This window comes from Xiphophorus couchianus, chromosome 4, assembly GCF_001444195.1.
Source record: "Xiphophorus couchianus chromosome 4, X_couchianus-1.0, whole genome shotgun sequence".
Taxonomy (NCBI): Eukaryota; Metazoa; Chordata; class Actinopteri; order Cyprinodontiformes; family Poeciliidae; genus Xiphophorus; species Xiphophorus couchianus.
The window spans coordinates 5,297,027-5,431,906 of record NC_040231.1 but is presented as its reverse complement, the minus strand read 5'-3'; the positions used below and the strand labels follow the sequence as shown (position 1 = coordinate 5,431,906).

The 134,880-nt window shown below is 36.1% G+C and overlaps 1 protein-coding gene and 1 long non-coding RNA gene across 2 annotated transcripts; one reads left to right on the top strand and one right to left on the bottom strand.

The window, feature by feature from the left end:
- Positions 1 to 48,728: 48,728 nt before the first annotated feature.
- LOC114143633 (leucine-rich repeat-containing protein 4C-like) lies at positions 48,729 to 97,980 on the bottom strand. The gene is made up of 2 exons (XM_028015862.1): positions 96,961 to 97,980; positions 48,729 to 53,894 (listed from the first exon to the last, which is right to left on the bottom strand). The coding sequence occupies exon 2, from the start codon at positions 53,865 to 53,867 to the stop codon at positions 51,972 to 51,974; it is 1,896 nt and encodes a 631-aa protein (XP_027871663.1). The 5' UTR covers positions 53,868 to 53,894; positions 96,961 to 97,980; the 3' UTR covers positions 48,729 to 51,971.
- Positions 53,816 to 78,789, top strand: LOC114143634 (uncharacterized). The gene is made up of 3 exons (XR_003595285.1): positions 53,816 to 53,896; positions 76,981 to 76,988; positions 78,778 to 78,789. It is a non-coding gene; the product is annotated as an uncharacterized LOC114143634 (long non-coding RNA).
- Positions 97,981 to 134,880: the final 36,900 nt, after the last annotated feature.

The window sequence follows — 134,880 nt, the reverse complement described above, 5'->3', positions numbered from 1 at the left end:
TTGCAGCTACAGAATTTGGGTGCTTTGTAGTATCTGATACATGAAAGTCTCTGAATCAGAGTTCAAGACCAAATTCTGTGACAGTCAATGTTCCAGAAATCAGATCATCATCAGGTAAGGTTTCAGCATTGACTAAAAGGAAGTCAGTGTTCCAGCTGTTTTGCAGTTTTCTGGAAGCTTGTTCCAGATTTGTGCTACAAGCCGAATGCTGCTTTTAGACATGAACACAATTTCAGTGTGTAGTTTAGTGTCAACAAAATTTAAAAAACAAAACCTAAATGAACAGAAGCAAAATGGTAAAACAAAAAAAAAAAAAAGAAACAGTGCTAGACTTGCTCCACCAGACGAAAGAGAATTATTTTATTTTAAAAATAGCAATACAAGTGTACCAGCAACAAAGGGAAGTGCAGATGGAAACTTACATGTTCACAGGAAGGTAAAAATATAAAACAAATGTAAAACTGCGCAGCAAGGTTGTAATGTACTGCATAGGAAATGGGATTTTTTTGTGCTATTTTATTGAACCTTTATTTTACCAGGATAAAAACCCACTGAGATTAAATACCTCTTTTTCAAAAAAAGTTCTGGCCAAGAGGCAGCAACAAATACAATAAAAAAAATACACAGTTAAAAAACCGTCAAGCTATAAAGAAAGAAAAGTAAACGTCATTGAATCGGCCTCAAGAACTTTTAGTTTGAATGCAAAAGCACTAAGCGAGATGAATTCAGCCAATTTCAAAGTTTCTTGTTAGAAGTTCCAATAAGAAGGAGCAGAATGAAAGAAAGCCTTCTTACTCAATTCAGTCCAAGCAAAAGGGACAAAAAGATTCAGCAATCCTGTGAGCAAAAAGCATAAGAGTCAACATTTCTCAGTGAAATTGCAGTACAAATATAGGCAGACAGGAGTCCAAGTTGTGCCTTGTAAATAAAGATTAACAACTGGGAGTTCCTTTGGGCAGCCAGACCAGTCCATCCCACCTGTGAGTATAAATCACAGTGGTGTGTTGCAGTTTGTAATGAACCTCAGAGAAGAGAGGTAGACAGAGTCAAGTATCCTACATTGTGTGAAAGCAATCATATACAAAAGAGCTCACAGTCCAACACAGGCATAAAACGCTACTGAGAGGGTGTGAAAAACACAACAAACTGTTTAAACTAACATACTCAGATTGGGGGCGTGCTGTGGTGGCGTAGGGGATAGCGCGACCCACGTTTGGAGGCCTTGAGTCCTCGATGCGGCCGTCACGGGTTCGATTCCCGGATCTGGCGATATTTGCCGCATGTCTTCCCCCCTTTCCTGTCAGCCTACTTTCATATAAGGCCCACAAAAGACCCCCTGGAGGGGAGCAAAAGAAACTAACATACTCAGATTAAAAGAAATGTACAACTGAGTAGAATCATTTGAAACAAAGTATGCATTTCAACCTTACATTTAAATTCACATAATGCTTTGCCAGTTATTGCAGTTGCTCACAATTAACAGTTTTCTAGTTTAACTCAGTTGTGAAACTTTTGAAGCAACTTTTTAAAAACACAATCCAAGCAGCATTTCCTGTTGTTATCAGATTCATTCTCTAAATGTTATTTCTGTGTGTTGAGCATCGTTTACACATTTTGCTGTCACCATGCTGAGTGCTTTATGCATCATGTGCCAGTCAGATTTATCTTGCTTTTATATAAAACCCACATTTCCTCTTCGGAGTCTAAAAGCTTTTCCTGTCTGCATGACAGCAGTCTATTCATCTGAGGTGGTGTGTTTCTGTAAAGCTTTGCTTCAAAGAGATTAGAATAATACCTGCAAAGAATATTCATTGATAGTGCAATTCCGTAAGCACAATAAACTAACTCTAATGCTATTACAATTTACACACTCTCTCGTGAGGTAGATTTGTCTATGAAGAGGGATCAGTGTTATACAGTATTTAGCTTTATTCTTTCCTTTTGCAGCTTTATTGCCTTGCCTCGTAGCTTTGGTGACAAATGACCTCCGTCTTCCTCCCACAGTTCAACTTATGTATGACTCCCCAAACCCCATTTTAATCAGGACAACATAGTACCATTATAAGTCTCAATGTCCTTAAGCTAATATATATAGTTTTAGTATTAAAATGTAAGTTCAACTTGTCAGGATGCAAAAGGTTTAACTTATAAAGATGTGAGAATATTTTGTTCTCATTATTTTTATTATATGCTAAAATGATGTACAGTAGATGTACAGCCACATATAAACAATGTGTGACCTTTTATTTTACCTAAATATACAATGCTGTGAAAGGTTATTTTTAAATCATCAAACAAATTGCAATATAAGACGCAGATTAACCTGGATAAATATATAATAAAGCTTTACAATGATCCTTTCATCTAGATATAAAAGAAAACTATTCGAACAAACTGACTTGGATTTATTTGAAGAAATAAGAAAACCTCTGCTAAACTGAACATTTTATCAACCACTTTTGCGGAAACCTGAGTTTATGTTCACTACACACACACAGGCTTTACTTCTACAAGACATAAGAATCGACAAATAACAAAAGGCATTGAAAGGACTGACGAGGAAACAGTGGATATTTTATTAAAGCTTTTCATTATGTTCAGTGCAAAACTAACAGGACTATGTTTGATTAGTCAGTCAAACATAGTGGTGGTACTGTAATGGTCTGAGACAGATTTTCTGTTACCTGTATCAGACTCGCTGTAATTGATGGAGCCATGCATTCTTTTCTCTTGCAGAAATTGTGACCTTCAGCACAACTGCATTTAGGTTTTACTGCAGGACAAAGTTTAGAAGCACTGCAGGAGGTCCGTGTCTCCAAGGCCATGAAAACAAAAGCTACAAAATGGAACTTTGTTACCCATAAAACTAATCATTGCTTTAAAAAATTACATTTTGCATTCATTCAGGTTGTCTTTATTTGATTTTAAAATTAGTTTGATGATCTGAAACATTTAAAGGTAACAAAAAGCTAAACCACAACAATTCTGTTAGGGGAGGACATACCTTTTTGCAGCACTGTATAATCAAAATATCAAAATCAGTACACCCTTTGTTTTTTTATTTTATTTAACACGCAAGGAACCACCAAGCACATGATGAGTTGATCATCAAAAAGTAAGTATACCTTCATAAATGCAGATATTTTATACTGACAATGGGGGAAAATACCAAATAAGAAAATGTTAACCTTCTATAACCTGATTAATAGGCAGATTCTAAGCGCCTCAATAAGTTAAATGTTAAAGTTCATGACATGCAACAAGTAAAACAAATAAATAGCAAAGATATGGTATTTTGGAAATGCCTGGAAAAAAAGTATATCCATCCAATAAAAAGGCAGTAAAGTTTAGATTTGAAAAAAATGCAATAACTGACTTGAGTAAATATCTCCTTTGGACAGATGAGACCCAAGTGGCAATGTTTGACCATAATTCAAAGTGTCACGTTTGACAAAAACCAAACACAGCATGTCAGCACCAACACCTCGTTCTATCTGTCAAGCGCATTGTTAGAGCACCAAATAGGCGGGCTTGTTTTGGAGCCATATGACCAGGACATCTTGCAGCTATTGAATCTTGTATGAGCGCCTTTGTCTAAAGGCATCTAGACTAAACTATAATGCTGTTTGATTGCTGAAGTTTAGCCTCTGTCAGGTCAAGGATCAAGCAAATGATGCTAAGTAGACCGTGCAGATTTTCAAATCCCATGGAGTTATCTGGAAATATCTTGTTACGGCCCCTGGCCTCTTAAGGATGTGCAGGCTCTTTTCCTTGTTATGCAGGTTCAGCTGTGAGAGCACATCTTCTGATTGGCTGCCTGGAAACTGCGGGAGCTACACCTGATTGGACCAGCAGAGGATTACAAGCCAATCAGATGTTGATGAGCCTCACCTGTTCACTATAAAAGGCCTGGAAATCATTCCTCCTGTGGGGCAGCTACTAGAAAGAGGTTTTGTTCAGCTGTTTCCCACCTTTTGTATTTTGCTACTGCTTTGGGAAATTTTGGAACCTTTTGTTGTTTGGTCTGCTAAAGCAGTTTGACTTTGTTTGCTTTTTCAAGCTAGAAGCTTGTGCTAGGGAGGTTTGGTGCTCCTTTTGTGTCTTTTCTTTCGGGTTATTTGAGTTTACTTTGGCTTGACTTGTTTGGACACTTTGTAATTTCCTTTACACTTAAAATTCTTTAGTTTGTTAGTTCTCCTTGTTTTTATTTTTCTTCTCGCCTGTATTGTTTGGGTTGAATTTTATTGTGTCTTGGTTCTGCAAAACCTCTTTTTTTTAAATAAATCACTTTTATATATAATCTCTTTTTCTCTGGACATTTTTATGTTACCGCCCCTGAGCCCCTAGACCTTGGGGGCGTAACATATATCCTCAGAAATAAATGGCGCATATGTTTATAAATATACCCATAAATGATAAAAAAAAATAGGTTAAAATGACCCACAATGACGTGACAAATCAAAGGTACATTGAATTATTACTATCTACTGTACAATGGCTTTACTTTGTATGGAAATCATTTATTGAAAAATGGTGCAATATGAATTATCATTCTTACCTGAGATTACATTTTTAGGAGTAAATTATTATTATTTTTTAATATGTAAAACAAGACAACTTAAATCAGTGGACTTTTAACATGCTTATCCCCATGGGCCTCATTTGACAAGACTGACTGGACAGAGTTTTCAAAAAAAAACAGTAGATATGATTTAGTGTCTTGTCATATGAAGGAAGAACGGAAATTTTTCATAATATTAATAAATAAAATAGAAATACACACTAAAAATTAGAGACTCTGGAAATGTAAGAGGCCATTTTTGTCATGTAAACAGTGACCTCAACCAAAAGACTTTTCCAACTTAGGTTCTGACTTTCCCTTTAAAGAATTTCTCCTATTCAGATATTGCCTGAGAAATGGTTTATTTAATAAAGTGTACTTTTGTATTAGATTAGACCACCGATCTGAATGATGCTACACTGGCAGAGTCATAGCTCTGTCGTTTTAGCATGAATTACAATGCGGAGATGATGACAAAAGCTATTTTGCAAGGTCACTTGTCTCAAAGAATTTAAAAGAATCCCAAAGTGATTGAATGACCTCAATGAGGGGAAAAAGAGAGGGACGTGCTGCACCATGTTTGGGCTGTTAAACAACATTAAGAATAAGGGGATTAAAGGATGAATGACCGATTATTGGTAGGAAAGTAGTCAATGGTTGCTGTAACAAATGCAGAATGAAGAAATGGAAACATGGATTTATTTCAGCTTCAAAAATGTTTTATTTTGTTTTTAAGGCTGTTAGCAAGAAAGACAATCTTTAAGCAAATGAATTTCTACAACAACAATTAAGTTATAGATACAGTGATTTTGTTTGGTGTTCTATGTCTAGGGACTAAGACACAACAAAGTAAATTGGTCTTTTATTCGACTTAGTCTTGGCTCTCCCCACACTTGGATACTTACTTTAACATGAACAAAGTGTAGTTTGTTCTTGTCCCTCTTTTCCCTCATCGCCCATCCATTTTAGGAAAGTGCAAGGGCTGTTCATCAAGGAAACTGAGCATTCATCAGACAACCGATTATTCCCCTAGTCCTGCTTTTCTGTCCATCTCATTTCATTTCCATCAGTGAGGACTTGTTCTCTCGCTCTGTCTGCCCTACCCTTAATTAGCAAGCACAAAAAGAAAGTTACCATAATGAAGCAAGGAGAAGGGAAACTCCAATTTGGAGGACAAGTAGGCTAATTCTTTGGAGAAGCACTATTTCATTCTTCATTTATCCCCCAAGCCAGCCTTACCTGCATTATGTATAGATCTGAAACATAAATTTGGCTTTAGCTAGTCCATAGATATTTTTTAGCTTTTTTTTTTCTACCAGTTCGTGTGAATTTTATGTACACAATAATAGTAATGTTCAATATAAAACATGCTTTGCAAAACAGAAAGCAAAGACTAACTATGTGAATTCCATATCTGAATGAAAAGAAGAAAAATAGTGTTGAACACACATAAAAATGTATTTTCCTGACTTCCCATGACACTTGAACTTCTGATGGTTACTCTGGCAACACTGAACACCACAAATCCATCAAAATCTTCAATGTAAATAATCATAGCCTAATATGTAGAGCCTTAACCTTAACTATAAATGCAAATAGCAATGTGATGTATGGTATAGTTCAGTAATTTCCAGCACAACTGTTAAATTATATCTCTAATTTGGAATATTCCTTCTCCAATTATGCCAAAAAGGGTCAATGTCTGCCCTTACATTCATTTAAATCATGCAGTGAATAACTGATGGCTATCTCTTTAGGAGACAAACTGATAAGCGGATTGATTGACAGATCAGTGGGTGTTGCTGTGGGATGATTTATCTCCAAATGGTTGCCGTGAGGTTCACATTAAAGTCATTTTGCTCCTAATAAGCTAATGGATCCTAAATCCATTTTTTATCTTGCATTTGAGCTGAGCACCATTACTGTAATGGTGATGCACAGACTAGGGTTGAATAGAATGGCAGGGAATGTTATTTGAGTTTAAATCCACTCTAACCTCAAACATGTGGGGGGTGGATTATGAGAGAGGATATGATGGATGCAGTGTTTTCTCTCCAGTTCAGCCTGCCTTGGTGTTCAAGCTATTTCCTCGGAGGGATTAGATTGGATTATCTGGAATTATGGCAATTTATGTTTGATTGGGCATAAATCCCTTTTTGAATTACTATTATTAACTATTTAAGAACATCTACTTAGAACTAGTTATAAAATATAACTGAAGTTTGACTATAACGCTTTTTACATCTATGTTTAAGTTTATAATGTCAAAAGAGATCAAAACTATATAGTTTAAAATATCATAAGAAGTCTGCAATCAAAAAACATTTTTGGGTATTTCAATTGTACCCTAAATTGGTTTAAGTAGGAAAATAAATGTTAGACTTGAGGTTATAAAAAGAACAGTATTATTCCTAAAACAGCATTAATTGCAAAGGTGTTCAAATCTATTTCAACTACAAAACCAAACTGTCATTGTAGAATTAAACGTAGATTTTTGGATGAAAATTGAATTTTTAAGCTTTCCTTTTTCTACTGTAACCAACTGTGTGGTTTTATCTGAGTAATGGTAAGGAAAAACATGAAACTCAACTCTCATAAAAAATATTAGCATGCAGGTAATATCAAACCGGAAACATGCACATTGTGTTAATATTTGGCAGTTGCCAGTTTGGTCTCAATCAAATTTTAGTAACTCACACTACTATTCATTCAAGATTTAAAATTACTTTTCAACATAAAAAACACTCTTTGTCAATTTTGAATTTAAGTAACATGTTAACCCCTGATTAAAACTGTTTTGTACTGTAATAAAGTACCAAAGGGAAAGAAATGCCTTAACATGCTGCCTAGATGTTAATCAGGGAAAAAGTCTGTTTTTGTACCGTTATAACTTTTTTAGCACATTCATTTGCTGCAGCATGAGATTTTATATGCATATGTAGTGTTATGTGATCTGATTCACAACTCTGAGACACCACATATACTTCATAAAGGTGACAAAGAAATGTACATAAATTATGTGTAAATATAGCAGCAATGACCCAATACTGATGGTACCTGAACTTATGATGAGCCATGCTGATGTTCTGTCTGCATGAATGAAGATTTCCTTACCTTTGTCTGGTAAAGGCTTTAAGCTGCTGCCACAGCAGAAGATACGCTAATTAATTCAGCTAATATTTTTATTTAACTATCAGGGCACACCTAGTCTGTGAATTGAGCAGTGAACTTTCCATACAAGATTCTCAGGTAATCGTTAAGATGTTTATAGAAATGTACAAAAAGAGACGGAGACTTGACAGCAAAAGATAACACATGATCTATTATAGATCAATATGGTCCAGAAAATGAACTTCCTTTCCTCATGTCTGACACATGAAACAAATTAAATACACCAACATGCCTAATTAACTTTACAAACTACCGTTACATTTATATTTTAATGAAATCTTCTTCCAAATGTTGGAGTTCTGGACCAGTATTTGTTTAAGGTCTTGCCAAAAAGTCAAGCAGCTGCACATAAACCTGACCAGCTGAAGAACACAGAACCCCACCATGCACTCACAGAGGGTGCCAATAATAAATTCATCACTTTATCACGTCCACTCTTCTGATTCTGATCTGCTCATCAGTATCCAACCGGGTAAATTTAGGATTACCTGACTACATGGCCATATTTCTTTAACCTCAGGTGAGACTTTTCTAAAAAATATTCAAGCATTCGCCCCATAAACAATTACAGATACTTCCAGTGTGTATGAACTGCATTTTATGTTAGTATTTTGACTTCACAAATGTATAAATATGTTTTCTTATCATTATCAATCTAAGACTACATTTTTTTCTTAACATTATAATTTTGCTACTGACATTCAAGAGGTTAAGATCAGACAATTCACACCAAAAATGCTGCATTTTGTCCAAGCTTCTCATTTGTTTTGCTTGTTTACATGAATTCAAAGCTGCTCCATAAGCTGAGCATGTCCAATCACAATTGCCTGTCAGTCTAACCCACTGCTGTGTGCCCCACTTCTTGCCCCGTGGCAGCTGAAATGGACTCCCGCTCCTCCACAACACTGGACAGGATAAAATGGATGTGGAAAATCGACGACTGAAAAAATGCCTTAATTCGGTATTCCCCAGTCTTCATCCTTGGGGCACATGGCTCTGCATGTTTCATATGTGTCAGAGCTAGAAACACCAGATTCAGACCAATTTATAGCCTGTTCTCTAAGTCATTAAGCTCCACTGGAGCTTTTTAAAGGTCTATAAATATAAACCATCTGGTCAGAGATTTTTGGAAAATTAAACTCAGTTTAGAATAAAGTTTTTTATCTGTGGGACAATCATCCTGGTCAGTTTTTCTATACTTTTTTCCTCATGTTTGGTATGTCATTTAATTATTACAACCCTAGGGCCAGAAAAACAAGCTTTAACATGTACACTCTGATGACTGATTAGTTATTTTGAGAATATCTATTTGTCACATAAGCTTGTAAAACAACAACAACAACAAAAAAAACCCCAAAATGAAAACATGAACATTTTTGCACCAATTAAAACTCTGAAGCTGGTCATTGTCATCATTACTGTTTCTCTCAGAGTCAATGGCAGAAGCCGTCATGGCTTAGAGCTTAACATTGTCAATCTTTGACTCAAAAAAAAAGCAAAATACACAATCCAAAATTAGAAACTTTGTTTCTTCAGTTCTCTTAAACTTTGCACTTAAGAAGAACTGTGGGATTAAGCTTCAGAAACATTTATCATTATACATGCACCTTGCTAAATATACTTACCCATCTAAATTAATTCTTTGGGGACCAATTTTATTCTTTTTCAGCGCTGATGCCTCTAAGCATCTGTGGTACTGATGCTTAAAAACATCAGTCCTGAATGAGACAAGGATGTTGTCTTTTGGATCTGTGTTTCAAAATGTCAAGAAAATACAGGCTGATGAGGGAATGTTAGGTGTTCTCTTTGATTTTTGAAATCAAGAGCACCACTGAAACCCCTGTTTCTAATCTTGATTAGTTTTGTCCTTTATCTGATATCTCTTGTATTTGTATGCCAAGGTCTTCTCATGAATCAAATACTTTGATAAAATCTCTTTTTGTCATTTGTTCCTGTGATTGAACACCTTTGAGGCAGGTGTTTTCCTAAATCACACAACAGGACCTTTGATCCTGATAATAAACCAAATCTCGTTTGCTGCTTTTGCGTGAACCTGTGCTCTAGTTCTTTAATAATTTTCCACTGACTGAAGTCCTAAAGAGTTTACAAAAGCATAGCAAAGAAAAACACATGGAATGCTAATAGGTTATACAGAGAAACACATCGTGACAGATATATACACACACCACTGTCAGATAGCAAAGGATTTTATTTTTTACATCAGGGATTTTATCATCTTTTAGTTTGGATTTTATCTAATTATTTATGTGAGCTTGGCAATTATTGACAATTGTTCATGACCATCAGCATTGGCAGGTAAAATTAACCAAATACACAGTCTAGAATGGAAATGTTTTATTGCTAAACATAAGAAAAGTGTTTTTGTTCTAAAATGTCCATTTAGTTAATTAAACAACTTAAAGTCATTATATTGTGAGAATCCAAATTACTGCACACTGTATTATTTTTAGGCATCTGCAGGCATTTTTGGGGGGGCAAGATTAATTTTCTTTTTACTCAACGGTAAGCAGTGCAGAAGGACATGATGGGTTTTAGGCATGGCTGGTATAGCAGCTGAGTCATTGTCTCATACAGAAAATAACGCATGAATCCTGAAAGTCAGTACAGTCTTTCACTTTAAGCACATTTTGTCATTTTTACTTCCTTCTCATCAAGTATAATTGCGTGAGGAAGGCATTTAGAGCAACACTGGGTTTTGCCACAGAATAAATTTTGAAAGAATGCATTTAGTCTTTTGTGTTTCTCACCAGCTATTAAGTGTGCCATAATAGTTTTTATATGAGCAGTCATTTGACTTGGTCCATCATTATGTATAATATTTTTTTTTCTATATGAGTGTACAATGCCAGAGAATGTGAGGTTATTCCACAAGCACGTAATAACAAAGCAAAAAAAAACAACACTTTTATACAATGGGCCCCTAGATGGATTCAAACCTTGTCCATTATGTAAATCATGGATTTTTTTCATGCCTTTTGAAGTGCATTTAAGGGGTCTTTTATTTTAAGCCATTATCTCAAAGTGCATTACAGCTGATGGCTGCGCTAAAACATATCTTGATCTAATGAGGTGCCATAGAAAAAAATCCAAAATTTTCTGATGAAATAATGCATAGGTCAACTTTGCTTTTTTAAAAACCAATGTGGTATCAAACGGCCAAGTTCTGTCTATTAATATTAAGTATTGGATACATATTATTTTATTTGTGAGTTTCCTGATATCCCCTTGTAGATCCATAGCTTTTTCTAAATAGGGAAAACACTAACATCGTATACTCCAATACCAAACTGCATCGTCAAAACTGTTTTTTCTCAAACCAATGGGTTCACATTTATCTAAGCAAAAGTTTTGAATAATGATGGAAAATATTGCATCTTTAAAGTATACCTGAGAAACAGTATCTTGAGAAGAATTTGTATAACTGTGTTGTAAACTCAAAAACTACCTGATTTGACCTTTCACCCAATCTAACTACTTTAAATTCTTGTATGTAAGATATTTTGTATACAGAACGATTCAGATTTAGTTACAACAAACATAATTTAGTGTTGATCCTAAATAAATTGCAATCATATTTACAGATATATGCAGAAATTTACATAAAGAATTAATTAACATTTTGGTATAAAAAAAAAAAGATGTTCAATGGGAAAATGAATAATTGAAGAGAAAAATAATTCTGATATATAAAGAGACTGCTTTATTTAATAAGTACAAAATAGCTCAACATAGCTTAACATAACTACACATAAAGCTTATAAATCCCCAAAGCACTTAGTGTGATGGGGCTTATTTTTATGTGATCAAACTATGTTTCTATGTTTGGTTGTTTGAGAGCATCATTTAACACAAGGTTTGTTTCACAATCAATATGTCTAACACTGCTTGGTATTGCTCACTAGTATAGTTATACCAGCATAGTATACCAGTTGTGTAACTGGTATACTAAAGTGGCCAAAACTCCCTGTGTGAATCAAATAAGAAAGTTATCTGTCAAGGCTCTATATATTTATAGATCCATAAAAAATACACTGTCATAAAATGTTATACTTGTTATTGTCACTTTTATTATCACTGCAATAAATATGTGTTAAGAGCTCACAGGAGTTTCTAAAAAAAAGTGAAAGTGCGTTGTGTGTGAATTGTGAGACAGTTATTTTTTGTTTTTGGGCATGTGCACCGACTGATGGCACCCTTTGAATTTCGTTGTCCTTGTGACAATGACAATAAAGATTTATCTTATCTTATCTTATCTTATCTTATCTTATCTTATCTTATCTTATCTAAATACACTTGCAAAAAAAAAGAAAATCTTTTTGCCTGATCTTCAATTCATGAAGGTCTCTTGTCAAACGAAAATGTATTGGATATTTTATTAAGATAGTTGAACATGTATGTACAGTGCAGATGTTGTAAAAAATATTTTGAAATCATTGCGGCTGTCATTTCATCCAAATGTTTGTACTTAACCTTACTTGTTTGGAAAGCAAATTTGCTCATATTACTAAACCTTTTACTTTCTAGGTCACATGTTGTTGTGGCTGTTGAGTCACTTTACCGATGCCACAGGAGATTTATGCATAGTTAATGATGCCATTCTCAGCATAGTGAATGTTGTCAAGTGTTATCACAGTACCCACTACATGGGGCACTTTTGTGTTGCTTTGGCAGCTGTTGTGCATGCAGACTTTTTGTAATCTGTTATGTGCTGTGCTCTTGTAAAACAAGCGGAGCATCGGGAAGCTGGTTTCTTCAATCATGCCTGCCTGAGAACCCCAGGAAGGAATAACTATTTTGATGTTATAGAAACATTTTAAAAAGGTTTAAAAAATAATAAATATACATAAAATGTGTATGTGTGATTGTGTATGAATAGTAATACAAACTGTATCTTGAGTATGTTGATGACCTATTTCCTGGTAGAATCTGTGCTTTTGAGCTTCAAAATAACTAAACTAACATGAGTCAATAACACAAGCTACATTTACTATCACAACATTCTGAAAAAATGATAGCATCAAACCCAGAAACTTGTGTTGCAATATTGCTGTTCTCAAAATACAGTAATTGTGTGGGCTTCTTCAAGTAATAACACTGGACTTGTTTCAACTGATATTATGTGTTATCTTCAGGTGAATCAAATGGCCCAAATTATCTGCTGTCGCAGTCTCAGGTTTCAATGAGCTGCAAGAAAACAACAACCTTTAGGCCTAAGACTGAGGATTCACATCACAGCATTGTTTAGGTTTGGTCTGCACTGTAAAAAAAACGGCTCTGATTTATGGTAAAACACTGGCAGCTGTGGTTGCAAGGAACTTTACCGTCTTTATACGGTAAAGTTCTGGCAACCAAAACTGCCAGTATTTTACCGTATTCCAAAAATACGGTAAAATACTGCCTACCAAAACTGTTAGTATTGTACCATATTTTAAAAATACAGTAAAATTCTGGCAACCAAAACTGCCAGTATTTTACCGTATTCTAAAAATACGGTAAAAGTCTGGCAACCAAAACTGTCAGCATTTTACCGTATTCTAAAAATACGGTAAATATCTGGCAACCAAAACTGCCGGTATTTTAGTGTATTTCCCAATATTACACCAGCATTCTATTCTTTGTAAAAATTACTTTTACAGTCTGGTTTACAGTTTTACATTGTAGATATAAATAGCAGTAAAATTTGTTTAAACTTACTTAGTAATTCCATGTATTTTCAACGATAATAAAATGTTTTGGATATTACAGTCAGTAACTGTAGGTATTTCACAATTTTTTACCGTAAATTTGCAGATTTTTTTGCAGTTTCAACTTACGGTAATTCCATGTATTTTCTACGGTAATAAAATGTTTTGGATATTACGATCAGAAACTTAGTATTTTGCCATTTTTTACTGTGGAATTTACTTACTTTTTTTTTACAGTGTTGACTTATGGTATTTCCATGTATTTACTATGGTAATAAAATGTTTTGGATACTACAGTCAGTAACTGTTGGTATTTCACCATTTTTTCCGTAAATTTGCTGATTTCTTTTTATAGTATGGCATCAAGTTACTCATAGCATTATTGTTAATTAGCCAAAGATGCAATGCCAGCAGTAATGTTTGTCACATTAATTAGCATAAGTGATGTTCACCTCAAGCCAAAACATAAGGAGCTGCTTTTCAAATGCTTGGATTCATTTTACCCCTACCTTGATTGTCCTAAAACAAATTTAAACTGCTAGCTTGATAAATCACTAATTCATTTATTTATTTGCTTGTTTGCCCAAGCCCTGACTTTCCATATAGATTTGTAGCCTGAAACGGTAACATAGACGAGATGATTTACATTTCGGTAATTAAAGAACAGATACCAAAGTCCTTAGAGGGGTATTTAACAGATGATATATAAACTTGTTAGTTCTCTTTAGGGCAACAATTACACCCTTCTATCCCAGATTTATGTTTATGCAGAAATAAGCAAATACACAAATTGTTATCATTTTAAATCAGCTCAGGATTGGATTGAAAATCTGCATGGGAAGATGGAAAAATCGTCCCATGCAGATTTTCCCATACATGAAGGAAAACTTTTCCCATGCTGAGAAAATCAGGAGGCTATCAGAGAGATGTAAAAAGAATCAGTGAACAGATTTGTATTTTTAGTAAATACATAAAAACAGAACATTTTCAAGCTTTAATTGCTAATATCTGTCAGTTGTTTGTGAAAAGCCACATGAAGCAGAGTAGCCTTTAAATATAACATTACAGCTGTAAATGTCTGACAGAACATGATGCATTTCTGGTAAGTTATCTTTCATTGTGCAATCAGTGGTCTGGGCTTTGGAAAAGTGGATGAGCAGTTGCATTGTTGTTCCCTTATAACAATGGGAGACTTGTAGGGAAGAATACATTCGCTTTCTTTATCCCTGAACAGCAGTAGATATGAACATGCAAATTACTCAGATTGCAGAAATTAATGTGGCTGGACCTCTAAAAGAAGTGACAGTCAAATACACCTCACTAACGACCTTGCTTAATCAAATATGACTTTGCTGGTTTGTTTAGCGAATAGTTGGGAAAATAAAGTATATTGTCCAATTTACAATCAAAATTTACAGTTTCAGAGTTTGCAATTAGCCTAAGAAGAAGCTATTTTCAGGAACTTGAATGATTTTGTTAGTTTGGTTACAATCCATGTCTCCTGACCATTGGTAAGGGTTGAAATGAAGATGGACCAATAAATGGAGAGTTTCACTTCTTGCCTCAGAAATTATTGGATAAGGAATTCATAAATAATGAAGAGCAGAGCTAACATAAATGGTGGTTAGTAGTAAAATCTACCATTACCCTCAGCACTTGAGCGCCTCAAGGCTGTGTGCTGAGCCCTGCCCTTTACTCTCTCTTCACCTGCTGCTGCAAGGCTAACAACAATGCCCCGCTTTAATTTGCAGACAGCATGGCTATCTTAGGCCTCATGAACAACAACAATGAGAGGACCACACAATGGCAGCCTGGCAAAGGGAGAGTGACCTAAGAAGACAAAGACGATCCTTGACGTTAGCAAAAAAGAGGAACATTCAGCCAGAGCTTGGAATAAACAGAAAGCAAGTGGGGAGGACTAGCAGCTTTAAGCTTCTGCTTGAATCAGATAAAACAGGTTCACTGTCATGAGGACTGATGACAAATATATTCCAACAACAAATATGAAGAATGAATTTCTGATCATTTACTCGTGTGCATGTCTGTTTGTTATATAGTTCACACTCTGCTGAGTGGGAGTAAAATTTAATATCTATGTGCAAAACTTGTGAAGTTATCCCCCAAAAGACTTGCAGCTGTTTCTGCACTGAAAGGTAGTTTTCTAAAGTATTAACTTAGGAGATATAGCTATATACACTGACTTCACAATGCACATGGTTATCATTTTTAATAACAAAAGAGAAGGCAATGGAACAGTCAATCACAAGTCTTTACATTATTCTACAAGCCCCTTGATTGACACTTTGCTTTATGTTCTCAAAATTCCTCAGCTAAAACTTATTCACGTCAAAAGCATATGTCATTGTAAGAAAAGAAAAAAAAGATTACTTTTTACAAGATATGGTCTGCTTCTCCAAGTGACCGGTAAATTAATTTTTGCAGAGAAAACAGTTGATAATAGAAAAAAGAGGAGGGAAGGATAGGGGAGAGGTCATATATACAGGATTTAGGTTGATTTGGAATATGCCCACAAAAAATAGGTTCTCCCATAATAATTCTATACATAGAAAAAACAAAGTTTGTAACCTTGACTGGTGATTGATTTATTTAACACAACTGAAGCACCTTTGAACACAGCAGGAAATAGCCAGTGCTTTAGATTATTTACGTACTATGGAATCAGAATCTATTTTCTTAATTAGCTTGCTATCTTTTAATGTTTACTTTACTGTATAGGTGCTAGTTGAACTAATCAGTACAATGAGGCTTGTGGCTACAATGACTATTTTGAGCTATTTGCTTCTCAACTATAGTTGATGCATGAGGGAAATTGAACTATGACTGAAACTTCACACATCAACACTTTTAACTACTTTCTTATTGGCCATTAAAACTGTAACTGTTTTCTTTTGAAAGCAGAAACTTAATAATTACCTGTTGTCTTCATATTTAATCCCAAAACACTTGAGCCAATTTTGATACAATGATAATTAAGCCAAAAATGCGAGAGTAAATGTCAGACACACTTCTAAACATCATCATTATGCCGCTCCTCATTACGCAGTTATAGATTTGACTCATGAATAATAAAAAGTAACAAATATAAAGCCATCTAGTCTAACAAATCAGCCAAATTGATTCATAATAATGTTCAGTGGCAATGAAGCCTAAATCGCCAAATTTTCTATGCCTATAGGTCATAACAAATTAGAGATGCTGTCACTCACCCGGCTAACTTATTTTCAGCTTCTCCCTCTAGAAAAATAACATGGTGTAATTAATTGTTCTCCCAAGTCAGTGCTCCTTTTCTAATTCCACCAGTTGTAGTGGGATTAGATAAAAGCGCAGGATGGCAGAGTTTCTATGTTTGAGATGATTTTTATCTAAGATTGTACTTTAATTTCTTCTTGTAAGCATTATCATGGGTTTTCTGGCCATACCAGGAGAACTGCATTATGGAAACTAGTGTGTAGTAATTCTATTGCAAATGATAAATAAAGGTGCAGCAAAAATATATTTTTTTAAGATTTTGAATGAAAAGAAATGGTAAGGGTGAAAGATTAAAGTCTAGAAATTGTAGAAACTCTGAAAGTGTACTTGTATTTATTTGAAAATGAAATACATTGTATAAATACATTAATTAACAAGGGAGAAATGTTTTCCTATTTTTTTACTCTTGCTAATAACAATATCTTTTTGCACAAAAATATCTCACACTAAGGTAGCCTGTGTCACATTTCTGACATTTCTATTGATGTTCAAAAGTTATTTTATAGGAAGAAGGTGTTCTAAGTATGACAATTGTTATGCACACTCTTGCCCTTGACTTAGCTGGCACATTTCTTGTTCATTTCGTGATCTCCTGTGTCACCAAAATTAACTAAACAACCCAAAGAGAAAAGGGCATGAACTTATTACCTACAATAAAAAGTGGATGTACAGATATAATTGTCTCCCCAACAACATTCTTGACCACTGGGGCAAGTCTATGATTGAGGCCGAGCCCCTTACTGAAGTGTCGAGTGGCCAAGTTGCATTAATGCAATTTACTACAAGGGTGTTGTTAAATCTAGAGTCTGTACTAAAACAGGTCACAATTTCTCCTCTGCACAGAATTATTTCCCCATGTTTTGATTAGGTCTTGGTGCAAAATGATGGTTTCTGACCCCAAAAGGCCCAAACATGGCAATAGCAATTTCACTATGCGTCACATTCCAGAATCAATAACCTTCAGGTTAGACAGTTGAAATTACCCAATTTAAAGATGCATTGGGAGGATATGTAGGTGACTCTACAACAATGTAGAAATAGAACACTATTGAGAGCCTGGGTAATACTCATGTTTCTAATGCATTATGATTGGTAATGTGATTGTTCTGTTTCAGCTGAGTAAACAAATTACAAATTTATGTTAGTTTTTCAAAACAGAACAAGAGTTCCAACCAAAACTAACCGTGCAAACTCAAAAAATATAATCAATGTCATGGAGAGCACTGAACACTTCAGCCTTCAGAGAGCTTTTATATTAAGTTTTTATATTACATTTATTTTCCTGGTTCATTTTATTTGTTTTAAAAATACTCAACAAAAGTAGGAGATCAAGTTAATAAGAGTGCTACTATTTATTATTCAAAAGCTAAACCACTAAGATAGATAAACATGCACTTTTTGGCACATTGTATTGTAAAGAGGAATATTGTAGCATTTATCCTTAGATCAACAAACACTCAAACTATTATTGTTGACAAAATCATTTCTCAGTCCATTCATTTAAAGTAGAAGTGGCTTCACAGAAGACTGGACCTGATGCTATTACGTTATTTTCCTCCAGCATCATTGTTATACTCGGTTTACTGTGTATATTGGGTGTAGCCTTTTTTCTTCTCTTTTGACAGAAAATGAGCAAACTCCTGCATCAGTACCATTTCATAAAAGCAGCATTTCACATTTATATTTGGTCTCATCTTCACACACAGCTCAGTGAAAAGCAAAGTGATACCCGTGGGGTTGCTTATGGCTCATTTCTTCTTGTCTTACGTTTGTTGCACACAAACCCATTAAACTGCGAGGTCTTTTGTGGAGAGCCTGCTCCGTCATGTGCAACACAAACAAATGCGCTGTCAATGCACATACGCACACATGTACACATAAGCCTTCAGGCTTCTTTTTATTTTGCAAAGTGGGAGAGTGCAAAGACTGGAAACCCAGTAAGTGGTAGGAAACTCTTGGATGTTTGACGTTGACAGAAGAGTCTGTATACTTTGTTGGTAACGTTGACTGCCACTAGAAAGATTGTATCAAATTAGATTCTATTTTAAGGAGTGGAATTGTGATGTAGTGTTCAACCTGAATGGATTTTTTTTTTTTGTACTTTTGGATCTGGTAATTATGATTACCTGAAAGGTCAAAGAAATATCAAGGTGTTCGGTATGCAACTCAAAAAATGGTCAGAGGATATAACTTTCAGTATTCACTCTCATACAGATTAGGTACTTAACAAATCAACCCTGACATAGAGCCTTTGCAAACATGTTTGGTTAAACTTTTATGCTGTCATGTTGGTTGTTTGGCAGCTGCCCCAGCCACAAGTAGCATTAGAGCACATAGATTTTTTTAGAGAGGCAAAAACCTGATGGTAGCTAAATTATACTGCTGGAACTAGTGGTCTAGCTATATTCAGCATCTATTCATCTATTCCGTCTGAATGTGATATTTGGTACATGAAAAATACATTTTAATTTACATTCCCAGTGAAATTCTTCATACAGATTCAAGCAGCCAGCCATGGGGAGGATTTGCCCAATTTCACCTTTACGCAACATATGCACTTTTTCATATTTTATACTTTTCAGGGTACATACTCAAAAGTCATGAACCTTGAAGTATACAAGGAGCTGACAGAAGGTTAATTGTTGCCATAGTCGAATGTCCCAACCTAGATTTTCTCATATGAAGCTTAGGCAGGGATCAGCAATAAGTTTTATGCTGGATCAGTTTTGGTTGCCAGAATTTTACCGTATTTTTCTAATACGGTAAAATACTGGCAGTTTTGGTTGCCAGAATTTTACCTTATAAAGACGGTAAAGTTCTGGCAACCACAGCTGCCAGTATTTTACCGTAAATTAGAGCAGGTTTTTTTTACTACGTATTCTTAGAGTGGTACCTCCATATGTTGCGTATTTTATGTCACACAGAGTGACTAGTAACAGGCTGTGCTCTGAGGCTTTTATCACCTACAATGTCCCTTCAGCACACACAGAGCTTTCCAAAAAGACATTCTCATTTGCAGGTCCATCGACCTGGAACATTATATAGCCGGATTTGAAGTTGTCCAGACTAATTTCATTGAGCTACTTTAACATTATTTAAAGGTTCTCGAAAAGTATCTTAAAATATCTAGCTGTTTCTAGTGCAGAATTACAAAATGCACCACTAGGAAGATTGTTTTGGAATTGACAATACTTACAGCACCTGATAACATTTTATCCTATTTCTATTACCTCCCTGCTTTGATTTAAAAAGTTATATTTCTTACCTATTGGATGATGACTGTATATAACAAATTGCTCTCATATTATACGATAACTTAAATGAGTCTCTCTTGAAAATCTGACCTTGTATTTCAATGGGACTCACCAGTGTAAATAAGGTAATGAATTAGTAAATGAAGTTCTGAATCAAAACGTTTACAGAAAATGTGCCTGTAAAGCATCAGCCCCAAATTCTTTAGACCAGCAAAGTGTCTACTATTTGTTCCCTTAGGATTTAATTTCAATTTCAGTTAATCGTAAGCAAGTGGTTGAAAGGCTGATTTAGAATATTCAATAATTTTATAATTGATGAGCACAAAACCATTTTGAAGATTTTAGTTGGATTATTTATACTTTTTCAATTGGAACCACACATAAAAATAAAGCAATACTGAACACAATTTTCCTGTGAGTCATATGAAAATAAAACAAATAAAATGAACCATTCAATGTCAAAGCTACTCTGGAAACTTACAGAAAATCATAGAATTTGAAAGGCTTTAGGAGTCTATGGAAATATCAAACTGATTTCTACAATTGTACTCCTGCAAAAATTATTTTCCAAAATTATATACATTTCTTCTGTACATTTGTGCTTGAGCTTTTCGAGGTAAGTGGTCAGTAGTCTAGAGCAAGTGGTCTTCAAATCCAGGTCTTGAGCGCTGATGTCCTGTAGATTAGATGTGTCTCTCCTTCAGCAAAAGTGAGTCAAATAATCAGGTCATTAGCAGGATCTGGAAAATCTGACCGCATACTGAGGTCAATAATTCAGCCATTTGATTCAGATGTGTTGGATCAGGGACACATATGAAAGCTGCAGGACACCGGCCCTTGAGACCTGGATTTTAAAATTCAGAAAGGAAAAGACAGCACTGGACATAACAATGACAACAACTAAAATAGAAATGAAAACATAAGACAATCTCCTTGATGAAAACTATACATGCAGAGCAGTCTTCCTATACTTTTCAGTTCCATACTGAGAAAAATTCCTTATTGGGTTAAGGAATGAGGAGTAGGATGAAGATCTCCATCAGCATCTTGTTGTGGAGGGCAAACCTTGTTCAGATGATGTTAGAGAGATGGGAACTGGAATACCTCCTCAACCTCTTTTGTCCCTTAGATATATACAGATATAACTGATTTATGAGATGTGCTTTTGAGCTGTTTTAAAAAAAACTGGTTGATCATTGGTTGATCTAGTCTTGCACAGATTTACCTATGTTGAAAGCCAGGATTTACTTGAAAGCAGTTTACCAATACAGGACAGATTTCTAAAAAAAAGATTAATGGAAATTTGTAGAAATGTACTTGACATATTATGTCAACTTGTTCAAGCATTTGCATGTTAAGACTTACTTGACAAATTTATGCTAAAATGTTGTGGAGGTTGAGGCCATTCACCAGAGACCCATATAATACATGTTGATAAACATGACATAAGCAATTGAAAATGTAGGAAAAAGCAGAGAAGTGTACATAATCCCTTGCATGGTTGTACAAAAGCATTTGCATCGTGCTACCAGAAATGAGAAACAGCTTTTTTTGATATACACAAGTAACACAAACATTTGAAAATTGAACAAGTCGTTTTGAGAATTTAAATTCTGTTCTGAGAAAAGCACTAAAGTGGTTGAGAAAAACAGTAAAAGTACATTTACATATTCACTTTTATTTGAAGCCGAAAAAGAGGAGAAATAACAGAGGAAAGAATCTCTCAAGTATTATTGATTTAATCAGAAAATATTCAGCATAAGCGAACACACAAAAGATATCAAAGGAGTGAGTCACTAATCTTCCCCCATATGGGCTAATCTTTGAAGAGTATAAATCCTGGAGACCTCATGCTGTTCAAGTATTTTATCTTGGTCACCATTGGTGGTATACCACGCATTAGATGCTGGAGAAGCATAGGGAAGCAACATCATAGTGAGCATTATTGAAATGCACAGCTATGCCATTATGTCTCTAGTTAATTTGTATTGGGCTTTTCTCCACTCTGATCTTTTGTTAGGGACCTCAGGTGGGTTTTACAACACATGCATGCTGACAAAGACATCATAACACATTGAGATCACGCATAGACAACCCACTGATGACACTTTTAAGAGATTTTACTTGTACATCAAATTTTAAAAAATTGCCACTGGTCCATAAATGCAGGTCATTTTTGAGTTGCAATAAGAAATTAAAATGGTTATTTGGGTTTTACACAATACATTCAGTAGGATTTCACAACACTAACACTAAGGATCAGTTTCAGGATCAACAGTTTCATACAACTGTTTTGGAACCACCAGCTGACACTACCATTTTAAAAATTCATAAGTTGTTAGTGATAATTTTTATCACTGCACCATGCGCTCTACTAAGTTATTGTTTTGAATCAACTGAAATGCAGCTTCTCTTTCACTCTAATTGATTTTAGGAAAATGTTTGTCTCTGAAACAGATGAAGGGCAGGATTCCAGACTGGAGTAACTGCCTATAGGGGTAAGGAGAAGATATCTGTCAGTCAGGAGGCTGTTAGTTCGAACCTTGCCTCTAGAAAGTGTCATTGAGTGACACACTGAATGCTTTGTTTCTGTCGATACATTGATCTGTGTGTAAATGTGTGTGAGGAAAATAGTACTTTTACCTAAGCATAAATTAAAAGGTGTTACTGTGTTTGTAAAAAGGTCGATTTATCTAATGAATGTGAAAATGTTGTGAGTGCAGCGCAATATATTAGCTGTAGCAAGCCATCTGACAAACATATGAAAGAAAATGCATCACTGGTCTCTGAATTATGACAGGCACATAACTTCTCTGCTGTAATAACTATGGTTACGTATACATTTTAAAGTCGTCCTCACCTAACAGCATGCTGAAATTTAGGGTTGACTCATTTAATATTTACTGCCAATGCTGTAGATCTCACAAGAAGTTATTTGGATTTTTTAATTGGATGTTTAATTTAAAACAGACCAGCTGAACACTGTAACATATTTTCTATAAAATGATTGGTTATTTACATTTCCCTCAGGAAACAGGAAAATGATTAGGTAATTATTTCTCAATGAATAGACCACAACATCATTTCTCATTTTTTGTGTTTTGGTGTTAAAGACCACAGATAAGACACTCGCAGTACTCAATCTGCTTTTGAATTGAGGAAGCCTCGAGGTGCTCTTCAAGATGAAAAAGTCATCACAGAGAATAAAATGTTATTCAAGAGCCTTGGGAAGAGCAAGGAGAGTAGATGTATCAGAAGTTTCTGAAAAGTAGTGCATGTTGTTAAGATGGGCTACCAAAACTCATTCTGGTCTGTTCAGCTTTAGATGAGAAACAGTAAGGGCAAAGGAGTTTCATATTTTATGCAAAAAAAAAAAAAAAATGCAAACGTGATGTGCATATGCAATATTGCACATCACATACTGTATGTCTTCTGTCATATAACTTTTGTCAAATACTTTCTTTTTGTGGTATCATTTTGAGGTCAAACAAAATTTCCCTTGTAGTGTCATGCAGTGTTGATTTGCATAACCAAGTAGTCCAGAGGCTTGATGTCACAAACCTGGCACAAGCTTTTAGCTCAGGTTGGACTGAAATCAAAGTGAAAAATCAAAGCTCTTGGAGTAAAAACAGAAAAAAATACTCCGGCTTGCAGAGTAGAAAGGCTGAAAATTCTTGAAAAATGAATCAATAAAGAGCATCACAAATGGCTTTGAGAGTAGCTTTTACACTTAGGCTTCAATTATGGAGCTGAGGATGCAGTAGATCATCGGTTCTGTGTGTGCAATATGTAATATATACACCACTCTGCAGATAGATAGATAGATAGATAGATAGATAGATAGATAGATAGATAGATAGAATAATAATTAAGAAAATAGGCACCCCAACATAATTTTTCATTTTGTATTTTTAATTTCTCGTTGTAATAAGTTCATTAGTGTTATTTCAGTTAGTCCGTGAAATTCCGCACACAATCGCTAGGGGTGCAGCCGCGTTGGTGGCTGAAGAATGAACACACAAGAAGAATAAATCTTCCGGTTGAATGTGAAGGAAGCTCAACGTGTGTCTCGTCTTTCCCATACCACAGGTCAGTAGAAATGTATTTTTATACACATATATTAGTTCTCTTGAAGAGTCGAAAAGCGTCTTAAATCGAATGTCAACTAATGTCAACTTTGTTTTGTGATTGTTATTGTGTACAAAACGGGACTTGTTCTGAATGCTAATTGGAGCTAATGCTAGCGGACTTTGCGTGAGCTAGCTGAGGAGCTAGCTCAAGGACTGCAGAGTTCATTTGAACTTGTGTTTTGCACTTTTTAAGAGAGTTCTCACTCAAAGGACATTATTTTGGTTTCTTTATTTTATTTATCACAACACAATTGCATCCAAATAGACCACTTAAACTTTCTGCTATTCCAACAAATGTCACAGAAAAATGTTTTCATCAGTTGTCAGTGCAAAGCACATCAAATAAATATCATAGATTCAACATTGACTAGAAAGAATTAAAAGAAATCATCCAAAGATTATTCAAGAAATGTATGCAATGAGAGTAAATCTATTTAGTGAGAAAGGTCACAGCTTTAATAAAATGAGTTTCTCAAAATATACACTGTTTTACTCACCAGCTACACCAACTCAAACAGGATCTGTTGTTTGTCATTAATCTCTCTTTGTGACTCTAAAGGTTTAGTGGCAAACCCTGCTTCTTAGTGTTATGTGTCTTTTTAGATTAACAGTTGAAATCCCAGAGGTCCTTAAAGAGAGATCTCCCAGCTAAACATCTGGATCCCAGTGTGTCTCCAGCAAACTAACTGGAAGAACTGAAATATTTCTTCGTACTAGTAAGATTTTTTTCTTTAAAAAGTTCACTATTTTATTTTGTAGGCAAAGTTAGAATGACAGTCATGATGATACTACATCGACTTCAGTTTCAAATGTGATTTTCAATGTCACTGAAAGTTGCACTCAAGTTTCCTACTGGAATAGATGAGTGATAAATTCTGAATATCTTTTAGCCGTTAGTAAATTTCTTAACTCCCACTTTAATAAAATTATGAACAAACTTTGAAGTTCACACTCATTTAAATCAGCAGTTTGACTGAAGGCAGTAATTAGCAAAAAAAAATTTTTTTTTCAGTAAGAACACTCATCTTCTAAAAAAAGTTGAAATAATTATAATGTGTTACATTACAAGATGGTACCTGTTAATTTGAAATTTTTATTTTTATTTCATATGAAAAAAGTAACATAAAAAAAATACTTTCCAGGCCTTCTCTGAATACCTGTTGATTCACCTCTTTCTAAACCCAAACGAAGAGAAAGCAGTGCTGGGAGACTAAGCAACGAGGATGGGAGATCCAAGGTGATGACTTGTCCAGGACTGAGTGCAGGGAACTGATGAAAGCAGACAGGCAGGTGTTCAATGGAGGAAGCAGGAGTGGCGAGGGACCACTGTGGCAGAAGGTGAGGATCCAGGTGAGTATCTCTTTGAAGAGAAAAAAATGTCTGGAGAAGTAAGTACTTTCAGAGGAGGAAGAAACCTAAAAGGCACAAAAGACACAATGTGATTATCTTAGAGACCAAGTTACAGTTTACCTTGAGGATCCTTGACTGCATCACATTGGTTGAACATCATCTGAATAGTAGTTTGTCTGCCAGCTCCTTAAGCTCTGCAACTCAGGGCTGCAGTTAGCCTGTTTAGGCCTAGTGGTGGAAAACCTGCAGCTTCAGAAGAAAGAAAAAACCCTACTCCCCAGACACCAATATTATGTCTTTCTTTCTCCTGAAGGACTTTGTTTTGATTTGCATTAAGTTTTCATTCATTTCTATATTCTAATCCTAAATCTTAGTCCTAACTCTAGCCATTACCAGTACATGCCTAACTCAATTCACATCTTAGTCCTGAATTTAACCTTTAACCTAATACCAAAATGGGAATTGAGCTTTGGGCCCCATAAGGAGCAGTGGGTCCTCACAAAGTAGTTTTTGTTGGAAAAAAACAGCCTTACAAGATGAAAAATGCTGAAACACACTTTAGAGTCATATTTGGTTATCATTTTCTATAGCTGACAGCAACTACTTTGGATTATTTACCTTGTGTAAATACGAGCAAACAAAATTATATCAGGCTTTCCTCAAGACTCCACTCCTGGGCCACATTTACTTGATATTGATATTCTTAACCTAAAGGGAAAACACAGACATACATTTCTTAGTCTCTATTTTAGAGTTTTACCTCTCATTGACTAAAATATTATTCATCTAATATCCCATCCTATGTGCTTTTGGCGCTATAGTAGGATATGATACTTTGTCTAGAGTTTGTTTTATTCTTTTTTACAAAAGATTCATAAATGAGCACAGCTTTATCTGAAAGACACTTTCTGAAATCTGCTTTTATGTTGTATTTTGTCTTTGATGCAACTGCTCTGCTGGGTGTTTCATTAATGGAGGTTTAATGGAAACAGTTCTTTGTATGATGCAATAATGGTATACCTGTGATGTGAAAATTATCCTTGTCTTTCTGTCCCAAAATTTGACTGTAGTTCAACAGGTAAAATAAAAGCTGTGATATCATTTGTTAAATGTATGTTAATAAATGATGATTTCTATAGGACAATTGTGGAAAAAAAGTGTGTAATCTCTTACTAAACTCAGATAGCTATTTAGTCATGTTTCTAAATAAGGCTAATGTAAATGTATAATTGTGCATTGGGGATAATTTGTATCATCAACATAAAGAGGCACAGACTATATTAATCCTAAATAACTCATGGCAGCACAAAAATAAATCTATGTGACAGTAAATAAGTCACAATGAACTGACTATAACAGCACTGCAGACACACGCATTCATCATAAGATGTTAAATCCTACATTATGCTCCAGCTTTATAGTGCTCTCCTGTTTAAATCCTTATGTAAATGTCTGTGCGTGTGCAATAAGTGAGTGAGAAAAGGAATAGAACTCTGTACAGAAAATAACGTATCCCCAGGGACCGTCCTTACTCCTGGTGGAGCGACCTGTCTTAAATAAATCATTCCATTTCCATGCCCAACTTCCCTATCTTTCTTTAATCCAGTGTGGGAGAGAGTGGAAAAAGATAGGAGAGTAAGCTGTTTGCCATCCTCCTTTGCCTCTATGTTGCTTTAAGCCTTTAGTAACTTGAGTTCCCAAACTTTTTTCTTTTTTTGTTGTTGACCCACTTAAATGTTACTGTAAACCCACAAATTGAGTTTTACTGTAGTGCAGGGGAAATTTCCCCCAAAGTATATTTGCTAGTAAACAAGAAGATAGTTTACTAACAATATTAAACCATTTGCAAATTTCTGCAGCCATATTGGCAGGTTGACCACATACATAACCCATGAGAGCGGGTTGTGAATGTGACACAATTTTCCTTTTTTTTTTCTCCCCAACTTTCCCCTTATGACAATATTAGAACGCTATGAGTTCTGAGACGGTCGCTGCGATAATTCTAACCAATCATCCTGCAGTTTGTGGTGTGTTACGTAGAACGCAGGCACCGCTCCAATCTAACATCGGGCATATTCAACATGTTGGATTGTCTTGGCCTGATTATCGCAGCTTGTGGGGTTTTCCCTGACTAGGAGCGAGAATGCAACCTGTTGAATGTGAGAGGTAGCCAATCAGAATGCCCAACACCTGATATCGCACAACTGAGAGCCCAGTTTAGTGCATAGTGCAGCAAATAGATCTTTTATCGCTTAAAATGAGTCCACAAACTATCACCATTGCTTCTACATCGTCGGACATGTTTCGTACTCTAAATTGACGTATGATATGGTGGGGGTTTTATGGGATTTTCTTCAGGAATCTGGCTGTTCGTGAGCGAAATCGGTTCGTGTGTGGTGTGTTGCTCCTGCCGTGTGGCTGGACACACGAACCAGTCGAACCTGTTGTACTTTTATCGGCTCCTGTGTGGTCACAGAGGTTTGTAAAATCGTCCCGACAATCCTAAAATCATGCCATGTGAACCAGACTTAAGAATCATAAGCTCTACTCCTCTCGTCTCGACCACTGCCCTAAAGTCTCTGACTCTGGCCGCTATAGTAACGTTTACACATCCCTTCAAAATTAGATACAGAAGCGCCACAAAAACGAACATTTTACTTTAATGAAAATTTTAACTCAGATAAAATAAGTCTATTGTAAAATCAATGGGAGCCCTGAGCTTGAGCCCTGCAACAAGACGGTCCCTTCTGGGATTGACAGGAGACAATGACATTCAAGGTGTTGCTTATGCACAGCCTGCTTGGTTTGTAAGTAGCGAAGCAGTACGAAGGCTTCTTTGCCTCTTTAGCGAGCTGGTCGCCGCATGTTATGGAAAGCAGGCTTGGAATGTGGGAATAATCTGCCAGTCCGGGATAAATCCATTCTCATGTCTCTTCTGGTACCGATCCACGGCCCGGGGGTGGGGGACAACTTCCCTAGGATACTTTAGACTACCATTGTCATCACACAGAGAACAAATTAAATTAACTATTATTTCTTTTTAAAATGAACTCTTATTGCTTTTGGTATTTTTTGAGACAAAACTAAAATTGTAAACCACAAGGAATATTTTACAAGTTGAGATTTGGAGGTCGTTGGCCTTATGAATTGAAACAGTGTTGCTTAGAGGCCATGGGTTTGCCTGAAAAATGCACATGCTGCATAACAGATCAGATGTCAGCTGAAATATTGCAGTGATTGACATAGCGCTCACAGAAAGCAGATTGCTCTTTACTATTGCTGACAAAACAAGTTGTTTTGTTTTAAATCCTTATGGACAACTCTTCTGTTTAAAACTCAAATCAGGATCTGCCAACAAAACACAAATTTGCCATTTATCGTTATAGTTTTTCATTTTAATTTCATCACTCAGTCAAAGCTCATTTTGACTGTTACATTAAATAGAAATAAGATTTTTTCTTTTAAGTAGTGCTGAGATAAAACTGTTAAGTCCACAGTTACAAAAAAGAAGAGTAAAGAAAATAAGAAAGCAGTGTAATCTTCATCTTCTGGACATGTTTTTTATAGGCTTGCCTGTTTATTTTTGACTGAATTCACTAAGCAGGTTGCTCCAAATCCAGTCTGCACGGACTTAAACACATCCATCAAGTTCAGCGGATAGGAGTAATTTGCGTCTATTTTTGCATCAAGGTGTAGTTGTCCGCTATCCATATTTAAACTTTGGCTTAAAAATGTGCTACAAGCCCATCTTGAGTGCTAAAGATCTAATGCGCTATATCAGACACTACACAACATGGGTCATTTAGATTCAAACACATTGATGTGGCTTCCATGAGGAACATCATTTAAGTGTGTTCATACTGGACAGCACAGATCAAAGAAATGGTATTTGTTTACAAGTACCATCATGTTGGTTAAGTGTAATGTGTGGTATAATAATTGGAACATACAAAAACTGTGGAGGTCTTAATACAATGTTTGCTGGTTTTTTGTATATAAGACAGTAAAAAATAAAATAAAAAATCTGTATGTTTTGTAGAAATTCCATTTGTTGTTACACTGAGAACTGTGTGAAAATCATTTCAGCTTCTGTACTTTACTGCAAGACAGAAAATGTCCTTTGTGACCAACTGTAAGAGTCAGATTTTTGAAAATAAAGGGAGTTCAGGATTTCCCCCAAAAAATCTTGCTAAGCCCGTTGGTCAGGGTGCCGAGGCGTTCCACTGGCTGTCCACTGTGTTTTTGTATTAAAAGATGTTAAGTAGACAGGAAATGTAAAAACATTACTGGGTAATTAAATATTATGGGAAAACGTCAGTGAAACACTATTTAAACCCACAACTAGTCTTAAAAACAACAAATCATAAAAATACAATTAAAATGAATATCAATTATTTGCACTTCTGTTTAATCCAAATTAAGTCAGCGGGCCCCACATGGCTTCAGGGGCCCCATAAATGCTAATATTTTAACATGTATAAATGTAACATTTGTTTATTGAGATTATCAGTGCTGCTAAATTTAATGGTTTCATCATACATAAATTAAAAGATTTTAAATTGTTGGCAAGTTTACTTTGTAAAAGTTCAAAGAACTATACTCATAGTTAGATTGTTTTGTTACTATAGCAACTATCTGATGCTGTGAGTTTAATCTTTGAGTTTGAGCTCTGTTCACAAATACAAAGTAGTAAACTGCAATTATAACTAATTGTTTTTAGGTTTCCAATAAAACTACTCACCCTCTCCCAGATTTCACTAAATCTAACAGATAAGATAGAGATGCTGATGTTTTTAGCAGCAAGTGGGGCCCCTAAGTCAAATTCTGCTCAAGGCCTCATACAGCCTTGGACTGGCCCTGCATGATGAGTTAAATCTGCTGCACTGCGCACAAAGATGCGCAACAAAAGGTAAATTTAATTCAATGCTGCTAATGTGGCTTTAGTAGCTCTTCCATTTCGTCAAGTTTTTAATAAGAGCCACAGAAACTGTTCTGGTTGCTGGAGCTAATGGGACGAGATTTTCAGAGGGTGCGCGCATTAACTCTGGCTGACTAAATAAGGCATTTGATAGGGTTTGATGCATTGTGTAACCGGAAAAATAATACTATAAATAATAATAAAATAATATAGAACCTGCATGATGAGGTTAGCTCTTGTTCGTTTACCACTAACGTTCCCGCCAACTGAGAACAAATACATAAACTTTACAGGAAAGACAGAGCCATGGTTGGCAGCGTGTTGGGATGTAAACGTCACATAAAGCTGGGCAACCAGAGCTAACGTGGTGGGTTTTAAACTCCTACCTTGAGTTCTCCAAAGAAACATAATTCCTCATAGAAAGCTGATGTAAATTTCCATACACCTGAGCCTGTGTCCAGTTTGAGTCCTCGCTGAGGTAAACTTCATCAAGCAACGGCAGCACATGAGGCAACGAGCAGAGGCGCCAGCTGTGTGATTGGTCAGCGCGCTGCCGGCTTTAAATGCATCAACTATAAACCTATCTATTATAAACTTATCTCTTAGGAATAAATCTGCTCCGCTAGTGAAATGCTCAGAGTAACAGAGACACTTGCAATCTGGCCTAAAAAAAAAAAAACAATTATTGAGATTTTTTTTTTCTTTTAAATTATTATTTTTCTAAAAACATAAACAAGCAACTCTTAGCCTGGGGGAGGGGCTAGTAAAGCACGGCGGCTGCCAGGCTAATAATACACTGAGTGAAATCCTGGAGTCCCTGAGTTTAGCACTTACCCGTTAAATCAAATCCTCTGGCTTAGAGCTTTCTCCAGTCAAGTCTCGCTGGTCAGCCTTTTTTAACATTACTTCCTTATATTTGTTTGTGGTGCCCACCAGAAAAAGCTTACACTAGCCGTTTCGGGCATTTCAGACCTTCACAAGTTGAATCTAATTCACAGAGCACAAAAAACATGACAGCTTTAAAATAGTTTTGTTGGTGTCATTCAATTTCATGTTACAGCATCATGAAATATATATTCTGTTTCAAATGTGGGTCTGTCTTCTTTTCAGCTCAATGTTTCCCATAGCTCTTTTAAGTTCAGTAATAAGATGTTTCAAAATGTCAGCATGTATCCCAATTTGACTGACACAAAAATAATTACATGTTGAAAAAGACTGAAAAAAGCAAGCCCCCCCCCCCCCCCCCCCCAAACACACACAAACATACAGACCCATATCATTTTATAAACAATTAGGGGAAAATGTTAAAGTATTTCTTTGATAACCCACTTGACTAATTTTGGAGGTATCAACATTACATGGAAACCACTGTTCTGGATCTCAAGATTCTGACAATATACAATGTATTGATGTTTATTGTTCACTTTGTTTCAATACCTCTGAGTGACAAAGCATTGGTGAAATGCACATGATTTGCTGAAACATGTTAATATGGATAAGGTGATGGCTTTTTTATTTTATTTTAAGGTTTTATTGGCTCTAGTGGCCTTTATTTGATAGTTAATTGACAGGAAAGTGGGTAATGAGAGAAGGGGGAAGACATGCGGCAAAGGTCGCCAGGCCGGGACTCGGACCTGCGACAGCCACATCGAGGACGAAGGCCTCCTTGTGTGAGTTGTGCTCAACCCCTGCACCAAAGCACATCCCAAGGCAATGGCTTTTATGGTATGAAATTCAACATTCATTTGAAATTGCAAAAATATTATTAAACATTAAGTTACAAATATCATTAAAATGTATATATGGGTGAGTTTTCAATCTGCCTTGTTTTTGTTGAATTTGTGTCTTGCTAAAAAAGAACCCTTTGTGGGCTATATAAAAGGATATATAAAAGAAAATTCTTACAAAGAATTTCAGTAACAAAGGAAAGAAGGGAAACACAACCTTTTGAGACATTTTCAAAGACCACTTTCTCTAATACATGGTCATCTGCCCACTATGTTTCTAAACAGTTTCTTGTGCTGTGGTGAATCATAAAAAATCATGTTTCAGATGTTTTATTCTCTTTGGTAGAGAAAACCTTGGAGACTAACTTTACAAGCAATTTTCAGTTAGACTTCCACATGTGTGTTTCTCTCAACAAGAATGTTTGGATGTCATTTTCAGTGTCAGCCTTGCCACTTAAGAGGACATTCTTCTTTTAATCATGTAATGATTGAATAAAATTGCTTTTCACACTCTTTTCCATGTGCCAATTAGATGTGACAGACAATATATGTAATACAGTAATTCCCCTATTGTTAAGTTATAAATTACTTATGATTAAACCCAATTATTGGCTCAATTTCATGAATTCCACTTAGGCCAGGTGATGGGCTGAGCTGCAGAAATTACCTAAAAAGAACATCTAATGAAATGTCCTAGCCTTTTCCAAGACTTTGTTACTCCAGTGAACCACAATGAGTCCTATATTCCACAAAGAAAGACATACAGTATTAGCCAGTAGTGAATCTTGGTCAAACATGGTGGTGATACTGAAATGGTCTGTTTTATCTGGATAACTTGCTGTAGTTGTTGGAATTATGCATACTGCTCCCTACTGGAAAGTCCTGCAGAAAAATATCTGGCCATGAGTTTGTGACCTTTGGTTCAAACAGACTAGAGTTATGCATCAGGACAATAATCCAAAGCACACCAGCACGTCCTGTGCTAATTGGCTGCATAAATAACAAGCAAATAAATAAATTAAATAGTCAAAATCCAAACTGTAAGGTAAAGTCCAGCATTACCTTAAACAGGCTGTTAATGCTCAGAACCATCAAACAATTCAGTGGGGCAAAATTCCTCCACACTGATGTAAAACACTCATCCAAAGATCAAGTGCTTGATGGCAGTTGTTCTCACTGAGTGTAGTTATTTTTTTATATTAAAATTTGCTTGATGCTCTGAAACATTTAATCATGAGAAAAAAAAGCAAAACTGTAAGCGGGAGCTCAGATTGCTGAGGCAGTCCACACGCAGCTCGTTCACATGTAATGTTTCTCACACTTTCCAGAATCCATAGAATGTACTCTAAAGATTTTGGTGGTCTATTTAAGCTGCAAAGCCTCCAGCTGCTCTTTGCATTTTCTGCACTACTCCTGTCTGTCTGCCTGTCTTGTGCAACTGCTGCTTCCTGCATGCTGCTGCCAACTTCACCTTGGTTCACTTCAGTCCATCCACCATCCCATCACCCCCCTAAGGCTCTGAGGTCAGACACCCTCGCCTCGCTTCCTGACATGTGTAAGACATGGTCAGGGGGAAGAGACCCATTCATCACAACATGACACGTTGAACAGCATCATTGTGGAGTAATGAGACTGCAGCCTAGCTGCCAAATTCTAACTCGTGTAGTGGCTAATAAAGATGTATTTAAACATCTACACATGAGTTATATTTCTGCATTTGTCTGCCTTTCTGGAAAGATCTTGAATTATCTACTGGTGTGTGAGTGGCTTGTCTGAGGGTATTTTAGTGTCTGCCTGCAGTTCTAAAACACAAATGTTTGCCTAATACCCTTAACGTGTAACTGGATGCACACAAGGCTGTTTGTCCGGTTTGGTTTTGTGATGCTCTTGTGATGAAATGACAGTCCCTGCCCAATTTATTCGTTTCAGTGATTTTTCACCCTTGATTTAGAGATGGGCTTACCTCTTCTTTCCCCAAAAACTTCAAGTTGTGTGTCATTTTTTCATAATTAATGCCATTGTGAGAGTTGTAGTGTATCGTTCTGCACTCTTGAGGTACAGAACAAGCTTTTAACAAGCTTAATTGTGCAAAGTTTGGATGATTCATATGTTAAAGCTAAATTGAAGAGTGTATTTTTCCTTGTGACTGTATATCTTTAGGGGAAGGTTTTCTCTTTACTTGGATGCTCAGCAGTTTGTTTTTGGATAAGGCAATGCCTGTGTGTGAACCAGACAGTTAGGAGGTGTTGATCAATAGTATTATATTGGGTGTATAGAATTAAACTACTTTAATATCCCTAGGGAGAGACGGCCTCAGTTTCAGTTGCAAGAAGGTGCACACAGTATCTATTGCAGGATCTTTCTGTCTGTGGAAAAGGAGATTAAATTTGAGAAGGAAAGACTAGAGGACATTGCAGAAGTTGTTTTTGATAAACCACCCAGCGTAAAACTGAATCATCTTTCTGAAAACAATTACTGAATAATGTAAAATGCTGATAGATTTCTTTCTTTTTAGATGCTTATACTTTGGGATCTCAATGTTTGTCACTCTGCTTGGTGGATTTCAAGAATCTAAAATAAGGTACGAGTGATGGAGAGCAAGCTGAATTGCGTGATTCTCTTGATACTATGTAATAAAACTTTCTTGTTTCTACGTAATACTGTTGATAGATTTTCACAAACTGGATATGTTACATGATTTAGTTTATTTCCCTTTATTCTCGTTCTTCGAACATATTGGCAACTGGCAATTGCCAGTAACAGTATGGCTGGGAACATGTTCATCTACACCAGTGCTTCTCAATTCCAGTCCTCAGGCCTCCCTGCCCTGCATGTTTTAGGTGTTTCCCTGCTGTCACACACCTGGATTGAATCTATGAGTGACTAACAGGCTTCTGCAGTACTTGATGCCTGCAGAAGAGGTAATGTAATAATTTGCATCAGCTGTTCTGAAATAGGGGCACATCTAAAACTTTCAGAGTCCTGAGGACTGGAATTGAGAAGCACTGATCTACACTAATCTAAAACCAAAATCAAGCTGCCGATCTAAATTTGTGTTTTGGCATGTGGAAATATTTCAAAAAGGGAAAATTAATTGAAATCTGCTGCTTCTATAGACTTCCAAATATACAATTCAGCATTTTTTATTTTTATTTTTTTCCATTGTTTTTCTCCGAAGAGTTTTTGCGGCGCTAGTGGCTCGTATTTTTTTGTACAGTAGGCAGACAGGAAGGAGGGTGAGGAGAGGGGGGAAGACGTGCGGTAAAGGTCGTCGGGACCAGGAGTCGAACCCGCGACGTCCGCGTCGAGGACTAAGGCCTCCAAACGTGGGGCGTGCTAACCCTGCGCCACCACAGCACGCCCCACAATTCAGCATTTTTAAGAAACTGAAACCCCAAAAATGTCTGGGAATATGACTTGTAAAATTGAACTTGGTTGAATAAGTCCAGTTGAACTAAATTTAAACAATTTCATAATGAATTCTGAATTGCTTGATACTTTCCTCTTATGGTATTTCCCTAAACCCTGGATCTTTGCACACTAAAGTAAAGCTCTCTATTCATCACACCAGACAGAATACTTTCCATTAAAGAGATTTTATTTGCGGTCTCAACCTCTGAAATGCAGCTCCTGTCCATATCTGCAAAACCTCATTATTAGTAATATTCAAAAATGCCTGCAATATTATTTATTTACCAAAAGAATTAAATCCTTTGTTATATATTTTTTTGTTTTTTAGTCAGGGGAGAAGTTTGGGGGACTGGGTTTTGGAGTGTTTGTTGGTAAAATTATGAAGTTAAAATAAGTCAATTAAAAAGCTAAATTATTTATGTTTAATTTGTATCTTTTTAAAGTACTTCTTTATAAAATGGAATTTGGCATTGGACATTGAAATTGCACAGCTAATTTATGCAATAAAAGGCAAAGTGTTACAAGGAACAAAATCACATGGTTCAAACCAAATAAACATAGCATGTCATTGCCGCCCTTGAACTGCCTAGCATTCTTAAATATGTTCTTATTTTTTCTTTACAAATAGATGCAGAGAAACTAAAAACATACTTTTGCCATTACTTTTAATATTTAGTGTAATTTACTTTCAGTTGTATATACCGTCTTAGAATTGATCATATAAATGATATTGTATTTACATACACAAGCTATTTTTAAAGCCTTCATCTGTTTTACGTTTGCATTTGATCTCTCCATATTAGTGTAAATCTAATTACCCTAATAAGCTGAAGTAGAATGTAGTGTTTCAAGTATGCTTGAAGTATTATTAAATGCAGGTGCTGCCCCTTGAGCAGTCCATGTCAAAAAATAGGAACGTTTGAACTGCTCTAGACCAGCATATTTAGTGTTTTAAATAAATATTTGTGTCATTTATTAGTTTTCTCCCTCATGGGTCAGCCATAAATTCAAGCGTTTGAAGATTTGTTACTTCTAAATTTAATTGCAATGTCTGAAGGTCATCTTTGCAAAACAGCTTTAAAAAATATCCTTATTTGGAATAAATGTTTTAATGCTTACAACAGTCCTTGCAATGGAGATAACATAGATCTTTACGTTCATTAGTGGCAGTAACAAAAATCTTGAACATGTTAAAAACCGGGCTTTAAACAAAAGTAGGTCAAAGAACATGTTTATCAAATAGTTAAAACTCAGTGTGTAAGGTCAACATGAGCAGAAATGCTTCACGTATTGTGAGATAAAAAAGGTACTTTTAAATATTTATTATCCTTTGGCGAGCTAATAGCGAAACATATTGCATCTAGGCCTGTCTTTCTTACAAAAGACAATGATAAAGTAGCAGTTTACAAAGCAAAGCTTGATCAAGGCCTCGGCAATGCAGCTAAAGTCAGCAAATTAAAGCTACAACTAATCTCTTAAGACCGTGTAAAGCTACATTGTTCTGCAGCACAAAACTGTTTTTTACAAGCCAAGTTTCATCCCAGTGCAAGAGGCCAAACATGATAAATATTGAAAGAACCCTCACTGCCAACCTGACAGGAGCCTCCTAGCATTACACTTTAACATGCTTTCTGCACATTTTGATGTGCAGGGAATTTACCCGCAAGCCGTAGCTTGTTGAATCAGCACAAACCTCATTTTACCATGAATACACAAGTCAGTCATAACATTTTGACCACTGACAGATAAAGTGAATCACCGTACCCATTTATTTTTATTTTGTAGAGAAACTTGCACAAAGATTGCAATTTTAAATTTCCAACTACATTGCAGCAGCCCTCCAGTAGTTGCAGTGAGATCTTAAATTAAAGGCAAAGGAACACCACAGTTTGTAATCACCAAATGATTTTTTTCCCTACAAAACTTAGAGGATCAGTTATATCAGGCCACAAATGTCCAGTGAATTTTAGTTGAAAACACAATTACACTTGATTAAGTACAACTTAATAAAGTTCATTCTATTTTCTGGATCTTTGCAAAGCGACGGTACGTTTATGTTTAGAAAGTGATCAGAAAAGAATTTGCAAGCGAGCAGACTAAGACTGCTTAGTTTATTTTGCTAAAATAAACATATATCACAACAGCAGGTAAATGTAAGATATCACAATAAATTAATGTAATGGTTTTTTTTATTTAAATGTCATTTTTTGCACATGTGCTTTTGATGTGATGTACTGTTTAGCAAAAACTTTGAACTCTGCTGACTTGTAAGGACATTTTAGTACAAGACGTTTTCAGACCACTTTCCTTTTTCACAGCTTGCCGCTTTGGATTTTATTAATAACTGAAGTTTATTATGTTTTCAAAAAAAGGCTTTGCACTGACAAAAACAATTTAGATTAAAGACTAATTTTCTCATGTAGAGTTTAGGCCCTTTATTTACACAAGCTCCTTTGGCAGGATTTATACTTCTAAAGCTCTATATAGGACATTATTTTTTTCAAGCTGCATCACAATAGATGCAATAGATATGTAAACTGCCATGTTCAGTCCTCTTCAGAAAAGGTTGTCAGAGGTGGACAAATTTTATGTTACTGCTACAGTCTGATCAAACAGTTTTAAAATGAATTGATCAAATGCTAGTGTCTTAAGCTCACTTGAATACCTGAATGCTTTATGGATTTGACAATAAAATAACAGAAATATGAAAGTAACTACTTTTTTGCATTATTGTTTACATTATTGTTTTTTCCTATCTTAGAAACTGTGCTGTGTAGTTTTGTATTGAAATGTGTGAAGCATACAGATAGAGCAGAGTGAGCTATCCTGAATTATGACTTCCATGTGTTTGGGCTGTGATCTGTTTAGTGTTCTGACTTGAGTATTAGTTTGCTTTGCTGGTTCAGTGATTCATTGTAGTGTGTTGATTGCTTTGTTTTATCATTCACGAGTTTTGTTTATGGATTAATTATCTTCTCAGTTTCCGTTTCTTCTTTGTTCAGTCATTCTTTCATTTATTTTCCCTCCGTTTGCCTCAGTTGTCTGAGTTTTCCAGGCCCTTCAGAATAATGCAGTAATCATTCTTCTCAGTATTCTGTTATGGGGAAAAAAGGACACTGTATTTTTCAGATGAATTTGGACATGTGCATATTTCATGTAGATTTTGACAACAATGAAAAATGGCATTTCCAAAATACAGTCAAGGCATGCTTATATTTATTCCTACTTAATTGACTATGATTACACATAATGGGCTATTGCAAAAGCATTTGCTATGATTTTGTCAAGGGCCAGTTATTGAAATCCAATTAATTTAATAAACTATCAGACTTTCCCTCAAACTAATGTAAAGTTTTACTTTCCAATAAAATACTGGTAGTCATATTAGACTATGTTTTTACTGAGCAGGTATTTTATAGTTGAATACAACAAAGTTTATTTCAAGAAAAATATTACAGAGAAAAGCAAAGGAAAATGTAATTTGTATACATACAAATGTCAAAATGTCAAGGCTTGTAATCCTTTCAAAAGGTGTTGATGTCGCTTCTTAGTTACTGGCCTGATTCCAATCTCCAATACAAAAATAATGCTTACTCCTAGTCCTGGAGGTGAACACTAAGTTTGGATTCCAGTTTCTGCTCTCTTTTTTTTCTTACTCTGGCTTAGTGGGGATTATTTTTGCTATTATTGCATATGGATTTACTGTATTGGTGTACAGTATTTTCCTTAAAGCATGCCAGATTTTATTCAGCATATATCAAACACTAAAAGGTTTTGCAAATATACTTTGCAGATGTATATTGCAGGTGGGGTTGTGTAAATTTAGTCTCATAAAAGCAAATGTGCTAAAACCATATTTCCAAAAATATCCATTTAGTGCTAAAGAGGATAATGTGCTTTTGTAACTAAAGTTTCACCATTATCACAAATTAAATTCCAAAAAAACAAAAATAAATAAAAATGCAGCTAAGTATATATAACACAGTCATGTCACAGCTACAAATAAAGTTTACTAAGCAGATTTATTTGGCTTGCTCAGCTAATTAGTGAAAATGCTGCATGATAATATTTATATTAATTAAAAGACTCACTTCTCAGTTGCTTAAGTTGTGTTAGGGAAATAAGAGGCAAACAATCCTCAGCAGGGTGTTTTTAATTAACCCTTAATGAAAAATAAAATTATTTTTCTATTATGTAATATAGTTTCAAAATGTAGTTTGTCATTCTTATATATTTAATTTCTTCCTCTTCAGAGTCAGTGGTTTCACCTCCAACTTGGTTCCTTTATCAGATCCCTGTCGGTTTGAGGGTTGCATGCAGAACCTAGCTGTTCCTGTACATAAATCTTAGAGTTTGTCTATACAGCTCTGCCACTGATCACTGGCAACTTTTAGGACCTCAATGCCCACAGCTTGTTATTTCTCATTTGAGCCATTGGTATTTGTAAAGCATTGTGTGCTTCTTGTTGTCAATGACCTTCCTACTGAGATATAGAAGAGACATAGGAAGGAAGAAAAGCATAGTTCTTGCTAAATTGAGAGTAACTAACTTTGACTTAGCTCACATATTTCTGTACACTACTCCAACCGCTTGGTCAAGACATTCTATCAGCGCTTTGTGTGCCTGAATCTTGTTGCTGTCGTGATAAACTCTATGGAGGACATCTCTGCACTGCCTGATCTTTAAGACACAGTCTGTTGTTGTGTACCTTTGATTTCCATTTCTGAGCTCTTGTTATTGGGGTTATGATTAATACAGCTGCAGTGTTCATCGGTCTACACTTTTCAAACCACTGGAAAGATTTGTTTATCAGCCACTTCCTTAATGTGGTGACAATACCAACTTGCATATTTATAACAATTTAAAACCTTCGATAACAAATTTAGGTACATGTGATGTTCACTGGTCCTAGGCCTCCCTCCTCCTGCTGAGCTCATAATCTTAGTTTTTTGTACACTTCTGTGCACTGTATGGACCTTATCCGTCTTGATATCACCAGCAATGGTGGTTTCCGATAACTGGCAAAGCATACAAGTGGTTCTTTAGATCCTCTGGTCTTCTGTCTTAATAACTATGGTGACAAAATTATTAAAAAAAAAACATCATTGGTGATTTAAAATGAGAAGGTCATAAATAATTGCTTAGTGTAAGATTTCTTTTCTTTTCATTGCCAGCTATATGCTTTTGATGTAGTTTTCTATTATAAGTGCAATGTTCCATATTATCTCCCTTTCATGTAAAGGTTTGATATTTTTTTAATTTAAAAAACCTAAAAATAAAAGCTAAATATTTTGTACTCTAATTGAAAAATCTAAGCAAATTTCCTATATTAGATATTGTAAAATACTCTATTCTGATTTGAAGGTTCATGTAGCTTTTAAAGCTCAAAACAAGTTTTGTTTAGCTGAACTGAAGGGAAAATGACTGCCAAGGTTGCAGACCACTGCTTTGATTTTAGTCTCATCACTCAGCAGGCTCCGCAAGACCTGCTTTTTTTCTTAGTAAATGTTTTTTGTGGCTGGTTTTCTTCAACCTCTTCATGGTTACACAGCTGTTTTATAAATATTACTTCTTATGGTCATATTCTTGGTGGTAAAAAAAAGTTACTTGTTAGGTTGTACATACAGGCATTCAAAAGATTTTCAAATATCATTCCTCACTGTCTTCTTTTCTACCCACTGTTGGTTTTCTTTCCTTTTCTATGGCAGATGTTCCATAAAAAGAGCTTTGCTTTATTTAATATTCTATGTATTCCTCTACTACTATTTAAACATTCTGTCCGACGTCTGTCCTCCCACCACATGTCTGTCTTCCTTTCCTTACAGCAGCTGTTGCCAGGCAACAGCTCATGACTGCATTAGAATATTAATATATACATAAAAACAATATCAACCGGTTGGCAAATGGATATTAGATGTAAATTGCATCACTGGGTAATTCACTAGAGCTTGTATGTCATGTGTAGACAGGGACATCTCCCCTTGTTTGTCAGTGATGGTGCAGTCATCAGCAGTGTTCTTCTGATTTAGTGTTTTTTCTGTGACACCTATGTTTCAATGACATTATTCAACTGTAAGCAATGAACAAATTGAGCTAAATTGGGTTTGCTCAAGTTCTCTTTGCAAGAATAAAAAGTTACAGTTATAGTAAAAAAATTAGATCTAAATAAAAAAAAAAATCAGATAGATAACATAGCCAAACAATGGTATTTACTGTATCCGTGTGTTCAACGTAATTTATTATGTTCATACCATATTATAGTGTAGATAACAGGTGAAATGTCAGAGTGTGTGTCCAAAAAATCCAAACAGAACTAAATATATTTATTCTGCTAGACTGCTACCACATTTATTTTTATGTTTGTTATTTTTGACATCCAGAGTGCCAGTGGCTTTCTGTCATATTCATGGTTTTCCTTTAATCCACCATTCTCCTTCGCACCTGCTGTGAGATAGCTCCAGATTTGGAAGAGTTCCTATCACAGCTCATCTGAATACCAGCTGCCTGTCAGGTTTTGAACAGGTTCTGACAATTTTAAGCATTCTTTTTGTCTTTCAACCAACAGAAGGTTGTTCAAGTGTTTTGATTCATTTTGAAGAATCTCAGACAGGGTCAAGTTAGGTATTTTAGATATCTGGCTCTGGTAAAACATTAGAGAATCATGTGTTAGTTATTTCTTACATGGAATACTATTTTGTATTAATTGAAGAATGTTACATTTCATAGAAATAATGCTTTTCCAGTAGTACATTGTGTTTCCGTTTCATTCACCAATCCTAACATCTCCCAGTTAGATTAAAATTGTTTTTTGGTCGCCACATCACTACTGGACATGTATAATCTTGTTTCTTTTCCTTGCATTCTACCACAATGCTACAACCATGGGTATTACACCTGCAGTAGGATGTTCCTTCACAATCTATGCAATTTCCCAATAAATGTTAAAATTTCTTCCGCTTCCACCATGACATTTACTGCAGACTTTTTGCTTATCCTGTATTCCTCAACTAAGACACGTCACATATATAGTAAAACATCGAAACATACTAATGTGTAATATTCAATTTCACATTTGTTATTACCACATCATAAACAGTTGGACCAATGTGGTGCTTTGTACTGCTAGATTAGCTCGGTCATATTGCAAGTGCCAGACTGAAGAAGCAACTGGTGACTTGAACAACTGCACAGCAAGGCTGTCTGCTGCCAGCTCATCAAAGCTTGGAAAAGGGCAGGTAATTTCAGGGGCACTGCCAGCCATATCTGGCAACACAGGTAACCACCTGTTTAGCATAAGACATGTCTGGTGCATCCAAGCCCACAACAGTTTCCACTGAAACAAAATACTAATTCCTACCACCTGTGCAGGACTCTCAATCCCACACTCATATAGTCACTACCATTTATCCATGCCTGCAAGTAACAGCTGTTAATGAATCATCAAAATGTCAGATATAGTCTTCAGTGTCACAAAATCCACAAGGGTGTAATCAGATTACTTGCCCAGCACTGGAATAATTCAGTGTTTAGTTGGCGCTGATACAAAAAAGATAAAATCTCCAAATGTTCTTTGAATTAATTAATTGATTTTCTTTAGGCAATAAGAGTGATTTAGGTTCTTCTTTTGATATTCTAACACTGCACTATACACTTACATAGCATGCCTTAGTCCAAAATAAATAGGCATTTTATTTTGTCTGTACACATTTGATATGCAGCATGACAGCCTAATTTGTCACCAGCACCTGTCAGGTCCTGTGGCAGTTTGCCCTCCATGAAATGTGTCAATTTTGTTATGTTAAACTCACTTCTAATTTGTCAGCACCAGTTAGCTTAAACTACATTTTTTTCTACTTCCTCAAAATGAAAGGATTCAATGACAAATGCTTTGCTCAAGCTTATCTAAATGCATGCTTTGACAATCAGCGCAAAGAAGTAAAAGGGTATTCACTTTTAGTTTAGATATTCATGGTTTTGTCTACATGGGAAGAGAAAAAGATAGCAAATAGGTTGGATGGAGAATGTAATTGGTGTCTTTTCTTTGGATTTCATTTCATTTCAACCTTTTTACAGATCCTACAAAATTTAATAGGTACATTGTATATTCAGTGGCGCTTACCTTGCCAGATTTGCTCCTGCAGTGCATTTGTACACATACTAGTCTTTTTCTGAGCTAAATGGGCAACACTGGATGTAACAAAATAAAGGATTTGCAGCTCACATGGTGAATGTAAGTGTGTCACTGACTTTACTTTTTGTGCCATTTTTTCCTGTGTATGCACCAGTCAACCAGCAGAAAGTAAAGTAAAATTAACACAAGAATAGCTGTTGCCAAGACAACTTGGAACCATTTCTCTTATATGCCACAGCCATGTTAAAGTGTAGACTCCACATAATGTAGTCCATTATGAAAACTATTCTGTATGTGTCAATATCTACGTCTTTTCATACGCTTCATTTGGTCAGTCTCAAGTGACTCTGAACCAGAAAACATATTTAGTATTGATAGCAGCATTTTGTTCGTGCACAAAAAATTTAAATGTTGCAGCCTCTAATTTGCTCTACTTCTGTTCGTCTGGTAGATACTGCAATAAACCATTCCAGAAATCATTCTTATATTTTAAAGATGAAACGTATCCCGAGCAGAATACACACAGTAGTGGGCACTGAAACCACATAAATATTTCCTCTTCTTTTTCTACTCATAACATTACAAGTTATTTGGCCCTTTTTTCTTATCCAGTCATTGCAGGCAAATGTCTGACGCTTCTCTAAGCACAAAAGCCGCCAAAACTGTGAGAGATGCCAAAATGCAAAAAGAGGAAGCCATCACAGCCTGGAAACTGAATTTAAACACTTGGCCTACAGCTGTAACAAACTGGCTCCCTATGATGTCAACTGTAGCAACATTGCTTCGTGATACTACTATTAACTGTTTATTTTAACATTCAGTTTTGTTTTTGTAGACAAATTATCTAGGAAAATGGAAAACACAAGTAATGTTATGTTTAGATTTTTTTGTTGTCGTTTTCTTTTCAGTGATGTGTTTCACCATATTTCATCAAGAAACAAGTATTGTCCTAACAATGTCATTCAGTGTGGGTGTGCATAATTATCTTAAAATGTTTATGCTTCCTCCCACGCTATAACATACTAAATAGCTGTTGCAAGGAGACTTTACCATTTTACAGTGCCAAACAAACGTAGTAAAACCACTTTCATTTTATCCACGTTGTCATGTTACAAACTCATACATCAAAGTAATTCAATGAGATTTTTTCTTTTGATCAACAGTAAGTAATGCATTATTGCAAGGAAAGAGTGAGATGTGTTCTTTTCTTCTTCAAAAAACTTAATTTAGAAGTGACATGCTTTTGTATGCAGCATATTTAATTCTGATACCCTAAGATGGATGAGACTAAATACAGAGCATTCTTGAAAGAAAACCTGTTAGAGACAGCAAAAACACTTTAGACTGGAATGGATATTCACCTTACAGAGCTTGTGCTGTAATAAAATGTAAAAAATACAGGGGCTATAAATACTCACCTCATTGAAATAGATTGAACAAATTAATCTAGTATGCTTAAGTAAGGTTACTGTATTGTACTGTGTTGCTGTATGTCTCTTAACACCTGTTTTCAGTAGAGAGAATAAAACCAGAGCTATAAAAGGGAAACAGTTTGAACTTTAAAATATGACTATGACTGCTTAACCATCTAGACTTCTGTTCTGGCTGGCTCCGAGTTACAATATTTTCAAAACCTTTGCTACTAGCACAGTTTTGTTATCTGTTGAATTGTCAGGAGCATGGGGGCTGTATTTCTGCTAACAGTTGTCAGTAGATAAATTGGCATTCAGCTAAAATCAACACATAGATGCACAGATTTTATTAATGCATGCACGGTCATGCTGTTATATGTCAGTTTACATCAGCAAACATGCATGTTCTGAACAGAGCTTCCCTAAGTTCTTAATTTGCTAATTGACCTAGTTTTGCCTAATGTGGTCTGCAAATAATCCACGCATTAAATCAGCCTCCTCCACCCCGGATATCCCCTTTCTGAATCTGAGTCAATTATAGTTAAAACAGAACATGAATTTAGAGTGATTCTTTCTGAGAACATTCACAATCGACCCAATTACATCAGGATTGTTGAGTCACCATGAAGGGCTTCTTATTTACTTCATTATTGAGATTGCTCATGACTAAAAAAGAAAAAAAGTCACATGTACAGTACTTGAGGTAATGATTGTGAGATTTAACATATTACAGATTTGACTTTTTCGCAAGGTTGTTCAATTTTGGTATAAGATTGTGTCAATGCTATTCACTAAACTTTAAGATTTCTCATGTGGGAATTTTAAAAAAATAGCCTAGGGCTTGCAGTGCTGCTCCATGCTACCTCATCTCTAATTTAAGAGTCAATTATGCTGAATTTTATGCACGTAACTATAGCGCGTAGTATGTTAAGCGTTCAGTGATTCCAAAATACAGGTGATCTATCACTCAGTAATGTGACCTGTTTCCTGGTGTTTAAGAGTGATGAGGAACTGAGCTTACGCTGCTTCTCTAAAAATGCTTCATACATGCCCCCTGTGCAATCATGGCTACTTAGCATTCAAAAACACAAGCCACTGTTGTACTCCCTTCCTTGCTGACATTCATCAGATTTTGCATGCCACTGGTAGGCAGCCTGACCTCTTCTCTAGCTGTCCACCTTTCACATGTGTAATAGGTGTTACTAGATACAGGATTATGAACAACAGCAGTCAAGTCTTAAACCATCTGTTTCACAGCTTGTTGGTGGACTCTTTAACTCCCCTGCCTTTCATCTACAACTCAACACCTTCAGTAGAGCACTTTATTCGGGATGTCCACAAGCGTATTACTGAACAGGCATGGAAATCAGAGTAACTTGTTTGACAATAAGGTGTATTTTAACTTTTGTCAAATACACTAAACAAATGGCAAAATTATATTAGTGAATAAATCATTGAAATGAAGTAGTGGTTAAATGTAACAAAAGAACTAAATTGATTTCAGCTTAAGAAATGAGATTTTGTCTCGATAAAAGAAGATTGTCACATGTGCATACATTGTAGTGCGGCTTAGGAAAATGTGTGAAGAGGTACAATTTGTAATTACATTTTTATTTATTTATTTTTTTATGTTTTAGCACATGCATTCACCATGACCTCAGCAGGTGAAATTAACAATGTAGTCAAGCAGAAAAGCTGTAAATAAGCAGGCAGAACTAATGGTGAGGATATTTATAGAGCAAACCAGATTACAGCTTTACAACAACAGGACTGTGAAAAAAGTATTTTCCTCTGACATAATTCTTTTGTTTTTGCTTTTTGTCAACATAAATTCTTGGGATCATAAAAAACTAATCTTAATATCATCCAAAAGTAACTTGGATAAATACAAAAAGTAGTTTAGAAATTATGATGTAATTTATTATAATTGGCGGGGGGGACTATCCAAACTGACCTGGACATATATACGGTAATGAAGTAAGTACTACATCTTCTTAAGTCATTAATTAACTGTGTAATTGAATATTTTTGAAAACCAGGTTTATTTTTGCTAGATAAGTAGTGGATGGCAATTAATATTGTCATTCAAAGGGTGGTGCCAAAAACACTGCAGAAATAGGAAACTGAGACAGTGAGCAGAAGAAAAAAAAAAACAGCAATGATGCTTGATTTTAACAAATAGAGTGATGGACACAGGCTATTTTCTCAAGTTTGATCATTTATTTTTGCCGGGATCCCAAGGACACAAAAAAAGATGGCTTTCCAGGAAAGAAATCCCTTTTTTTGTTTCTTTTACTATTTTCACCTCTGTGGCTGTACTGAAAATTGCAGTGAATGGAATGTGTGTTTGTTGTTTAGGCCCATATCACTCACCTTCACGGACACCAACGTTTAGACCTTCATGTATGAGGCTGCTGATCAGCAGATTTAGAAGTTATTTCATCTCACTAATCTCACTAACCAGCACTTCAATCTCTTCTAATTTTTAATGTAATTAATTCAGTTAGATAACAATTACATTGTTGATGCTTTAAGATTAGTTACAGAATTATATCAAACAGGTATAAAATCTTTAAAATAGTCAATTTGAACTATTACAATTACCTGTTCATTTAATCCTGCTTTGAGCAGCTTATAGCTTGGTTTCTTGAATCAAATTCCTACTTATACTGCAAATTATGATCACAATGATTGTGGTCTTGCTGCTAAGACACTGACCTCTCAACAGTGCTCAAAGAAATCAATTTAACATTAAATACATTGGAAAAAGAAGGAGAAATCAGTAAAAGTCTGGTGTGTAGTCAGAGGATGATGTCAAACTAAAAATAAACCACCATGTAGTATGCTGCTAACTAACAAACTTTAACTGGGCTTTTATTAAGCTATGTTGTTCAGTCAATGAACAACATGTGTTTTTCAATTGGGATTTTTTTCCCCCTATGAATATCTCTTTCCTTTCATCTGCAGGCTGCTTTGTGTTTGGCTGACATTTGATGTGTAGCTGTGTGTTTACGGTACTTTATGTTCCACAGTCATCCAGCATCTAACATTTAACTAGGAAATGCCAAACGGTAGAATTTGTACTGACAAATATCATTGTTATTGCACTAACAAGGATGTAGTCCTAGTTTGTGTTGAACCTGCATCATACTGATAAAAAAAAAGTAGATTATTAGCATGTCCTCTGTGGAGAAAAAGTATGATTCGTTCATTTTTTACTTACCTTTCATTTTTTATTGAATTTGACTTAATTTTATTTAGCCTTAATGAATCATTACATGGCTAATTAATCAATTAAAGTATTTTAATTGACTGTGTGCAGGGCCAGCCATTTATCCCAAGCATTTTTGACCCAGAGCAATTATGTGCCATTTGGGGAGATGGTCCTGTCAAAATTAGATGCATGCTCGTTTTTTTTTTGTTTTAAAGCAATACATTTTTACTTTCACTGAAGACTTATAAATTTATTTTGAGTCTATAAATATTCTAAAATATCCCAGTATGTGGGTGAAAATGGATATTTTCTGTTCCTCTTGGAAAGATTTACTTGCCGCCTTTAATTTGTCTTCTTGAAATAAGTCACTTTTCTGTTTAGTTTTCTTAGCACAAATGTCGATACATGAACAAAACAAACACATTGCAAAAGGAAGCTCGGATTGTCATCTTTGTTAATGATCCATGCCAACTCTATAGAAAAAAGAGAATTGCCGTTTTTTATTTGTATTCATGTACAGTATGAACTACAATCTCAGGTATCAATATTGAACATCATCCTTAGTGAAATTATTTGGACTCCATACAAGCACTCTTTTTTTTCTGGTTTTTGTTTTGCTTTTTGTCTTTTTTTAACAACTTGGAGCACATGTAAAATTATGATCATAAGATTTTTTTTTTTGCATTATGTTTTTGAAAATACTTTTTTTTCTGTAGAAATTTAGCCATGTGATGATTTTCCTCTCCAAAAAATGAGAGATGTCCCCACACACGATAACCCTCCCCATATATGGACAGTTGGCAGAATTACACACAAGAATTTGATCACCTTGGCTGGGGGTTTGCGCAAAAAACAAACTCTGCTGGTATGTCGAGTCCAACATTCTGCTCGACAGTCTTCATTCAATTCCATCCCAGCAATCAAATACCTTTCTAGATAAGCCATCCTGCCAAAAGCACCTACCAATACACAGATTTCCCATTCATTCTGAAAAAAAACCTCACAAGCTCCAAATATAGATAAAAAATCTGAACCTTTTTTTTTTTTTTTTTTTACAGTAGCCAGCATCAACATTGAATCATTAATCCACCAAAAGCATTGAAAAGGAATTGAGCATTTGATAAAAGAAAAGAGTGAAAAGGGAAAGAATGGTTTACTTGTTGTCCTTACTCTAACGAGCACCATTCTTGTCCTCCAAAGTGAAGAGCTGCAATGAGTAGTTCCTGGTTCAGCTACTCAGGCCTGACATGCATTTACATCTGGAGTGCCTGCAAAGGCAAAAACTTCTAATTTTACTTCTTTTTGAGTTATTATTATAGTGTAAAATCCAAGAACACGTAGTCATACAGCTCAAAATTAATTATGCTCCTGGTAAAAAGATTTCAAATTATTTAATTCAGAAATTTTGTTAGACATAAATGAAAAAAAAGAAAAGAAAAATTCCCCAAACAATAGTAAGACATTTTTCAAGGGGCATATTTTAAAAAAAAAATCTTTCCTTAATTAAAGAAAAAAATACCCTTATTAATAATTAATGGATACGCCTTTATTGGCATTGCAGCAATTAAATTCCTCTAATAACCATCGACCAGCTACTAGTGTTTTTTGATTATTCATGTTTGGCTATAAGTTCCAAAAGTACCTTTCCAGTATTTTGTTCCAATAGAGACTCCTCTTGGATCAGTCCAGAATGTTCATTAGCTCCTCTCAGCAAAAACATGTTGGTTGAATTAAGAAATTATTTTTGAATCAATTCTGCCCATTATATGGATAATTTTGAGCCTACATTTTTTGGAAAATTCCCAGAAATTTCAAGTTTGTGACTGGACATCAAGGATTTTTTTTTTTGCTATTCTGACATGATTTGTTTGGAAATAACAATGAGTAACACTACAACCCATGTTCTTAGTACAATGTACTGTGTGTCAAATCCCACCAAACCCAGCTGTAAATGCACATTCCATTAAGCCAGGTTAGTTAATAATTGGCCCAAATTGTGAATTTGCCAGTGGGAAATTAAAATATGCTTGTTGTACAGAGACCAAAGCAAAAGGCATGTCTACCTCCTCTTACTCTCCACATAAGGTCACTGTTTCCATGGCGACAGGCTGATGGCTAGTTTGCCTCCTTATTTCTTATCTATTTTTTACTTCTCCCCCATCATATGTGCAATATCAGTGTTTGAAGACCTTTCATGACCACTGTTGATAAGAGCCCCCCCCCCCCAATACTGCTCGCCTCTCGCCTCTACCCCAAACATTGCTCTTTCCATTTCTCTCCTATTATCCACTTCCTTAAGCCTCCTATTCTACTAAGACTAAATGAAAACCGCAGCATGTAAATAGACACGGGGAGAGACAATGTTTTGATGGTCTATAAATGGTGTGACATCAAAGTGTCTGTGAGTTTTTCCTCGGCCAAAAATGAGACTGAGCAGGGGTCGCGTCAATATCAAAGCCCTCTACCCTCTGTAAGATGTCAGCCACAAAGTCTCATGCTGTTTTCTTATCAGCTTTCCTCCATTAGTCCGGAAATGAACTGCTGATACAGATTAATGAGCTATAACACAACTTTTCTTAGTTTGTTGCAGGTTCCTAGCTGCTTCACTGACTATGCTACCCCTGTTTGTCTGACAGGGTCACAGTACATTACAAACCAGCCTCATTTGCCTTTTTATCCGAACTAACAGATGGACTATCAGTGCCTGAGCTCGTGTGACCCTGGGGTGACGGCAAGGTGGCGCGACACCGAGTGGATGTAGATCATTACCAGGTTAACAGGGAGGCTGCAGACCACAACCTTATGCTACCCTTCATTTTCCTAAGAAACATTTTGCCGTTGTGCAACACACGTATGCAGACAAAGCAAGACAAATGAGAGATGAGAACGGGGTGAAGAACATGCCAAAGCTCAATGACAGAAAGGCAATCACACCAACCAGAAGAGTGAAAACAGGGCAAATGTTGACCAGGGAAAATGGATAATTTAGTGATAAAAGAACAGAGGAGGAACAGAAGGGAAATGATTAAGGGTATGAAGTCTAGAGAAATGTGAGGAGGCAGAGTGGGAGCGAGACCTTAATCTTAATTAAAGCAAAGGATGTATGGCTGTTGTTTAGGAGCCACAGGGGAAATGCACATTTACTCATTTGGCAGCTTTGCTCTGCAGGCATGCTGGTTCCACGGTGATATAAACCAGAGCTGTGTCATTAAAAGATCTAATCTCATCGTGAGTGACAGCTGGAATATGATGGTTAGGAAAATAACACCGCAGTTGTTTTGTTTGATGTCTTGTAAGCTTCCTCCATTTTGGACACAGCAATGTCCTTCAACAAATAACAGGTTAATGGAATCAGAAATATTTGCACACTAGGCCAAAATCTGCTGTAGTTTCACAAGCTGCATATCATCCAGCTCAGATTCACATTTAATAAACCATTCTTTCCCTTGAGCAGTATCACACAGAGAGAAAGAGAGAAAAAATGAGCTAAAAAGCTATCACAAACTGTTTTGTTTTTTATTTAGCCACTAGACATTTTTAATAAATAACTTTTGCTTTTGTAAAGACCCTTTTCAAAGTTTGCCAAACATTGATTGAGTGCCGTCAAGATCAACTGTCAAGTCAACGGCATTTTATTATTTTTTATTTTTTTTAAGTTTTGGTCCATTGTATTCCAGTTGTAGACTGGCAATACTGGATATGTAGTCAATCTTAAGGTCAGATTTGGGTTTCTTGGACATTGTCTTTTGAACAAGCTTGAATCAGTAAAGGTTCTTGTGTAGCCGAGCTGTGTATGGTGCTGAGCATTGGAGGGTGATGATAAGTGCTCTTGTACGTGTTGTAGTGGTTGTAGTGCTCCAGTGGGGGGAGCGATAGGTGTCTCTCCATAGCAGCAACACCTGCAAGCTCTTCTTCAACAGTAATGACTTCCATGGAGGAGGCAGGACCATCAGGGTCCTGTTGGTTATGCTGCTTCCTCATCTTGTAGAAAATAACCAGTAGAACAGCGGCCATGAGTGTAATGGCTACGAAACAGCCAATGATAATCTTGGTGGTTTTCATCACCTCATCCAGACCATTGAGAGCTCCTTCTCCATCTCCATTAAGAATTGGTATGGTGTAAGTCCGTTCTGTGGTCCTTGTTAAAACGGGCATACCTTTTGTAGTAGAGGATGGTACCCAGCCGTATGGGGGTAGTGGTGTTTGACTGTCATCCACGGGGGTCTCAATGGTTTCCACAGTGACTGTGGTAAAATAGGTAACTCCATTGTTTTCCACTGCAGTGACATTAAGGACTGCAGAAGCAGTAATGTTTCCTGCTGTGTTGCTGACCATACAAGTGTAAGTTCCAGTGTCCTGCATTGTTACGCTGGTAAAATTTAATGTTCCATCATTGAGTACGGACAACCGTACCTTATAAGCCCCATGTGTTATCAAAGAGCCATTTGGTGTGAGCCAGCTGATGGATGTCAGCGAACTTGTACGACATTTAAGTTCAGCACCCATGCCTTCTGTCACATTCAGGTCACTGGGGGGCTCAACAATAACAGGAACATCACACTGGAAGTAGCTGTGGTCCAGTTCCCCAATATAACGACCTCTAAAGGTTGAAGGAGAATGACAACGAGCACAGCAACTGGTATTGGCAGGCACAGTTTCCTTAAGCCACCAGCTGAGCCACAAAATATCACAGTTGCAGTTCCAAGGGTTGTGATGGAGGTGCACTCTTTCCAGACGATGCAATGGTGTAAAGAGGTCATGTGGCAAAAAGGTCAGGTTGTTGTGAGCCAGGTTGAGTTCCACTAGTGACTGAAGATCATCAAAGGAATTTCTCTCAATGGTTTGGATTTGGGCATGCATCATCCACAGCTTTTGAAGGCTCACTAAACCTGTAAATGAGCTGGGCTTAATGACAGACAACTGGTTTCCCGACATTTCTAGCTCTTCGAGCCTAATTAAAGGTAAGATGTTAGGGATCTCTTTGAGGTTGCACATTCCCAAGTTCAGATAGCGCAGGTTGGTCAAGTCCTTAAAAGCTCCATCAGAAATGTAGGAGAGACGTTTGAGCTCCCCTAGATCTAGCCTTCGAAGTGAAGGAACCCGGTTGAAGGCATAAGATGGTATACTTTCAATGGGATTGTTTCGTAGCCAGAGTTCTTTAAGTTTGGACAAGTACTCAAACGCTCCATTGGGAATTGTTGTAAGTCGATTATCAAAGAGTTCTAATGTGTTCAGACTTGCCAGCCCATTAAAAGCACCAATTTCAATGCTGCGGATATGATTCTTGCTGAGTTGCAAAATCTCCAGATGGCGTAGATGCTTGAAACTGTCTACCTTGATCACCTGAATCAGGTTGTCCTGAAGATTCAGGTACCGAGTATTGGTAGAGATGCCATCTGGGACATCCCGTAGACCACGACGTGTGCAGATGACTTTGCTGAACTGGTTACTACATGAGCAGACAGAAGGACAGGTCTGAGCACGAACTAGTCCAGCCACCACCAGTATCTGAAGAGCCAAAAGCACCACAAAAAGGGGGTTGGACAGTGCCCCTTTCAGCCTACGACCTCTCATTGTCTGGCGTTGGAGGGAGTAGATCATTGTGTTCCACATTCATAGTTCATCTGGTGTTAGGCTTCCCTGTAAGAAAGAGAAGAAAAAAGACAAAACACTCAGTACTCATTTACTATTGGTAGAAGACTATTGATTGTGTTGAATTTAATGAAAGAGGGGAAAAATACTTCTTTTGTCATTAATGTCATTAAGACAAACTTGCTCAATTGACATCCATCATGTACAGTTACGTCTTACATATGTTTTATTTTCCTGATGATATAAAGGAGATATTTTAAAAAGTCAAGTAGAAAATTTTGAAATCATCATGTCAAAAAATTGTAAAACTTGGTTATGTCTTTTGTGTATATTTATTAAAGCATACACTGAGAAATATCTGAAGGTCAATCAATAATTTATCCATGATTTTAAAAAATCTTTTACAAACACTAATGGTTAATAACCCTCACCCCTGAAAATACAATGAAAGAATGGAACGTGTGGATTCCTCTGCACATTAAGGGGTTTAGGAGAAAATTTATTTCAACTTTTAAAAGGTAACATGCAGCAACATACATAAGTCATTAGCGTAAAAAAGCATGTCTATGGTCAGCTTACTGACTTTTTGATTTTTTTTTTCTTTGATTTATAGTTTTGTTCACCTTGACATAGCTATTTTGTTAATTTTTTGCTCCACATCCATAACAAATGACCTCATCTTTTTTTTCAAAGGTAGCTGATATTGTTATTAATAATCTGAATTCATATACTAAATCAAAGCATAATATGGGAAAAAAAACCTTAGTCTGCTATTTCAGAATCAAATCATATTGAGATTGATGAGTCAATTCAACCAACAGGTCCAGGAATATGTGTGAAAATGTTTATGATAAAAATAAACCCAGAAAATCATACACATAGAGCACAGCCTGTACATCTCACTTACATTCAGCAGTGCTGATGTGTCTCTGCTACTCCTTGTTTTTTACATTTAAAGATAACAACCTACAAATAAATCTATACATTCCTTACAAAAAACATATATAGGTGCTAAAAGTGTAAAATGTGACAAGGCTCTGTCAAGATGTGCTGTTAAGTAATTCACACTCTGCAGTGCAGTTACTGTCTTTGCCAAGAGCAGGGCACACTCTGTATCACAAAGTAAATGTATTATTTAAAAATTAACAACATGTACTGGGTCCTACTGGGTTTTTCTGTTATCTGTTAATCATCTCTTTCTGTCAGCCCACAAGCAGAGAAACACCAGTGTATTATGACAGGTGTTTTCTAAACTGTAAAAATTAACTGAGGTGGAAATGCTCACCACTGAGGGTGAGGGGCTGACTTAATCAGAAGAAATGAGGCTAGATGCCTTGATTTTGCACCAACAAGGCTGCCACAATACTTGTGATGGAACGAGGCTGCAGAGAGACATGCCTCTGCAGGGGAATCAGATCGAATAAGACCTCCCACTGGCTGGAGCTCATTTTGTCTGGCTGGAATTACAACAAACCCTGCACTGCCACCAAAGAGAAGAAAATGTCAGACATGGCAAACACACTGACAGTGATTATCTGCTGCCAATAAAACATATCAGTTTGCAAATCCACTGGAATGCTAAAAGGGATGAGCCTTGCAACCACTCCAAGAGTAAATTAAGCTTTGGCCACATGCCGTATTCATAGTGCATTTAATGCCTCATTACATGCAGAAATGGAATATATATCATAAAAACGGAAAAAAAATCCCTCCTTTGTTGATGCAACACTGCATGGATTAATTTCCATCTAGCTGTGCTCAACATGTGTTCAGAGCCACTGCAAGCAGTAAATGCTTACATCTAAAATCCTGCCAGTAACATAAAAACACCCACCCTCACTTTTCAGCTGCTGCACCAGCAGCTTTGTGGCTGTCAGTGCTGGGACTTGCCAAATTCAATGGTTATAATGAGTTAGTTGGGAAGGTGAACGGAAACGCATTCTATCAAGCGAAACAAGGAGGCTGTAAGATCTATAATTCAGATCTTTTAAATTAAAATGTCAGATTATTAAAATTATTGCCACTGTTAAATCCCTTAAAAGAGAGCAATGTATCGTTTTCAACTAGCAAGATGCGCAAACTTGGATATTCCAACACAGCATTGCAGCAAGTTTGGCACAAAAGCATGTAAAGCCCTCCTTTGAGGAACTGAAGAGCCTAACGCATTGAAAGAAAAAAATCGGTTTCATCTTCTCATTGTATAAAAATGAGATGTGGCATTCTAAATCTATTCTGCACAAATCCAACTTGTGAAGATAATAAATCTTTTAGGATGAAACAAAAAGCACAAAATGTTGCATTATGTATTACTTGCTTTGCAGTCACATTTTGATTTTGATATTTGCACAAACTTGTTCACATGTTTAGCATTTTCCCTCTGGGTTCTAAGGGGAATTTGGAATCTTTTATGTGCAACAGGATTAGACCAACCCAGTGACAAACACAAGCATTTGAATTTGCATTTGTAGAATCAGACTAAATAGTTTCATGTTTAGAGGACAGGGATTCTCAGAAAGTAAAAATATTGTTTTCACAGAACTCCTTTCCACTACCTATTTATTACGCGGCATATTTCTACTAATAAAATACATATTTGTTTTCAAATTGGTCCCCCTTTACATAGGACAACAGAATAGAAGAGATCATAATGCAATACAAATAAATAGGGTTGGGTTGTTGATTAGACAATTGCAGATAATTTCCAGTTAATTATATGAATATAAAATTGAAAAGAGTGTTAAATATGAAGTGGTACGGAATCTGGCGAGACCTACAATAAAAGACAAATAGGTTCCCGGCTACTGATGTCTGATGAGCTGAGTACCATCCTGCTAATTGATTCAACACATTACTGATTCATTACATTTGCATACGTTTGTTGCATGTCTGCTTTTCAACCTCGTTGGGGTGATGTTATAACCTCACAGGCCATCTGGGTCTGTGGAGACCTGGCTGCAGACAAAGCACCACACAGATATACGGATAGATGACAAGTCTGATGTATCAGTGTTTGAAATTATCATAAATCTTGACTGCTGTGAATATATTTGCATACGGCTAAACAGCACAAGCATAGAAAGCAGCAGGCCATCTTATATTATCTTGATACTAAGTTAAAGCACTCTTTCTTTTGTAAATGCTGATTATGAAATGATTTATTGTTCTGCCTGCTGTCTGTCTTTTAAAACTTGTTTTAAATTCTCAGTTATTTTCCTAGGTACTTAAATCAAGAAGCTGGTAAATAACTAAGAATTTAATTATTTCTTTTAATTTAATTACACTGAGACCAGTCTTATTTTGGACTGCAGCTTAAAAGACTCAGGACAGAACTGTTTTTCTAATTGCAATATGTTTACAATTACATTTTTATGATGTGAACATTAACTGATTTTATATAATATCTCAATAATGACCACTTAAACTTGAAAATCCAGAACTCTATGGCACAGTTACACCTACCAACAGGTTCACAACAGAGAATACATAATAGAGCTAGGATTTCCACCAGCACTTATTTTGTTAAGAAACCAATTTTATTAGCAGTCCAACACATTTTGTGACATGATGGACACTGAAACTGGCTGTGTTTCACTATCCACTGTGCAGTTCTGCTCCATCTTGGCAACAGTGCTCAGAGTGCTTGGGTGTGTGGGAAATAAATCTGCCACAAGAAGCTGCTGGGTGTTGCTGACTTATCAGTATGAGATTCTTTAATAAGATCTGGCATTATTAAAATTATTTCAATAACATAGCTTTAAGAAACAACATCTATTTTTGTCTGGGCATTTTTGCAGTTCAGGGTTATTTTCTTTTACAGAGGCCATTTCTAAACTATGCCTGTCTATAACCAGGGTAAAGTTGCTTGCCAGCTGTCACATGCAAAATTCTGTGTCATGCTTAGAGTGGTTGTGCTAATCACATCTGTTGTTTTTCACTAGCCATTTAATCTGGACATAATTTTTATCAGCCACTTAACTCCATTGTGTAGATTAGTTTGGTCGGCCGCTTTAAAAACCAGAACTAAAAGCCATTTTCCTATTTTTTTATAAGAGTGGCTGGTGGTTCTGTCTTCTCTGTGGCAAAGCACTGCTTTCATTTACTGGAGTCGAGATAAACACATAATGGTGTTGATATAATGCTGTTTGTGTCTGGTGTATGAAATGCTAGCTTTTTTTTTGATGAAATACCATGAAAAATAGGAATGAGTAACCTAAAATTAATTCTGCTCTGTGAAAGTGGCAGCAGCTTAAACACTTTTCTTTTTCAAGATGATGAAAGTAAATCAGCACCCTTGGAGAACTGCACAGTAACACTGTCTTAAGCCAGTACATAATAGATCCAGGTTTTCATCATTCCGATGCCACGGATAATACTACCTTTGGCAGAATTTGTAAGGTCTTATAAGATTTACTCTCACTGTTTCAGATCTGGATTGTTTAAAAACAGCAAAAGAAAAAAAATATATAAATTACATCTTGTTATACATTTCTCTTGGTTTTTGATAGAAACAAAATGCTGCCTGAATACCGTTGGTGCTTAGAAAAATAAAAATAATGGTTAAAAAAGGCCTTTTTTGTAGCTATGAGGTGCAGGAATAAGACCATAGGAGAATTCCTGATTTATTAAAGTTGAATGCTTGAACATATATGCCAGCGGTTCATTTACGTTTTCAAAGCAGTCTTGATTTATTGCTTTTTATAAGGGGCAAAAGTATGGGGAAAAAATCTAAGGCATCTTACAAATAGGTTGCTTTGTGTTGACAGTAAATATGCAGGCTAGGAAACAGAAACTAGGCCAGTAAACTTGTGGAGCAATGCAGTAACAGCCTATTCAGCTAATTCATTGTTTAGTACATATTTCATGTTGATTTAAATCGGTTTTGGTTCTGATTGTCATATAAATCTGTAAAGCTCCCTAATAGGTACAATCACAGCATGTGCAGCCATGTATATTTTCATATTTTAATGTGACGTTAATTCTATATATTTCTAGAGTGCTTTGTTTTATCATTTTACAAAACAAGACCAGGTAATGATCCAACAGAGGCGGTACACTTGACCCTCTGCCCTGGTCTAAACCTTGGGCGCTTTCAGAAAAGGCAAAGGTTAAACAACAGCAGCGATCGATGTGAGCACAATTGTTTTCTTCAAAATCTCTGAGCATTTAGAAAACCAAATTAATTTTCCTCAGATTTGAATGAAATCTATTTGATTAAAAATGAACAGATTTGAGAGCAATCAATTTGCCATCTGGAATTAGAGCCAGATGGACAATAACTGGCTGCTCCAAAAGCAACAGTAGAGACAGTTTTCAATTTAGCATCAGTTATTATGCCTAAAAATGGACTGAAGACTTTATTTGTATTTATTGTCTTGTCTGACGAGAGCTGGGATACAATTATCAACAAGCAAGCAACTTTATTTCATAGACACTTGTCACGGTGAATGCCTTTATTACATTCCGTTTTTCCATGTATTTGTGAAATGAATATGGATTTTAATTTTTTCTAACTATAGAAAGATAAAAAAAATAAAATCTAAGACTTTGAACATTGTTATATTAGCATTTATTTTAGGTCTTAGTTTTAAAAACTCATTGAATTAAGTTTTTTCTAACAAAAATACAGTTTTTAAGCTAACTCTGCCAAAGTGTCAGCCTGGGCTGCATGGTGCATCAGTTGTTTGAACTGCTCCTTTACAGCAAGAAGGTCCTAGATTTGAATTTCCGCCTGGGGTCTTGCTACGTGGCATAGAAATTTGTACCTTCCCCTTGTGCAAGAGTAGGTTCTGTTTTCCTTCCACAGTCTAAAAATATGACTTTGAGGTTTATGAGTCTGTCTTAATTGTCCTTGTGTATGAGTGTACACATGGCTGTTTGTTCGGTGTATCTCTGTGTTGCCCTCAAAGGCTGTATGATGCTCCTACAACATAAGTGTTATAGGAGCAGGATATATAGACAGTAGAAAGGAAAGGAAAGATACGCTGCATTGTTGTATGCAGTTTTTACACAAAAAATGTCTAGTGTGCATTTGTATTCAGCTTGCTTTACTCTGATGCCCCTAAACAAAATCTGTCCTGTCAATGACAGGCTGCATTGACAGGACACCTAAATCATAAGTGCAGTTTAATAGAGAATGCTGGTGAAGAAACAGCATCACAAGGACCAATGCTCAAACCAGAACAGTTTGGCATACAGGTATGAGGAAGGTTAAGCAATAACTCAAGTTTTGGACATCTCAGAGACATCACTGACGGTCACAGACGATGGATGAGAGCAAAATAAAACATGCGGCAGACAACTAACATTCCACATCGATCTGAACACATGATTGTCATTTGTGGTTGTGGAAGCATCATGCAAAGGTTTTTCTTCAGCAGGGACAGTGAAACTGGAGAAGTGGAGAATGAGGTGAGGGGTTCCTAGAAATAAAGCCTGGGCCACAGTGGATCGGTTAGAGTAAAACATGTTCATGTTTTCGGAAGGTCTAGTCAAATTTCAGAACCAAATCCAATTAGGAATTTATGGTAAGGCTTAGAATCTTATATTCACCTACATAATACCAAGTATTGACTCAGGAAGGTTAACATCCACATTTGCACAATACTTTTCAGATTTCCATTATGTAAATATATAATTTCTTTCATCTTCAAGCTTATGCTGAACTTTGTGTTCTTTTCTCGGTTATAACACATATCAATTATAAAAGAGTTTCTGTTTTCAAGGTGAGAAAACAAGAAAAAAGTGGTATAAATATTTTTGCAAGACACTTTGTGATTCACTGGAGAAAAAATAAATAAATAATAAATTATCGACTCCTTTAAAATCAGACTACAGAGTTTTAGGATATTCCAAAAATCTACAATTTGATGACAAACTAATAAGTCAAACATTTTACCTTCTTTTTTTAAAAAAAATTTCTGGCAAATAGGGGGACAATTCTTTTTCTGATCAAGGCAGTATACTTTGAAAATAGTTATTATGTGTACTTTTACTTTTGTGCCTTTATTAGTTGCAATTGGGCAGCACAGAAGGGAGACAGAGCAAGAGGGTAAAGAGACACCTTTCAAGTGTTAATTCAATTCCTATTCACGTACCATCTTATGGTGCCTCCATTATGATAATTGCAAAGGCTAAATAATCTGCAGGGACCTCCATGTTCAAATGCACTTTGCAAAGGCTCTGTCTAGTCTCTGCAAAGGGATTAAGACAGGATGCCCTGGGTGGCAGACTGGCTGAATGCGAGGGTGCACTTAGTATTCGTGTCACTTCTCTGGCCCACCAATCTGCTCCCATGACTGAGCTTCAAAAAAGAGATTTGCAGGATTGGCAAACTGTAAGTGGAAGGGCATCACAGTGGAGTTTAGGCTCATTAAACTAAATGAAAACATGGCAGGCTGCACAGTGGCGCAGTTGGTAGCACTGTTGCCTTGCAGCAAGAAGGTCCTGGGTTCGATTCCCGGCCGGGGTCTTTCTGCATGGAGTTTGCATGTTCTCCCTGTGCATGCGTGGGTTCTCTCCGGGTACTCCGGCTTCCTCCCACAGTCCAAAAACATGACTGTTAGGTTAATTGGTCTATCTAAATTCTCCCTGGGTGTGTGTTTGTGTGTGAATGGTTGTTTGTCCTGTATGTCTTTGTGTTGCCCTGTGACAGACTGGCGACCTGTCCAGGGTGTACCCCGCCTCCCGCCTGGACCGTAGCTGGGGATAGGCACCAGCAACCCTCCCGACCCCATTAGGGACAAGGGTGCACAGAAAATGGATGGATGGATGGATGGAAAACATGGCACCATGCAGTATGTTAGTATGACTCAGCCAGTAGTGACAATCTTGTTGATTGGCTCCACACATACTGTATAAACTAAGACTGTACTGTAAAACAATTTGTTTTTAGCATTCAGAAAGCTGAGGAACACTGCTAGCAAACACAATGGTAACGTGCGAGAAACACACAAAGCCTCTGTTCTAAATAGGCAAGATGAAAAAGTATGTGAGGTTAGGAAGGTGATAATACACAGCACTGGGTGAATAATACACACATCCTTTATCCAGCCTATTTACACTAGTTTGACACATCGTTGATTTAATACGAGAGTTGAGAATGTATCTCATCATGTTTATTTGACAAATGGATTTTTAAATGTTTACTTAGATTTCACATCTCAGCGTTTTCTTCTTCAATTTATGATCAACTAAAATTATTACTTTTTACAAGATGTGGAAGGTGGGGATGATCTTTTAACAATTCAACACAAGCAAATTTAAAGATTTTGTGACCATGGATGGATGATAACTGAGTCAATTTGCAATTTTTCAACATTTCTGAAATCTCTGCCTGTCTGTGGCGTCATAGTAAGAATGAACACGGTCATACAGCTGCAAAACCAAGATGCTGGTTTCTAGTGTTAGTGCTGGATGACAAAACTGTGTTGCATTAAATATGACAAAATAGCACAGTAGCTTCAATGGCCAGACTTGGCAGAATGCTACTCCCTCCAAAATGCGGAGTGCTTGAAGGGATTAGTTCACTGAAGTGTCCTCTGTTCAGTCACAGCTATTTGCCAATGCATTCCAGCCATTCTAGTTTGCAAATTGACTTAAAGCAGAAGTTGCAGGCAGCTGCTTTTCCTGCAGCTTTTGCACTCACACTTGGGGTGAAAGAATACTGACACCAAATGACATCATACACATGAAGTCATTTGTTCTTTTTTTTAATATTGCTACCCATAAGAGAAGCTGCTACCTCTCATGAAATCCTTCCCATGGATCTTGTCCTGGTCATAGGTTATTCAGATGTCGTACTGTAGTTGTTATGGTGGAGTCAGATTGTGATTTCTGATGCACAGTCAAAAGCAGCTAAACAAAATTTGTATTTTAAATTTAAAGTTGAAATTAAATTTTTCACCTCAATCACTTCTTTATAACTGAGAAATCAAATTACTATCAGAATATTTTGGCTGATTTTTTTCTAGCAAAAAAAGTATAGTATAGTATAGTACATCTGTACTGGCTGTATAGATGTTTTTATTTCCTTTTTTCCCCTTTGAACTAATTAACACATTTGTTGAAATATTGTACAGTTATAGAAATATTTTTTTCAGTAATTTTCATATAATGTGTATATATATATATATATATATATATATACCTATTTTTTGCATTTAAAATTATTTTCCTAAGAAGCAAGACACTGGACATTCCTATATATTGGGCAGTATATTGGGCACTGGGCAATCCCTTTTATATATATGAACATATATATAAGATATATGTTTATATTTTTGCATAAAAATAGAAAAAAATCTTTGTTTTAAAACATTTAAATATACAGTATGTTATAATGGAAAAATATTGCATTTAAATTCAGATAATTAGATATGATTCCTATATGTATTTTGTAAGTCAGAATTGAGGAAAAAATAAAGATGTAGTGACATTTTAACTCCTCAAATGCACTTTTTTATACCAACAGAATAATTTTTACATTTTCAAACTTGAAAAAGTTTTCTTACATTTTCAACTAAACGCACTGGCTTAAAGAGAAAAACTAAGCTCTCACTTTCCTTAGTTGTCAAACTGATAACTGAAGCATAAATGCATAGCATGTTTGCATGTTCTTGTGAATACGTGGGTTTTCTCAGGTACTTGAGCTTCCTCCCACAGTCCAAAAATATAGTTGTTAGGTTAATAGGTTATTCTAAAGTGCCTTTAGGTACCGTATGAGTTCATGTGTGTGTATGTGTGTGTTGCTCTATGATGAGCTGATGACCTATCTCTGACCTCTGAGATAGGCACCAGCCCTCCCATGAGTCTTCAAGGATAAGCAGGTTTAGAGAAAGGGTGGATGGATAGCTTTAAAAATAAAGAGGAAAAATATATGTTGCTGCTCTGATTCAACATGGGTGAATAATTTTAGTGCTCAGACTTCTAGTCAGACTTAAATCTGTATGCACTCTGAGGCCAGACTGCAGCACTCATAATCATGTTTAGAGTTTTACGAAATGTCCAAGATGAAAGCTATGAGGCAGCACTGCTGCTGTACAGATAATGGCTTTTCCTCAAATGAATTGGCCTCTACAGAATCGTCTAAAAAGCATGTTGCCTGTAATCAGAGAGATCCCTTAAAGAGCAGACTGTGTAGACTGTGTGCACCTGTGACTAGATATCTATTTTTGGAAATGAAAGAATAATATGATGTACTAAATAATGCATTTAAAACAAATTGAAGTAATAAAACACTAGCATGGTACAGAGAAATAGGTTCTTTTGTGCTATTCTTTCGTAACATATAAAAACCCATAGATGGTATAAGTGCGAAAATCAATGGTTATAGAATTGAAGTAAAACAAAATCGACTAAGAAACTCAGAAGGGAATTTCAATTATTTCTTTTATGTATTCCACCAATAAAATTACTTCAATACCAAAACAGTTCACATCAGGTTTTTCACAACTTTTCTCATTGATTTAGGTCAGAACTTTAAAGTCCTTCCATCCATCCATCTCTTTAAGCGATTTAACAGGTCTAAGAAGGAAACCCAGACATCTCTCTTACTTGCGACCTTCCTCAGCAGTGCATGGAGGATCCTGAGACCTCAGGGTAGAGGAAATGTATATTTCATTCTGTAAGTCCTGAGTCTTCCTTACGGTCCTCTCCCAGTGTTACACTCTCAGAATATCTAAATAAAGTTGTCCAGGAGGATTCCTGGACATTTGACTGAACCATGCAGAGAGCTCTGCTCAGAATAGTTCACTAATTTAGATTTAAGGCAAAGTCTTACCACCCTATGGAGGAAGTTTATTTCATTTTGCATTTGGCATTATTTGTTGTGGTCATGATTCAAATCTAATGGCGTATGGGTGAGTGCTAGAGCGCACATGAGCAAATAAATGAGTTCCTTCAATAAGAATAATCACTGGGACCATGCTTTTGCTGCTACCACTACCTGAGATGATTATTCACCCCTCATTTCATTCTACCATAAATTGTGGACATGTTCATATAGGACCTCTAACAAAATTCACTTTTTTTTTCCAATGTCCAATCAGCATTCAAAAATAGTTTTGCTCTCACTAATAGGCTGAGTTATCCTGACAGATTTCTATTTCAACTCTTTGGTCAAATTTAATTATACTGTCATATAGTTAAACTATACTGTTGAACTGTACTGTCATATTAGTAATGGGAAACTACCCATGTAGTTTATCTATATCTTGATACTAACCATGCCAGTATTATCTTTCCAAAAGCAGAACGTAATAACCCTTCATGACAGCTGAGTTTATTCTTCTGTTTAGAATACACCTAAAATGGCATCTTTACATTTTCAGTGGTAATGTCAATCTTATAGATGGAGAAATAATAACGCTGCATCATAGCAGCTGTGATTGGTTGACTTAGTTTTTTTACTACATTTGGTGAATGTGTTTGTGTGCCTTTTTTTCAAAAAGAATTTAAATAGCTTAGAGAGTGTTTTTGAGATGACTTTACTGGCCAAGCGCTTCGAGGTGGATCATGTGAGAGGTTACATGTTGATGAGGAAGATCTTCGACCATGTAGAGGACTCTGCAACCCCTCAAACCACTCAAATTGTTAAACAAGAGAACATAGAGAAAATGTATTCTGACAGTACTAAAATTACTTTGCTACAGGGGATTTCTGCGGATTTCACCACAGGAACAAAACTATAGAGTCAGGGAACACATTACCAGCAAACACACTATTTAAGGATGTGGGTCTTTATTCTGAAGACGCAACCAAGTTACGATCACAGTCACAATAGAAAGTTGTTATACAGCTAAAACACATACCATTTTTCCCACTGTCTGACATTAAACTAAGTTAAAGTTTTTCGTTTTGAGATCAATTAGGATTAAAAAGATATTTCTACTTGCTAACTGCCAGAATAATGAGAACACTAATGATCTTGATAACCTTGGCGTTATAAGGGTCTAATAGGCTAATTCACGACAGTTCAGTACAATTTAGTACACCTCTGGATGTTTTAAAGCTACATATCTTTCTTCCAGAAAGCCACAATCACTGCTTTTTGCTCAGCCTTCTTTTTGTGACATCAAGGAAGAATCAAAAGAAATCAGGTACAGTGTCAGGAAGTGAACTGTGGAGCTCAATGAGTCTGAATCATGCTTGGATTCCATTTCCAGATGCCTGATGGTGCCATGTCCATCTGTTCAAACAATTACCTGCAAGTAAAAAACAGCATGGGAATGTTCTGCCATCACACTGGTCAGAAAAGAGATAGGTTCAAAATGTGTGTGGAGAAAAACCCCCGGAAAAGAAGCAAACACTGTTTGAAGCTGATGAGAGAATGCCAATATTCGCAGTGAAAGGAGGTCTGTACCAATATGGGCTGAAAGGCCACTTGGGGGAGAGGGGGGAAGGCTCCAGTTACTCTAAATTAAATATAAAAAGTCAAACTTTAGTTTTCAAATTTACATGGGGGAACAAAAAAAACCTAAATTTTGGGGAAAAAAATGTCATGTTCTGATTAAATGTTTCATTATACTGACTGTTATTACATTTACAGAAAAAAAAATTAACTTTGCCAGCCTGAGAACACCTGAATCATTGTGATGTATATAAAAAAAATATATACGGAAATACTGAAGGAGAATCTTAAAGGGTAACTGTTACCTTCAGTTGTATATCCTGTATATCCAACATGATTCAAACAAAGTTTGACTTTGTAATTTAACTCTTTGAAATTGGGCCTTAGCATTTTAATACCAGTCACATGTCAAAGAAATTCCAAACTCTCATCACTTATCATTTATGTCCTTTTAACTTTCACACAGGATTGACTGTAACTGTTTTATTTATTTGCTTATGATGTACAGTACATACAATTCATCATATACAAAATCATATATTTAGGTTCAATCTTAAATTATAGATTAAAACTCAATTAGTACGTTGCTTATTTTTTTACATCACTACTATAACGATCCAATTGCTATACTTTAGCAATTTCTAAAGCAAAAACTAAAACAAATTGTTTTCAATTTGTTACTGAACTCATAATCCAGCAACACCAACAATAATCAAAGTTCCTTTATGGTCTATTAAAGAACAACATTTTTAAATCTGTATCTCTAACACTGAGGCAAAGACTGACATTGAGACTTACTAAACACCATGAAAGGACGGATGAACAGAACAGATGCCTGTCTCTAATGGTCAAGGTTGCTGCTTGAATAAAATATAAAAAAATACTGAATCTCCAATCGATTCTCATACAATTCTCTTTTCGCTCTTTCTGGGGAGAGCAGGGTGTTGGGTCATCTTCACAGAGGATGTCCCTGGAGCTGGTGGTGAGTCTACGGGGAATTGCTGACTTGCTCAAGGACAGGACTAAAGCTGCTTGCTTGTTACAAGTGCTTATATTTTGTGGTTACAACTTTCTCTGAATATTTTCAAAATAAATTTGCAACACAAAAGCAGCTAGTAGACCTTTACTTCAACTGAAACAAGAAGCAGCTTATAAAGATGTCCCATTATACAGACAGCTTATTCACCTGGGCCTGTATATTGAACAAGAGAATAATGGGTACTTCTCACCATTTCACTTTAAGTATATACCTGCCATGGGCCTCATATTCTCTTATGGTTAACCACCAACCACAGGTACCTATTACTGTCTCGGAGTTGCAATGGTTTATTCCGAACAACGTTTTTCAATGTGATATATGTTTTCATCCGTATGTGCAAAATTGTGGTACACAATACTGCAATCATTAAGCAACTCTTCTATTCTATTGCAGTAACTTACAGCTTAAAATTAAATTCCCTTTGTCCAGATTGCTATAATTATCCCGGTGAGCAGAAGCTTAAGGTCTGTTTAAAAATAACCACCATCCAATAAATTTGGACTCAATAAATGAAAGCTGAAGAGCAGATGTTTTCTCACTGAAGTGATTTTAATTTTCCTTTTTTCCTCTCTCTCTCCACTTTTGCCCCCTCCCCTTTCTGCTCTCTCTGATAATCTGCTTCGATTAATCAGCAATGAATGCATGATGCTTAGTGGGAAATTGTTATAAAATCAATCAGAAATCAAAAGTAAATGCAAGTGGAAGCCTATAATTTCCTAAAAGCTGCTTTCACACTGTGCACACATTTTGCCATAAAGCCCCAATTCTAACAAGAGGAAGACAAAACATCAGCATTTTGCTGTACCATTGTTCTTCGAGTGCACATATTTGTTGTATTTTTGCAGCATGAGCAAGACCTAGATAATCATTAAGACTTATTTTGATGGTAGAAAAGGTAGAGCATTTTATCATATCGTGAGCCAGCTGGTGTACAGACTAGCTGAGCTTGTGCTGCACAGAGGACTGGGCTAGTTTTCTCTCTGCTAATAGCTGATTGATTATGTGTAGCCAGTGTTGACAGCACACAGTAGGTAGTCCATTTTTGGTCATTACTTGTTCATGACAAAAAGTCTTAGCTGGCAAGCTAATAAGTTCTGGTGATGTTTATTTCCTATTAAAACATGTTTAATTTTTTCTTTTGTCCATGTTTGTTATACAGTCCCGACCACATTCATCAGCACCCTTGGTGACGATGTGCAAGAAGACTTTAAATAAATTCATTTTTATCGCAGCAGCACAGCTCCAGAAAATTGTAGAAAAGTCCAGCCTCTCATTTAAGCACATTTGCAAAGAGGTGGACAAAGTAAATAAGTTAAATTTGTTATTTGCAAAATCGGTAGTTGGCAGTTATTGGCATTTCTACTAGTAATGCTTCAAAGAACCTAATTTTCCTGACAGGAAGTGCTGTCCTTAGTTTTCTACAACATTGCTGAATATCAGAGCATAGAGAGAGGGATCTTTGACCTTCTTCTTTGTACAGTATCTCCCAGGGATGGCCCATGTTTGTTCACACAGCCCAACACATTGTCATTTAAAATCTCTGGGTAATTTAGAGTTCATGTTGATGCATCCCAACAAGCTTTAGGCATGGCAAAGCAAGTTTATTTGTACAGCACATTTCAGAAACAAAAAACTTGTGGAACACAATATGGCTTGTTGTGCTTCTCACAATATTCCGTCATTCCCTCATCGATGCACGCATTAACACATTGATGGTGGTAAGCTGTTACATTTTGGCCAGAGATGCCCTGGGGCAGTCTGACAGAAGCAAGACTCCCATGCGTGGGTGCCACCAGACCCTCTGACCACTATCAGCAGGCAAGGGACACAACCACTGAGACAAATGGAGTGGGGATTCGAACCGGCAACCCACCGGTTACAAGACAAACTTCTACCAGCATCGTCATTTAAGTGAAGTGAAGTATTTTACATGATGAAATCCCAAAATATCAAACAAACAAAATGACACTGCAGTGACATGGTAAAAGAATGTAATACAAGTTGGAATACAGACTAAAACTAATGATATTTCAGTTAGTAATCCAAACCATAACCAAGATTTCTTATTTTAATTTTGAAATGTTAAAGCTGGATTTTTGTATCTTTTTTTGCCAAATTGTATTTGAAAATTAATTTATTTTAACAATGTTTTTTTTGGGGGGGTGCCAATAAATGTGAGTGACAAAGCATCTTTATGTTGCGTATGTTTTGATGTCAAAACTGTCAATTCTTCTCTTGTGGATGAAAATTAAATTTCATGTGTAATAAAAACACTAATTTGACCTATTTGAGTGAATTATTTGCTGCTTTTAATTGAGAAAAAATAAATATGGTTATAACAAACATATATTCCAACACTTAAAACATTAACCTTGAGTTCTGTCTCAGTAGTGAATATAGTCTGGAATTACTTTCACATATAAGTAATTATTCGTATTCTATGTCCAACCCTGAAGTAATTGTTTACATGAAGCAAGTTGTTTTTTCTCCCAGGACCTTTATGGTCCCATTCAGACATCCAGCTTACAACTTGATTACTTATCACACACAATATCTAAGTAAATGTGAGATTAATCTCTGTCTTGTTTCATTGTTTTATGTCAGTATTAATTTAACCAAATAATATACAGTAAGCACCTTCGATGAGCACCTTTTTAATCCAATTTAAGTAAATTGCCTCCTCCGTCTTACTCAGCTCTCCTCTTCCATTTGATTTAACCGAACAAATGAATAGAAGCTCCTCAACATGTAGATGGCATAATATTAGAAGTCAAGTACTTTGAGAAAAGCAGTTGCTACATTTAAATGAAAGCTGAAAAAAATAATGAAAAATAAATAAGTAATTGTGTGATATATGGATGAACAAATGATACTTCTTTTAGTTTTTCCCATGTTATTTCAGAATGGATGAATGAAAATATTTAAAAGTACTTTATTAATTATCTTTACATAGTTAGATGGAAAATGATTGTTTAAATCAAACAGATTTAGACAATCTGACAGCAAACTGTTGTTTCAATTTTTCTAAACAATTGTGGTCTGAGCTGCAAACAGCAGCTCAGACCACACTATTAACAAACTTAAAATATGTTTAATAGTTTTTTTATATATAACTTTCAATTATGTAGATAAAGGGGCAAAATATCACGAATCTGAAGTATTTTAAGTATGTTCCCCACAAGTAATGTAAGCATAACAAGCATGATTTGGCAGCTACAACATAAAAATGTATTAAAAGATACAACAATTTAATAACACGGCAAGCTTAAACTTTGACCTACGTGAAATATGAACTTAACTGTTATTATGGAGTCAAATTTGCATGCATATTAAAATGCTGTGTACAATATTTCGGTTTTCCTCAATCCATAAAGCATATGACAAAAATGAACGCTAAGACACCACTGGGTTATTACATCCAGGGTGATGAATACATTTATTTATATGTAGTTATATTTGTATTACTATTATATCTATTTAGAAGACATAAAAAATAACAAGTTTAAACCCATACAGTATGATGATGTTAAGTCCAATTATGAAAACATATATGGCTGTTTATTTGCAAAATGCTACGTAGCATTTCATAACATTCACTCCCAACAGTTTGGACCTGGGTATGTAGTTCACAGTGGTTGTTTTTCCTAAAACAGCTGCCAGCTGTAATTCAGATCAATTTTCTGTCCAGAAAACCAAAACAATGACCTGAGGGAGGCTGCAGTTCAATGAGAGTTCCCCGTTGTCAGCAGCTCTTGTCACATTATACAAACAAATTCTACACACTCTGTACATATGGCAAGTAGCCATAGTAACGAAACACTGCCAATATGTTGCAGTACAGCAACTACAGGTTTTAAATGTTTCAAATGAGTTAAAAAGAAATTAGGGCTAGGTTTGCTGAAATATAGTAACAGAGTTTCAGCCAAACTGGAGAACCTTTCCTGACTAACTTGACAAATTCCAAGTACACTTTCATGAGCAAATGTGATAAAAAAGCAAATGACTAGCAATGTACTTTTTAACATGAGGTTAGTTTGATGCAGCTGGAATTTTTTAATTAAACTTCAATTTGATCATCTAGATCAGCGTTTCCCAATTCCGGTCCTCAGGCCTCCCTGCTCTGCATGTTTTAGATGTGCCTCTATTCCAGAGCAGCTGATTCAAATGATTGCATGACCATCAAGTGCTGCAGAAACCTGTTGATCACCCATATATTCAATCCAGGTGTATAGCAGAAGAGAAACACCTAAAACATGCAGGGCAGGGAGGCCTGAGGACCGGAATTGGGAAACGCCGATCTAGATTATTTCTTTTAGCCTCTTGAGCAGTTTTAAATATTTACAATTATTTCAAACATATTAGCTTTTGTGAAATTGTTTGTAAAGTTATCTTTACTGAGAATTTTCCATAGATTTTACTTTCGCCACCCTTTGGAACTGGAGACTATTCAGTGATTCATTGGGTGAAAATCACCATGGACATGTTTTCTTTCTATCACAGCAATGACACATATAGACAGGAAAACACATTTACACCTACGGGCACTTTAGACTCTCCAGGTCACTTAACTCACTTGTAATCGGACTGAGTGGTGCTAGTATATCTAAGTGCATGCCATTTCTCTCTCTCTGTTCAGAAGAAATCAAAAGTAAATGTTTCCTTTTTATTTATTTATTTTGTTTTACAAATTTCTCTAGCAAATTTAGTTGGTAGTGACATTAGAAATATGTACTTTCATTAAAAGAAAAAAAACTAAATCAATGAATTTATTTTTCTTAAAGGCCTACATAACTAATTTACACAGAACTGTATTAATTAGTTAGCAGAACATCCACTAGCGATTTTTCAATGTTTAGATTTTATGTTATCACTGTTTTAAAAGGGTGGTATTATGTATTTTCCAGACACATACAGTAACATTTAATTGCACAATTAAGTAACTATGTTACCTTCAGTTATTATAAAAACACTGCGCACATTAAACATAACTTTAAAAAAATTTACTTCATAATTTGATGCCTTGAAATTGGGCCTTTGTCTCTTTAAGTAGCTTGTACTCTTTCCAACACTCATCAACATCAGCACATCATCTCAGCAATACTTCTCTTTATGCAATTAACATACATTTTTATAAGCGTTTGACTGAGAAGTTTGTATAAGCTCAGCAGATGCGCAGTTCCAACAGGTGTTTGCTAATTGCTGCTGCCGCTAGTCCAGATCAGTGCTCTGTAGAACAGAGACTCAGATGGAGACTGCAGCTCTAAGGAGGAGCTTTGTCGGAAAAGGTAAAACCGAATGGCTGCCATGGAATATTCAAGGATTCCACAAATAGGCATAAAAGAATCTAAGCAACATTCCAGATATGTTTTTGATGGGAAAATATTACAACATGATATAAAGTAAAAAAATAAAAATATAAAAAAAGCTAGATTTTAGATAATATCCCTCTACTTTCCATTGCAAATTTCGTTTTGACATTCACACCCGAACAATTTGGAAGACTCATCAATATATATATAAATACCGTATTTTTCGGACTAAAAGCCGCCACTTTTTCCCCAGGCTTTGAACCATGAGGCTTATAGCCCGGTGCGGCTTCTCTGTGGATTCAACCATCAGGGGGCTCTTTAGCAGGAAGTGAATCATTGGAAGTCAAAATTGGAAATCAAATAAGAAAACAGTAATTTTCATTTAGAACAGGCACATGCTAGCAGCAGGCACGACGGAGAAATTTCTTCAAACTCATCATGGGAACTACACAAAGAAAAATGAGTGAGGGGTATCGATTTGGCAGTACAGGAGGGAAATAAGAGCCGCTGCATGTAAGCTCTGCGTGAACGAGTCCATGGATTGGCGTTGGAGACGCAAGGCTGCGTCCTTAATAGCAGATTTATTAAGGACGCAGCCCTCTGCTGCGTCATTGTGGAAAACCGAGAGCGGCGAGATACCAGCGGCTTATATATGTACGCTTCCAGTTTTTTTCAAAAAAATTGTAGGTGCGGCTTATTGTGAGGTGCGCTATATAGTCCGGGAAATACGGTATATAATATTTACTCCTTCTCATTGAGTAAAACATATCTTAATTAATTAACATAAGTAGCACACTATCCAGATACTGCAGTAAATAAATAAATAAAATAGATGCTGCGACACCTTTCTAGTAGCCCATTAGTGATGACTGTTACACATTCTCCTGCATCACAGATTGCCAAATGCTGTTTTATAAAACCCCACGGTAACATACATATGTGCAAGGTGTCATTTTGAGTTTGTACTGGAACAACATCAGACGCCAACAGCAAGAGCTCTTTTCATTCTGAAGTGTTGCCTTATGAATAAAGCATGTAAGGAGGTGGATGTTTAGTGGTACGACTTGAACACTGGAGTCATATGAGCTGTCTTCGAAAGCAGACTCACGGGACAACGCTTTTATCATTTTGTTTTCATTTAAAGTTTGTGCAACACACTGTTGCTTTGGGTTATGCCATTTAGTTTGTTTAAAGAAACAAAAAGTTTTAATTTCAAAAAAAAAATTTTGTTTTAAATTATTTCAGTCAAAATAAAGAAAGGCAATGGAAGTTACTGTAGATTCTGCTTATGAAGGCAGGCTCATTTAGCTTCTTCTAGACTGAACCCACAGTGGCTATAAAAAGTTCACACACTTGATAAAATGGCAGGTTTTGTTATTCTAAAAACCTTTTCCACATGAAATATGACATTTTATCTGTAGAATTCAACAAGACAGCAGAAAAATCTGTTTGTGAGGAAAGTATAAAAAAATAAAAAAAGGTGTTATAACCTGATTACATAAGTCTGCCAACCTAAACTAACACTTTGCTGAAGCACATTCTGATTCATCTTCAGCATTCAATCTTTGCAAGTTCACACCTACCATGATTATATTAAATCTAATTAGCCTGAAATAAAATTCAGCTTTCCTTATTGTTTTTTTTTTCTTCCTTTTCCTGGTTTATGTGGCTCTGAAAGTTCAGGCCTTGTTCCATCAGTACACCGAGATTTCAGGCCTGATCACTACTTTAGCTGTAATAACTGAAGCTGCGTGCTGACTCTTGATTGATCCTCTTTAAGTCCACGGATAATAACTTCAGTTTTGCCTCTGTTCAGTTGGAGAAAGTTATGACACATTCATGCATCGATTTTTTCTATGCATCTGTTCAGTGTTTGGATGGGCTCGGAATCGCCTGGTGACATTGAGCTATGTATCATCTGAGTAGCTCTGGTAACTCACTTTTGTTACTTGCTACAATCAGAGCCAGCAGAAGCATGAAGATTTTAATTAAGAGTGGCCCCAAGATGGAGCCTTGGGGAACCCTGCCTGCGACTTCCGATGAAATGCATATAGGGGTAGTATGTGTTCACAAGTCATGTCATTAATTTTCTTAGTCTATTTAAACACCCGGATCAAGTTTACTTTCAGTTCTCTCTTATGAAATGCAAAACTTGACAAAAGCTCTTCATAACATGTGTTATAGCACATGTGCTCGCTGGTGGATGAACACTGGCTCCCACCATTAGACAATAAACACACCAAAAAGAATGTATTGCAAAAATCTGCAAAGCAGGTGAGAATCTCTGTGCTTTTTTAAAATTTGTCAAATTTTATTTTGATGGAAGCAGTTAAAGGGCATGTTAAAGTTAAGCTTTGGAAAGTTGGATCTGAGCATATGAGTCGAGGAAGCGATGTGACATTTAATCTTGATGGGTATTTTGGTGCAGTATATGGTCCAAAAATATTGCACCACACAGGTACTGTATATACATGCTGTATCAACATTTATATGCATGTATTGGCATATAAATGCCAATACAGAAATCCCTGCTCTGTAACAGCATCTTCCAAGTCCTCCAGTTTGCGGTGGTGTGCACAATCTGTGCCGAGTTACAAAAAATTTGAGGTGCAGGACTGGGCATCAATTTGCAGGTGTTCAATGTGTAAATTCAATGCATCAACTAAAAAATCTTAGCTTTAATTTCATGTCAGTAGCAGCAAGAGTAACTCTCTCACGCCTGGTACACATAGCACAAGGTGAAACACTGTATGATATTGAACAGTTTTTAATATATGTTTCTTTCCAGAAGATCTCTTTATTTCATTTCTACTATACGTAATAAATGTGACATTAAGAAAAAGTTTTGAATTTTTTTTATCATGATTCTATTTTTTAAAATAACAAAAGACATGGTTTTAAACTGGATGGCATTAATTTTGACTTCCCAAATATAATATCTTTCTTTGCCTGTGAAATGTGAAGCATGCAAGAGCAAATAGTAGAACCTGACACAGGTAAGTGGTGAAATATGCAAAATAAATCTCATATAATCTCTTCAGGATTTGTTGTGTTTAAACGACCAGTAAGGTCAAACATGCTGTGCTGCGCATGGGTAATTCCACGTTACTAATATTTTCCCCACAATTAAAGACATAGAATTTTGATGTTAAGTATTCCAAGCACATTTAACACATTGTCTCTCATGGGTTCTCTCTGCATGTCTGCAGCTGCACTTCACCTTAATCCTGGAAGCTTTTTCCACTCTCTTTCCTCGAAGCACCTTTCTCCTTCTCCCTCACTCCCTCGAGAACCACTATCCATCTCCCTCTATCCTGGAGCCTTTCTCTGTCTCCGTCCCATTCTCTACTCTCATCACTAAATAATTCCTTACAGAAGAAAATCTAATCAAATCTCAGTGAGAGTGAGAAACGCTGAGAGATGGGGAGAAATTGTGTGTGAATCAGACTTGGTAGAAGAGGGTAAAAGGGACAGAATCTGAAAGCAGCATTGGCAGTGTGTGAGAGGGTTGTAGAGTGACAGACTTGCTAGTGCATTAGCAGTCAGAGCACTTAGTATGAGGAATCCATTCATTATTCATTAGCTAATTCACCATGTGTAGTAATTAAAATGAGAGCTTGCTCTAAAATGGAATGAGCTATGATAGACTGGTTTTCTATGTACAATATTTAAAGGAGCTGTTTTTTTCAGTGCTCATGCTTCAGGGCTTTATAAATCATGTTTTCATATTTAAATGCCTCAGCTTGCTTTGAGGACTGTTTTAGTTCCATAAGTGCACGGGGTAACAGTTTTCTCACATGAGAGTGAATCCAAAATAGGAAATGCAAATTTGCAACATGGCCTATAAATAACATACAACACATAAATAAGAAACTGTTGCACCTATTTTTTATTGAAAATCTAATGAATTTTTTTAATTAAGAAGATAAATTAGAATTGTCAAATATACATTTAGTAATTAGCCAGATGCATCAATTTACATATATTTTTTTTACTAATTTATTTTGTAATGTGTACAAGTACTGTATGTCATAAAAACACGTACCTATAATGTAATTTAACCCATGAATTTGGTGGTGATATTTCAAAAAGCATTAATAATAATAATAATAATAATAATAGTTTTTAATAATTATTAGCATTAAAAGTATAGTTTAATTATTACCTCCCACCATTCAGTCTGTGTGGGGAAAAGGACAACAGGATTGACTGTTGTGCCCTGCTTCTGATAGCTATACTGATGAAAGGTTGGAGCCAAAATAATCACACTAGATGTCTGTTGGTAACACTTGCTTTTTTTATTGCAACCATTAGACTAATAGTCTCGCTATCAGATGTAGGATAAATGTGGAAAATTTAATTTTTTGTATCCCTATCAAGGAATACAGATGCAGACATGTCACCTTCCAGCACTAATCACTAGTTTTGGATCTAAATGAGATTTTTTTGTTTACATGTTTAGAATAAAAGACCTTTTGAGAAGAAGATGCAGGGTGCCATATAGCAACTGCATCATGTGTGGGTTGTTTTCTGTAGTGTTATGAGACCTGATAGCAGAGAAGGCCGAACATTAAACTATAAATGGGAACACAGATCGGTCCTACCTGATCTCACAGACTGTATGAAAGAAACCCATTTTCATTAGCATTGCTTTGGGCTCTTGTTTTCACTAGTTGAAATTAACAGCACCATAGCAACATGGAAAATTAAAAGTCAATTAACAGCCTGGTTGTGGTGGACACACAACTGCTGAGGACATATTTGGTCGGTCAATTTAGGAGACAAGAAAGAAACTTTCAAATAATTCCCTGAGCAAGGAAGGACATAATTACCATGCCTTTCAAGCACAAAATTAAAAGCGCTCTTGTATCTGATTTCCCCCCCCGTAGAAATGTGACTGCATCTCCTGCCAACAAAAAACAAAAACTCTAATGGTCCTCTTGGTTTCCATTCTTACAACACACTACTTTATTTAAATACTATCGTGCCCTTGTGAAAGATAAATGTAAAATGTGGCAGGCATTTCTAACAGAATCGGGCTTGCAAACAATGCTGACACAAAGCTAATCTTGTTGCAGTCATTTTCCCTGTTAACATTCCTTCTCTTCACCATATGAGCTCATTTATATGTGTGCCCAGTGATTACCCTGCTTTACTCTTTTCTGTGTTGCCATGTTACAGAAAAGTGACTGTAGCTTCTCACATAGTAACTGACGACTGTTATCTGGAGTTTTTGTATATCCTTCTTTGCAAAATAACCCAATTTCAGTCAGCTTACATGAAAAACATCTGTGAGCAGTAATTTCCTAGTCCATCTACAGATTCTCAGATTCATTTAACTGAATCCATATATGCTTTATACGTAGATCCCAATTGAATTAATACTGAATTATGTTGCTAGAAATGAAAAGTTATTGTACCTTAGATTTGGACTTTTACTGTCCCATTCCAAATTATGAATGTGCTTCTATCTAGATCATTCTACTGTAGCCCTGATGTAGGTTTGCTGAATGGTGAACCTGAGGGAGGGGGTCATTTTACTGAAGCTATGTTTCAGTAAAGTATCATCCATCCATCTATCCATTTTCCTACATCCTTGTCCCTAGTGGGGTGAGGAGGGGTGCTGGTGCCTATCTCAATCTAACGTTTCGGGCGAGAGGTGGGGTACACCCTGGACAGGTCACCAGTCCATCGCAGAATGGATCATAATCTGAAAATCTTAATAAAATACACTGATGTTTCTGTTTGTAAGGTAACCCTAGGTGAGAAACTACAAGCACTCTGAATACATTTGGAAGCTTTGTAAGTTATTTGGTCAGCCTTTGTTTCTTTCCAAAGAAATAGAAAAGCATAAATGTTGTCCATCTGCAATGCTTTGAGAGAAGTAGCACTGTCACAACTGCCACAGGTAAGACCCATCAGTATGAAATCAAGCTAGCTGTGATTGACATAGGTGAAACAAACATGACTCTTTAAACTATTCTGTCAGTGTGGTAGACATTTGATTCTTTAACCAACATTGGCAAATAATCTTAATCTTCTGTGGCTCTTCAGAGGTTAAAGTATTTGTCTTTTTTCTTTTGGTGTACTTTGATATTGAGTCTGCTTTTGTTTAACCTACTTGTCAGTTTAGTCTCTTCTTCATCAGCAAAACTGATGTAATAACTTGAAAAGTCACTAAGAAAGTAATTTTGCCTGGAGTTCTGAAATGTGCTCATCACCCCAGCAGAAACAGAGGACTAAAAGAACCCTGAAATGAGCTGTTTTCTTTGTGAGATCATGATACAATGAAATATTTTGTACATTTGAGCTCTTGGATTTTTTTTCATTGAGAATTTTATATTTTTATAAAGATTGTGTATTAAACACAGGCACTCAAATTGAACAACTGCTTTTCTTTGGTTGTATGATTGCCTTATTTGATTTTAAAAACAATGTGTTTTAGGTTTTGAAGAAACTCAAAACTTGCAAAGAGTTTAAGTCAGAAAAAAAAAAAAAAATCTGCATTATAAGACCTGCAGTAGAAAAGCTTGTTTGGAATAAACACAGGATCATCCTTTGAACTTTGTAGAAAAGCCAGCAGCCACACAGAAACCTTTTAAAATAAAGATACAAGAACTGCTAACATACATTACACTTTTGAAACCACTAAAATAAGCCATGTGCAAGCCAAAGGCAGAGTGAGTACTATTTTTATTCCAGTATCAAAAGCACTTATAAATGAAATGGCACAACTTTTTCCAGACAGATCTCCATCAAATGTAGCTAAACGAGTGCTGTGAAGCTGGGATGGGGGGGAGGGAGGAGTATTTCGATGATTATTGAAGAGCACTTCAATGTCAGTGTCAACATTTTGGGCCTTTTGTATCTCTAACATTCACTATACTTTTGGAGCATTGCCAGAATGTCACAGGTTTCTCAAAATTCTGAAAAGCTTTTAGACAACACTTTTCACAGTGTTTTGGTGGTCTGGGGGTATATATGTTACCTTTTCTAATAAAGTGAATTTAGTAAAGAAAAAAAATAAAAGTGAAATACTAAGAAATCACATGATAATGTTGCAAAGATAAAAATCGGCCATAGTTGGGCAAGATTTTCTTGACTTGAGTCTTTAACAAGTAGGATGCTGGAAGAAAGAACCCATTCTGCTTAGGGTTCTTTTTACCCTTCATATGTTAATTGCTATATTTTCCACATAGCATGTCCCAATTGCACCTTAGTGCCAAAGGACAAAAGCAAGATGTACATGAAGGAACTGAGGATTGAAAGGCAGCAATAGATGTTGGCTTAAGCCACTGTTGCTCCTCTCCACTCTCTCTCTCTCTGCCTGGTGTAAAAGTGGGTGTTCATCCCGTGAATACAGATGGCATTACACAAGCAATCCTCTAAACGACTGAGACAAGCTAACATGCTGATGTCTGAAATGGCCTTCCTCTATCTGCAGTCCCTTTGCAATGTCAAATGCCTATTTTCATCTTATACAGACAAGAGCCTCTTTTAAGGGTAGAAGCTCCACAAAACATTTAATCCAGTTTTTTTCCACTCTTGGCTCCTCAGTAAATCTATTGCTTTTCTTTTCTTTTTAGCTGTGATATTAGTGGAAAAAAAGAGAAACGGCAGCTCTTATGTAGATAATTGGAAAAACTGCTTAAAGCAGAGTAAGGGACTTCTGCAATGAAGAATCAATGTTTAATAAAATTATTGCTTAAATGTATATTAATCCCAATAAAAGTGAATGGTGCTGTGGTATCTCTCCAATCGTCTTCTCTCTCATGCCGAGGTAGAAGACAGAACAGAACTTAACACGATTAACCTTGAGCGGAGTGGGCCGCTGACAGACCAAATCTTTGCGGTGCGAAATCCATCTCATAATTAATGCACTATATCTATACTGATGCTGCATTATCAAAATTAAGCCAAGTTATACTACAATATATTTGAGTAAGACCATGTTTTTCCATTGTTCATGTTATCCACTCAGATCTGCATGGGCAGTTTCCATGTTTGTATGATTGTGTGTCTATTTATCTTGAGAGCCGAGGCACAGACTTGTGTAAATTGGTTTAGACATTATTATGTGTTGTTGCAAAGACAAATGTAAACTGCAATAGAGACATGAAAGAAAATCAATTTCACCAGAGCTGCATTTGCATCATGTACAATGTAGTAATTGGAAAGAAAAATATCAACGGCTTTGTTATTGAGAGCAGCAGCATAAGTATTTGGATTTGGCTGCTTAAAGCCATGCGTATTGCTAATTTTAGTTTGTGCTGAAAGATTAGTGTGAACAAACACAGCCTAACTAGTTGAAGGCTTAAGACAAAAGACTGGATTACATACATTTCTTTAGTACAAGTGAGGATTGAACTGCTCATGTTAAACATCCGTATGTTGAGGTCAGAAATATCTATGCATGAATTTAAACAACAGCCCAAAATAAAATTACTTCTTGCCATTAAATAAGTCTTCTAATTTGCAGAGTCTCTCTGATTTTCTGGAATAGAGGTCAACAGCTGTTTCATAAAAATGACAAATACCATAGAAGTTTCATTTAAAACTGCATTCTCAAAGTTACTAGTCTTACTGGATAAATTCCTTTTCACTCTATCTTAAACAAGAGAGGAGAAGCATTTGCTTTAGGCTATACATATTTAGAGGCATCAGCTACCTTTAGTGACATGTGAGTGTCGGAGAACAAATTGTTGAGAAGTGGGATTTGTAAGACTCTCTGTCAAAATGAAGAGAACTGCCGGTCACTCACTGAACAAACTCCTTGTTTCAAGCTAATGCCTATTGATCACCATACGGCAGGAAAAACTGTGAATGATGCTGGCATGGAGCCACTCCAGCTCAAACACAACACTGGAATCCAACAACACGGAAACTGGTCAATGTGCATAAGTTAAGGTCAGCACCCAGCTGCTCTGATTATGGCACTGATGGATGTGACAGCCTCTACAAGGCATGTATCCTGTTTGAAATATAGAATTTTAATGAAGTGAAAAAACAATTTATGCTTTTTCTAAATGTAAAAGATTTCTTTTGTCTATGCATAGCTCTTAATAAATAAAAAAAATCATTAAAAACAAAAATTATTTTAACAATTTAAATAAATTGGATTGAATTGCTTAAGTGTTGGACAAGACAAATTTAAAAGGATTATAAATGAATATAATTGTTATGTTAGTTATATATGTCCCCCACAGTTTTAAAGTACTTTGTAGACTTAACATCTGACATGCAGATAGTTTCTAATGCCTCCCCGCAAGGAGAATAGGTCAGTATCCCACAGCACTGATGGAAAGGTTTGTGAAAGGTAAAAGTGTGGCAGAAAAAGGTGCAGGGATAACTACAGCCTTGTGAAGATAGTTAAAAATCTCAAATCAAAGGTTTGGTTAAATGGCTCAAAGTTTTCTTTTCAGATGAATGTAGATTTATTATTTTACACTCTTGTGGAGGAAGAGTGGAGGAGAACAGAACTCAAATTATTTGAGGTTTTGGCAGATAGTCATGATTTTCATATAGTTGATCATCTGTGTTTTAGAAAGCCCAATGTTTGTGCAGCTGTCTACCAGGAACTTTAAGAGCACTTTATCTTTGTCTCTGTTTAGAAGCCTTTGGAGATGCTAATTCCATTTGATAACTGATCACCGTTTAAAACCCATCGTATCAATGGACTTGATTTGCCATCAACCTCCTCTAACCTAAACTGCTTAAAGAATCTATGGGTATTGTCACTAGAAAGATGAGGACAGGCTGAAAGCTGCTAGTAAAGAAAACTGGACTTTTAAACCTCAGAATAGCCTCAAGCTGCTCACCTGTGTGCCAAACCACATTGATGCAGCTACAAAATCAAACGTAGCCCCAAAAGAAGTACTGAGGGCTTATGCTGCACAGTACATGAACATTCTCTTCAGAAGGAAACATTTTAAATTAATGCATTTTTTTCATATTAGTAGTATATAATAGCTGTCTTTTAAGCTAAATTTTAAATGTTCTAAAAACATAGGCAATGATTTTTCAAAGTAAAATGAAATAAACACATAAAATTTATCACTGTGATGTATTTAGTGTGAGCTTTTCTTTTTATATTTGAATTATTAAAAAATCACACTCCAATTGATTAACTGCTTAAAGAACAAACACCAGAAAGATTTTCCAGTAGACCCCTATTCCCCAAACTGCTCATATAGAAATGTTTTATAATCTGTTTGTTTTTTATCCACACTTTAATGGGTCAAGTATACTAGACTCAAAAGATCATTAAGGTTTTAAAAGGCTTTTCAAAAGGATTTTTACACATAAGGAGATTTATTTATAATTGTAACCTCCCCAATGTGGATTTGTTCTTGGGTAAACAGGAGTCAGTGAGGTGTAAAACACTTTGATCACCTAATGGGTGAAATGTCCTATAAATCCTCACCATTACAATAATAAGTTACAGTAATCACAATGATTAATCTAGATTTGTGTACGGTTATTATAAAGTTCTGGCATTTTACTTGAATTGCAAAACTCTGATAAAGTATTTTTCTCCTTGGATTTTTTTCTCATATTCTCTTTTTGTCACACTCTCATATGTAAGCTTATCAGTACAATTTTAATAACTTGACTCGGCTTAAAAAAATGTTTTCAAATCACTGAGTAATAAAGATAATTTTTAATAAATAAAATCTGAATTGTATTTTTTTTACTCTTTTATTTTATGCAAGGTATCGTTTATAGAATTTGATGATTTGATGAATTTAAGTGTGACCAAAAACTAAAACTGAAGAAATCTATAAGGAAGCAAATCAGATCTATTTGATTTTATTTCTTGGCCTTTAAGTGCATCCTCTTTCACCTGACGTTTATGATTGAGTTGGCATTTTAATTTTCTTCGCCCATGCTCGGAAGGTAATGCAGCAGGTTTACAGCACACACTTTTTCTCTCTCGTACACGTAAACTGAATCACATGTGCAGGTGTCTCATGGGACTACCTTGCTGTGCTTCACTGTCCTCTGGATATTCGCAAACGGAATATATGTGCTTTCGGGTTTGGAATAGGGCCAGGCCCATCTCCTCAATTTTGGGTCATAAACAAGGCCTCTGCCCAAGGACTGCAGGGTATTTTAAAACAGGGCTCAGCTTGATTGGACACACTTCTGTTGCTCCCACCCGACTACTAGCAAGCCAGCTGATCAGAGAGGCAGAACAAAGCTGTTCTCTTACAAGCCAGTCTGCACTCAACCCCTTGTACAGAAAACAGGATGCAATTGTACAGAAAGAAATGGGAAAAAAACATAGGCTGTCTTGTAGATGGTGAAGAAAATGCTGTAACATTTACAGTGAGAAATTCCTGTACACAAAATTTCTCTAGGACAAATTCAGCATCGGTTGCTCATCTCAGCAGGGAGATCAACGCTGGGATTAAGTATGGGGAGAAACAAAATCCGGAACCATCCAGAGGGCCTTGACAAGGTTGAGGAATTTAAAGTGAAAGTGAGGTTTATGACAGCCTATGCATTCTGCATACAGCCTTAATCGTACTGGTGTTTTCAGCATCTAATTTGTCCATGAATATTACAACGTGCACCATTTGGCTCATGAATATGAAATAGACGGAACCACAGGCTCTCCTCATAATCAACAGTCGACACACACAGTCCATCGTCAGCTCCATAGCTCTGCAGCACCTTTTTCTCTGGTGCATTGAGCCAATCACTGCCGATCACAGCCATAGCTGTGTGTCAGTGTTGGGGCAAACTGCTTTGAACGCCATGTCAATGCAGTCTTTTGTTGCCAAGGATACTTTAAAGGTTTGAAAGCATTCTCCTATTTTTCCGTCTTTCAGTTTTCTGTCTGTTATTCATACATAGACAATATTTATTTACAGTGTCATAGCCTTGATCCCTTAAGAACAGCTATTTACTATCACAGAACAGAAAAAAGTGATTGTTATGTTTTATTTACTCCTGGTGGATAAACAGCAAAGCTTACTGTGGAATCACTCTGAAACACGATGCAGAGTTAAACAGCTAATGCACCACCAATCTCTACCCATCCATTTACCCCGCCTTAAGCAGCATGGCTGTGATCCAACATGGCCATATGCCCCTTAGCTGAGCCACTCTGTGCTATAATAAATGACTCATGATACATAGTCGACATATCATCACTGTCCAAGAATGACAAACCACTACTGGATGATACTGGTAGGCAAACTAATGGGTATGGGTGAGGCTTTTTATCTGGCTCACAATGGCATAATTCTGTTAAATAAACTGTACTTTTTTTCTGTCTGTGATAAATTTTTGCCATTGTCTGTCATTTTATTTGACTAAGGCACCTTATTTCAAATGTTTGCAGAGTTCCCTACACAGCTTTCTTTTAACTATGGATTTGTTGTTGCTCCTCTAGAATTAAAATAGGCTTCGCACTATCAACAGACAATTAAAATTTTATATTCAGACATACCGATTGCATATATATCTCATGAGAGATTCCTTGATTTTCCACAATCCCAATGTATACTAGCAAGTTTGATGAGCTAGTTTGGCATGTAGCCCCATTTCTTATCCATCAGGGCAGCCACAGCACACCTGTCAGGTGCCCCGCCCTGTGCAAACATGCAAAACTGTTTCATGTAAAAACTATTTTGTGCCAAGCAGCTTACTGTGTCACATCAAGTGTACAGAACTATAAAAACTGACCTTTGACATGTCTGGGAGAAATTCACGATAAATCTGTCTCAACCATATGCTGACCTCCGCAGAGTGACATACACCTGAGTATGTGGAGGGCCTTAATGTTATGCTTGCCAAGGATGTTAGTCTGAGGAAAAGCGTGTATTGATAGGAAGGTAGTTTTGAAATACTTTTCCATTTTCAGACAAAGCTTATTAGCCTAACCCTGCTATACACTTTCTGGTGACTGTATGCTGCTGTGTTACTTTGTCTTCATTATAATGTGTGTTCACTAATATCCCACAACAAATCACTGAGGCGTTCACAGAATGACTATCCTTATGCTGAGATGAAAATACATATATGTTGATGCTTTACTAATTAGGCAACTTGAAAACAATTTAACAAAGGGCATCAGTGCAAAGACAATAATCTGGTTTTATAAAGTATTTTCTTTCTTCTTCACATTTATATTGAACTTTGCTTTGGTTTGTTATGTAAAATCCAATTGTGTCTCTTGTTCAAATGTTTTTGAGAAACATTTGAACAAGCAGAGTAAACCAGAGTAAAGCTGTCTCTCAATACTGAAGACAGTGATGCATGCTCAACCAGTCATATGACAGGACCCGTTAAATGAAACTGCGGCACAACAAGCCGTGGGTAAAGTGGTCAAGCAGCACTGCTTTCTCGATCATTATTAATGGGCTCAGAATGTGTGATAAAGGCAACTCCCTAGTTTGTGTCAGGATTCCCTGCCTGGATAATTAAAGTCCAAGCTGCAGGTGCTAGTTAGATGAGCCAGCAAAATTTTGCTTTGCCTGTGTACCACACAGAAGTGCTTTACACTCACTGAACACCAGTGTATTACCTAATGATTGTTTTCATTACTAATTAACATGTTGAGTACTTTATTAATTAATATGGTGTCCCGTAGGCAGATGGTCATAAGTGTTTAAAATGCCATTTTTGGTAATAAAAACCTAACCAGGCAAGGTTTGCCCTTCTAACCTAAACCTTAATACTTAGCTTTTTTTCTAATTCCCTGATAAGAAATAGTAATTAAAACCTTAAAATCCATCTTTCCTTCAGGACCATATGCTGATCCAAGGTGGCTTATGTGTGAATGTGAAAGGGCTAAACAACCATCTGGAGGGGCCAAGGATTGACCCGCTACCCTTGCAGTTAGGGGTGAAATGCTCTACAAACCCTAGTCTTGTCAGTTTATGTGACTTACGGTTTTCTTCACAGTGGGGACAAAGTGCGAAGAAATGACAAGCAAAATGTGTTAACTTGACAGCTAAAATGTCTCTTTACAGCTGGCATGCATGCAGGGATTTCAAAGACCGTGATTTGGATAGAGACGTAGTCACCATAATGCAAAGATTTCTGCTTGCTACTGCCTTGCATTTATGGAAATAACTCAAATCTTTGCATCATGTTGACTGCAATAAAAAAATTATTTGTTTGAAAACATGCTACTGAGCAAATAAGTGGTGACCTTATAATAAACTATCTTGAAATGTAATATAGCTATTTAAAAAAACAGAATACTGAAGCAGCATTTTGCTTAGCAGCACAACGCACAAACATTTTCTTTCTAGGTTAAGTGGTAAAGCCTGTTTTGTTTCTGGACTATGAGTTGTCCTAACAGCATAGTTATGTAAGGCAACGGTCCATGAGTGATTTTTGAAGGCGTGAACATTACATTCAACGTTGTCATGTGGTAAATCCTAAAAATATTCAGACAAAATGGTAGATAGGAATATAAAAATCAAAATCATACATCGTCAAAGGTTATGTTCGCATAAAGACCCTGCTCTCACCAATTTGAAAAGACACTCAAAGCAACCTATCTAAGCAAAGTAAGATATAGGCAACTACTATACTAAATGTGTAATATTGATTCAGATATTAGTGGTGTACAATACCTTTGATATCCTGTTTTTGTAGCTACAGAGTAAAGTCAAAATGTTGAATAGAAGGTGAATTGAAGTACTTTAAATAGAATCATTTGCAAAAAATATGACTCAGAGCATCTATATTCAATCATTTTGCAACAATCACACAGGAGGGAAAATATCAAACAACTTTCATTAATCTAATAAACTCACTGAGACTTGACTGGTAATGTGATAATACTGAGGAATCAAGACAATGACAAAGAGAAGTTCCCTTTTCCCTTTATTTATTTAGTAATTGAAGAGGACAATCTTTTATTTCAACCAGGGAGTTACACCAAAAATCTGAGCATCACAATAGAACTTGATGTTCTTGCAGTGTTTTATGAGTCCCTCAAATGTCACAAAACAGTACAGGTGAAAAATGTGTTAACACAAAAGGGTAAAGATGTAGCTGAGGAACAACACGCTAAAGAGACAAGCTTGTCATCCCTGCAATTTCCCATCTCGCTTTAGTCGTGTTTGTCTTGGCAACAGTTACCGGGCCTTTATCTTTGCCAATTAAGCCAATCTAGTGGACTGCAGTAACTTCACTCTGTGGTGTTTGCCAGAGCAGTAATGAACTAGATATTAATTTAATTCTTACACTGACTCAGTTAACTCCCACCATGAATCATGAATCCTTGTCTGTTCCTCATAAGTTGTAACATGAAAGTCCATGCGTGCATAACTCTAAGCGGTGTTAAGATATTCACAGACATCTAAGCCAAATGAACTGGCAGGAGATAAAATGTACATCAAAATGTGGGGAATTAGATAGATTTGTGAGGAGTTAGAAAGAGAGGAAAAGAAGGAGGAGGGGGAACTGAACATGAGAGAGATACAGGCTCATCATGCCAGTCATCACTTCAGTTATTATCCCTAATTCTCGAAGGGAATATCTCAGTAAGGCGGAGTAAATTCGATGCTGATAAGCAGACAATGAGATTTGCCTGTGCCATGAGGCAAAGCCCTTCCAAGGGCTTCCTTTCACCTACAGTGGAGTTCAACTTAATGCATCAAATAGCAGAAAACGCACATCGCTCTCATTAGTGTTGGCTGGATTCTGCTTTGTTGTTTCGTTTTGAAGCAGTATTTCCAGGTGCTGCACAAACTGTTGGTGGGATTTGACTCTCTCCTCTCTGCCCTCTGTGAGTCTCAGTCTAATTAGCACTTTAAACCCAACCACAAAATGTTATAGGCAGAACCATGACTTCTCACATTAGGACATCCCCCATGAAATTTCTAGTGCATAAAGCCCTGGGTTATGGGTAAAGCCAAAGCACTGAAAAGTTCAGATTTTCGCACAACGAAGAAAATGATGATGGCGTTGAAGGTTTACAGTTTTACACACACTGCTTCAGCAAAACTAATGTCTGTTCAACAGTCTCTTAATTCAATATTCAGCCAAAAAAAATTAAAAATCACTTCTACTGCTTGCTGGATTGGCACTGAGATGTGTACAAACACAATCTGCTGAGGATCAATCTGACTAACCTTGGTCATCCAAAAACCTGCTCTCCTAGTATAGCAAGGTTTGAGATTTTTTTAATAGCCTGAAAATAATTAATTGGTTTATAATAGGCAGAGGATGAAACAAAATCACAATAGTACCACAAGAGCTGAATTACTTGCTTTGATTTTTGGCAGTATCGATAAAGTCCTTCAATTTCACTTCAATTTTCAAAAAGCATGAAGGGAGGGGGAAAAAAATTGTAGAGGTCACAACGCTAGAGGCATTTGTAGTGTATAGAGTAGATTTGTTGTTTAACCAACACATTTCAGATTAAGTCTCATAAGGTCCCGGCAGGACTATAGATCAAAACATACTTTACAATAAAAGCTATCTTATATGACTGTGACAGTTTCAGTATAGCTCCAGCAGCTTTCTCACCAGCTATAGAAAGTTTATCTTGCAATGTATTTCTTGAGTCTCCACAGACAGTCAGTACTGTCCTAGATTTTCAAAATTTTGGCAAAAACTTGAATGCAGAGAACATAATGATCTTGCAGATGGACTGAGGAAGAACTGCAATGGGAAATAGATTTATAGACATTTTTACTTCCATCTGGAGGTCTGGTATTTCAATTTCAAGCTGCTGTCCTCCTTTAGAAAGAAACCTTTCCAAAACTGAAGAAACATAAATAGAACAGTAAAATCATATATTGTTTTTTTTTATCTTGTGAGTAATTTAATTATCACAATCTAGGTGATGCAAAATATCTCAATTGAATAGCTCAATTGTTTGATTAATTTCTCCTAGCTACTATTCAAATACCTTTTCTATCTTGATATACATAAAGCTGATTAAATACCAATTGAATAGCAAAGAGATCAAATTTAAACTGAGCTTTACATCAATAAACACTGTTGATAGTACATATATATTTATATATATATATATATATTTCATGCAAGAGCAAGGATGGACATGTGGAAAAGCATCATATGATAAGTATGGCGAATGCTTGATTTTGTTGGTCTATGTCTCTTCCTGAGAAACATTACTAGAATACATGATATCATAAATTTGATAAAATACCATGAACGTTTTGAATTTTACAGACTGTTTCATTAAAAACAGTTTGTCATTGAGGGGTTTTTTTTAACAGCACAATAATTCAAATCAAAATGCCAAATCAGAAATGGCTCAACACACACACAAAACTGATCTTCCTCCACGACCTTCCAATTCTCCAGGCCTTATTCCCACAGAAAACCTTTGGGATGAGCTGGAGAGGAAAGAGCAACACAGAAGACCAAGGACACTGGACAATACAGGGATTGCTCTCTGTGTTTACTACAGCGTGAAATGCAGCAGAAGAAATATTGTTCAATTGGCAAAAATAATTGGCAGCATGAATAAAGTACTATGAAAAATTACTTGCCATATCAAAGACTTTAGTTTATTTTCTCACACTTTCATGAATTATTCTTAAGTTGCAATTAAGAATAATTTATTGAGCAAATTACCAGAAAGAAAAAAAAAAGAAGCAGTGGGAAATCTTACCAGACTGACCAGTACACAGAAACGCTCCAAGATTGTTCTGACTCATCAAAAAAGTACAAAAATAACCCAGATCCACATCCAAAACCCTGCAAGCCTTACTTGTCTCAGTTAGGGATAGGATTCATGATTCAACAATACTAGAGTGATTGGGCAAAACGGCTGCCGTGAGAGAGCTCCAAGGCCAAACCTCTGCTGTCCTTAAAGATCACGAAGGTCTGTCTCACATTTATCAAAATTGTAAAACAATCGTCTTAATGATTGCCTACAGTCTGTGATGAGACAAAAAATAAAACGTTTTGGAAGGAGGGCCTCCTCTGACATGTAGCATGAAACTAACAATATTTCAGAAAAAGAACATCAAACAGTTGTTTAGTAGCAGTAATGTGATGGTAAAGAGATCTTTTAATGCCCTGTATCCTTGATGACTTGTCATATTCACTGCATCACTTATTCTGCTCTTCATCAGAAAACCCTGAATAAGAATATTTAGTCATCAATTTGCGAGACTAAGCTCAAGAGCGTCTGCATTATGCAGGCTAATGAAACAGGAAACACAAGTTCACTTTCCCATCGCTCAGAGAAAGCAAAATAAAGTTTTTGAAATGGCCTAAGCTAAGTCCACACTTTTATCTGTCTGGGCTGCTGTGACATGACCTTAAACAGGTCATTCATTCCCATATTTCTCCAATGGGGCTGAATTAAAACAATTCTGCGAGGAAAAGTGGGCCAACATTCCTCCCCGGTGGTGTAAAAGACTAATTGCCAGTAAGAGCAAATGACTGATGGGAGGAGGTAGAGTACATATCGGGTTCAGGAGAGAACTAACTTCTAACTAGGCAATGCTTGGTTTGGATATATTTCTTCCATAGACAATTAAGTCATAATTTGAAAATAGCTTTTTGTGCTAAATAGGCTATCTTTGTCTGACATTAAAGTTTGCTGTACAAATTGAAACCTCTAAGCATGTCACTATAACTACAACAGAAAATGTGATTAAAAATGGCGATAGCATGGGATTATGCTACTACAATAAAAGATAAAAAAGTCTTAACGTTTTGTCAAGATTTGTCAAATCAGGCCAATTAATTCTATCTAACATGTTCTTTGATTTGTTGCTCCTTTGTAAAGCCTCCAGGTGTGCAGAAAGCAAAAGGAGTGATTGCAGTGGGGTGGCACAGTTTAGCAAAAATAATAATGATTCCACTCATGGCTTTGACTGGCTAATTGTGTTTATGTGGCACAGCCTAACCATTTTTTTATTTATTCTTTTTTAGATAATAACACTGAGAAAATAAATTGATTGTTTCTGACACTTACAAGAAAAATATTTATTTACAGCTAAATATTATTTGACTGTAACTTGTAAGTAACTCAACTATTGTGAATTTAAAAACTGCATGTAAATACAAATGTTGCATTTCTGCATAATTATAATCAAACGTAATCTAAGAACTCATTTTTACTTGTAAATAGAATACAACATGCTGACTGCTGAAAGATGAAGTGTGACATTTCTTTGACTCTGAACTTAATTAATCAGCATCTCCTGCTATCAGCTCGGGATCAGAGCGCTCAGATCTCTCCACATCCCGAAGAGTAACTCACGAAAAACAGCTTTATGTGTTTCTTTCATTGCTGCTTTAATATGTCCTGATTTCATTTAAGTTGTTACGCTTATAAAAGTTTGAAACCCATATAAATAAATAAATACGAGGGTTATGGCAAAAAAAGAAAGCATAATTGCCCTTGGGGTATTGTTTACTGTGATTATGCATTCTTCAGAGCAGGGGGCAGAACTCAGTTGTGCCACACATCACAACACTGCCATATCTAGTATATAATCACAGAAAATAATGTTGACTTGTGCATTATTGCAAACTGTATATGTGTGTAGGTTGTTGGGAATCTGTAGAGAAATCTATAAAAGGTCATTATGGCATTTGCAGAAAGTGGCTGGTTGCTGAAGAGGCAGAAACATGGTGCCTGTCGACTGAAAATACTCTTTCTATCAGAGCGTCTCGCTAGAGTTGATTGCTGGCTTCTGCTGCAGGCCACTGCAGACACATGGTACACAACACAGATGGTGAAGTAAGGCACCAACAGTCGCAGTCAAAACAATTATGACATTTGTGCCATGAGTTATATATGTTTTTCAGGCATCACTGCAGCGGCTCCACACAAGTCACATTTAATTGTAATGAAATACCACATACAGTAAGTGAATATCATCTCTTCATCCATCACCACGCTCATATTTGTTGATTTGGAAAAGCAAAATTGTGAATGACACAGAGCAGGATTCAGAGAATAATCCCCTTTCTGGTGCACAAAGGCATAACTTAAGCTGCTACAGTGAACACTAAGTCTCTCTCCAGCCTGGCATGCCTTGGACTCTTTCACACCCGAGTGGTCCAACTGAGATCACCCTGTCTCTTGACTCGACACAAACACATGTTTTCTAGAGGTACTACTGGAAAGATAGCAGGAGCAATCTATCAAAATGGAGCTGGCTGGAAGTCAGTCCAATCTCAAGGTTTTCTCCGCTCACTTCTTTATGTCACGAGGACGCATACTTCAAATATACACATAAACGCAAGTCATTTTTCCATATTTTGTACGTTTTTAAAAAGCCTTTTTTGAGCTGAGCTGTTTTTCACTTTATTCAGACAGAACACGCGACACAAATTACACAAATTAGCCCCACTCTCATCCTGGGTCCTCAATCCCGCTGAGATATTCAGAATCACGAGCCAACAGTGTGAATTGATGAAACAACAAAACAGGTCCTACATATTTTGAAGCATATTCCTCAAAAACTCTGACTGCCACCATCAGTCACCAGCTGGGAAAGTGTAATGCGGAGCACCGTGGAAATGAATCAGCATTTCTTTGGTGTTGACAGGCTGAAACCAGAAGCTTTCAAAATCAGGCATTAATCCACAGTCAGAGTCTGCACAGCACACCTTTCAGCAAAAAAAAAAAAAAAATTAAAAAAAGCCAGAGTGCATGCAAAACTACAATCAGAGATAATTATGACCAAGGTCAGCTGTGTTAAAATGAAAATTTTGTTATTGTCATGATTATTATAAGATATTTAGTATGCAGAAGTACTGAAACTCACTTTCTGATAAACCTGAGTAAAAATACCACAGTTTCAAAGAATTCCAGTAACTTAAAGGGGTTGTATGCATTTTCAAGACACAGATTGCCCCTTTTAAGGCACAATTAAGTAACTATGTTAAGTACAGTTGTTATAAAGATGCCGTATATTATCAAACATAACCAAAAATAAATTTGACAACTTGAAATTGGCCTCTGTCTCTTTAAGAAGCTCATGCTCTTCCCAACATTCTGCCTTCAGTACAACCTGCATTCCCATTGTGCCATTTACTAGTTGGAAGCAACACTGAGGGTATGCTTTGATGAGGAGATAACATTATAACATGATATACAACTTAAAAAGATGATTTTTACATAATGGCACCCTCTTTAAAAAATGATGTGATCTAATTTTCTTTTAAAACAAGAAGATATTGATTACAGATTATTACAACAACAATAATGCTATTAATATTATTTTTGAATGCTTATTGTTCAGCATGTTACACCTTTTCATAGCTTGGTCACAGGTCAGAAACATGTGGGTGTGTGGCAGTTATACTACACTTCTTTCAATGAAAAAAACTGACTTTGTCACTTTTTCTGACATTTCTCTAAAAAAAATTTAAACCATGAGTACAGTACCACACTGCTTCAGTCCTGAAACACCTTCCAAATTCTTAGTACATATAGATCGTCCAGGCCTGTTATGCATTTTTAGGCAGTGGCTGGTAGGAATTTCTTAAAGATAACTAACAATAACAGTTTCATACATTTTTAAACAGAAACGTTTTACTATATCATTTCTTTATTTTAAAAGAACAATCACTTGTACCTCTCACTGCCATTAACGAATCACATAAATATTGATTATTACAAAACCTATCTCATGGACAGACTGATAGATTTGTCCTTCTTCTAAATGCAGGGGAAGTGAAGATCTAACTTTCTGTCAGCTAACCAGCTGCAGGTGGGGAAGAGGCGGGCCTGCACCAGTGATTATCTGTGCCCTCCTTTCCAAATTCATATTGAAGTTAACTTGATAAATCACCAGTATCATTTTTCATTCCTTGTCCTTTTATAGACCAATGATTAGCATAAAATTATTCATTGACACATACCAAAACCATCACTACCAGGCACTGAGCAAGTACAATCATCAGACTTTCTTCTTCTTTTTTTTTTTTTTTTGAAAATGTCAAACTAAAATTAGACTGAGACTTGGCTGCAACACATGCAATCTGTCTTTAACTTAATGTCATTGACCCTATAACATGAGGATCTTGGGCGGATTTAGCAAAGAATTGTTATTTGCATGAGTCTTTATTCAACATCTGAACAAAGAAAATTGCACATGTGAGCAACCAGCCCTAAATATTACTTGATGATTAACATCCCAGCAGGCTTAGCGTTGAGTGTGAAAACCCTGGGCAGACCCAGTTGCTCATTATTTAGACTCCTGTGGCTCTGTTTAAAAAAGAAGCAATATCAAAAGAGGGCTGATTGTTAAAATACACTTAGTTGAAGACTCTAACACATATAATGGTGTTGAGTGATGACAGCATAAATAACAAGGTTTCATGTTGTTTTCCAAAAAGCAAGAAAAAATAGATTAGACAAATGTGTCACACTATGTGTCACAGGAGTAAAGATAGAGCATATCACAAGAAATTTATGGAGGAATGTTACTGCAGAAATCATAAATTACCCTTTTTGCCTGAGTAGTAATACAAGAACTAAAACCATGTTCAGACACAGAAAAAAACCTTGGATAGATGAGTCACCGTTCACCCTGTTCTCTACCAGTGGTTGACTACATGTGTGTCACGCATGAAGAGAAATTCATTCACCCAAGTGCTCATTTCCCACAGTGAGGGCTTTTGTCGGGGCTGCTGTAGTGAGCAGCCCTAGTGTGGTTTGTCTCCATTCAGTTGCTTGGCAGGCAGGTAAATGCCAAACCTCCACAGCGTTTGTCAGGGCGATCACATTCCTTGTGTTCTGCTGTTTCTCTCCTGATGACTGAACAATTTAACAAGGTGATAAACTCGCAAACTCAAAGGCCGTGACAAGAACCGCCGTTGCTGCTGCATAAGCTCAGAACTCATGTTTTCCACACTTAATGGCTGAAAATTCTCAACCAAGCAGAACACAACGCTTATTTCAGAAACTCGGCTGGCACACAACCCTTCAGCGAACTTCATTTTTTCCCCCCCAAGAACATTTAGGAGCTCAGTGTGGCTCCTCAGGTGGCCAATTGTCCTACTGAGAGACTAACAGGTGTGTGGTCCTAGTGTTAGCACTTCTAATTCATCTAACTGAAAATCCGTCAGTAGACTGTTAAAAAGAAAACCTCACTGAACAAATCCTATAGCCTATCTGTACGAATAGGGTACAAAATAAATTGTGACACATGTAATAACAAGATATGAAGCATCTTCAGGCCCCAAATGGCAAACAATTTGTGTTTTCTGTCATTCTAAATTATAAATGTTCACATGGGTAATAATCTAAAGCCCTGGCAGACTCATTTGCCTAAATACACAAAAAACTCACCTCACAATTCAGTTCCCAAAGAGGCAATTAAACCAGCTTTAAATGGAGATACTGCAGATTGTGTCAGCTGTGCTCATACATGCATGCAAATATCGTGGTAACCAGCCCTCCTCACTCAGAGCGTGTCCTTCATTTTACAGGCTGGCCGTAAAATCGCCAGATGTGAATATGGTAGGGCACACTTGAGGATCAGTCGGTTACGGTTTAAGTGGAAAGCTTTTGGCTGCAGCAGCAATTTCAGTTGCAATGTCAGAGCTCTAAATGCAGGACTCTCTTCAAGCCACTTCAAGCAAAGCATTTTCAGCACCACACACTGATGGACAGCTCCCACATAGATTTTTTTTTTTCTTTTCTTTAAGGCAGCATTGCCAAAGCAACAATTCTAGGACTTGACATTTTACATTTCAAAAAGCAACCTGTACTTGTGGGTAACCTTCTCAAGCTGTGGTAGGGAGGGGTGGGCGTTTGGGGGGGGTAGCTTTCTTTTTTTTCTTTTTTTTTTTTTTGCTTGAGGTGCATTACCCATGGGTGGCTTGACTAAGGTTTTTGTTTTCGCTACACGGTCAGGACGCAGAAGGACAAAACAAGATAAGACACAATGAAATTTGGGATGATGCGGGAGAAGATTTTTTTTTTTGTTTGTTTGTTTGTTTAAAACATGATTCTCTGCTCTTCAAACTCACAGCGCCCTTCACATGGACCAGCCAGTTCACCTGGCCAATCCGGCGCCCCTTTTGCTGCAAACGTGTATGCTGAGAATACCTGAACTGAATTTGAATTACCATATGACGTAGGCCTTTTTCTATCAGTAATGTCCTACTGGCAACAGGGACTAATACAGACTCACGGTCTCTATAAAGCGCTCAAAGAGGGAATTTGTTGCATCAGTTACCTCTCAAATCTCCTTTTCTTTATCGTTACATGTCTATATGTCAGTCACAGCCATTGAAGCACAAAACAAAGCTCAACGTTGAGAGAGAATGCGACAGATTTTTGAACATTTCTACACAGACAGAATTAAGACGCAAAAAGTATATTTCTTGGCATGTAAATGGACAAGCTAAGCGCCAATCGGGAGCTTAAGTGGCGATGGTAGATAGTTCCGAACAACCGAAAAAGGGGATAAACGGAGCAAATCTGAATGAAATACTTACGCATTTTTTCGAATAAAAGAACTCGAGGGCGAGAGCAGAGCAGGAAAATTCATCAGGGCCCCCGTCCACGTTTTCAAGATTTGCAGTACCACCGAGACACAAATCTCCATGTGAAAAGGGGGGCTGGAGGCTGCTGCAGTCCGCGTCTCTCTCGATCACAAGTCAAGATGCTCGCCTGCGAAAAACGCCAAACACTCTGAGAGTTGCGTTCATCTGCGGTGCGGTCACCATTCTAAACCCACAGAGGAGAAGCAGTAGCCTCCCGGACTTGAAGGTATTCCTCTGGACCGAGGAGGAGGAAAATCCTGCAGAGTTTTTTTTGTTGTTGTTTTTTTGTTGTTTTTTTTTTTTTTTTAAAAAGGGGGGAGTGAAGTCCGTATACAGGCCGCTTCTCACCCTAAAAAAGCCTCCCAGGCGAATCCACAAAATAAAATTTTGCCAAAAGAAAAACAGACACACAAAAAATAAAGTGAAAAGAAAAACCTGTCTGTCAATGGCTTTCCCAAGTCAGATGTTCATTACTGCATGACAGTCAACGTTTACCTATTTAAAGCCTTGTGAATAAGGTCAGCGCAGCGAGAGATGAAAAAAAAAAGCCTCCAACACAGAAAAACCTTAGAATGCCTATTGGATAAAATTGAGGATAGCCGTCCCACTGCAACCATCAGACGCTCCGCATCAGGACAAATGGCTTGCCATAGGCTGCTCTGAAATTCGCAGAGCATATGGCACACAGCGTTTCTGTCAAGTAAAATGGGGAAGATTGTACGGGGTGAGATTTTTCAATCCCCCCCCCCTGCCAAAGCCGTTCGATTTATTGATCACATTGGTGATAATTCCGCTTGTCAGGCAGCGTGGGTCCAGTCCGCGCTGTTTAGGCTGCAACGTCCGTGTGTTGCGAATAAAGCGGCTTTTTGCCAGCGGCTCCTAATGGTCCCCCAGCTCGCTGCCGTCCATGACTTGAATAGCGAGCGCGCTCAAATCGTCTCCGGGCGCAGATCTGCCGTGCGCGCTTGTGACTCACTAGCGTGTGTGTCTGTTGCGCATGTGTTGGCGTGCACGCTGGTCCCCTTATTGCCCAGGGACCACTTTAACTTTGACCACTTTGGCTTCCCGTCTCGCTGCCCATTTAAATCACACAGCAGTCATTAATTATCGGGGATCAATAGCGTTAATGTATAAACCACGGATCTGATGGGGTTGGAAATGCGCCTGTGTGTACCTGGAGTGCGCGTGCGCGTGCGATTCAGTTGTCGATGAGGTATGGTTGCCACCTACAGGCGTTATTCTCTATTCAGTCATCTAAAACGGACTATCTCCACAGTCACCGTCCTCAAATAAATTCCCACTCAACATGTAGGGGTATTGTCAGTCCTCCGCGTTAAGCACTGACAGATGCTTGTGCCCACCAAAATCAGAAATATCTATCATTTTATATCTTTAGTTTCAGGCTATGAGCCCATTACATAACCTCCGCTGCCGTTTTTCATTAAACATGGTTGCTTTTAATTACAAATATCTCATGCAACACATTTGGGCTGAAATCTGCTTTGAGACAGAGGAGGAAAAAAACACATAACAAAGGGAGAAAACTCACCCACTGCAAAGAGCACCCAGGCACACATGTTGGCGTTGCCCTGAAGGTGAGCTTAAGTGAATTGAAGATAGAGAGAAGTGAGTGAGGTTTCATTTGAACTGAGAACAGCCTGTCTCATTAGCAGACATAATGAAGCAAAAATCAGTCATGTGTTAGAACACCTCCTGGACTGTGAGGCCAATAAGGCCCATAATTCAACTGGGAAAAAGAGAAAGATTAATTTTTACCTGTCATAATGTTTCTGATCACCTAAGAATTTAAAAGACAGATGAGTGGGAGTTTTTGCACATCTTCACCATACAAGGGAGTTAGCCTTCCATTTAAAAAAAAAAATTAAAACAGAAAAATACATCTAACGGTCAGATGTCCTTACACTCTTTTCAGTTGTTCCACACTGTTGAAATGCAAAACTGATCCCCTGTCTATCCATACTCAGTGGCTTCCAGACATGATGCCTGTCTTGAAAAGATTAATTAGTCATTTTTAATTAAAACTACAAGTCTGATTAGATCTGTGATCCTTGGACTCCATGATGCACCTGCTGCATTGTTATTTAATGTGCTTGGTATGGGGTTTGGTCGTTTGGCATTCTTATGCAAAACATAACCAGCTTGCCAACAACTGGCATCAGTTAGAAGATATATTCTAACTCACTTATTACTAATTGTAAAACTGTATCAGACAGCAGATTCAATAACTATGGATTTGTTTTGAAGCATTTTTATCTGCTGCCCCCATCTGTGTTGTTTTCTTTGTTTCAGATTCCTCATCTATGATGAGTGAAGTGGGATCATGTTTTAAAAGTGTTTTGTTATAAAATGCATCCATTAAAAACAGTTTGAGCCAAAATATATTAGAAACTGGAAACAGTGTTAAAACAAGTAGAGTAACAGGTATTGCTAAAATAACAATCAAGGACTGTCAGACATGAACACCATCCTCTTGCTGATCATGCTGGTGGCTGAAGAAAACATTAAGGAATATCAGACAGAATTTTATCTCTGAAAACAAATTTTGCAACATTCAATTGAAATCATTTTATTTGTATAGAGCCAAATTACTACAAATAATACCTCAAAGCATTTCGGAAACAGGTTCTTTTCTCATACATGTTTATAGAGTTCAGTGAACATTTTGCCCCATATACAGATCTTCTCTGTTTTAGCTCTTTTGCCACACTAAAATGTTTCCAATCATCAGACAAATGATGATGTCAGAAATAGACCATCCAGGTAAATACAAAAAGTTGTTTTCAAATTCAGATTTGATCCATTAAAGGAAAAAATAAATTATCCAAGGCAAACTGAACCTGTAGGAGGAAGTAATTGCCACCTAACAACTGGTTTTGCCATCCTTGGCAGTGACAGCTGCTCTCAGTCATTTGCTGTGAGTGGTTGTGACTTTTTTATCCTGCTGTGAGAAATTTTGTCCCATTTTTTACTCTTTAGAATTTTTCATATACAGCCACATTTGGGGCTTCCTGAACATGAAGAAGCTATTTAAAGTCATGTTACAGGGTCTATATTTAATTTAATTCTAGATTTTGTGTAGAAGCCCTGCGATGGGCTGGTGACCTGTCCAGGGTGAACCCCGCCTCTCGCCTGAAATGTCTAGCTGGAGATAGGCACCAGCATCCCTCCTAACCCCACTAGAGACAAGAGTGTAAAGAAAATGGATGGATGGATTTTGTGTAGAACTGCCCAAAACCTTTATTTATTTGAATGTTAAGTCTTTTTAAAGTGAACTTGCTGGTGTGTTTTTGATCATTAACCTGCTGCAAGACCCAAGTATATTTTAACTCAACCGGACTCTCTCAACCAAATGGTCATGTAATCCGTTAACCATTTGTGCATACTATTCACTTTGTATGATTTTTATTGCTGAATCTTTTTTATTTAATGGCATGATATCACTTCTTGACATTTTTTTTCTTGCATCACATTCAGTGATTTTTTTTATTCTGCTGGTCTGACAGTGATCAAATCAGTGTGAGTTATTGAAAATGTTACTTTATTGTGTAGGGCATGGTTGGTTTTAATGGTTTTTCCCGTTTCAATTCTGAGTTGTTTTTTTTTTCTTTTTTTGTAAGATCAGATTATATTGATCTTACAATAACACTTTTTTTCTGATTGGAAACATAGAACTATAACCAAAACCAAAAACAACGGAAATCTGCAACAGATCTTAAATCTTATTTCAAAATCCCTAAGAATCCAGTTCAGCTAAAATTCAAATTAATTCAATTTATTTCAATCTGAATTCAAATTCAGTTTGCAGTTTACTTCCAACTGTAAGACACCGTATCAAAATTAGTTATTAACTTTCTATCTATCCTTCCTCATGAGCAAGAATTTATCAGTTTACTTCCAACTGTCATGTAGATGACACTAATGGCAATACAAAGTAAAAAAAGAAAAAAAGTATCGACTTAATTATAAATCTAATCAATTAAATGGATAAAATGATGCAACAGATTCAACTTAAATACAATAATTGTGACTCAACATGTTCATCTTGGAGTAGCTTTACTTCCAACTGTCATGTAGATTAGGTGGATTAGTAGCTAGCATACTAAACAACACCATCCTAACAGTTTCTGCACCAGCAAGGCTAACTGTTACTTATATGGTTAATTGATATTCACAAATAATTGCTAATGAATTATGTGTTGTTTTTTACTCCTTTACTATTCAGATAATTGATTTAGCCCTACAAGAAATATCTTTCATTTGAATGTGATTCTAGAGAGTTGTGCAATCTGTACAGCTGATGACTCAAGGAGGAAATATCATCCTAGCATCTCATTGACATCCTTTCATAATTCTGTGGTTATGTATTTGTAGAGAGGGTAGTTATCACTGGAGAGCTACTCAGACTGGGATCAATTTTAAATATGTCCCTTCATTTATCATTTAATTCTGGCAAAAATTTATAGTGACTCATAAGGATGATGTTTTTTGAAACCTTTACACCAATGTCACTGAACTATCAAGTGGTTACGTACATTACAGTTTGAAGACCCTTTTGGGTCTTGATATATTATATGTAGGCTGCTGTTCAATGCACGTTTGCATTGAATAGCTACTCATTGGCAGATTTTGTTTTGCAATGTGCTTCACATAGACCTGTACCCATTTTAACAGCCCATGCCAGTCTTCAGCATAACTAGCCTTGGATGTCCATGTAAAGAGCCATTAAATATAAAAGTGATGGCTAAGTAGAAGGAAGAGCTGCAGAAAGAGGTCTGATGAAAATTAAAAAGTGACATATTATTTTAATGTAGCTTCCCAACATTGCTGTTAAATCCAGAATAACATTTAAAATTCTCCTTCTCACATATAAAGCCCTTAAAAATCAAGCTCCATCATACATCAGGTATCTTATAGTTCCTTATATTTTCTGTCTGAAGGATTGCTGCAAACTCAAAGACACAATGCAATTGACTTCCCACTGCAGCTGCATGCACATCCAAGAAGAGTGAATGAAAGTCACAATGCAATCTTCTGGTTTTATTAGATAGAAAACATTTTGAAAAATAAATCAAACTTGACAACATTGTTTAATAAATAACTAGGATCAAGTTTGAAAGTACTTGAAGTACCTGATTCCACTTGATGTGGAATCTCTCTGAATTTACTTTTTTTGTAAAGTACCTTGAGATAACATGTGTTGTGAATGATAGCTATATAAATAAACCAAACTGAATTAATTTACCTAAAGAAATAGCTCCATTGAGCCCTCATTTATGTTTCCCCTAACAGATATTTCAGACATCTATTGACTGCATGAAAAAAAGACTGATGATTGACTTTCCAGAGCACCACTTCAAAAGAAATCTCAACCACTTTCTGAAGTTAAAGTTGTTATTTAAACATAAAAACAGCTCCCTCACTTTCATGTTAGTTATTTTTTATAGAAGTCTGTGTTTTTTTCACACACATAATTAAAAACAAAGCTTGTCAAAAGCATTTCCAAGTATTTAAAAAAAACAAATTAAGAAGCTGAGTAAACTGAGCTCACTCATGAGGTAATTTGCACTGCATGTAGGTGCACTCAGCTGGTCCTTGTAGATTTTTGTATTAGGTTCATTCATAACTGACCTTAAATCAAACCATCTTTCCTGCAGAGCAGTACATTTATGAGGTAATGTTACATAAGCGGAAAAAAAACATTGCCTCTCCTGTACAAACACCAATTATACACATGATATGCTGCACTTTCAGTTCTCAGCATTTTATTTATGCTTTGAAGAAATATGAATTTTAAATCCCGGATCTCCCAAGGAGGAAATTTAAAAATAAAAGTGGGAGGGAACGAGGGGGAGGGTAGCAAGCACTGTTGTTTTTTTTTTTTTACAAACTAAAACCTCAGCAGATCCGTTCAATCAAATCAACGCCAAACCATTTACTGCATCAAATATGTATGTCCTCATTAGAATGCTTCCATTCAAGGGCAATATAAACACATCCTTTGTCTTACTAGGACTTATTTGAAACAATTCAGCAGCAGTGAATTTAAGCACTTATATTTATTTCAAAGGGCATATCAGCATTTTGGCTCTAAAGGGTACATGAAAGCTTCTGTTACTGTTGCTTTCTTTCTAAAAGCAACGCTGGGAATTGCTTGGATGAGTTGTGCCTTCCTTCACATTTTTAAAAAGAATTTCTTCAAACACGCCTGCATAGAATATGTATGCCCTATCATGGATGATATGAAACTGTCTACTTTCAAAGGCACTAAGAAAAGAATGGATACTTCAGATTCAAAAATACTGGAATATATTAAGCTGTAGTATATTTTTCAAATTCCTTGGCTTTCTAAATAAACTGTGTTGTTAACAAGAGGAAGAAACCTCCAGCAGAACCTAGTTGAGTATGAGCGGCCATCTGCCATGACCGACTGGGGAGTTGAGAAGACAGAGCAGATACAAAAAAAGAAACAGAAGAACTGATGCAGAAGAAATTTCTATGTTAATGAAAAGTAAAAAGTTAATAGCAGGAGAGGGAGAACATCTAATTGCTGGCAGCAGTATCTCAGGCGATGCCCTCCTCCAAGAAGGCACCTCAGCCAAAACAGAATGGCAGACCAGGTGCAGCTTCTGTGGAGAGAAAAAAATCTGAGAAAAACCATAAAGTTGAACGGTAAATAATGTAAGTTGGAGAGTAATACACGAAGAAACTGGAGAATGTGGTCAGTCTGTTCCTCAGCAGTCTGAGCCTATTGCAGCCTAACAAAAGAGATAGATCAGGATAACCAAAATCCTTAGATTGAGGCGTGAGAGAGGCAGAGCCAGGGAGCACTGTCTTTTCAGACTGTTTTCTCCTCCCAGTGGATCGGGCTGTACACTCATACTGCCTCCTACTCCCCCACTCAACTGGGCAAACATCGCTGTCTTATCTATGAGCTTTATCAGAAAGGAAAGTTTTAAGCCTAGTCTTAAAAATAGACAGGGTGTCTACCTCACGGACTGAAACTGGGAGCTGATTCCACAGGAGAGGAGCCTGAAATCTGAAAGACCCGCCTCTCGTTCTACTTTTAGAAATTATAGGAACAACCAGTAAACCTGAAGTCTGAGAGCAAAGTGCTCTGTTAGGAACATATTGAACAATCAGATCTCTGATGTTTGATGGAGCTTGATTATTAAGGTGTTTATATGTGAGAAGGAGAATCTTCAATTATCTCCTGGCTTTAACAGTGAGGCAGTGAAAGGAAGCTAAAGTAAGAAAAATATGATCAATCTTTTTCATTTATACCAAAACTCTTGCTGCAGCATTTTACATCAGCTGAAGGCTTTTAACTGTATTTTGTGGACTTCCTGATAGTAAATAATTACAGTAGTCCGGCCTTGAAGGAAGAAATGCCAGGACAAGTCTTTTTCAGCATCACTCCTGAACAGGCTATTGCTAATTCTGGGAATATTCCAAAAGACACTAAGATTTTTTACTTTGCTGTCAAAGACCAAAATAATGTCATCCACATCAAGTGATTGACTAACCGATACAAAACAAAGCTAAAAAACCTCCTGCATTCGCAAGTGCTATTTAGCAGTATTATAATTTAGGTTGAGAGTGTTACATATAGTATTTCATCCATTTAGCTATTTCACTGGTAACTTACAACACATATTTATATATTTATATACACATCAAAACTACATGCTGGGTAATTAGTCAGTTTATGCATCTGAAAAAAAATTATACAATGTATACACTTGTGTTAAAAAACAACAGAAAAAGAAAAACACTTGAATTGAATCTGACTGCATGCTGTTTGTTGCAGTTGTGTTTTATTGTACTGTAGGAATGATCTTTATGAGCCTCGTGTTTGTGTTAAAGCATTAAGTTAATGAGACCACTACATTATTTTCTCACCTCAAGCTGCTTCAACACAAAAACATCAAAGGATGTCAGGAAAAGCACATATAATCAGGAATTGCACATAGAAAATCTGCAATTCCTGTTCACACAAATGAAAAATATCTTATGTCAGATGCATTTGATTCTAACAACCTATACATTGAAGTGGTTGTGTGTAGGTTTGAAAAATTGCAGTGCCTTGTTTACAACATTTCAGTGATGAGGGATGAGGCCAAAGCTGTCTTTTAAAATGTGAGTTTCAGTGTTTACGTGTAAACTACATGTAACCCAAAATTACAGTGGGAAACCAACAGGAAGGCAGGAGAAGAGTTTGGTTTGATGCAACAATCCTCTTGAGCACCCAGAATCACTCACCATGAATTCTTCAGGGAATTCACTGCTCTTTTCACAGATGAGCTCATTCTGACACTTCCTATGGTTAAGCCTACAAGGCTGACCTGGCTTTATGGGTTTTTTTAACAGTTTGTCATTGATGACAAAGAAGGAAGAGGGACATTTGTTTTGCCTGTGACAATTAGCAACCTTATATTTTGAAGAAAACAAATGTTAATTTGTAATTTCATGGTAGTGGAAAACAGAGAAGTGATGTAAGGGTAAGGAAACAGAAATGCGTGGATTCTGACGGACCACACTTTTGCAAAAAACTGAAAAATTCACTTTATGTGGCGCAAGGTCAAATAGTTTTCAACAGCAATGATTTTCTACTAGACTGCATTCCAATTATGTTTGCTATCAGATACACCTGGAAGTATTTATTTTAATTGCAAAGTGCCAAAAAGTGAAATATGACCTGAAAGGTAAGGTAGTCTACTGTATCTGATGCACTAACATAATTGGAAATCCAAGGCTGGTGCTGGACAGATGTGATAAAAGGCAGATAAAGCATTGGGAATTTAAAATGAATGTATGCCTTTTACAGTCTTTTGGGAGGAAGAGCTTTCTCTCCGTGATTTATTTAGACATTATGGGTATAAAGTCTGTCAAACAAATTGAAGGGCACAGTTGGGAAAAGCTAAGTGAAAGTGTTTAACAAATTATGGGCAGAGACGACTTTAGTTGAGTCTTTTTATCCATCATTTTGGTCCATAGCCACTTTTCTGTCAAAATATATTTGGCCTGTATATTCCTGTCTATGTAAAAGACATCTATCCTTCTTATTTCTTCTTTTCTATCGTTCCCCATCTACCCATTGGGATCCTTGGATCAGCTGCTGTTGAAGCACATGTCCCAGACTGCTTTCTGGGACAAACTTCAAGAAGCTGGGAAAAAAAGATAGAAGGGGGAAAATATGGTTAGAGAGAGAAAAAGAGAGTGGCTCCTCTGGCACTACGGAGCCTCTTCAATTATTCAAATGGCCGCTGTCCCTCTGCACTTGTTCACTCTGCTTGGTTTGAATATTAAAATGGCCGCCCCCAAAAAAGACAGATTTGCAGAAGATGAAACTCATGCAGAGAGCAAAGGCTGGGTGTGCTTGACTTTTCACATCTTTGCCTGAGCAACTATTGAGCAGTCTATGCTACTGACAGCGTGACTTTGAGGAGTAAGATATTCCTGTCACGTATGGCCTAAATTCCATTAAAGACAGGCTGATGGACTGCATTATTAGCATGAAGAAGAGCATGCTACCTATGCCCCAAAAGACAGGAAAAGCCCACTCAGGAGCAAACTTTGAAGTAGTAATACTTCCCTTCCCTGTCCTTTATTTATGCATCTTGACTTGGTCTCTATGGTTCAAGACATTTACTGACATTGACTTTAACTTCAAAAATTGCAAAAGGTCCCGAATCCCAAATATGTTGAGATTTGGACCAAGACAAGCTATGAAAATTGGTCAGATTTACTGAACTTTAACTAGCTATTCTAGGAAGGTTTCGCAATCAATAAAAGCAAACAAGGCAAAACCAGGTCTTTATTTTTCTATTTTTGTAGTGAATACAAAAAGCAGTTTCAAATTATAATTGCATTTACAAAGTTATCCTAATAAATGAAATGTACGCTCAAAAAGGAAACATATTTTACTATAAACACTGTTCTTTTGAGAGTAAAATAGCTGGAAAGCTCTTTGATTTTCTTTGTTCTACTTTCTTAATAATCTAAATATGCAAACATAGAGATCATAAATCATTTAGGCAACTTATTGGAAGACTTATTTAAAATAAGAAATGTACAGATGATAATTTAGCACAAATAGAACTTCTATTATCTTTTTACATTACTTTCTGACTTTTTTGGTCTGCAAACGTACAAAAAATTAATGACATATTGTTTCTTAAACTTTGTAAAACTCAAACAAAGGTCAAGGGCCTTTGCTTTAATGAATGGAAGGGGGTACTCTCTCCTACTTTCAAAACTCTTACCTCTTTTAACCTGGTTATTGTTTGTTATATCTGATTACTGAAATAAAACAGTTTGAACAGAACTGTTTTGTGCGTTTAATACCTCATTCTTAGAATGATGATTGAAATCGGCAGCTCAGACGTAAAAAAAAGCCGGGAATCTTTGGCATCCACTAAAAGTCTTATTGGTATCTCTGCGGTTATTACTTATGTATGATGTTCCTAAACTGTAAGCTGGTGGTCTCCTGTGGTCGTCGCCACCTTGATGTATTCACACAGCCAGATGGTGTATTTTTCTTCATAATACAAACTGTGCTGTGATTCTGGAGCAGAATTTATTTCCACTGCTACACAGCTGAGTGTGTCATGGGAACAAGCGTTGACTGCAATCAACCAAAGCAGCCAAAAAGCGATAGGAGGAGGCAGAAGTTACTGGAGCTGACTTAAAGCTTTGTAAACTGTTTTCTCTGCAGTGTTAATTTTCCATAACAGAGCTCTGTGTGTGTTCAGCAAACACCTGAGCGTTCCTTCCACGCTAAATGTTTTGCTGGAGTAGGAAGAGAGAGGGATAAGCATATTTTCAAAGGTGAAGTTATAAAAAGATTGTTTTAAGGAGTAAAAATAGGTAAATTAATGAGGCGACTGATAAAAGACGATGAAAGATCAATAACTGGAGGGATTTTTTTTAAAGGGCAGCTAAAACAAATGTAAAAAAAAAACAAGAGTCAGCATGCTTCCTCTCACTTTAGCGTTTTGTGTAATATTTGAAATGAATTGTTGCTATGACAGCAGCAGAAAAATGCTGCTGAAAATGAAGGAGCTATTACAAATTAACTTCATATATCCATGTGAAACTAAAATCTGTTCAAATTGATTTTTTTTCGCAGTTCAAATGTATATTTATTTGGTGAAGCAACTCAGGAATTCTTATTTCATTGCATTTTTTGGTAAAATATAATATTAATTGTAAGGACCTTTATTGAGATATCTTTGAAAATCTCTGTAGATCACCTAATGTCCTCGATTCTCCTTTATGTTCTCTTATCATTAGCTAGCCCCAGAGGTGTTTTTATAGGATTAAGGTATTTTAAAAAGTTTAAGTTGCCTTGCATTTAATCAAGGTTCCCAGAAACTTTGGAAGAGAAATATGCCTGCAGAATTGAGCTCCTGTCTTCATGAGGTGCTGTCATATTCATTACATATTCATTCTTTGTTTCAGGTCAGAGATACCTTGAGTCCTTACTGAAGAAAAGATTTTGTGACCTCACCATACCATTTTTTGCAGTTGTCCTTAAACAGTTAATTAAGGACATTTAGTAACATCTCCCACTGTGTGTGGTGGCAAGATAAAACTGGGTCCTTGTTTAGTTTTGTCATAATTCCAGGTTTTTTAAGCAAAAAATATTTCTCTGACTGTAGATATGGAGTTCAATACAAAATGAAATCTTATGAAAATATAACGTTCTCCTGACCTTCCCATTCAAGAAGTGGCTAAGAAAAATAGTTCTTAGTGTCCTATTGTATCAACACTTTTGATCTCCAACCACTTACAGTAGTAAGAATTCACTTTATGAGATACATCTGTTTAATCTCTTGTTTAGTCAAAAATAGAGTTTGGATATGACCTAATTAATTTAGGAATTAAAATGTGGTGAATTCCACTTGCCAAAGTTAAAATCCAGCATCGGAATTGAGAAAGAATCTCAGGTAAGTGACTTTGAATGGTTGTTGGTGTCAGACTGGTTGGTCTTGGCTTTTCACAACCTTCTGATCAACTGAGACTTTGATGCACTTTTCACACACAACCATTGGGTGTACAAAGAAAAGTCTGAAAGAGAGAAAATAACCAGTGATTGGCAGATGCGTGGGCGAAAGTGCTTTGTTGATGTCAGACGTCAGAGAAGATTTGGCAGACTTCTTTGAAATGATAGAAAATCTTAGGAACCCTAAATAACTACTAATTAAAACCAATGTATGCTAAATACCATATATGGATGCACAACAAATCAAGATGGGCTGGAGCTACAGAAGACTTATTGAAGTGCCAATCTGTTTAGAAAAAGAAGGTGAGATGATGCTCACCTAAATTGGAAAAATTACAGAATGGGAAACACCACCTCGTCTAATTAGTCACAATTTCCTGTGACAATCAGATGGTAGGTTTTAAGATTTGGCATGAACAGCATAAAGGCAGTCGGATTTAATAATAGATATTATGTGACTGGCAAAATGTAGGCCTGAGTGCATAACTACACCAAGGTTTCTGCAATGATGCTCAAAATTTGGATATTTTGGACCAAAAATATTGACTTCTCTTTTTATTTTAAGATATCACTAGGTCAATGACTATGGTTAATGCATTAATGTGGTAATACAGGAATATCCAATATGGTTTTGTTTTTAGCATACTTATAGAAATAATTGTCACAATACTATGTTCTGAGCTAAGGGGAATATATAGCAGGTTTATAATAACCAAATGACAAAAAGAAGTCCCATCCACTTTTCATCAAATCAGTGATAATGCTTTGATAATCAATGCCAGACACAGTAATAACCAGTAATACTCACTGAAAGTTTTTGAAATATCAGTGTAATGACATTTGGCATCAAAAACTTTTAAAAGTGAATTATCAGTGCTGCAGAGTTGTTGAAATCTTAACTGGAGAGCATTAAAAATATAACTTTGTATGAAACGGAGAAATGTTTTGATAATCTGCCTTTTCAATTATCTTTTTCTGAGATTTTAGGTTGGAGATGGGCTTATAGTGATTTATTATTTAGGTGTCGAGGTTAGGCTTCTTTTAAGAGAGGTTTGATCTACTTTCAAGGACTAAAGAAAATAACCGTAGATAAGAGAAGTATTTACTATCTGTTCAGTGATGAAACCCAGAAGCATTTTACAAAATGCACTTTTGGGCACCATGTCAAGGCAGTGTGTTGTGGACTTAAAGGTAATGTTAAAGATACACAAGTCAAGGATTGAAAATCAGCTGAATGCACACCCAATTAAGGATGGACAGAAGACTTGAAGTTAGATGGAGCAACATAAGGCTCATGATGTCCTTTTAATTTTGTCAGAGATAAAAAATCTCCAGTCTGGTAAAGAAAAGATTTGCTAAACAGATGTTTGAGAGGGACAAATTGTGAGGAATCCATTAGCCTGTCAACAATATTTATTGATGGAAGGAGTTTATGGTGAATATAACACCATACTGTATTTAAGATTTTATATGTCTGAAAACAACCTGCATAATCCTCTTTCAAAGAATGCCAGCACACTTCATGTTCTCTTAAGTGATGTTTTTCCACAAATATGATTTGCTATGGTCACTTGATGCCGCTCATATTTACTCAGATTTTAAGTTTGTTGTTTAATAACATATCCTGCTTGATTGCTCAACATGATGATTTTGCAGTTGTAACTCTTCCTTATTTGTAAGGTCTGTTCAAACAATGGAGTTTTTAATATAAGCTTTTAAGCTACATGAGGGGCTTTTCTTTTCAATAACAAATATGCAATTTCAAAAGTGAAGTGAAATCTCCATTTCAAAATTAAAAAAATATGCAAGGTTCTACACACTACTACAGTATTTCCAGAATATGCACATCAAGGTCACTAACCTCACAGTTGGCAGTAAAAATTGATGCTAGAGAGCAAATTTGTTAGCAAAAAGCAAGGAAAAATAGTAAACACTTCATGAGGGTCAGCAGGCTAAATAAAATGCTTTGGTAAATGAGCAGCCTTTGACAGATCCCAAAATGAATTCTGGAGGTATTCTATTTCTCCCGATGATTAAAACAGAATAAACTGAGAATAATTCAAAATTAGAGATTGATTAACAATCCAGAGCCTGAACTTGACTTTGATAATAACCAAGCCATTATTGGTGGCTTGGTTATCTATAGGTCCAGCAAAAAACCCAAATGTTGACTAAAACAATGGTAATTAAAAAAAAACAATTATTTCCAAAGTAAGTTACATGTTGTGCTTATTTAATCATCTTATTAAACGATGTGCAGTGCAAATAGTTTTGTAAAACATGAAGTGTAATGCGATAAACAGAATGGAGGAAAACATCCAAACTAATTATATCTATATAAATGAAGAACATTGTGATTTCCTTTCTCACTATTTTCTTATTGTTTACTTCTGGTGTTGAGAAGAATGATGAGACTGAATTACTTTTGATCAGCTCTAGTTTAGATTCTGAGTTAATAGAGAAAAACCATTTTGAAAGCAGTAAAATTACAATCTATCAAATTGTTTACTTCTGGACAAATTATCCCAAAACATTCATGCAGTGTCCTCACGTTTTGCTGTACTCATTTGGAAAACAATTGAACTCCTTTAAGGGAGACACAAAGAAAAACAAAAACAGATGTACTCAGCAGTACTCTGATTAGATGGCTTACTGTGACTTAGTGGAAGCTCTACCAAAAAAATAAAAGCAAGGCCCATTTTGGTTTGCTTTCTTAAATTTCTAGAATTTAATAATAATTTATTTATAGTTTCTTTTTTTTCGTATTTGGTGCTCACAGTGAGTAGAAAAAGAGGATGACGTTTTAATGGACTGTTTTTCCTTTCATTATAATAGTTCCAGATAATTAATGCAGCATTTCACCGAATGCTTATTACTCTAAAGCCTCTTTGTGGATTAAAAAAAAAAAAAACTCCTCTGGCAAAATGACTGTGGAAACTGTAAATGTGTGAAACCTATAAATGAATGAAAGCTGAGATCCAGGTGCTCCTGAGGGCAGAAAAAACACTTGCAGTTTTAATATCCCACCAATCCAGAGGACCTTTCAGGAAAAAATATATTACTGATTCTGTGGTTTACTAATATCATAATAAGTCTGAATGTGCAGAGTCTAAATGAAACTGTATGATATTAAAATGGCTAAATTGTTTGTAAAAATAACTTATTATTTGTATAGCTTCAGTGCAACAGACTGGCAACCTGTCCAGGGTGAACCCCGCCTCTCGCCCAAAACGTTAGCTGGAGAGGCACCAGAACCATTCTAGGGACAAGGGTGTTAGAAAATGGATGGATGGATGGATGGATAGCTACAAAACTATCTGTACGTAGCTTGAAATATATTAATATTATTATTACATTTTCAGTGACAGTGTCAAATGCACACTTCTTCTATTGACATTCTGACAATGAGAATGGTCCTTATTCTCATTATATTATGATGAGCAGAACTGTTGCAAAATAAAATGTTTTTTTTTTATATCAGTGATACTCAAGAAAATATGATGTATGTAGCCACATCAAGCTAATGTGCTCAGCCGGCTGTTACTAAATAGAGGAAATCCGCAACCTACATTTATCATAGTCCTCCTGTGAATTGTGTTGTGTTATATGCAATGCCCCATTGATTGTGAAACCGTGCAGTATGTTTTGAAAGCACACATATCCACATGATCTCGCTGAATGGACTGGATGTGATGTGAATGACATAGTGAGCTGCGAAGGGTTTGTGTTTTTGTGTTTTTCACAGAACTATAATCAGAAAGTGTTGTAGTGGCAGTCTTAGATTATAGCTGCTGTGATTTTTGTACAGTAATATGAAGAGATTTCAAAATGTTTTACAATTACTTGTTTAAAAGGGATTTAAACTAAAAGCCCTAAATTTTTGCTCACAAGATAAAATTCTATTTCAAAAGGTGCTAGCCTAATTAACTATAAGATGTACGCAAACCACTCAATAAATTAGTGTAATTCCATGTTACATAATTTAAATGGGTTCCAATGACTCATTTGACTTGGTAAAAGTAACTTTTGAAAATTACAGCCTTCAAGCAAACATACTTTTTATCAAACCTACATTTGGTTTTTTTTTTTAAATATGTCATTACTAAATGTCATGTTTTTTTTATCCGTAAGTGAAAGTCAAATACAAGCTTTAAAACACCAATTAGTATGTCATCCATAAAGGGTTTCACTTAGTGTCATAATAAAATAAAATATCAATGTACAAATTTATTGATTATACAGTGCAAAAAATTTTCCTTAACTGATTCTTGTCTAAACATTTCACTTAGATAATTTCTGCATCGTTTGTTATTGTGGCCAAAAAATTTAAAAAATCCAACCTGTCGCAAACTAAGGGCAAATATTACTAAACTGCATAACTTAAAAGGCATTTTTGTATCTTCATGCATCTAGCCTAATCTGCTTCAATAATCAGATGAAAAAATAAACTGTTTTGCAAAACAGTGGAGAAGATTACTCTACTTCATAAATTCCCAAGATGTGACACTGTTTTCTCTACGCCTTTTGCCCAGTCTCGTGTTTCACTGAAACTCTGTTTAGAAGTTGCAGACTGAAGTTGTTCTTTCTCGCTTGACTCTTATCCTTTGCGCGGTCAGTCGATAAGCAAGCCTTGCATCTTCAGAAGTGAGCCAACATATTTGATATGTTGCTGCTAGCATGAGCCAGACATATTGCATGATGCTTGCAGACAATTGCACTTCTGTTCACAGCAAATGCTTGTCTTAAAATACAAATCTAAATAATGTTTTACGTTTCTGTTAGCTTCTACTGTGGTATTTTTCAGAAAGAATAGCATTAAACCATATTTTGTGTACCAAGTTGTAGAATGAGCGGTTATTTACTTGGCGTGCCATAGCTCGACTGGGATCACAGATGTATGATTTATCTACTTTTTTTTTTTATTTAGCCAACATACATTCACCTCGTTTACTATCACAGTCACAGTAGGTCACACTAATTAAAACACAAGCCCACATAATAACGCAAACCAGTACTGATACTAGTGTGAAATGTAACTATGAGATTCCCCTGGTTTTATCAAAAATAATATTTGTCCATTTCCAAATTTTTCATATTTAGTATAGGGCTATTATTGAGCAAACACTGACAACGAATAAACCTGTGGCCGTGTTCAGGCACTGTGCAACAGTTGTTGTTTATGCCAGGTGCAGCATGTCCTGTTGGCTCATCTATGGAATCACCAGGGGTCATTGACTGACAGCTCAAGGAAGGCAGAGCTGTTAGGGAAGAACATCTTCTAGTCCTTGTAAACCAGAGTGAAAATTTCAGCAGAGCAAAAGCCAAAACTAAACATTGGGATGTTGTACCTCCACATTTGTTGTGGATGATGCAGGTTTTATTGGGTCAGAATGGTTCAAGAGTGATATAGAAAAAGAAAAATATTTCTTCTGGTGCTTCAGCTACAGTATCATGTCCAGAAACAATCTAATTGTAAATGGGAAGTTGGAAATTATTCATACCTTTTTCACAAAACAATGGAGAAATCTTCATTGGCATTATATCAATTAAGCTCTCATTTATTTTTTTCCCATTTTCAATTGGTATTATGACAGTTTATCTTTGGTATTGAACTGGAAGGTTCTAAGGTTGAAAGATTTAAATTTTTACCCCACAAATTTTCTATCAGATTCATGTTGGAAATCCAGCTGGAACAATATGACAGAACAGAAATATGACTCACAGTCAGAAAAAGCTTATTGGTAAAGTTAAAATATTGCCTTAAATTTTAATCTCTGATGGTATTAACATTTTTAAAGCCTAATGTACAGTATATGTATAAAAAATATGTAATTTACATATACAACATACAAACAATGCACAGACAAATTATCAAAACATCAAAATAACCAATGCCTATAAGAAAAACTATAATCTGAAAAAAATCAAAAACAGAATTAAAACTCTGCCTTTATGCATTCATGAAACAGATCCCTTTTGGAATAAAATGGTCTTTTGAATCTATTGCTCCTAGAAAGACGTATCCCCTGTTCAGAGCCAGAGGGCAAGAGCTGGAGCACAGAATGTAGAGCATAGGTGTCGTCAGGAAAGAGAGCAGTGGCCTTCGTTACAGCCTGTCTGCTAACAGGTCACAGAATAAGCTCTACCGTTCACCCACAAGGGTTTGTGTGAGAGGCTCCAAACAAAGAGAATATGCTGCAAGTCCATCATGCACAGCTTTTCAACATTTAAGATAACAGTTGTGATGGTTGAAACGTCATGTTGACCATCCTCAAAAAATGCTAAATAAAAGTTACATTGTATTTTAGCATAAGGGAAACTTAGTTTTTTGTCTCTGTTTTTCTGACCATCTGTATTGTAAAAATTCACACACCAAGTATCATACCTAACTCTACCATGTGACTTTAATTATTTTTTTTTAAAATAATATATTCTGTAATGAGAAAATTCTGAAATGCAAAGAATTATGACTTTAAAAAAGTCTCATTGTCTTACACACTTTCTGGTTATTTTAGGAATTTAGAAACAATAGAACATTAGGCTGCAGTGCCTTCTCTGCCAGTCTAATATGGATGTGCTGGAACATGGTCAAATATGATCCATGTCCATGTTATTATCGAATACTGCTGTCCAACAGGCCTTGCTTCTCCAGAATACATTATTTTGATTAATTACACCCAGTCCCCATTGAATTTGAATGACCTCCAAATGAGTATACAAAGTCTTAGTCATGTGACTTCCTGTATGGTACCTAGATTTCTATAAAGCATGATAATGGAGCTATTAGCATAAACATGAAGACAGAGGGAAGCTTCTAAAATGGGCCTGAGTGCTTTATCTTCTGTCTCCAAGCTTTTGACAGTTTTACCACCTCACATGAACCTAATGCTCAGGAAAAGTAAATGCATACAAGAGGATGCTTAATGCAATGATTCAGAATTTGAACAAGAGCAGCAGTCAGACATTTTTCATCTTACAAGAGTGTCAAAATGAAGAAAGCATCAGAGTCAGAGTGCATTCTCATAACTTTATTTGACACATGATGTCAAACCTGATCTGTGGGGCTCATTCCTGTGAGCCAGACTTTAACCATCTAGATGATTTTGAGACCTAAATATATCAAGGAAACTATAATAAAGCATGAATTATGTCTTGAATTGCATAAAACCCTTTAGATGAAATATACACTTAAGATGTTTTCCCAATAACCTTGTAGTGCAAAGATTATTTATGTTAAGAAAATTATGTGATGCCAAATTTTTTTTAATGCAAAAAATACTGCAATACTTCTGCAAAGGTAAGTGGCAAATTGTGTAAGCAAATTATGTTTTACCTGCAATAGACATTTAGCGTAAATGTTTAGTGATAGCGTAAAAAATACAGATGTACTGATTCTTCCTTATTTCAAAGAATATGTATGCACTGGAGTGGCAGTAGGATGGGTGCATTAATCAGACAGGGGCCACAGGTCATTATCATGTTAAATAAAATAACTGACCTATTCACCAAGCAGATACTTGAAGTAATAGAGTCCACTATAGATTACCATTGCAGATGTAATAGCAGTGTCAGTGCTTCCATGCTCAACAATTCACAGATACTTCCTTCACTCTAAATCAGTATTTTCTACTGTCGACAGATAGGTGAGGTTTGTGGAATGACTAAAGATCACCTGGAGGCCTCTTCTCAGATCAATACAACCTCATGGTCGACGTTATCTCCTAAGGAGGGGCGTTAAGATTGATTGTCGTTAAGCACTTTACAGGATGGAAAGAGGATGAGGACGGATCATAAAACGCCCACACACCACCTACCCATCCTCTCAGCTGCAACAGAGGGCAGCCGATCGATGAGAGCGGGATCAGCAAAAAATAAATAAATAAACTACAGTCAGAAAATAAATATCTAAATAAACAAGGGAAGCAATATTCAAATCCATGACAGTTCAAATGATAATAAACTCCACCATGTTGATTTGAATTTTTCCAGTCACAGCTGATCTGGTATTTTTAATTATGCTATATAATCAAAGAAGCAGTATTGGTTAACCCTGAATCAGTACTAATCTCTGTGTTTTTACCATAACAAGATGGAAAAAGGTTCTCAGATTAATAAGAGTTCTCCTAAGCCACCCAGATATTAAACAGATATTTACTCAATTGATTTTGTATACCTAATAGCTTCTAAAATAAAAGATGCAAATATGGAATTAAAATCTCTTTCCACTTGATTTAATCATTGAATTTAATATAGAGCACACAGAGTTCACAGTACACACAGTACAACTACATTTTCTGTTTTTATGCCACAATCAAGCCTCAATATTATTCTCCTGAAATGGTCCACATTGGGAAATATACATAAAAACACAAACAGACTGCTTTGCTTGAATACCCAAGGAATTAGCCGAGAGTCAACATTACGTAACTGCACCACCTGACATATTTTGCTCAGGTCACAATGAGTCACACCTTCTGTTTGTATATGCATCATATCTTTGACTCAATATATATAAACAAGCACACCATGAGAAAAAAAAGAAAAAGAACAAAACTTTTTTTTAACATAGTGTTCATTGATTTTCTTAATCAAAATGAATTAGCTGACATTTGAGCTTGTGAGGTCTGCAAATTCCTGCAGATGTAGACATGCTGAAAAAAGCAGGTTTTAATCTCAATAAACATTTAATTTAAAAAAAAACATGTTAAATGGAACACAGATACAAAAAAGAAAACCACTTTGTTAATACATCTTTATTAATTCAAAAATGAAGTCATACATTGCACTAGTAACAAATTCTCAGGACGGAAAAAGATTTGACTCACAGTTGGACACAGATTTATGTGCAACTGTTTGATGAGATTTGTGTGTATTCTTGATTTCCTTCACTGCCTGCTGTTGATGACACAGCGCAATAGTGTTTTATTTGCTTCTGAATAAATAAACCAGAAGATGTGACAGTATTTTTTTTATCAGCTCAAGACCTGCTGAGCCTTTCAGCGAGCAGAGAAGAAAATACAGACACAGCATACTTGTGCTGCAGTTTTGATGATTCACATTTTCTTCACCTTATTTCTGATAAGACGCACAAATAAAAAGCAGTTTTAAAAAGTATATTTTCGCACATTTTATTTCAATGCCACATGTGTATTAAAAATACATTAAACTGCATACAGAGTTAGCTTAATTATTATTTATTTTCCTCCTGACAAAATAACAAAAAGGTTTGACCTGTAACTGAGCATTTTAGAGATCTAAATGAAGCATGTGTTTCTTCAGCTCCTATGTTCTTAAAACCATTATTTGGAGAAAATGTTGTATAGTAGACATGTAGAATTGGACTTTTACAGTGGACAACATTCATAACTATCTGAATTCCAGAATGTCAAATAAAAATAATGTGCAATTATGAATCTGAAGATAAAACAAAACAACATATAACTTCAATAAATTTAACTCCAGGTTAAGGCAAACATACTGTATATCCATGTTTTAAAGTGCAAATTATAAGAAGTAAAATTTGTAGGAAAACTTCGTGGTCCAATACTCTCCCTTTGACACACACACACACATGCCCACACAGTCGTGTCTGTCAATCTTTGTTGGGACTTCCCAATGACTTCCATTCATTTCTACAGCCCAACAATAACCCAATCCAAAACTCAATTCACACCTTAGTCCAAAACCTAACCCCTAACAAAAAAAAAACACAATTCCCCACATGTGGACCAGGATTTGTCCCCACAAGGGTCCCCACAACAAGGACATATACAGTATACTGTATATATACAGTATATACTGTATATATATGTCCAAATGGCTTCCTCATGGAGTTAAATAAGAACATCTGCTTGGTGAAAACACATAAGGGAAGAAAAAAAGAAAGCGCGTTTGATAAAATAAAGCAATAGTTCAAAATTTTATCAGCATGCTTGGAACAAATGCAAAGTGTTGGGATCAACTACTCCTGAGACACATAAATGTTTGTTCATATGGAGCGTATTAAATGACGGTTCAAATACTTGAAGCTCTCTCATAGCTATACAAACACACACATTAACATAAAAAATAATACCTAAAGTTTAGGTCAAATATATGTAAAACTGCTGACATGACATTGACTCCTTGTTTTTATCTTCTGTTTTCATACACCAGAAGGATTATTTTAATATGCTAATAGATGTTTTTCCCCTTCTAATGTCACTTAACTCTCTGATATGAGCTTGCATTTAAACATTTTGAGGAGAAAAAGGGTGAAACTGGAGCAAAGGGTGACCTATATCTGTCTGTATTTGTTCGCAAAGCTGGTCAGGTTAAGGACAACACTGGGAACCACCAGCCCGACTTTCACTGGTAATGCTGTGGGTGTAAATGGAGTCATGCTCTGTTGAAACAGTAAGGCTTGTGTGTGCTCTACTCTCATCCATCATATTTGAGGGTGCCTGTGTCTCGGCTATGTGGCCAAGGAGAGATGGAGGATGCTCTCCAGTCGAGCCCAGGAGATGGGGCTGAAGTGAAGATGACAGATGACAGATGAGGTGCCGTCATGGTTTCCTACAAGCTCAGTAAGAGCTGTCGTCCAGCACACATCTAAATTATTACCTCAGCTTCAGTGCCATTTGTAGTGCTCAGCCCCGTTGTGCATTATCCAGTTGAAGCAGCAGACCTTTAGCTTTTCTTGGCTCAAGCGTTTGTTTCAATCAGTTGGGAAATAAGATAATTATCAACATACCTCTTGCTGTAACCAGCACCTGCTTTTTCTCAGAAACTGTGATGATTGTACTGAATATGTGCATATTTCCTAATTTTGCAGCGCAGTATGGACTCAATATATATAAAGTTTGTATATAAAACTCATTTTCACGCTTCTGGAACAGCTGGTCTCAAGCGATTACTTCCATTATAAAATACTTGACACAAACAAGCCCTAATGATAAATCCTGCTGCAAACTCATTAATTCAAGACTTAAAAAAAAAACATGCATGAGTCTGATCCGCTCCCTGCAGGCAGACTCTCTTGCTGTGAGCTTGGATGGTGAGGGCCTCATTCCACTAGGTTTGACTGTGGCCCCAGAACAAAAAAAAAAAAAAAAAAAAAAATCTGGCAAAGGACGCTCGCAGAAATGTGAAACTACACACACGTATCTGCCAGACACTATGGGCTTGTGCTGAGTGGGAGCTCCAGCATGCCAAGTTGATGTGGAGGAAAGTAGGGCAAACAATGAATTCCAAAAGACAACAAAGTGGATGCATTCTTATGCAGAGAAATTACACAAATATGAAGTATTAACAAGATTTGCACATATTTACAGAACAAAATAGCAGTAAGAAGACCTTTTTCCAGTAAGTGGAGCTTCTCTGAAGTCCTATGCCACGGCCCGGGCATTACCCGGGGCAGTGAACTGTATCTTGTCCAGTTCTATGAGTGAAGAGTAAATTTATAGGTACAAATTACATACAAGATTATGTAAAGGTCTCTGAATTTTCTTTCATTGAAGGTGTAATACAAAGATGTTTTCACCCCCTCACTCTTTTAAACAAGATCCTGCTCTGACTCATCAACTTAGTCATGTCTGTTGTGAAAATTTAGCTTTAATATTTTCATTAATTACCCTCCCTTGCAGAGGCTAAAAGCAGAGCACTGAAATGTTTTTTATGTCATAGGAGACATCTTTTGTGTTTTTTGTAAGTCGCTTTTTAAAATAGCATAAGTGCATTTTTTTTTCTCCATTTATTATTAAAACAATGTGCCTCATTGTGGACCAAAATTATGCTGTTTGATTGAAATCATCCTGTTTTGGTTTGACAGCTCGAGAGCCTGCACTCTGCTCCACCCTTTTACTAAACCTTCTCTTCAAACTGAAACTAAGTTTTATGAAATGTTCCTGTAGTTCTTTTTTTAAAAAAAATAAGCCCATTTCTTTCTCTTTTTTCAGTATAGGCCCACTTCAACCTTCAAAAGAAAGGATCAATAGAATAGAATCAAAATAATCCTTGAAAATTGCAAAGTTAATTATTATTCATAAAATCTATGAAAGTAATATTGTTGAGGAGGGTTTTTTAGCAAAACGTTATAAGCATTAAATTATGTTGCTCTTTCTAACAGAGCTACACAGGAATAGCCTGTGCAATTCTTTTGCTAGAAAAACAGGAAATGTTAACTTTCTATAAAGAAAGTTTCGTTGAAATTTCGTTGAATTCTGTTCAATGACAATAAATGCTATCTATCTATCTAGAATATGAAAAATATCTACTGATATATATATATATATATATATATATATATATATATATATATAGCCTTGATTTTTGTTTATGTAGAGCTAAGGTATAAATAAGCTCTATCTACATCAGCCAGGACAATTTAATACACTTTTGTTTCCAAGCAGGTTTTTACCACAACTTGGTGTAAAGAGACTCAACATCATAGAAAATATATATATATATATACTGACCATCATTTGCGTTGACCATCTAAGAAAATCTGAGAAAATATCACTTGCATAATAATTTGGAACACGGTGTAGATACTCCTATTTAGGGTTGGTAGATAAGTATAAATAGGTATCCTCTGGTCTAATTCCTTTTCTGGGTTGGGAGAATAGGAGTCTAAAAAGTAGTTGCTAAGGTAGTTTTTCTGGGTTCCAAGTTCTAATCCCTGTTCTGGGTTGCTAAATAAGTGTAAGTAAGTATTCTCTGGATATTTTAGTATTATATTGTATCTATTTTATGGACTCAGTGGCATTTGAGCCACAATAGAAACAGGTTTTAACTCTGTGTTCTTGCTATTCTCTGTTCCTCTGATCTTTTATTGTGTCTGAAATGAAAAAAAATAATGAAGAGTATATAAGTGATTCTCCTTAGAATGCATGCAGTTTTCTCAGCCCTTCACTTACATCAACAGTTATTATATTTAATTATCATTCCTATGTTAACTGTTGTTTACCCCTTTTTTTTCGTTTTGATGTGTTTTTTTTATTGCTTCCTGCTTGAAAGTAGTTTGGATTGCAGTATTGTGAATAATATAACATATTCTGATTGATTGATTGATCGATCGGACATTTTTAGAACTACCAAGCCCAAAATAAAATGCTGCAGACTCTCAGACTGGTTTCTTAGAAATAAGTGAAATGAGCGTGATGTTTTTAATGACAAATTATTTGGAACAGAGTGTGCTGGAATTGCAACAATTGTAAGAGCAATTTGTGCTCCTGTGCTCAAAGCAAAGCAATTTGTACATGTCCTGTGTTCCCGACAGCCAAGTAGCATTCGCTGATACACACGAGAGACACTCCAATTGCTCTCACATTTCAGTCAACAGAAGCTAAGCTTGTTGACCAAGCATGAAGTCAAAATGGCTTTTTAACACAAAGGCAAGGTTTCCATGGCAATAAATTTTGTAATTATGATAAAGGCAAATGCAATAAGAATTACGTTTAAGTAGTATAAAAGCAAAATAGAATAATTACTAAAAAAAAAAACAAATGTATCCCTGGCTCAATGTGGATGTTCTCTGTGAGAACACATGCATGCCTTGGATGGGTGCCAGTTTTGGCTGAAATGCATTTTACCTGGCAAAGATTAAAATGGTGTGAGTCACAAGCTGTTTCTTGTCTGAGCTGGCACTGACCAGCATTTTCCCAGATATATAATAACCCTGCTAGCCCCTGAGATTAAAGTAATTGCTGAAGAAGAGCACGCTGTCCAATCTTTCTCATTTTTCTTTTCTTTTTCCAGATCTCTGTTTTTGAATCAGACAGCTTCTTCTTCTGAAATAAAATCACAGGGAACAATAGCCTAAGCAGACACCTTCTACTACAATAAGAAATTGATCTTGACAGTTTATTTTTCTTCTAACTAGTTAATAGAATTGTTCTGATTCAAATTCCTTTTCAATGCTGTTTTAAATGATTGTTTCAGAGCTGGCACTGACCAGCTCTGAAACACTTTTCTGTCCTGCCCATAGCTTAATGTGACTGTTTAATAATGACAACAAATGAAATCTACAGAAAGTGTAAAACACAGCTAAAATCCTGGATGAAAAAGGTCAGACATTATATAAATCATATTTTCTTTTACATTTTTCACATATAGAAGTTTTCGGTTGTGGAAGCTTATTCTTCCTCAAGCATGGTGCATTTAGTTACACCAATGCATTTAGTTACATTGGTGTAACTAAATGCAGGTTTGCAGGAGACCTGGCTATGACACACTTTTCTGTCCTGCCCATAAATATGGGGTTGAGATCAAGGCTCTTTAACACACACTCCAAAGCATTGTCCATTTGGAAGACCCAACTGTACCCAAACTTTGCCTTCCTGAGTGATGTCTTGAAATTTTGCTTCAATATTTTACATGTTTTGTTTCTTTAGGTCATCTACATTGTGTTGTGCCCACCATGCAGCAAGATCACATAATATGATTCCGCCGCCTCTATATTTAACCGTTCAGAGGGTGTTTGTAAGGCTTACAAAGTTCCATTTTCTTTCAACAATTGCAATGTTATCACAGCCAAACACTTCAATTTTAGTTTTCATCAAAACACAAATCTACTAAATCCAGAATCTTTGAATCTGAGTACATTTGCAAACTGTAACCCTTTTCTGTTGCTTTCAAAGTGGTGACCTCTTTCTCAATGAATGACTTTTCAGTACATAACAATACAGAGTCTTTCCTGTTGAAAAATATTTTCCCTTAATAGCTCCATCAAGCATTTTCACAAAGTCCTTTGCTTTAGTTCTGGGTTTCATTTGCACATTTGATATCAAATCATGTCCATCTCTGGGGCAAAGAACCCGTCTCTTTCCTGAATGGAAAGATCGCTGGACATTTGCAGGGAGCTCACTCTTGCATGACGTCTTTTTAATGTGGCATCTTCAAGCATCTGCAAATCGTATCCAAGAATGAAGCAGACTTGAGGATGTCCACAATTCACTTCCTGACGTCTGCTTTGGATTTTTTCTTCTTCTTCTTTCATAATGTCAGGTAAATAAGCAGTGAGTTTGAGGTGCTGTCTTCAATAGAATAAGGCTCATAGGTGTGCCTCTATTCAGCTGAAATGTTCTATATTTATGTATGAAAAGCTCACAGAATCTTGACATCATCTGAGGTTATTCAAATGTTTAAAAGCATAATAATCTTAATCTGTGTCAACTTCTGACTTTGATGACACTGATTAAACAAATCATTTAAATATTCCCTTTCTGGTTATTCTGAAATACAGTAAATAGAAATAACTTGGCTAATCATTGCACAATCAAAACAATAAGAGATTTGTATAATTTGGCATCAGAGAGTGAGAAGAAAGAAAAAATATGGGACTTATAAACATTTAGTTTAACTGTATATTTTGGTCAGAAAGTTCGCACAAAAACAAACATTAAACAAAATAAAATCCTGAGAAGTTGGTCTTTTTGATGGGTACACAAGGTGCCCAACATAATGAATTAAAATGTACATTTTGTGCCAGTTTAATTCTAGGATTGACTGTTCTTCCATTGCTCATTTGCTTTTACAGGAACCTATAAACAGTGAGCAGGCTAATTATTGTACAGGGCAACATTTGAATTAAATACTTAACCTGAACCTTAACATGAACATAATTTACAAACTGTGGTGGAGCCACCATTTTTCTCATCTCAGACAAAGGGAAAAACAGTTTATGCATTTCTGTAAATCACTTGGAGAAGGATTTACACTGACAAGCTGTGGGCAGTGAAGTATGATAATGCACAGATCCAAGGAGTGGAGACTCACATTTGATTGTCTAAATCTCCCTCAGTGAAGAGCATGAGGCTCTATAGCAACAGCAGGGATGAGTTAAATTTTAACTTAGTCATGAACGCTTAACAAAATTAAAACTAAGATTTATTTTTCTGATTCTGTTGTTTGAAAATTACAAAAAAATCCTCAGCTTAGATTTTTCTTAAAACTTTTCTCTCACCATTAAAGTTTATATTGTTCTTAAATGTGTCTGCATATCTGACCACTAAAAGATCATTTAAAAAAAAAAGAAAATATATATATATATATATATAAATTTTAGACACCTATTCTGTAGTCAGACAAAAATATGTCTTCGTTATACATCTGAACTGAAAAAAAAAATGTAAAAAAGTTGTAATTACTGTTCCATGAGCGATTAGCAACAGCAGGGTACCAGCAGAGGGCAACAAAAAATCATCGTCTCCTCTGCTAGCTCTATGTAGGACACCTCCAACAGCTTCTTTTAACAAGAAAAAATCAAACACTGAAACCATGTGGGAAGCCAGGTTCTTCTGGGATCTGTCTTTGACAACTTCTCTGATCTTACTTATTGCTGTCATTTTATGCTGTGGAGCATCAGGGAAGCTGTCAGCATGTGCAAACCTAAACGTAGAAGTAACCGGACAGTACTGGCTCTCACAAAAGCACAGACGTCAGAAGAAGTCAGATTCTGCTTTTTAAAATCATGTTCTTTTTGCAGAGTTGTTAAATCTCTCAAAATGCAGCCATTTTTCAAAATCACTAAGTAAACCATTATACGTTACAGGTTAAAAGCAAGGACCAATCATTTTACGAGTGGGAGCAGCCTTTATTCCTTAGAATGCAGATCTAGAAGATTCAGCTCTAGTAATCAACTTGGCTTGCAGCTCCTTTAATGAGTGTGAAAATAACTAAAGTAGGGACAAGCATGTTGTATCTTCTCTGTATGTATCAAATCACTTTATGCATGAATCATAGAAATATGGAGTACTGCTCTGCAGATAACCGGAGATGTTTGGTGGCAGCTGCATAGGCGATCGTGTGCCTGGCTCTTGGCACACGTCTATGCCTCTTGAAGCCGGCATGTGTGCCAAGAAGGAACTAAGTTCCTTGCAAATCCATTCACTGGGTATGGTTGTCATTCCTCCAATCCATTCAAATTTGATTTGGCAAAAAGTAGTTTGCATGAAAGAACCTTGAGCTTCAATTTGAGGAGGTGATGAGGGGGAATGGAATGACGCATAAAACCCAGGGAGCTAAATGAGTCAAGCAGAGGATAACAGTTCACATATAATACACTTGGTTGATAAATTTAATACCCTGTTTTGAAATGGCAGGTTTTTTTATAGTGCGGACACAGTCTGATAGATTTACTTCAGGGTATACAGTAGATAGATGAGCATTCCTCTGCAAAAAAGACCCAAAGCTCAAAACCCCTGGCTGCATGGCGTCTCTCTTTGTGTATTTTGTACGTCCTTCCTGCCTGTGTGTGAGTGATTATATGTGTCAACCCTTCCAAGATGAATAGATGGTGGAAAAGCTGAATAGAGTAAGGTGAGAGGTGACATGCAACAAACAATTAGTCATCACTGTCCAGTCTGTTATTTTTGGTACAGCTGGAATCCGGTGAAGAGGTTGATTGTCTCTCAATAAGAAGGCTGGAAGTTGATCTCCAGTCCTTCTAAAATGGAACTTGTTTGGTTTATGACATGCAAGAGGTTCCAGGAACAACCTGAAGCCTAATCCACAATTACAGAGAGCACACAAAAGACTTAAAGTATGTAGCAGAGTGGAGAACTGATGACTCCAAAAGTTGTCATTTTTATTGGACTTTTAAAAGTCCATTTTTATCTATGACGGTGAGTTTTGGACATTTTATGTGGCTTTTACTTCTTCCTCTTCAATCACCAAATCAAATGTGCCTCCTTGTCCTGCCGAGTTGGCTTGAACTTTCCAGATAGTGTGGGTAAGTTTAGGAGAATAGCTATTTTCTAGTTGCCATCCCTTAACTTATCAGCACATATCTGCTTTATTTAAATGGCATGTTCTCGTGTCATTCCAAATTTGAAGTGTGGATACTAGAAAAGGGACACTGCGTCAGTTCATATTGGTAATTCAGGGTATCACCTATGTGTTTTACAAATTAGAGTTCATTATTTTAAAATAGGTAATTTTATTTTTTTTAAAAAGTTAATGATATGTCTACTAGAGGTCACCAATAAAATCAAAACTGTAAAAAAAAAAAAAAAAATACATAAAAAAGAATGTTTCTGCCTAATCAGAATGAAAGAACACTCAAAAAACACTTAACACACCATCTGCTCATCATCTATAGAATAGCAAATAGTAAAGAAGTGAAAGATGTTAATGCAAATTCAATCAAACATTTTTCTGGTACAACAAGAATGAAACCATCTTAAAACTGCAGGCTTTCAATAAACTAACAGGCATGAAATAATTTCCTGATCGGTTAATTCACATGTGCTTTTTATGCAAAACAAATGTGCCTACTGTACATACTTGACCATAGGAGTGTAAGCGTGTGTGTGTGTGTGGTTGTCAGTGTTATCTGTCTCTGTGTTGCCATATAGAGGACCATTGACAAGTAAAGACCGGTAGACCCAGACGTTGTTAGAATTAAGCAGGCAAAGAAAATGTGAAGTAAGCTTCTCTCCACTGCTGTTTTATGTTTTCTCTACACTCAACTGTCCCTCTGTTATAAGCAGAAAATTAATCTCAGTAAAATGTTTGGAAAGGAAGGATATGTTAGCTTTTCATTAGTACCTGCAAGAACGAGGATGTTTGTTGGATGAACTGTAAGAGAGGAACACTCATGTTTACCTTCTGTAAAATGGCAAAGGGATCTGCCCTGTGTTTCACTAGCCGTAAATATATAAATTAATAAACAATAATAAATGACAAAATGAAGAATAAAAATCATGGATCAACTTAAATGCAACTTTACCAAAACGTATCCTGCATTTACACACACCTATCATCAAGCAATGCTACGTCTCATATATTTTCTGAAACATCAACATGGATCATAATATGTGAACCAATGGCTCAAGCTGTTAATGTTGATTCCTCACCTCCTCTGCTCAGAATGCTGCATATGTGTGACTAAACCTGAGACATGCAGAATAATAATGAAGAGAAGAAACATCAAATTGATGAACAAATATACATATATATTAATCTCATTATTGTTTAGGATTTTTGTTCAGTGCTGAAAACATGGCAAAATACTCAAGTTTGGATCATCATTATTATAATGATAAATCCCAGCCTTGTAGTTAAGGACTATAAAGTAGATGTAGGAAGTATGTTCACCAAACTTTGTTTTGTGCTTATTTCCACTTTTTTCTTCCTTCCAAATTATTCAAAGCTGAGAACGTGATACACTAATCCAGCTTCTCATCTTGAAAGGAACGTTTTATCATTAGCTCAGTGCCTTTTTGTAAATTGCTCATCATTCTTTCTTTGAATTTGAAGTAACTAATATTTCACGCAAAAGTTTACTTGTCATTGTAAACTACCTCATTATTTCTGTTCCTTTAACAAACAATACAAATTTCCAAGCAATAGCAGAGAACAGTTTTGGCAACTGATACAAAAATGCCTTACTTTTTTTCTGACTGAAGAGGTTTACTGTAGCTGCCATTAAAGGTGAAGAACTATTTTTTGCATTTGAATTTAGAATATTTTTGTCTTATGAGTTCTTGCAACGTTTTTGTTTTAATAATTAGAATTTTAAAAAATGACGCCAGCACTTTTCCTTGGCCCATCATTACCTTGGTGACTGCTGTCTTGACTGCTCTCATGGGAGGTATGAAAGGATCCATGACAGCGATTTATTATCATAATCCATTTAATATTTGTGAAGTTAGGGACATTATTCACTGTGCCTTGACAGTTTGAAGGACAATTTAACATCATAACTCTGTATATAACGGCTTTCAATCAAGTAACTTTTATAGATGTGCTGGTGTGTCAGCTTTGACTTTCTAGTATGGGTTATATATTGCAAAACTTTTTTTTTTTTAAATCAGCTTAATTTGATAATTTACACCTGTTAGTTTATTTTAGAATTTTTATCATTTATATATTTCAGACATATATTAGGAACTACATTCATTTCTCTTACACAAGATCAAAGTAATTCTCTGTCTTTCAACTGTGCTGAGCTCTTGCTTATCAGTTGATGAGCAGTCTGGCCTCTTTGCAATCTGATAGGTTGAACTTCTTTTTGATTTGCTCTGAAGTGTGGAAAAAAAAGCATCACATCATACATATATCAATCATAAATAATTAACATGAAGCAAAAGTTTAAAGCAGCAGTGGTTTCACATTTGCACATGAAAAAAATCCTGTATATTTTAAAACAACTTTCTTGATCAATCTTTCTGAGGATCAGAAAGATTGATCAGAGCCCATGGGAAAAGCACCTCTGCTCTGAGGGAAACCGAGGCTGCGCTCAAAACTAAAGTTGTGTATTTGAAATCGAGGAAAGCAGGAATCTCCACAGAAAATGTCACACTCAGATATATAATTTGATGATGTAGTTGATTTAATTTCTATTCGTTATATTAAGTAAATCAACCACTCAGAAGCATTAAAATGTAATAGTAAGGAATATTTGTTTTCGTCAATAGTGTTATTTCAATGTATATACTGCAGGAGGGGGAAAAAAACGTGAAAAGTTGCATAAAACATAAGAAATTTGGTTCAATTCATTTAATTTTGTTCTACTTATTAAAAAGCTTATCTGCTGAGGCCAGTCAAGTCCTATTCACATGTGGTGCATAATTAAGGATCCTCTTAAGGTAGGCAGCTGGGAGAAATCCTGATCAAATGCGACGTACCGCCTTGACTAACTCCTTTTGATTTAGATGACCCTTTGCTCCACTCCAACTTCTCTCTAGAAGTCCAAACTCATCTCTCTCTGAAATCAACTTATTTCAATAACCCAACTGCTGAACTCCCATCCTTTCACTCACCAGGAAAATTGCATAACCATAGCTAAGGTTAGCAACCTTAATGGGAAGTAGCATAAAGAGTTCCCCTTTTTAACTTAGTTTTGTGTTAAAGATGCAGTATGTATCTTTTATGATTTTTTTTTTACCCGATAAGACAAATAATTTGTGAAACAAATTTGTGTATTTGATTGATTATTTTTGACCAGAAGTGGTGCATTTCTTAAGACAGCAAAGATAGCTCAGAGAGGAAGTGGAAAGCTTGATTTTTTCATAAATGATGTCTTATATTAAACTGTCCAAACATAGTGATAGTTACAGGTGAAAAACATATTTTTTTATGTAAAAGTTACATACTACAGCTTTAAAGCTATAGTAGGTTTTATAAACATTATGTCAAGTCTAGAGGAATGATTCCTGCAGCATCTCCACACAGCCAGGTGTGGTACTAACATTGTTCCACTGAAAGACACACCTCCCAGACCATGATGGAGCCTTCTCCCCTGTGCCGTACAGAAAACATTTGGAGTAAGAACTCTTGTGGATTCTACTGTCTTTGTTCATTGATCCCTTCTCTTGCAGGCTGTTTTGTGATTGTTGGGCTGCAGTCAGATTCAGGAAGGATCATAATTCCATGCAGTGCAGGTCAAACCTTTTGCAGGTAGACTTTAATGTTTTCAATCCTGCCACTTTCAAAGACTTTGGCATGTGAATACAGGAGGGAAGAGGCCAAAAGAAGTGTAAATGCCTGACAAAATAATATGAATCAGGGTAAACTTATGGTCTAAAATATTTTTAATAATTTCATGAGTGACCTATTTGTTTTTGTTCATTTTATTTTATTTGGCCTCTTGCTCCTGTTTCTTTCTTTTGCATTTCGAAATTCTAGTTATAAGCTGGCTCCCACCTAACAGCATGAAATGTGAATATTTGTAATTTCTTTGCCAGTGTTAGAATTTGATCAGCGGTATGAATGCACTTGTTTGCTTGCGGCAAAGATAAATCCCCAACTAACAAGTTTAATTTGTTAAAATCCTCACTGCTGCAAAGACTATAAAATCAGATCAGTTATAATCCAGGCGACGTTAACAGAACCAGACTAATATAGAAAATTCAACACTATTTTTGTTTTAATATAATTAATGTATCTCAAATGTCTTTGCCCTAACATAATAGTAGCATGCCAGCCTGTCAGTAAAAGAAAAAAATATATGGATATATAAATAGTTGTTACAAAATTCTTAAACTATTTCAGCAGCCCACATTCAATACCTTTGATGTAATTGGAGGTTTTTATAAAGTTAGCAGGGATGTACAACACTGTGTTTACACTGCTATGGTTTTAAATATGCTTTTGTTTTTATCATATTTCCTATATTTAGTAATTGCTTAAATATTGTTTTCCTACATATGGCATCCTTTTTGGTTTTGGTTTCCAAAACCAACAAGGAAGTTTCCACCTGTTCCTCTAAGTAGATATAGGTGAAATTATTATTAAATGTAATATATAAAACAACCTTGACGTTAGTTATGAACTTGTATGAAGTATTTGGCAAGCATATTCACTGCTTTATTACTAAATGCACATGTTGTTTTACAATAACAATGATCTTATTTTGAAGAAGTCACAAAAGTATTCATATCTCTTGGATTCTACCACAATTTGTTATCTGAAAACCATAAACATCAGTGTATTTTATCTGGATTTTAAGTGATAGATCAAAGCAAAGTAATGCTTGACTATGAACTGAAATTAGACAGATGGTTTTCAAATTCTTTTCACAAATAAAAGTCTGAAAAGATTGGTTTTCCGCAAAGTCAAAGTCAACACTTTCTGGAACCACTTTTCCACAAAGTAGCAGCTGCAAGATTTCTAAAGTATTTCTTTACCAGCTTCACACATTGCCAACTCTTCAAAAAATAGCTCAAGCTCAGTTAGATATGATCGAGAAACTTGAAAGAGCAGGAGGCTGGACTAACTTTTTCAGATTTTTTTTCCATCAAAAAATATTACAATAAAATTCAGCAGAGACCAACAAGACTACATGTGAAAATGGATATGGATATTTTTGCACAATTTTATATATCACAATTGTGAAACACTTCTCAGATTCAAAGCGAAACATCTTAAGTCAACAACCATGGATGTGCCAATTGCTGTAATAGTCAATTTAGGCTCCAAAGAAACTACATAAAATATACTATCCTCTCTGCGGTCATTATATAACCACAACCAGCTTGTAGTGCAGGTAACTAATAGGCTAGAATGACAAACATACATTGCAAAAGCTATTTTAGAAAAACAATACTGATTTTACAGCTCAGACTTTAGCTTTTGGGAGAAGTATAGCTAAGGTTGTTTGCATCACTATCAACAAAGTCAGAGCTGACAAGAAGACAAAAGTGAGACCCGGGTGAATGGATTAAGGGCAGAAGAGGGCTCACAGCCAAGTGCTGCTGCTGGTTTGATAAGTCGGCTGAGGAGGTCGATTTCCATTGGAATTCAGCAGACATCAAACCTTTACACACCGTGTAAGTAAAAGTACACCATCTGTTTTTCACAGACTGTAGCTAGAAACATGTATCAGTAAACATAGTAGCTGGCAGGAGACCTTGATGTTTTTCTAGCACTAATCACATCTGGTACTTTATTTGACCTGTATAAGTTACTACCTTTATCTACCAAGCCATATATGCTTATTTTTCTCACTTGGTTCAATAAAGTAATAATTTTAGAAGCTTAATGGTGTCAATGGTAAGCCAGGTTTCTATACTAGTTTCTCTACTGTTAATAAACTATGCAAATCTAATCCAATCTCACCATAAATACAGGCTAAGACTTTACTTGCAGAGAGGAACATCAATCAGTATTCTGTTGTATCACAAAAATTGTCTCTAATTAAATAATTCACTGGCTTTTGTCAGCATCATATAAAAATTAATTTACTGTTTCTTTGTTCCATTAACTAAATTTCCATTTCTGTTCAAATTACACATAGAAAACTTAATGACACTACCTGGATAATAGATTTAAAGAGCCAATTTAAAAACTTTAATTAGCTGGCACTTAATGCACATGTCCTACACATTTATTGTGTTTTAAAAGGTTTTTTCTTATCTCTATTACCTTTTACATCCATTAACATTTCACACTAGTCAGTGTAATAAGAGGCTGTAAACTAGCAGAGCATAAAGCGATTTCGAAACAAAATTAAAAAAAAGAAAAACAGAAAAAGAAAAAAACTCTTTTGTAACATGATCTTCATGGTGTGGTGGTCATGTAAGCAAACACCTAGTAGGCAAGGAGAAACATGTAGCGACATTTGCAGTAACTTTCAGCACGATGAAAACAAAAACCTGTGTCAACCAAAAACTATATTGTTTTTATTGGCTTCATGTTACTACTGGCTAATGTTATTCTTGACTGTTGAATGTAAATGTTTACTTTCACTTTCCTACATTATCTTTGGTTTGGTATAAGCCCCGGATTCAATTTAATCCAATTCAGATTTGGGGTTAAGAAGACATGGCTTGTGATAAAAAAAAAATTAAAAAAAGACTTTCTTAGTAAATCTTCACATTTTCTTTTTGCTTACTAGGTAACAAGTCCAAATTTGCCCATTCATTTTAAAAATTCATCAACTACCTAAACAAAACACTGCAGTATGCTGCACTTCTGCCCTTTGAGTCACACGGATAAGGGCCTCATGCTTAATCCTCCTCTTGTAAAGAAAAGGTGCACGCATTAAAATCCACACTGCTTTGTTGCCGGTCACTGAATAAAAAGGTCATAGATTTCAACTTCTTGTGTTATTGTATGAAATGCATAGTCAACACATCTGTCAAGGGTACCGGGAAGAAAAAAAAAACAAGATACAGAAGTTCTTTAGAGGCTTTAGGGATAAATTATTCCCAATTCAATCGCAAAAGCAGTGCTGATATCTCAAAAAACCCAACCTTCAAACTGGAGGGCAAAAACTATCACTAAACCTCTATTTCCTTGTTAAAAATGAAAAACTACAGGTGTCTCCTCTCTCACTCTAGCATTTGACATCTTTTTGTAATAAAGATAAAATAGACCAGAGCATCAGAGGGCCTAAAAGTGGTATATGATATGTTGATCATTCTTGAGATTCCATTGTTTTCTATTTGGATGTGTGCGCTGAGCAGCTGATACACACAGAATTGCAGTACTTTGGTCTGAACGTCAATAATATTAATTCATATCACCATTTGGCCTGTCACAACGCTTTTACTGGAGCTAAAAATCATAAACACATTTACACTTTAATCAATATTGTACAAAATATGGGGCAGCAATGAATGTTCCTCTTCTCCTGAGACATGGGTGCCAAACACGTTAATACAACTTGAACATAATTTATGGGTGGAGAGGCGCCACTACAGCACTTGAGCTGTTATACATCCCTCAGCTGATTGAAAACACTGGTGAAAATAACATTTTCTGCAATGCTTTTAATGAGATACTCTGTGCAGAAGCTGATAATGTGTTCCAAGAAGGACATTTAATGGGTACAGTAATAAAGCAGAAGAGGATCCAAAACATTAATTTGATTTTGTGGCTATTCGGTGCAAGCTTCAAGCTTTTCTCAATAAACATAACCATCAAAGAAGGTTTTTGTGAGAGTTTAAACCAACATGCAAATATAGAAAATGTAGAGTTTGATAGGTCCTAAGAAGCCAAGTATTTCCCAGAGATTTGGCTTCTGGGAAATACAGAAGCTCAGTCTCCCCATAAAAGATGGAAATTACAATTAACAGAAAAGACAAATAATTTTTTTTTATAAAGTTATTTTTACAGTTTTGTGGCACAAAGAAGAAACTTTTCTGTGTAGTTTTTACATAGCTTGAATGTCTGTATCTTTGCTAAGGGGATTTGTGGGATTCTCCTTACAGAGGTAATTTCTAAAAGTAAATGTTTTTTAATAACCCATATTGCATTCGAGAAAATATTAATTAATACTTTTTAATTCTCAGTGATAGTAAAGGTAGGCTAGACTAGTCCCAGTCTTCTAACTCATCTACCTATGAACTGTAATTGCTGTATTATTTTCTACTAAATTAAAATGATGGAATGGTAACTTCAGACGGAAATTACGAATAAAA

What these genes read in the sequence shown, in the direction of transcription:
- LOC114143633 (XM_028015862.1), bottom strand. Translation starts at nt 53,867, where the DNA reads ATGTGGAACACAATGATCTACTCCCTCCAACGCCAGACAATGAGAGGT.